The sequence below is a fragment of the Mauremys mutica genome, chromosome 10 (genome assembly GCF_020497125.1).
Source record: "Mauremys mutica isolate MM-2020 ecotype Southern chromosome 10, ASM2049712v1, whole genome shotgun sequence".
Lineage (NCBI taxonomy): Eukaryota > Metazoa > Chordata > Testudines > Geoemydidae > Mauremys > Mauremys mutica.
Window position 1 is genome coordinate 86700857 of NC_059081.1, and position 128725 is coordinate 86829581.

The 128725-nt window shown below is 49.2% G+C and overlaps 1 protein-coding gene across 2 annotated transcripts; it reads right to left on the reverse strand.

Moving 5' to 3' along the window:
• Positions 1-51252: 51252 nt before the first annotated feature.
• On the reverse strand, positions 51253-121011 carry COL6A1 (collagen type VI alpha 1 chain). 2 transcript variants are annotated; one of them, XM_045031809.1, is made up of 35 exons: positions 120731-121011; positions 119584-119713; positions 113390-113590; positions 108124-108283; positions 107007-107126; positions 106846-106866; positions 105961-105981; positions 105815-105859; positions 105004-105057; positions 102763-102807; positions 102604-102630; positions 101628-101654; positions 101483-101527; positions 100475-100528; positions 97832-97894; positions 93348-93410; positions 92606-92659; positions 92486-92521; positions 91354-91416; positions 84752-84814; positions 73864-73926; positions 73049-73111; positions 70995-71045; positions 70865-70900; positions 69916-69978; positions 67265-67330; positions 65110-65145; positions 64603-64639; positions 62461-62469; positions 61378-61511; positions 58818-58927; positions 57694-57880; positions 57104-57278; positions 54110-54139; positions 51253-53161 (listed from the first exon to the last, which is right to left on the reverse strand). In XM_045031809.1, the coding sequence occupies exons 1-35, from the start codon at positions 120837-120839 to the stop codon at positions 52548-52550; spliced, it is 3075 nt and encodes a 1024-aa protein (XP_044887744.1). In that variant the 5' UTR covers positions 120840-121011; the 3' UTR covers positions 51253-52547. The 2 variants fall into 2 exon arrangements, with proteins under 2 accessions (XP_044887744.1, XP_044887745.1); XM_045031810.1 differs by lacking the exons at positions 91354-91416; positions 92486-92521; positions 92606-92659.
• Positions 121012-128725: the final 7714 nt, after the last annotated feature.

The window sequence follows — 128725 nt, forward strand, 5'->3', positions numbered from 1 at the left end:
AGACCATTGTTTCAGATGTGGATGTACAGTGGCAGGCAGATTTGGTGGATATGCACCGGTTCTCCAAACACAACAGCTGTTTTAAGTACATCTTAACAGTGATAGACATTCTATCCAAATATGCCTGGGCCTTAGGCCTAAAAGACAAGACAGGTGGTGAAGTATCCAAGGCCTTTAAAGCTATTTTCAGCGAAGGTCGCGTGCCTCAAAAATTACAAACCGATCGGGGGAAAGAATTTTTAAACAAACCTTTAAGTGGATTGTTAAAGCGGCATGGGGTTCACCATTTTGTTACTAAGAATGAAGTCAAAGCAGGGGTTGTGGAGCGATTTAATAGAACTTTAAAAACTAGGATGTGGAGATATTTTACAGCCCATAACACCTTTCGCTACATTGACGTCTTACCTGACTTTATAAAGAGTTACAACCAGAGCTTTCACAGAACTATACATACCAGACCCCTTGATGTTAACCCTTCAAATTCTCTGAAGGTGTGGAAAACGGTTTACGGAGATGGTTTTAAAGTAAAACGGGTTGTTGCCCCTTTTAGAAAAGGTGACCACGTGAGACTATCGAAAACCAAAGGCGCTTTTGAAAAAGGTTATGAACAGATGTTTACCGATGAGATATTCATAGTGGATGAAGCCTTAACCAGGAGCCAAAGACCTGTATACCGATTAAAAGATTATGAGGGTGAGGCAGTTACTGGATCTTTTTACCCTGAAGAATTACAAAAAGTAAACCCCAAACAAGACAGGATTTACAGGATTGAAAAAATTCTAGCGGAGAAAGGAAAAGGGAGAAAAAAACAGCTACTGGTGAAATGGTTGGGTTGGCCTGATAAGTTTAACAGCTGGGTGGAAGCTTCTCAGCTCTGTGACATTTAGACACGAAACAGAAAAAAAAATTCCTCCTGCAAAGACAGAGAGAAAAAAAAATTAATAATGAGTGATGGCGGGTTTTACATCACTTTGCCCAGCAATGCCAGCTCTGCAGTTTTTCCCCAAAACACCATCTCAAACTTTACAATACGGCTAATTAAGCCCCTGGGAATTCCCTGGTGCCTGGGAGGTGGGGTTAGTGGAAATACAATACCCGCACAGCTGGAATACTATCAATGAAGACACCCCTTTTGAAATCACCTTTGGAGATACGACATGGAATTTTATCCTACGACGAGGTTATTACTCGACCATACCTGAATTACTGGAGCATATGAACAGCGCCGTGGCTCGTCACCCCGGACCACCTGAGGTGGTCATGAACTACGACCCGGTGGGCAGAAAAGTGAGACTTAAATCTACCAATTTTATGTACGGGTCTTCTACTGGCAAGGGAGCTAGCTAACATTCTGGGTTTGGGCCCCAAACGCAACGTCCAAAAATTTCCCTTCTCGGCAGACATCACAGGGGGTTTTAACTCCTTGTATCTGTACACAGATATCGTAGAGCACCAGTTTGTGGGGGACTTTTCTGTTCCCCTGTTATGCTGCGTCCCTGTCCGAGGAAGGAACAATGAGTTTGTTACCATCACCTATGATAAACCTCATTACGTCCCTGTCAGTAAACACCACATCGACACCATTACCATTGAAATAAAGACAGATCAGAACAGATGCGTTTCATTTCGCTTTGGCAAGGTGATCGTCAAGCTGCATTTGCGACCGCGGAGAGAGCGAGGTTTCTAAAAAAAAAAAAGCAAAACACTATTATGGCGATCGTAAAAAATTATGGCGACCCCACCATCTACAGGAACTATTACAAAGCCCAGGCTGGATATGCCCTTCCTGGATATCATGGGGCCCCTGTGATGTACGGGGCTGGTGTGGGTGGAATATTTCGTAGCCTCTTTCGAAAAGTTGTACTGCTTTTGAGGAGAGGGCTAGAGATTATTAAACCCCACGTAAAAACTGCCGCTCAAAACATAGCTAAAGACGTGGTAGGTCATGTCTCCCGGGCTGTTCTGGAGAAGGTGGGGAATACAGCTTCACAGGAAGGATCGGGGCTGATGTACATTAAAAGGAGGAAGAGAAAGAGAAATACGTCATACCCGCGACGCACAGGTCCCCCGAAACCCTTTAAAAGAAGGGCTTTGACACGCAGGGCCAGCCATAAAGGAAAGTCCAAGAGGAAGCCTGGGCAAAAGAGGAGACGCGCGCTGCCTGCTAAAAGAGACATATTTTAATCAACATGGCTTTTGTTCACTGCGGGTCTGAAGAGTGCACCAAATCCGAACTAGACTTGTTTCAAATAGCCCCTACGCAGACCAGCATTGAGAAAAGCATTTACATTGAGGTGCCACCTCTATCGGCCGTTACGGAGTCTGCCCCCATTGACTTTTTTATAGCAGGGAATGGCATAGATTATATGGATTTAAACAACACGCTGCTTTACCTGTGTTGCAAGATTGTAAAAGGAGACGGAACTGAACTTGCAGCAGACGCCAAAGTGGGCTTGGTGAATTACCCTGTGGCCTCTATTTTCAGTCAGTTGGATGTTACGCTGGGAGACCACCTTGTAAGCCAAAGCAACAATTGTTACCCTTACAGGGCCTTTATAGCATCAGTGCTCAATTACAGCAATGACACCCTCGCCACGCAATTTTCTGCTGGTCTGTTTTACAAAGACACTGCTGGACAACATGAAAAAACAGAGTTGGATAGAAGGAATCTAGGGTTTGTGAGGCATGCAAAGCTGACGACCGAAAGCAGAACGGTAGAGCTGCTGGGCCATCTACACAGTGACCTGTTTTTTCAAGAAAAACTTTTGTTAAACGGAGTGGATGTGAAAATTAAACTGACACGCAGTAAAGATGCTTTCTGTTTAATGGGCAGTGCGGCTGAAGGCTTTAAACTGCGCATTGTATCAGCGTCCCTTTTTGTGAAGAAAGTACGGGTGGCCCCGGGTGTCCGTCTGGGGCACGCGGAGGCCCTGCTTGCCTCTAATGCTAAATACCCATGGACCGTGTGGGAATGAAAGTGTTTAGCATCCCTGCGGGCAGCAGGGTCAGTAACCAGGAGAACCTATTTTTGGGACAGTTACCCAAAATGCTTGTCCTAGGGTTTGTGGATAACGATGCCTTTAGCGGAAGTTACACTAAAAATCCCTTTCATTTTAAACATTACGATATTAATTTTGTGGCCTTGTATGTGGATGGTGAACAGGTACCGACCAAGCCTCTGCAACCGGACTTCGAGGCAGGACGCTGTGTGAGAGAAGACATGAATCTGGTACAGACAGCTGGTAAACACATGAAAGATCGTTCTTTGTTAATTGACCGGGAGGAGTTTGCACAGGGTTACACCTTGTTTGCCTTTGACCTGTCTCCCGACCAGGAATGTGCAGATCATGATTCCCTAATTAAAACTGGGAACCTGAGAGCAGAAATACGTTTTGGAAAGGCTTTAACAGTCACCGTTAATACGATTGTGTATGGGGTTTTTGACAATGTCATAGAGATAAATCAGAGAAGAAACGTTCTGTTTGACTACATGTGAACATGGACACCGTGCAGCTCTCACGTGTCTTATCAACGGATCCTTACACGAAAAAGAATTTCTTAGATGTGTTCCCTTGTGATTGGCTCCCTGGAGGCAAGCTGTCTCAGAGACCCCTAGGTTTGGTGGTGAACACGCATCCACACAGCCAACCGGGTGAACACTGGCTCGCCCTGTATCTGGTAGAGCATAACCGTGGAGAGTTTTTTGACTCATATGGGCAACCCCCGAACAGCGTGTTGTTTCCTAAAAGCATTATGAAATTTTTAAACAAAAATGCCACAGACATGGTGTTTCACAATAGACAATTACAAAACCCCCGCTCCGTCCTCTGTGGCTATCACTGCGTGTTTTTCTTACATTATCGTAGCAAGGGTTTATCTTTTGACCGGATTTTAAAATTGTATTCTAATGACTTAGTGCAAAATGACCGGATGGTAATGAATTTTGTAAAAAATAAATTTAAATTCTTGGGCATGCCTAGCCTTGCTCAAAACATGTTTCAACAAGCCCAGACATGTGTATCTTGTAATGATTTTTATAGCCATGTTACCCAATAAAGCATCCCAGGTGAGGGGCTTAAAAGAAATTGATGTTTGGTGGTGTTTTTTTTTGTTTTTTAAATGACCAATTGAGAAAAATTACACAGATTTTTTTTTAAAAGTATAGAAATGTTTTATTTAAAGCAAAACATTACAAGATTTAAACATTTTAGAATGTGAAAAAAACATTACACACTGAGCCATTGGGCTCTTTTAGCCAATTTTTTTTATATATATGGCAAAAAAGGGGTCACGGTTTCTTGATCCACCCCAGTGTCAGCGGTCGAGGCCTTGAGGCGTTCCAAAAGATCTCTGTTGGCCGCATTGCCCATGACGGAAGATGGTACGTTCAGTTCCGCCATGGTATTCATAAACACATCCCATCCTTTAGGTACACGTTTGCTAGGTACAGAGCGAGTTTGGGTAACGGCCCTGACTAAGTCAAGCATGTTAGAACCATTAACCACAGAGCCTTTGTACACAAAAGACCCTTTATCGTTCCACGAAGAGAGATTTTTATCCTGGCCCAGTTTATTTAGCAATACTATTGCATTTTTTTTATAACGCTTATTTACGTTATCCAACACCTCCTGAGCAACAGAGTCTGTTTGGTGTTTCTGGGAGTTTGGCAGTTACACTTTGTTCCTGTTCCAGTAGAAACAGACTTATTTTCCCTTTATCTTCATCGCTTTGCTTCACATACGTTAGGTACCTTTGAAGCACGGCGCTGTAAAGTTTCGTCTTTTCGTATTCGGCCAGGTCAGTTCTTTGAAGAACAGACTTCATTTCAGTGTCCAGTAAGCGAGTCGCTGTTGTTTTTATATTTTCCTCTGCCGGAGCGGGAGCCCTTAATTGCTCCAACTGGTGGCTGGGCACCAGCTACATTTTTTCTGCATACTCCATTATCGATTAGTTAAAAGCCCCGTTATCAGAGGGATAGCAAAACTTAACAGAGGCCCGATAAACCCCCCAGACTGCTTTACCAGATGCTTTTTTCTTTTAAGTGAAATCCTTTTATTACACAAAGTTTTTATAAGCGTGCATTTCTTTTTCAACACACGCACTTGAATCTGTGTTAAAGGTACGTTTCCTTTTAAGGTATTGAGCGCTATTTCTGAAATGGCCGCTACTAGATCGTCAGAGGCTGAACACAGTATAGCCCTCCTTTGCTGCGGGGATGATTTGCTAAGTAATTTTAAAAGGCCCAGGTTTCTCCTCATGCAGCTAGACATGTTTTCAGTCAGCAGCCCCACTGTTAAAAAGGGGCCTGCCGATAAGTCATCTCTTTTTATACCCAGCTGTTTTTTTTAAAGTATAAACCACCAGCCAGTCTGGAGGGAAAAGACCGGTTCTTAGTCTATAAACTTCTGGTGTGGAAGCATTTAAATCCACCACCAGGTAGCCATAAGGTCTTTTGGTAGCATCCTCAAAAGCTTCTAGAAAGAATTGAGCTTTGCCGGGGTACATTTGCCGAGCGAGCGTGGTAATTTGTAATTTATCCCTGGGGTTTTTGAACAGAACCATGTACTTTGTGTTTAGGTTAATCGTGCGACTCTTTTTTCCCTGACAAAATACGTTCTGAACTATATACATAATGCTCAGGTTTCTGTGATGCACGTACTTGGTAAAAGCTTTTTCAATTTCATCGCTTTCACAAGCAGAGTTCATCAGATCGTCTATGATAATCATATTTACTTTATTAGTAGGAAACAAACTGTCATCATCCAAAGCATCAGGCAACCCCTCCACAAAATTGATAAAGGGATATTTACAGAGCAGTTCTTTATACAGAGGTTGCCAACAACTGTAACACCACACGATATTCTCAGGCATAACAGACAGTGTTTGTTTGGCATTATCCAACACATTTTTTATAAAGTAACTTTTTCCGCAGTTGGTAGGCCCCACTAGAATTGCAGAAAAGGGGTGTTTCCACCTCGTATCCATTTTTTTCAAAAGCCGTAGGGCAGGGTTGTAAAACCTTTTCCTAGGACCCTCTTGTTATAAACCACTGTTTGTGTTTTTTTTAAGGGTTTTTGTCTCTATTTGCCACTGGTTTTTGTTTCTTACAATAGAGGGCTGCTGCACCTCTATCTTTTTGAAGTGTTTTCGTTTTCTCGCAGACCCGTGCAGTAGTCCAGGACTAGATCTTTCAAACTGTCAAAGTTGACCTTTTCACAGTTTGCTACGTTTAGGGTAATACCTTTGACTTTCATACAGGCCTTTCCTCCAGACAGCTTATACCCGTATGTTTTTGGACCTGCCGACACAAACTCGGTGATGTGTTGATCTGGTGGAATCTCGCTTGTGAGGTCCCCTAAATAATCCCCCAGAGGGGGATTCCAGACACCCTCCCTTTTCACAAATATCACCGAGTCAGTGTCGTGGTACAGGCACCGCTCTTGCAAACCGTCTAGGAGGCTGTATAATTCTAAGCGGGCATAAGCGGTGGTGAAACAGGCTATGAAAACATTGGTATTGCCAGAGACAGGAGTACCGTTCTTTTGCATGCTTCCAAGACACACACGCCGTTTCATCATCGATAAACTCGCAGGATGAAACCTCGTAATTGGGGGAAAATAGGTACTGCAAGAGTTCATCAGGGTCTCTCACGATTCTGGTGTTGGGTAGGTTGGTTCTTTGGCCGAATTTACCCCACAGAGAATTTAAAAACAGTTTAGCGATTTGGCGTTTAGCAGGGTTTGATCTGATTTCGTGTTGGCGTAAATGCGCGCCTTCTTTCTGGTAGAAATCGCTAACATACTTATTTTGTTTTTCCTTGTTTGTGCACCAACTGGGATACCCTGAAGCCTCTTGTTTCTGGCGGAGGTGTAATTTTATGTACTCTGAAAAGAGTTTATCAGATTTTTCATTAAAATGCCAGATTTCGTAGATTTTAGCCACCACGTACCCTTCGCTATGGCCGCGTTCAATTCCACCGTGCACCAAGTCCCCAGGATGGCCCGCTCCTCATCAGTATGGGTGCATGTCTCCTGCTGCTCGGCTTCCGCACAGGTTTGGCATAGCGGGAACATAAGCTTGCCACCCACTCTGACAGGTAACAATGGGAAAAAGAGGCCTCGTGGAGGGTACACTTTAACTTTTGCGATTCCAAAATAATTTGCCAGGGGTCCAAATTTGTCATAAACTATATTGGGATGTCCGATAGGGTATTCTTTGGTTTTGTTTACAAAAGGGTACAGGCTGGTAAAATCATAATAGTGGATTTCTTCCCCGGGGTTAGGCTTGTAATACAGACGGATAGCATTTGTCCTCCCCCCAAAAAGAGCATCCCTAGGCACAAGAGGTTGGGGTAACTGGGCTCGGTTTAAAAAGTCTGCAAACTCCCTGTCTGTTTCTTTCATTACCTCCCACTCGTGCTCCCAAAGAGTCCTCACTACAAAACCAAGTCATTTCAGATAGTCAGCCTTGAGCTGCGTCTTGTAATAAAGAAACCCAAAAGATGTCCCCGTCATAGGATTTTGTGCTTTTTCACAATAACAGGTGACACAGCGGTGGAAAAAACATCCATTAAACTCAAAGGCTCTGCGTACCCCATCAACATCAGCATAACCGTCTAAAAAGTAGGGGCCTACCTGTAGTTCCCCACGCTGTAAAGCATGCCGTATCTGTATATTTTCTTTGCAAGAGGTATACAACAGCCACTGAATAGATGGGGTCGAATATCTCTTTTTCTGCCTGTGATAGTTGTCTGGAGGGAGAAGAGCTACCGTGTTAGGCTCCAAAAACATAAACCTGTACATAGCCATGCAAACAGATGCCAGTGTTATGTACTGGAATGGATCTATGCACAGTTTTATCTCGGTGAATTTACCAGTTTCTCTCTCTACTACATCTCCCTTCTCTGTCATTTTCATAATCTCTTTTCTGTATAGGATACAAGCCTGTCTCAAAATTTTGACATCCTGCTGACAGTAATACGCGAGCTCTTTCTGCAAGTCAAACACCTCAGAACTGTGGTCCTGATACCAGTCGAGAAACTCTGCTTTTTCTCCGGGCATCCTGCTTTCTACACCATAGTGTGCCACACCGGGCATAGGCCCCACATAATTTTGATTTTCTAAAGTGTTAAAAAAATGGGGAAAATACCCTTTGCACCCTTCAAACCCCATTGCCTGCGGTAGCTTGCTAAGCTTCATGGGCAAGAAGTTTAAAGAGTCTATAAAACGAATCCCCAGGGCCTTCACTTCCACGCACATTAGTTTACTACCCTGAGTGGTCAGTTCTATGCACATCTTTTCCTTCAGTAACTGCCTAACGATTAAATACGCATCATAACCTTTGGAATTGTGCGCTAGGAACGTGTAGTCCCGAAACTCTTTGCCAATAAAGGTCTTAACAAACAAAGACAGACACTCATCACCCTTAAATTCCCAGGATTTTTCGGGCTTTAAGGACATAGCAAAAATGTAATTGGGCGTGTGCAACCCAGTCTCCTGCGTGCATTTGAAATCATAAAAAATATACTTTTCTGAGGATTCAGGCTTTCTAAGGCTGTCCATAAAACAGAGATGACTGTTTACATCACCAACGATCAATCCCTGACACTGCTTACAGCGCCTCCCTTTGCACTTATGCCGCTTGTCCACGTAAGACTGACACTCATCACACAAAGTTTTAGACAGGCATTCAACTTGTTTTTCTGATGCACAGTCGACATGTCTGTCTAAACACTCTTTGGATCGACAATACAGTCTACCACTAGGACATTGCAGCTGCACGCCCACGCTGTCTGAACACGTTGCACTCAAGCAGAGGCGGCAACGATACCTGCAAGAGTGGTCGTGGCTGTACACCGTATGGCAAAACTCACAATAATTTTTTGCTCCGAACAACTTTTTCGCATCCAGAACTCCATAGCAATGCTCATCGTGCAACAGGATGAAATAAGTCTTGGGGTACACAAGGCCCCCCATTTTAAAAAAACCCCAGCCACCTTTTGCCGTATACAGCACCACCTGTATGCACGCCCACGCTAAATGCTGTTCAAACTTTGCTATGTCACTGACCAGAACCTTTTTTTGATCTGACCACCCCAGTTTCTCATGCAACTTTCTCGTCTCCGCTAACAATTTCGCGTCCGTAGGTTTACGATCGGACATAACCGCCAAAAGGCCACCCGCAAAACACAAATTGGTACCGGTGTAAGTCAGGTCTACTAAACACTGTCTTTTTTTATGAATAATTTGACTACTAAGGATAGAATTTAAAACTCTATGAGCACCCCCACCCCTGGTTTTTACAACTGTCACAACAAGGCGCAATGTCCCATCGACATGCAACTCTCTATTGCTCTGTAGCAGCTTTGAGGTCTGATTTAAGAAATCCTCAGCAGACAGCTCATCCCTAGTTCTTCTGACTGAAAACAAAGGGTTAGCTAAATTACGGCTCTCTAAACATAACTGAAAATAATCATCAGGGCCTACCCTACCATTAACGTCATCGAGCACTAACTGTATTCTCCGGTGTATGGCTTCAACAACCTGCTGAGCTGAATTTATTTGCTCAAGATTGACAAAACGAAATTCCTCACAATATACCAACCCCCCAAACCTAGGTAATTCACGTTGCCAACTTCTCACTCTCTCCATATACACCTCTGCATTTTCGGGGGTACTTGGGGGTTCCTCTACAGGATCATTAGCGGCATCTTCTACATCAGATGCTATTTGAGAGTCAAACTCTGAGGCGCCTCCATGAGGGTCATTGGGGGTAGAACGGGGCCCGTCTAGAGAGCCCTCTGGGGAGTTTGCTAAACCAGAGTCTGATTTCACATTCCCATTTTCAGAGAAGCCAGTCTGAGAGCCTCCAGGAGGAGGCATCTCTTTTTGGTTTTTTTCCTCATGAACTCTTTAGCCCTTTTTAAAATTTTTACAATGACCCTGGCCTGGAACTTTTTGGCAGCCATCTGTTTATCCCCCAAGCGCTGTCCCCCCTTTTGTTTACACATGAGCTGATGTGTACCCTGGAGGGTGCCTCTTTTACCCAGGCCCCTTTCCACGACTAGTCATGCCTGCTTAGAGACACCCTTTCCAGCCCTCCTGTCTTTCAGCATTGCTCTGAACAAAGAATCATATTTTTCCCAAGTCCTTCTAAAATGCCGTTCTTTTAGACTCCCCGAAGATACAGCATCCATCACTTTTCTGATGGAAGCATCAAACTCTTCCCAAACACTAGAATATGGGGGATCTGTGACGAGCTTATGGTTTTGGGAGAATGTTTGGTCAGTCCTTGGTGTTTTATTCACAACCCCTAGAGCGCATGCTCCGGGTTTGTGAACATGAGCATTTTCTTTCACAGTTTCCTCAGGGCTTGCTGTGGCGGTGGCCGCTGAGGAACTGGAATTGTGTTTGTGTGGTTGCAACACCTTGGCATCGCAGAAGCTTTCAGTCCATGGTTTTTTATATGCACCCCCTACAGACCATGCTCCGGGTTTGCGCACATTCAGAACCCCTAGAGTGCGTGCTCTGGGTTTGTGAACGTGGGCATTTTCGCTCACAGTTTCCTCAGGGCTTGGTGTGGCTGGGGCCGCTGAGGAACTGGAGTTGTGTTTGTGTGGTTGTTTTTTACTAGAGTCTTTTGTTTTGTCCTTGGGTTTCACGTATATGAGGTCTGGGCTGTTTTGCGTTGTTAAAGGTCTCGAAGCAGATTCCTGGTTCTTTGGTGGTTCTGGAGGAGGTATCCTTGTAGCTCTGACTACAGCATTTTCAGAAAGGTTGCCCCTGCCTATGAGGAAAAATCATAACATTTTACAAAACTGAACTTTTACCATCTCTCTCACCCACGCCTATGTATTTACTTAAAATACAAAATCTCAGAACAGCTAAACCAATAAGCAAAATATATTTACTGGGCTTCATCCATCCATCAGTCACTGATGCTGGTGAATTTTCCTTTTCATCTGTCTCCTTCCTTTTTCTTTTGAGCTTGTTTTCCCTCTGGTCAAAGGATCTCTCATGTTTTGACAGTACTGTGGAGCAAACAACATTATTATAAAACCATCCTGTAAACTTACAAATTTTATATATATATATATATATTCATTCATTCAGTAGGGTGTTTTTCTATTTAAAAAAAGTCATAGCTTTACCACAAAATAATCCATTTCAGGCCCTACAACAAAACACAGGTTTTTAAATACATTTTATTTTGCAAAATAAAAACCCCACATGCATTTAAAAGCCACATGTTCTGTTTCCTCAAACCCCCATTTTTAAAAACACACATCACATTATGCACAGTGAAAGCCCCTGTAGTTTGAAACAATCCTATGCTTTGCAAAAAAAACAGCTTTATAAACCCCCCCCCCACCCCAAACCATTGTTGCAGTTTTTCAAAAACCCACATGCATTTAAAAGCCACATGTTCTGTTCCCCACCCCCCATTTGTGCTTGGGCCTTCATTAAAACTTAAGGGCCAAAGGCCTTCTAACAAAACACAGATAGTCACACACACACCACCTTTTTTTTTTTTTTAAATTTACAGCTACCAAGTTTTATATCGCAGGTTTGCCCCCTCACCATTCTCTAACTTAAGCCTTTTAGATTTCTTACAAATAGTCTTTTTCTTAAGCAGGGCTGTGTAACTTTTTGTGCGAACTAGACGGTCAATATAACGTTGTAAGCAGGCATCTTCTGGTTTGGTCATTTTCTTTAAAACACGATCAGGGTCTCCACTAAATTGCACAGCATTTATCAAAGTCACCCCTTGTGCTAAATGTTTTTGGGTTAGGCACAGACATTGCATAGCATAACCTATCGCAATAACAGTGTTTAGTAAGCTTTCCAAACACAGCTCAGCACACAGGGCCCGGAGCTTGCAGTTTATATCCACTGAAGTCCAAGTCACACAGTCATGGTGCCGTTGGGCTGGCGCATCTATGACACAGCCCTCACAATCTTCAAAAAGCTTTTCCCTAAGGCAGTGTTTAAGGACAGCATACACAGCAACACGTACAATAGTCCTCATGACTTTCTTATACTCACGACGTGGCACTGGCTCGGATAGTTCTATGCCAAGCCTCCTCCTAAATTCCTCAAACCCATCATCCTCGGAGCCCTCTTCAACAATTTGTATTGGTGTTGAGCAAAAACATGGTGGACCCGGTTCATCTTCGCTGTTTGATGTAGCGCTGTCCAGGTCCTCCAGGTCCTCTAGAAAGGCATCGTTGAGCTGTTGAGAGATTTTCAGAAAAAGAAACAGTGTAAGTACTCCAGCTGCTTGGTTGGTTTTTTAAATTTACACAAATCCTGGTTCCTAGCCTCCTTACCCCTCCTCTAACACTGTTTCTTAATCATTCATTTACCTGAGCGCCATCTTTTCCGTTTGCCTTGTCCACCGAGCTGCAATCGCCTTCCACATATGCGGGGGTGGACAAAGAGAGACCATCAGGCTCATCGGGGTGCCTCACGAGGGTTTCAGGTTCGGGTTCTGGCGTATCCATCAACGGCTGGGCCAAAGGGCTCCTCTCGGTCACTCCCTCCTCCTCCTCAGAACTGTCACTGATGTAGCATTTTCTCCGTGGATGGTCAAAGACCCTCGGGGCTAAAACAAAGTCCGAAGTTCTGACGGGGGTGGTGAAGGAGTCCATGTTTCCTCTCAGCAGCCTTTCCACGCTTTCTAAAAACACATGTCCTTGGTAAGAAATGGCCTCCTCTGTCCAGCGCTGGGACTTATGGGGTAATGGTGCTGCACTCGGATTGGCGGAGGGCCTTGGGAGGAGTTCTTAGAGGGGTCACCCCCCGATTGGTCAAAATCTCCTCTCGGGGTGGTCCTTTCGGGACAAAACCCCTCCTGATTGGTAGAGGGTGGTGGGAGGAGTTCTTAAAGGGGTCACACGACCCACTTCCGGACTGCTCACCCCACCCCGGAAGTCACCCTCATTGGGCAAAATCTCCTCTCGGGGTGGTCCTGTTGGGACGAACCCCTCCTGATTGGTAGAGGGTGGTGGGAGGAGTTCTTAGAGGGGTCACATGACACACCTCGCTTCGGTCATGTGGCCACCTTGACCCCGGAAGTAATACCCCCATAGGGTGGGACTTCCGGTGACAGGTGGGAGGGACTATTGGGTCAAGGGGCGGGGTTATAGGGGTCAAGGGGCGGGGTTAGGGTTTGATTTATGGTAGGGCCCTTAACTACTGCCAGCCACTTCCCTGCCTGCCCGACCCCACCCCAACACACCCCTTCTCGTGCCCACGCACTTTGTGTTTGGACCCGGAAACTTTGCTCTGAGGCGTGGTAGCACAGGCAGCAGATCATACAGCTATCTGGGATGTGGGGAAAGGGCCAGTCTGGGCTCTCAGGTTCTTCAAGCCCCTCAGGAGCAGGTGTGAGATGAGCACCAGGAGGCCATGCAGTGGCTAAAGCAAGGCCCCACTGCTGAGCCTGGAGCCCGCCCCCCCCCCAGCTCTGATTCTTCACACTGTGCTGGCAGGTTCAGACAGGCGACCGCAGGTTAGTCCCCCAGGGGGCCTGGCTGCAGGAAAGCTGGCTGCGGGGGGGAGGCTGTGGTGTGTCCTGGGGCCAGCAGTTTGCCCTATGGGCTGTGGGCCCACTAGCTGTCATGAGGCGGCAGAGGAGGGGTCTGTGGGCCACTTGGAGATGGGGTCCCAGCACCCATCCCTGGTCTGGTCTGGGGGCAGCGTCCCTCTATAGTGACCCCACCAGAGGAGGTGCTGAGGCTGCTGGGGCCCCTAAGGAAACAGCCCTGGGGCGCTGACATCCTGCAGCCAGCCCAGGGCCAGGCCGCTGCAGCCCAGCTGCCGTGCTAGCTCCTAGGCTGGGATGGGGCCCATTCCCCTCTGGCCAACAACACAGGGTGCGGCATCCTCAGGGGGTGAATCTGTTGCCGCAGCCCCCACCCTGCCCCACCAGATTATGCAAGGCCAGAGCAGAGCCCTGGCACACGGTATGTGGGGGTGGGGGTGCTGTCCTCAGCACTCCACCCCAGCACTGCCCCCCTGTGAGTCTTAGGTGGCCTGGGTGAAGGTCATCCCAACCCCTGGTCGCCTCTCTGAACCAAAAGGAGCCTTGGGAGGCTTGTGACCCCTGCCCGAGCCCCGTTCCCGACCGGGGGCGGACATGGCTACCGCAGGGCTGGCTCGAGGGGGAGCAGGGAAGCAGCAGCAGGTCGTGGGGGCTGGTGTTTGCTCTTTAATTTACAAGCTCAGAGAAGTCACTGGGCCAGCACGTGCTGGTGAGACTCAGTCCCTAGTGAGTCCTGAACCTGAGGAGCTGCTTCTTTCCACGGGCACATGTCAGTTAATGCCGGCCTCAGTCACCCAGCAGAGTGCACAGGAAAAGGGGAGCTGGGCTAGGGCAGACAGCTGTGATCCCCACAGAGCAGGTGCTGCAGAGCTCTCCTGGGGGCTGACGGACAGAGCGCTGAGCCCTCCTGCATGGCCAGCCCGACGGGGCCACTGTCACAAGCTCTAAAACCCTCCCCTCCTGTGAGCAGCAGCTTCCCCAGAAGAGGTCTCTGGGGGTGGCTTGCCAAGGGCCATTTGCTGCCTGCTGTATGTTATCTCCTGACCACAATGAAACCAACCGTTTTCTTCCTGTCCAGAGAGGGGTCTCGTCTTCATTTGGTCACAGTTTGAAGATGTGACGGGTTTGGTCACAGAGACCCCCTTGGGACTGTCACCTGCTGTGCTGAGACTACCTCTGAGCCCCTTTTCTCTGCCAGTTTGGGCCTTCAGGACCCGGCCTTGTCGAGCCAGACACCCAAGCCTGCTGCAACACAGACCCAGGTCTGAACCACCCCCCCAAAGCTGCAGACTTAACTGAAAACAGCTTAAGAAGTGCTCCTGTCTCCAGCACCCAGACATCCAGCTCCCAGTGGGATCCAACCCCCCAAAAATCCATTTTACTCTCTATAAAGCTTATAGAAGGTAAACTCATAAATTGTTCACTCTCTATAACACTGACAGAGAGACACGCACAGCTGTTTGCTACCCCAGGTATTAATTACTTACTCTGGGTTAATTAATAAACAAACATGATTTTATTAGGTATAAAAAGTAGGATTTAAGTGGTTTCAAGTAATAACACACAGAACAAAGTAAGTTACCAAGCAAGATAAAACAAAACATGCAAGGCTAACTTACTTAGAAAAAACGCTTCCTTAACTCTCGTTCCCTAACGCCCCTACTCTACTTGCGCTACATTGATGACATCTTCATCATCTGGACTCATGGAAAAGAAGACCTCGAGGAATTCCACCGAGATTTTAACAATTTCCATCCCACCATCAACCTCAGCCTAGACCAATCCACACAAGCGGTCCATTTCCTAGACACTACTGTGCTAATAAACGATGGTCACATAAATACCACCCTATACCGGAAACCCACTGACCGCTATACTTACTTACATGCCTCCAGCTTCCATCCCGGACACACCACACGATCCATTGTCTACAGCCAAGCTCTAAGATACAACCGTATTTGCTCCAATCCCTCAGACAGAGATAAACACCTACAAGATCTCTATCAAGCATTCTTAAACCTACAATACCCACCTGCTGAAGTGAAAAAACAGATTGACAGAGCCAGAAGAGTACCCAGAAGCCACCTACTACAGGACAGGCCTAAAAAAGAAAATAACAGAACACCACTAGCCATCACCTACAGCCCCCAACTAAAACCTCTCCAGCGCATCATCAAAGATTTACAACCTATCCTTAAAGATGATCCCTCACTCTCACAGATCTTGGGAGACAAGCCAGTCCTCGCTTATAGACAGCCTCCCAACCTGAAGCAAATACTCACCAGCAACCGCACACCATACAACATAAACACTAACCCAGGAACCTATCCTTGCAACAAAGCCCGATGCCAGCTCTGTCCACATATCCATTCAAGTGACACCATCATAGGACCTAATCACATCAAACTCGCCATCAGGGGCTCGTACACCTGCACATCTACCAACGTGATATATGCCATCATGTGCCAGCAATGCCCCTCTGCCATGTACATTGGCCAAACCGGACAGTCTCTACGCAAAAGAATAAATGGACACAAATCTGACATCAGGAATCATAACATTCAAAAACCAGTGGGAGAACACGTCAACCTCTCTAACCACTCAGTGACAGACTTGAAGGTGGCAATTTTGCAACAAAAAAACTTCAAAAACAGACTCCAAAGAGAAACTGCTGAACTTGAATTAATATGCAAACTAGATACAATTAACTGTGGCCTAAACAAAGACTGGGAATGGTTGGGTCATTACACCAATTGAATCTATTTCCCTATGTTAAGTTCTCCTCACACCTTCTATGGGCCATCTTAATTATCACTTCAAAAAGTTTTTTTCCTCCTGCTAACGATAGCTCATCTCAATTGATTAGACTCTGCCTGTTGGTATGCGTACTTCCACCTTTTCATGTTCTCTGTATGTATAAATATCCCCTGTCTGTGTGTTCCATTCTATGCATCCGAAGAAGTGAGCTGCAGCTCACGAAAGCTCATGCTTAAATAAATTTGTTAGTCTTTAAGGTGCCACAAGTACTCCTGTTTTTTAATACACTAAGGATCTAGTTACAAATACTAACTTCTTACCCTAGATGTTATCTCCGGTACAATCCTTTTCAGACAAACCTTGTAGATGAAGGCCCAAGTCCAGCAATCACTCACAGCCCCTATAGTTTCAGTGCTTTGTTCTGGTTTCTTTCAGGCATCTCTTTGGGGTGGAGAAGCCATCTCTTGAGCCAGCTAAGACAGAATGGAGGGGCTTCCAGGGCCTTTTATATTCTCTCTCTTGTGGGCGGAAACCCCTTTGTTCTCCTGTGCAAGATCACAACAACAAGGAGTCTGTCTCCACTTGGGCAAGTCACATGTCTGTTTTTTGCAGGATGATGTCATTGTTTTCCCCTTAGTTTCAACGTTCTCAGAAAAGCTCAGATGTGGACTGGTGTCTCCTAAAGTCCATTGTGAGTTGAATGGCCCCTTCATAATATATTGGCCAAACCTCCCTTATGTGTTTCCTACAGCAAACCCTTAAATACAAGCACGGAGCCAATGCAGATATAAAGATGGTACATCCATACAGATAGGATGCATATATTCAGTAGAGCATAACCTTTGCAAAGATATGTCACCGTTATCTTATATTTACACTTATAAGCATATTTCCATAAACATACAGAGTGCAATGTCACAGACGAAGTCTAGCAAGTGTTTCTGGCACCAAGTGAGTTAGTATCTTGTAACCCCCGGTTCGATTCCTCTTTCATTGCAGTTTAGGTAGCTCTAAGTCCTAGGACACGACTGTGACAGTCCCCCAGATACGTCAGTGTCAGCTTCTGAATCCCTTGTTGTGTATGAATCACGTTTATGGCTGTTGCTGTCAGTGTGGACTAGCACCTTCCTCTGTCGCAGGAACAGACTATGTTGGGGAAACTGAAACAGGGCCAGCAGCACGGACAAGCCCAGTGCCGGTGGAACAGTGGGGTTGCTGCTGGCAGAACCACTGATTTTTAACATCTCTGTGCTCAGCAACCCAGAGGGGGTTCTGAGCATGGGACATCCCCAGGAGAACGTTGTTGTCAGAGCTGTACCGGTGTGGTGCTCTGCTGTCTCCTTGTTGATATCACTCGGCTGCGTGCGTGAGTTCCCTCTGTGTGCTGCCCCAGCTCTGCGCAGATAGCTGACCCAGCAGACCCGACGAGAATCCCCAATAACCACAGAGTCCAGTAAGATGAAAAGCCACATCGGCTAGGTTTATTGCGACCTCGGACACCCGTGCAGGGTCCCCGTAGATTACTTAGACTACCGGGCATACTGCGAGAGAGTGCCTCTTGGCAAGGACCCGGCTTAGTGGCGGGACTTTCCACTCCCCCTATGGCCGGACAAAGGCACCTCCCCAGGGATGCATTCTTAGACACAGATACAAACAAGTTACACATCACACCTGACGTATTAAGGTACAACCTCTCTACATAGCAAGTTACAACCCTTCTACGTATTAAGGCACCGCCTTCTACCTTGTACATGTTGGTTCGAACAAAACAACTTTATCCATCATATTACCCTTTTGCCCCTGTCATTGGGATGGGCCAGCCTGTTCCTTGTTATCTGTGTGGAATGTGCAAGTATGTGAATGTTACGTACCTAAAAGGTACTGATCTTCTTGCAGCATCAGCCCTTTCCTTGCCAGCTCCTGTGAGCAGGGCCTGCCTCTGGCTCACAGCTTAACTTTGCTTTATGTTAGCAAAGTCTTGACCATTACTTTAGTTCAGGCCTCAGGCCTCATACCAGGCCTCTGATACCAAGGTTTATATCTTAGGGCCTCCTCTTACTACAAACGTGTCCGAGCCTACTCTTAAAACTGACATGCTCTCTAAGCAAGGGGGCCAGGCCATTGCCAGAGAGCGAAGAGACAGCTGGAGGAGTGGGGGCTGGAGGGGCTTTACCTTCCCTTGAGGTCTCTGCCCAACCCCAAGGCCTATCTGGAATGGGGATGACGTCGGGGCGGGGGGGGGGGGGGATTGCGTTCAGGTGTTTGTTGTTTTGCCTAGATCACACTTGTGGCACCTTAGAGACTAACACATTTATCTGAGCATAAGCTTTCGTGAGCTACAGCCCATTTCATCGGATGCATAGACTGGAACATCTAAGGGTATGTCTACACTATGAAATTAGGTCAAATTTATAGAAGACGTTTTTTCAGAAATCGTTTTTATACAGTCAGTTGTGTGTGTCCCCACACAAAATGCTCTAAGTGCATTAAGTGCGTCCACAGTACCAAGGCTAGCATCGGCTTCCGGAGCATTGCACTGTGGGTAGCTGTGAGTAGCTATCCCACAGTTCCTGCAGTCTCCGCCACTCATTGGAATTCTGATGGGGCAAAAACAGTGTCGCGGGTGATTCTGGGTACATGTCGTCAGGCCCCACTCCCCATGAAAGCAACGGCAGACAATTGTTTCATGCCTTTTTTCCTGGGTTACCTGTGCAGATGCCATATCACGGCAAGCATGGAGCCCGCACAGATGACCATTGCTGTAAGTCTCCTGGGTGCTGGCAGACGTGGGACTGGATTGCTACACAGCAGCAGCTCATTGCCTTTTGGCAGCAGATGGTGCATTACGATTGGTAGCCATTGGCATCGTATTCCTGGGTGCTCTTTTAATCGACCTTGGTGAGGTCAGTCAGGGGCAGCCTGGACAGTAATCAGGGGCTGTTCAACTATAGGCTGAGCAAGTGCAGAATGGTGGTAGAATGTGCATCTGGATGTTTAAAAGCTCGCTGGCGCAGTTTACAGACTCGGATAGACCTCAGTGAAACTAATATTCCCATTGTTATTACTGCTTGCTGTGCGCACCACCATATCTGTGAGAGTAAGGGGGAGACGTTTATGGCGGGGTGGGAGGTTGAGGCAAATCACCTGGCTGCTGATTACATGCAACCAGACACCAGGGCGGTTAGAAGAGTACAGGAGGGCGCGGTGCACGTCAGAGAAGCTTTGAAAACCAGTTTCATGACTGGCCAGGCTACGGTGTGAAAGTTCTGTTTGTTTCTCTTTGATGAACGCCCCCCTGCCCTTGGTTCACTGTACTTCCCTGTAAGCTAGCCACCCTCCCCTCCCCCCTTCGATCACCACTTGCAGAGGCAATAAAGTCATTGTTGCTTCACATTCATGCATTCTTTATTAATTCATCACACAAATAGGGGGATAACTGCCAAGGTAGCCTGGGAGGGGTCGGGGAGGAGGGAAGCACCGGGTGGGGTGGGGGAGGAGGGAAGGACAAGGCCACACTGCACTTTAAAACTTAAAAACTTTAAAACTTATTGAAGGCCAGCCTCCTGTTGCTTGGGCAATCCTCTGAGGTGGAGTGGCTGGGTGGCCGGAGGCCCCCGCTCCGCGTTCTTTGGCGTCTGGGTGAGGAGGCTATGGAACCTGGGGAGGAGGGCGGTTGGTTACACAGGGGCTGTAGCGGCGATCTGTGCTCCTGCTGCCTTTCCTGCAGCTCAACCAAACGCTGGAGCATATGAGTTCGATCTTCCAGCGGCCTGAGCATCGACTCTTACCTTCTGTCAGCAAGCTGACGCCACCTATCATCTTCAGCCTACCACTTATTCTCTTCAGCCCAGCACCTCTCCTAGCATTTATATTGTGCTTTCCTGCACTCTGACATTGTCTGCCTCCACTCAGTCTGCTGTGCTCTGTCAGTGTGGGAGGACAGCAGGAGCTCAGAGAACATTTCATCCCGAGGGCATTTTTTTCACCTTCTAATCTTCGCTAGCCTCTGCAAAGGAGAAACATTTGTAGCTGGTGGAGGAAAAGGGAGAGTTAAAAAGACACATTTTATAGAACAATGGGTACACTCTTTCATGTTAAACTTTGCTGTTCACATTACACAGCACATGCGCTTTCGTTACAATGTCGCATTTTGCCTGTTGTATTGAGGGCCTGCCAGTTTGGTGTGAGAGATCACTCACACTTCACCCCTCTCCCCCCCACCCCACCGCGTGGCGAACAGTGGGGAACATTTCTGTTCAGCCACAGCCAAACAGCTGAGCAAGAACAGGCACCTCTGAATGTCCCCTTAATAAAAGCACCCTATTTCAACCAGGTGACCATGAATGAGATCACTCTCCTGAGTGACAGCGAGATAAAGAACGGTTGTTGTTTGAATGCCAGCAAACACCAGGACCATACGCTGCCATGCTTTGTTATGCAGTGATTCCTGACTACGTGCTACTGGCCTGGCGTGGTAAAGTGTCCTACCATGGCAGACGGAATAAGGCTGCCCAGAACCTTTTGCAAAGGCTTTGGGAGTACAACCAGGAGAGCTTTACGGAGATGTCCCTGGAGGATTTCCGCTCCATCCCCATACACATTAACAGACTTTTCCAGTAGCTGTACTGGCCGCGAATGTCAGGGCAAATTAATAATTAAACACACTTGCTTTTAAACTGTGTGTAATATTTACAAAGGTACATTCACCAGAGGTCCCGTCTCCGCCTTCAGGGTCCGGGAGCCCGCCTTGGGTGGGTTCAGGGGTACTGGCTCCAGGTCCAGGGTGAGAAACATAACTTGGCTGTTGGTGAAACCGGTTTCTCCGCTTCCTTGCTGTGAGCTATTTTCAATCTCTTCATCATCATCTTCCTCATCCCCCAAACCTGCTTCCGTGTTGCGTGATTCTCCATTGACGGAGTCAAAGCACAGGGCTGGGGTAGTGGTGGCTGCACCCCCTAGCATGGCATGTGGCTCATCATAGAAGCAGCATGTTCAGGGCTCTGATCCGGGGCAGCCATTTGCCTCTCTGATTTTTACGTAGGCTTGCCTTAGCTCCTTAATTTTCATGTGGCACTGCTGTGCATCCCTGTTATGGCCTCTGTTCTTCATGCCCTTTGAGACTTTTTCTAATGTTTTGGCATTTCGTTTACTGGAACGGAGTTCAGCTAGCACGGATTCATCTCCACATACGGCAAGCAGATCCCGTACCTCCCGTTCGATCCATGCTGGAGCTCTTTTGCAATCCTGGGACTCCATCATGGTCACCTCTGCTGATGAGATCTGCACTCACCTGCACCTTGCCACGCTGGCCAAACAGGAAATGAGATTCAAAAGTTCGTGGGCCTTTTCCTGTCTACCTGGCCAGTGCATCTGAGTTGAGAGCGGTGTCCAGAGTGGTCTCAATGGAGCACTCTGGGATAGCTCCCGGAGGCCAATACCGTCGAATTGCGTTCACACTACCCCAAATTCGACCAGGCAAGGCCGATTTCAGTGCTAATCCCCTCGTCGGAGGTGGAGTAAAGAAATTGATTTAAAGAGCCCTTTAAGTTGAAAAAAAGGGCTTTGTCGTGTGGATGGGTCCAGGCTTAAATCGAGGTAATGCTGCTAAATTCGACCAAAAATCATAGCGTAGACCAGGCCTAAGTCACCAGGACTTGTCTCCTAACTCACTTACGTGCCTTTGCCAATCCAACCCCTCGTCTGATCCATCCCTTGCGCTGCTCCTGTGGCTGGATAAATCTGCATATCGGAACGGTACATCTCTAGGGACTCGCTGCTCGGCTGGGCAAAGAGCCAGGCAGGGCCTGCCCAGTGGCAATCGGACAGAGTGGAATTTCTTGAATGGATGCAAGTTTTCAGCAACTGTTAGGAACTCATGTTCTAACTTGTGGCATTCCCAGAAAAGTGACCAGCCTATATTCTGGCTTTCAGTTTAGAGAAGGCCCTTTTTTCTGGGCACTCTAAACCCCTTACTGAAACCCTCCGACTGACGCATGCGCTGCTGACCTGCACAAATCCCAGACACGGCTTTCGACAGCTTGCGGGGGGTGGAGTTGTTTCAGAGCAGCCTATATATACATATTCTGCACTTGAATTCCTGTTTAAGCTCCAGGACCATTGCACGGCACTGACAGGCACTGGGGTCCCACACTCCTTCTTGCTGAAAGTACCATTTTTGGCTTGTTCAACATACATTTTTCACTGTGCTGAGTCATGGTACAAAGGGGTTTTCTCCTCCACCCACCCAACCCTCCTTTGCAGCCATCTCTCTGTGCCAAGCTGGCCCAGGGCTGTTTGCTCACAGTCGGTGGGGAGAATGTCTAACATGCAAACGCATCTCACCGAAGGTGGCTCAAGCTCTGGTGTTCTGTTATATTAATTATTTCCAGGCCAGAGAGACTTAGTCATTTGCCAGCAAAGTGTAACCCAGTCGCCTCTCTAGCAGTAGTAGAGCCTGACGCATGGGCCTGGTGCAAGGCCCGAGGCCTGAACCAAAGTCAGCAAAAGATAAGCTGTGAGTAACAATCAGGCCCCGTCAAAAGCAGATGCCTGCCTGCAAGTCAGTGTCCGGTACACGAACTCAGCACCAGCACTCAGCACTCTAGCGTTGCTAAAACACACTGAATATGTAAATAGGGGTCGCCAACTTTCTAATTCCAGAAAACTGAACACCTTCGCCCTGCCCCCTTCCCCTTCCCTTCCCTGAGGCCCCACCCCTGCCCCGCCTCTTCCCGAGGCCCTGTCCCCCACTCACTCCGTCCCCCTGCCCCGCCTCTTCCCGAGGCCCTGTCCCCCACTCACTCCGTCCCCCTGCCCCGCCTCTTCCCGAGGCCCTGTCCCCCACTCACTCCGTCCCCCTGCCCCGCCTCTTCCCGAGGCCCTGTCCCCCACTCACTCCGTCCCCCTGCCCCGCCTCTTCCCGAGGCCCTGTCCCCCACTCACTCCGTCCCCCTGCCCCGCCTCTTCCCGAGGCCCTGTCCCCCACTCACTCCGTCCCCCTGCCCGCCTCTTCCCGAGGCCCTGTCCCCCACTCACTCCGTCCCCCTGCCCCGCCTCTTCCCGAGGCCCTGTCCCCCACTCACTCCGTCCCCCTGCCCCGCCTCTTCCCGAGGCCCTGTCCCCCACTCACTCCGTCCCCCTGATTCCGTCGCTTGGTCACCCTAGCTGCAGGAGATTTCCCATGCCCACCGGCCCCTCGCCCAAGGGGTTGCAGTGCTGCCATGCCTGCTGTGAAGGTTGGGCCCCAGAGTGAAGGGGTCAGAGGCTGGCCACCTGGCACTGAGGGGGCTCTGCTCTGCCTGGGCCCCGGGCTGCTGGCTCAGTTTTATTGTCTGGTTTTCTCTCTCTGATTCTGATGGTGCCCGGGAGGACTCCACTCTTCTAGGGGGTGCCTAAATCACCGAGCCGGGAAGGGAGGAGGGTGAGCTGGAGGGAAAAAGATGGGGGAGTAGAGGAGAGAGGATGGGGAAGGAAAGAGGCCAAGGATGAGAGCAGGGTCCCCTGCCCTGACCTGGCCAATGGGAGCTGTGCCTGCAGGCCAGCACGCAGCCCCCCTGGCTGCCCCTAAGTCTAGGAGCCGGACATGCCAGCTGCTTCCCAGGAGCCGCATGGCACAGAGGCTAGCGGGGCACCTACCGGCCCCACTGCGCCAAGTGGACAGTCAACGGGCCAGTCAGCAGGGCTGACCGAATCTGCCAGGATCCCCCTCAACCGGTTCCAGTCAAAAAACAGATACTTGGTCACCCTCTATGTAAACACATTCCAGCAGGCCAGCACAAGAGCACCCCAAGCTAGCACACGATAAAATGTCTTGGCAAAAGTGATGAATAGGGATATCTTGTCTGAAACAGTACAAGTAAAAGTACAGCGACAGGTGGTGAATAGGGATGTTTTGTCTGAAACATGAGAAAAAAATTACAAGGGGAGCTAACCAACATGTCATGAAACACGAGGACCAGGCCACGATGAGTGCCTGTGGCTCCATACATACCAGCATAGTACTTGGGGGTAAGACAGATGTCATCAGAGCAGCCGGAGGAGAGGTGCTGGGCAGGGAGGGCACATGGTTTTGTGACTCCTTGGGATGCTGTTCTATGGAGTTGAGTACAGTATTCCACCAAAAGTTTCTCTGTCTTCAGAGCACAGTCTGTGCTCACCTCCTTGACGGCAGGATGCGTCGTGGTCACCAGCGAGCACCAGCACTGCTCCCTGCCTGCCCCTAGCCACAGAGTATGGCTGAATTTGCCTTCAGGCGTAATATTCAGGATTTGGATGGTGCAGAGTAACGAGGAGGGAGCTGGACATGAGCTGAACACCAGTGCAATCACCAGATTCCTATTCCTGCAGCTCATATTCTTCTCACGCACTGCACGGGCTTGTGGCCAGAGGCCTGCTGTCCCAGACTGGGCAAGTTACCTGCAGAACAGCTTTAGCTTGGAATGTCACTGGGGCAGAAAGGAGCCAGGCACCCAACTCTCCATTGATTTCAATGGGATTTGGGTATCCCATGCCCTGTCATGGCTTCACACTTGGTCCATCTAGGTACCACGTTGGCCAGAACTCTCACATAGCGTGACCATCTTACAAAGACAGCGACTAAGGTTAAAATGTGCAACAACCTGCTCAGAAAACTGGCCAGAACGACATGGGGCGCCGACGCCCAAACCTTACGCACTTCAGCCTGGGCACTCTGTTACTCAGCGGCAGAGTCCTGCGCTCCAGGCTGGACTCGCTCATCTCACACAAGGATGATCGATGTACAACTTAGTTCCACCATGCGCATTGTTTCAGGCACACTTAAATCTACTCCTCTACCATGGTTACTGGTTCTCTGCAATATTGCTCCACCGAATGTTCGCAGAAAGAAAAGAAAAGCAAAGCTCATGACAAAACTGAACGATACGCCACATCTACCCTTAATATAAGATTTGTTTAATTCACCACATGGTTTGTTTCTCGTGTTTTCCCCCGAGACCCGGCACTTTGTATTTCACAATGTAAGTTTGCATCTCTGTGTTGTTAACTGTTCGAGCAATTACCCAGTTATGCATCCCGCACTGAATAATCTAGGAAGTGATAGTTCGTGCAGTGAAAGAAGGCACTGCCACATTCTGTTCTGCTTGCACAAACAGCTCTGCTTTAAGTGTTCATCACGTTAAAACCACTGGACTGCTTTTCTTCAAACTCACCTTATGTTGTCAGTCTCACTGAAATCTATAAAATCACATCAAGATTGACACTTGTAGTTCTGCATGTATTGCACAATAGTTATAATCAGAACGTATGGGAAAGAGTGCACTTTTTTTCCTTGAAGATATAACTCAAAAATGATTCAGCCAATTTAGTGCAGGAATATCATTTTTTAAATGTTCACCTCTGGGCTGACATCCAGGGAGGAGAATTTCAGCCAAAAAGGGATTAGCTAGAAAATGACATCAATAACTGAAAAAGTGTGGGAGGCGAAAGGAGGAGGGGGAGTTAGAATAGACGTTTGAACTTCATAAGAGTTATAGCTAATTTAAATTTTACTATTACATCCACTAAACAAATGATAGATCTATAGCTATTCCCAGTCCAAAAATAATATAAACTAAAATATCCAATTGCTAAGATAGTGCTGAGGCTGAAATGCATATAATTAAATTCAGGCTAACACACATCACAAGAGCGGTGTAATTATCCTAAATAAAACCAAGTGTTCTAAACCCAGGAATTTCAGGACCAGGGTAAACGTAAAAGCCATCCAGACATTAAGATATGGAAATGCACAGTGAAGGCACTCAAGTTACATGAACACGTAATTGAAATGGTCAAGAATTTTTCATGGAAATAATCTGACAACAGATAATGAAGTTTCTGCTAAAATAAAATTTTGTACAGGAAAATTTCAGTTTTGCCAAAACTTTTCAATTTTCCATTAGGAAAATCAAAAGACAACTTTTCATTTTGGGGTTTTTTTTTTACCCATATTAAAATGGTTTGTTGAACTGCACCAAAACATTTTGCTATTGTCAGACTGATATTAAACTGCACCCCTGCCCCCAGTCTCTCACATGTGGTGGGCTTCCTGGCCAGAATACATCTCCCAAGATACATCATGGTCTCCCACCTGACCGAGCCATGAGTTACATGGCTGTAGTGCATCCTGGGAGATGTAGTGCAGCAAGAGAGTCCAGACCAAAGGGGAGAACAGGGTCACCCAAATGAAAAACTCCCATGAGATGCCATAGCACCATATGAAGATGCAGTTTAATGTTGAACTGACTCCAACCACATTTTGACATTTCCAGACTGACTTTTTCTGAATTTATCCCCCATGAATGAATAAATACATAAATAAATAAAAGATTCAACTTTTTGTCCCACTTTGGGACAAAAACAAATGTCCAAATATTTGAATTTCCTGTAAGGTGGATGTAACAGGTGGCGTTGAGGGCCAGACAGCCTAGTAGTTAGAGCACATGGCTCTTAGCTCACTGCTTGGTTAAGGAGCCTCAGTCTTTAAGGCCAGGGAAATATGGGGACCAAGACCCTTCTGCTCCACCAGGTCCCATTCCAAGGCCCTGTGTGTGTCAACCCCTGTACAGGGAGGGCCTCCCTCCCTAGGTGCCCCGTGAAGGGCATGGTGGGTGAGTCACATCACCTCCTCCAGTAGTGTTGAGGTACCAGAAGTTGATTCCGAACTTCCCTGGGCTGCTGGTCTTTTTCAGTGTGGTATAGGGGGTCATCCTGACTTCCAAAGTGTGGAAACGCTGCTGCTTGACGACACTCAATGGTCTCCCCATTTACCACGGCCACTTGGGTGCATGCTCGGCTCAGTGTGCTGTCTGCCCATTGTTCCTCTACAAAGTTGGAAAACTGGGCCAGAATCCCTGACTCAGGTAATGAGGCACCTCCTCGTGATGCTGGGAAGGGGTCTTGTCTTGCTGGGTTGGCTCAGATGCATGGGATGTCCCCTCAACCAGATCAAGGATCTCCCCCATGCTTGCAAGGGTTGCTGGCTCAGGTGGACCTGTGTCTGGGAGAAAGGAGGTCCTGCAGTCTGGAGGAAGGGTCCCACAAGCTCCTTTCGCAACTCCCCAAAATAGTTAGTGTCAGACAATAATAATGGGGTCGGCGAGCATCAGTTCAAGGCCAACCATCACGGCTTGGTGCAGTCTCCCACTGTTAGAATCGATTTCACGTCCCCAGGCACAGATTGTAGCAGGATGGAGCCCCAAGTCAGCCCTGGGTTAGAAATCATTGTGTTCTAGACAAGGGTTGGGGCACACCCTGAGTCAACAAGCCCCACCATTTCTATCCCATTGACTCGTACAGGGGTGGTCAACTTTGCTGGGTTCCCTTGTCGAGCTCATGCCTGTGAATTCAGATCTTCACAAAGCTGCATTCCTTGTAGGGAAAATCTTGGGACCAGTGTCTGGGATGGCCACAGGGGAAACATCTGTCTTGGTCTTGGCTGAGATCCTGGGTATTCGAGTGGGGATACCCTGAGTTCAGGCTCCAGTGACATCCCTTTCTTAATCTCTGGTGGGTCAGCTGTTTCTTGGACTGGGGTGCAAGTTGATAGCCCCAGATTTCTGGGCAGAAGACCCTGGGGTCCCTAGATCTCCAGGTCCTCTGGTGTCCCAGTGATGGGGGAGTTAATTTGGGTCCCTTGAGATCCTGGTGTGATGTTTCACTCCATATGATTTTATGAAAATATGCTAATGAGTGTGAATATAATGTAACTGGAATATGCTTCATGCAAAAGGTCTCTTATACGGTATCATTACAAAGCTTATAATCTACTGAGTGTGATCATCCTATTTGTATAAATGTATCATTCTTGTATCTGAAACTAGAATTATGAAACATAACTCTGCGGTCCTATTGTAATTATGCAAAGTGTGGGCCATTAATGGTGGTTTGGCTCTTGATGGCTCCTATTAACCAGGACAAATGACTGTAGATGGCTCTGTTTATTTTCAAGCCTTCCTGTGAGTCAGGCCAGGAAGAATGAAGGCTGGGGGGGTCTCACAGGACATGTGACCATGTCACCTGGTACTGGAATCCATCTTAAACCTGGTACTTTTCCATTTAGAAGGAGGGGTGGGGACCCAAAGAGACAAAAGATTTCCACCTTGTCTCCAAAGCTCTATAAGGGGATGGAATAGAACAAAGGGGCTGCTGTCATGAGAAATCCCCTAGCTACCACCTGAGCAGGAACAAGGACTGTACCGAGGAAAGGATTGGGCCCAGACTAGAAAGGAGTCTAGTCTGTGAAAGAAGCTTATTGGAACATCTCTGATGGTGAGATTTCATCTGTATTCAGTTTCCTACTTTATTAGGCCTAGATTTGTGTGTGGTATTTTATTTTGCTTGGTAATTTACTTTGTTCTGTCTGTTATTACTTGGAACAACTTAAATCCTACTTTTTATATTTAATAAAATCACTTTTGAACCCAGAGTTAGTGGCTAATACCTGGGGGGAGGGGGGCAAACAGCTGTGCATATCTGTCTATCAGTGTTATAGAGAGTGGACAATTTTTTAGTTTACTCCTTATATAGAGTAAAATGGATTCATTTGGGGTTTGGACCCCATTGGGAACTGAGTATCTGGGTGCTAGAGACAGGAGAACTTTCTACGCTCTTTTCTGTTAAATCTGCAGCCTTTGGGGGACGTGGTTCAGACCTGGGTCTGTGTTTGCAGCAGGCTAGTCTGTCTGGCTCAACAAGGCAGGGTACTGAAGTCCCAAGCTGGCAGGGAAAACGGGCTCAGAGGTAGTCTCAGCACACCAGATGGCAGTCCCAAGGGGGTCTCTGTGACCCAACCCATCACACTTGGCTTCCACGAGTTGCTTCCTCCTTTGGTGTTGCGGGGCTCTTAGTCCCCACAGACCCCTAGTGCTATGTCATTACAGAGGTCTTGGTAGCCAGGTAATTTTTGATGAGCCAAATGGCATCAGCAATGGTCCCAGGATGGTGCTGTAACACCCACTCCTTTCCCCCGGGGGAAGTATTTGGGTGAACTGTTTAAGCAGGACCAGCTTGACTACCTGGGCTCCCAATTTTATTTTGGGTTTGAGCCACCTCCAACATGCTTCTCGTAACTTCTGGACGGCCAGGTGGGTTCCTGCCCCCGGTGGGTACTGCTGGAATGTCTCTTCTGAGATGTCCAAGAAATCAGTGTATGGCCTTGGGCCTCACCAGGGTCTAACACATGATACTCTGCTTGTGCTACTCTGGTTAAGTATGGGGCCAGCACCACGGCCCATTGGTCTCCGGGCCACTGAGCTACTATGGCCACTCACTCAAAGGTTACAAGGGAGGCCTCAGGATCATCATCGGGCCCCATCTTGGTAAGCCTGAACAGGGCGTCAGTCACAGGTGCGGTGTGGTGTGCTGGCTCTGCTAGAGTAGGGGGCCGGAATATTGCGATCACCTGCTGGACCAGCTGTTGCTGTTGGGCTGCTAGCTTGTGGATTGGCTGCTGCTGCTTTTTGGCCATTTGCTGAAGCAGTTGTTGTAGTTGCTGCTGCTGGTGGGTGTTTTGTTTGGCCAGCTGTGTTAGTAGCGGCTCCATCTCCATTTAGCAGGGTTGGGGGGTTGTGCTGGTGGCTTAAGGGTTTCCGCCTCTCTCTCTCTCTCTCTCTCTTTTTTTTTTTTTCAGTTCCCTTATACAGGGAGGACATCTGCTCATTCTCTCTACCAATCTGTAACAGCTGACTTGGAGGGCTGGGCGGCCTAGTGGTTGGAGTGCTGGACCTTTGGCCCCTGCTTGGTTGAGGAGCCTCAGTCTTTAAGGCCAGGGTGGTGGGGGTCCCAGGCCCTCCCTCTCCACCGAGTCTGAGGCCAGGGGCCTGTGTGCATCAATCCCTGAACAGGGAAGCCCTCCCGGGATATCATACAGGAAGAGCTGGATGACCTTGTAAACTGGAGTAATAGTAATAGGATGAAATTTTAATAGTGAAAAGTGCAAGGTCATGCATTTAGGGATTAATAACAAGAATTTTAGTTATAAATTGGGGACACATCAGTTGGAAGTAGCAGAGGAGGAGAAGGACCTCGGAGTATTGGTTGATCACAGGATGACTATGAGCCGCCAATGTGATATGGCCGTTAAAAAAGCTAATGCGGTTTTAGGATGCATCAGGCGAGGTATTTCCAGCAAAGATAAGGAGTTGTTAGTACCGTGATAAAAGGCACTGGTGAGACCTCATCTGGAAATCTGTGTGCAGTTCTGGTCTCCCATGTTCAAGAAGGATGAATTCAAACTGGAACAGGTTCAGAGAAGGGCTACTAGGATGATCTGAGGAATGGAAAACCTGTCTTATGAAAGGAGACTCAAAGAGCTTGGCTTGTTTAGCCTAACCAAAAGAAGGTTGAGGGGGGATATGATTGCTCTTTATAAATATATCAGAGGGATAAATATTAGGGAGGGAGAGGAATTATTTAAGCTTAGTACCAATGTGGACACAAGAACAAATGGATATAAACTGGACACTAGGAAGTTTAGACTTGAAATTAGACAAAGGTTTCTAACCATTAGAGGAGTGAAGTTCTGGAACAGCCTTCCAAGGGGAGTAGTGGGGGCAAAAGACATATCTGGCTTCAAGACTAAGCTTGATAAGTTTATGGAGGGGATGTATGATGGGATAGGCTAATTTTGGCAATTAATTTGGCAATTGATCTTTGATTATCAGCAGGTAAGTATGCCCAGTGGTCTGTGATGGGATGTTAGATGGGGTGGGATCTGAGTTACTACAGAGAATTCTTTCCTGGGTGCTGGCTGGTGAGTCTTGCCCACATGCTCAGGGTTTAGCTGATCACCATATTTGGGGTCAGGATGGAATTTTCCTCCAGGGCAGATTGGCAGAAGCCCTGGGGTTTTTTCGTCTTCCTCTGCAGCATGGGGCACGGGTCACTTGCTGGAGGATTCTCTGCACCTTAAGGTCTTTAAACCACGATTTGAGGACTTCAATAACTCAAACATAGGTTAGGGGTTTGTTACAGGAGTGGGTGGGTGAGATTCTGTGGCCTGCGTTGTGCAGGAGGTCAGACTAGATGATCATAGCGGTCCCTTCTGACCTTAAAGTCTAGGAGTCTATGAGCAGGGAGTCTCAGTCCTCCGTCCTGGGCTACTTCCTACCTGTGTTGGTCCAGTTTGGGGTGCGACCCCCCCTAGCCCAGTTGGCTGGGTGGCTTGCTTCCCACAGTGCCCTCTTGTGGGCTTGCTCACCCAGTTACCTCTGGAGCTGGAGGCTCCTAGGTCCCCTTTGCAGTCTCCCGTGGCTGGGGAGACAGTGCTCACTCCCAGGTGGCTGCCTTGGCTGGCAGGCTAGTGCCCCTGCCTCTCAGGTCGGGAGGTGGCTGCTCCTGCCTCTTTGCCACTCATCCCCCAAGTGAGGTGGGGCTAGCTGGGCCCAAAGGCTCTCCTTAACCGCTGCTGTGCTGAGGGGCAGTTTCTATGCGTCATCGCAGTGGAAATTCTGCTTTTCGATCAGCTCTTCTCCCTAATGATCCCAGCTGGGCTCTTATCGTGCAACATCCAGCAGTAAGAGATGTAGAAAACAAGCCATCTCACCAGCTGAGCAGGATTCCCTACGGATTTGTGAGTTAGCCGAGATGACATCCTCATGACAATGAGAGCGGGTGTTGGATAAATCACAGTGCTGGCTGGCTACAGAAGACAGGCTTGTTAAGGAGGATACAATGAAACGCTTAACAAGAGATTAGTAAATTCCTTTTAAAACAGTCACAATGTTTTGGAAATTGCAGACTCTTCTGCTGGGCTGGCAGAGCAGCCCCGCCAGCGGGGACCAATGAGGACTGTACCCCAGTGTTTAAGTAAAGACTTCTTATGGAGAGAGGCCTTTCCGAGTACTTTGTACGAGCAGATAGCGGCTTGCATAACAATTAGCTACAGTGTGTGCACCCTTCTGATAGTAAGCCAAAGCAGAGTGTCTGAAGCAGATTGGTGGCCACCGGAACGCATTTTGGTATTGTCTGTCAGTGTGCGCAGGAGACAAAGCAAGGACAATGGTGCTAGGGAAGCTGGCTATGCTCAGGAAGTCGCAGTTTCTTCCACTGAAATAAATTCTTACTAGAGGCACTGGGCAGCTCATCTCTTAGTTTCAATCAATAGTTTATTTCCCAAGCCCCTTAGAATAATTCTGAACTAAATGTTACAACAAACAGACAAAAGTGTCCTTTTGCCAGGAAAAAAAAGTCTCCAGAAACATGATGTGAAGGATACGATGTGGCTGAATTATCCTGATCTCCCATCATTATTTCTCTCTCTCTTTGCTAATGATAATATTCAGAAAATTTTCTCCAGCTGTGTTTTTCTGGCCTACATATCACAAGTCCCAGTTACTTGGAAGCTAAACACAAGCATTTCATGGGGAACGAGAAAACACGGCATTTCTTGTAAGCATTTACCACAACAACTGATGGGACTGGGAGTTTTGTCCAGTTGGGACTGTAAGCAGATGGAACTACCGCTTCTTGTGCATTAGTTTACTGGAATGAATTGCAGCCTTACTTATCGATCCCTGGTGGAAATGCAGTGTAACTCCCTTGGTATGCTTTGCGCAAAGGTATGTGATTGTTCCTAAGTCACAAGTTTCCTGTCCAAGGGAGACACTGCTTATGGTTAGAACCTGAAGGAACTCACTGGGCCCCGATCCTGCAGTCTGATCCGCTCACAGGGAGTGTTCTTGTGAGCTGGGCTCCACCCGTGAGATCACCTGTGTTATAGATATGGGCACAAGCCACAGCTGTACACCAACAGTGCCAGGCGCTGCTGGGGATGGAGAAGATCCATAGCAAACACTGGCAGCTCGTGGAGCTGGGAGCTGTTCTACACTATGCCCGATGGCTGCAGCCCCCAGGGACACATCCTATGCTTGAGGCCGGGGGAAGCGGGTGGTGTAGAGCCAGGGCTAGCTGTACATCAGCCACCCAGGGATTCTCCCATGCCAGAGAATCCCCAGCTGATGTTATACGAGCGTCCTAGGCCCTTTGCATCTCCAGAGCACCCAAAAGGATCTGGAGTGGGATGGGGAACTGGCAGCCAATGCTGCTGTATCTGAGAAGAAAGTGCTGTTGTTTGCACATACATGTAGCGTGACTGGAACTCATCAACATGCCATCCAGAGCAATCCCAGCCCTGTGTGTGACACTCTGGCATGTTGGATGTAACAACCAATGTGGAACTCAGAGGGATGAGCACAGGTTTCAGGAGGGAATACTGTGGAGGAAGTACTAGGAAGTCTGTGGGCACATGGCTAGGATGCTGGCCGCAGGTTACTCCTGGGGGAATTCTGTGCCACTGTGCATGTGCAGATTTCTTTGCTTCCCTGCAGAAAAATGACTTCCTGATGGGGAAGCAAAGGGAAGTCACAAGAGCGGTCATACAACCCTCCCCAGAAGTATGTTTTGAATGCCCAGAGCAGCCGGCAGACAGGTAAATCACTGTGGGGCAGGGGGCGAGACTGGAGAAAACCCGGCTGGTGGCTTCTACCCTGTGCCAGGCTCAGCTGCTAGTCCTGGCTGGGCTGGGGAGGATGGGACTTCCTCTTCCCCTGCCCAGCATCTGGGGCTGTGTCAGACCCACCCCTAGATTTCTCCCCCGGCTGTAGGAAGCTCTGCAAACTGTCCCTCCACCCCGTGCTTCCTGCACTCATTGCTTTTCAGCTGAAGGAGGAAAGATCACTGTACAGGGACCTGCTCCCCCATCCACCCAACCCCCGTGCATCCAGACCCCTTCATACCCAGACCCTCCTGCCGAGTCTCACCCAACAGAATGAAGGCAGCAACAGGGTGGGAGCAAGTCCCCCCACTATCAGCGATAATACAACAAGATGTGGGAGACTGGTTCGAAGACAGCACACTTGAAGGACTGAGGCTTGATAGGCCTCAACAGGCTGGCACTAAAGTGCTCATCCTTGTAATGGGCTATGCACTAGTGACCTCCGGCCCCAGCACATCAGCAACCGCTTGCACAAGAAACATGCCCACGACAACAACACGTATTAAAAAGAAAGACGTAGCAACCTGCATGGGCCTTGGAAGGAGGAACATGGCTTGCAGCAGGGGATAGTTTGGAGTGGCACCAAGATATCAGTCTGTGTGTGCATGGCTGGAATGCCAGCTACAGCTGCAGCACCTCTGTACATAATTCTCTTAAGAAAGAACCAATTTACTTTTAGAAACCTAGAGATCTTGGCTGTTATTATCTGACACAGCAATCTCGTCCCCATGTGTGACAGTCTAGCACGCTGGGGAACAAGTGAGCCTCACAGGGCGGACAGGCATGTCTGTGGATTGGTGTCTCTCATCCCTTCAGGGGATATGTTCTGAAAAGGGGAGAAGTGATATATATGCATCTGCATGTTACTGGGTTAATACTGCTGGGTATTTTGCCAGCAGACAAGTTACCCATTTGCACAGGTGTGCAACGGGATCTTCTCTACTCACTGCTCAGTGGCGCCTCCTTGCGGTTCATCTGGGGAATTAGCTCTGCCAGCTGGTCTGATGCCCCTTCCTGCAGTTATTCAGCCCATGGTTCCACTCACTCACTCCATGGCCTCTCAGGAGCCAGGAACGTTAGTGCTTTTCTCGTCCTGGATTAGCCCTCTGGCTAAGTCTCATTAAAGTTCTGCCCACTTCTGGGGTATCACCAAAGTCTACTTCCAGAATTCTTCCAGCTGTCCCCAGCGCCCACCCTCCACACCAGATTCCAGTCTGGGGACCCTTGACCCAGCAGCTCTGGGCTTTTACTCTCTCAGCCCTTCCTGCCACTTCCCTGGACCGCTTCCTATTCTGTCATTACAGCTTCCTGCATCAGGGAATATGACTGCCGATTTCCTCCCGGCAGCCTACCAACTTCCCCCTTCTCCAGCTGGACTTCATCAGCAATTAGGCCCTAGCACTCCCTGGGCTTTCTCCAAAACTTAATTGGCCTAATTTACCCCTTTAGGCCTTGTGTGGGTTGAACTCCCCATCAGAGGGTGATTAGCTGCTTTGTATGCGTCCATCTGCCCTTTAGGAATTCAGCTGTGCAGTGAATGTTCCTACAACCTCCCTTACAAAGTGTGTTCAGTAATGCCACCAGCCCGGGCTAACCAGCAGAGCTCAGCACTGCTCACATCAACACCCCCTATCACCTGTGGGCAAAATGTGGCTCGAGGACACGGAGCAGCATTAACCTCAAACAAAGAAAGTTTAGTTACAGCAAAAGGCTGAGAAGTGGGCCAAAGTCTGTCTTTGTTACATAACACCTCCATCCCCCAGCCCGCTGAACATCTGCATCGCAGCTGAGAATTAGCAAAACAGGCCTGCAGGGTCTTGAACCTTCCTTGGATGGGAAGTTAAATGCAGAATGAAATGACAGCAGTTAGCGAATGCGGAAATGGGGGACAGGAAATGCCCAGCATTTATGGGTTCACCCTGCCCCAGGGCACAGACCTCCTCTGTACTGGTTGTTACACAAATGGCCCAAGGATGAACAAAAGGTCCAAAATATACATTACACCGAGAGACCGGGAATGAAAATTACAGCTAGGCAATATCGCTGGACCAAATATTTTTTGTCAGAAAATGTGGCTTTTGTGACATTTTTCATGGGGAAAATTTCTATTTTTCAACCAACTCTAATAAAAATGAGACACCCTTGAACTTCAGTGATGTTCCAAGTTAATGTGTCCTGGGGCACTGACTCCTCCTTATCTCAGCGGAGGTCTTGATGCCAGAAGTGAAAATTGTGGGGCCTTCGTTTTTTAACTCAAGACTGGATGTCTCCCTAAAAAAAAGAACAGGAGTACTTGTGGCACCTTAGAGACTAACACATTTATTTCAGCATAAGCTTTCATGGGCTACAGCTCACTTCTTCAGATGCATAGACTGGAACACACAGACAGGAGATATTTATACATACAGAGAACATGAAAAGGTAGAAGTACCCATACCAATTGGAAGAGTCCAATCAATTGAGATGAGCTATCGTCAGCAGGAGAAAAAAAACCTTTGAAATGATAATTGAGATGACCCATAGAAGGTGTGAGGAGAACTTAACATAGGGAAATAGAATCAATTAGTGTAATGACCCAGCCATTCCCAGTCTCTGTTTAAACCCAAGTTAATTGTATCTAATTTGCATATTAATTCGAGTTCAGCAGTCTCTCTTTGGATTCTGTTTTTGAAGGTTTTTTGTTGCAAAATTGCCACATTCAAGTCTGTCACTGAGAGGTTAGAGAGGTTGAAGTGTTCTCCCACTGGTTTTTGAATGTTATGATTCCTGATGTCAGATTTGTGTCCATTTATTCTTTTGCGTAGAGACTGTCCGGTTTGGCCAATGTACATGGCAGAGGGGCATTGCTGACACATGATGGCATATATCACGTTGATAGATGTGCAGGTGAACGAGCCCCTGATGGTGTGGCTGATGTGGTTAGGTCCTAAGATGGTGTCACTTGAATAGATATGTGGACAGAGCTGGCATTGGGCTTTGTTGCAAGGATAGGTTCCTGGGTTAGTGTTTACGTTGTATGGTGTGCGGTTGCTGGTGAGTATTTGCTTCAGGTTGCGGGCTGTCTGTAAGCGAGGACTGGCCTGTCTCCCAAGATCTGTGAGAGTGAGGGGTTATCTTTCAGGATAGGTTGTAGATCTTTGATGATGCGCTGGAGAGGTTTTAGTTGAGGGCTGTAGGTGATGGCTAGTGGCGTTCTGTTTTCTTTGTTGGGCCTGTCCTGTAGTAGGTGGCTTCTGGATACTCTTCTGGCTCTGTCAATCTGTTTTTTCACTTCAGCAGATGGGTATTGTAGTTTTAAGAATGCTTGATAGAGATCTTTTAGGTGTTTATCTCTGTCTGTGGGATTGGAGCAAATGCGGTTGTATCTTAGAGCTTGGCTGTAGACAATGGATCATGTGGTGTGTCCTGGATGGAAGCTGGAGGCATGTAGGTAAGTATAGCGGTCAGTGGGTTTCTGGTATAGGGTGGTATTTATGTGACCATCGCTTATCAGCACAGTAGTGTCTAGGAAATGGACCGCTTGTGTGGATTGGTCTATGTTGATGGTGGGGTGGAAATTGTTAAAATCATGGTGGAATTCCTTGAGGGCTTCTTTTCCATGGGTCCAGATGATGATGTCATCAATGTAGTACAAGTAGAGTAGGGGCGTTAGGGGACGAGAGCTAAGGAAGCGTTGTTCTAAGTCCTAAAAAAAGTGCTTTAGCTCAAACAGACATTGTGGGCTTGATGCAGGAATTAATTGGTGCCATTTCCTGGCCTGTGCTCAGACTAAATGGTCCATTCTGGTCTCAGAACCTATGGGCATGTCGGCACTGCCGCTGGGAATGAGCCTCACAGCTAGACACCCACTAGCTCTGCCTGAGCTAGCGCACTACAAATAGCCATGTGGATGTGACTCCTAATCTCCTGTTAATTGGATTGAGTCTGAGCCCGGGGTCACTGAGAAGGCTCAGTGGGACAGGCGCTAAGTGTAGCACTTTGATTCTTTGCCTGGGTCCTGGTCTGCCTCCCAGCATGTCTGCCCGGCCCCAACTCCACCATGACCGGGGAGGCCAGTCTGGACACAAATTCAGGACACCTACGTCTACATAGAATCAGAGACCTGGAAGGCACCTCGAGAGCTCATCTAGTCCAGTCCCCTGCACTCAGGACTAAGTATTATCTAGACCATCCCTGACAGGTGTTTGTCCAACCTGCTCTTAAAAATCCCCAATGATGGAGATTCCACAACTTCCCTGGGCAATTTATTCCAGTGCTGAACCACCCTGACAGTTAGGACGTTTTTCCTAATGTCCAACCTATACTCCCGCTAATACATCCCAGAATGATGTTTGCTTTTTTTGCAACAGAGTTACACTGTTGACTCATATTTAGCTTGTGCTCCACTAAAACCCCCAGATCCTTTTTCACAGTGCTCCTTCCTAGGCAGTCATTTCCCATTTTGTATGTGTGCAACCGATTGTTCCTTCCTAAGTGGAGTACTTTGCATTTGTCCTCATTGAATTTCACCCTATTTACTTCACACCATTTCTCCAGTTTGTCCAGATCATTTTGAATTTTAATCTTATCCTCCAAAGCATTTGCACCCCATCCCAGCTTGGTATTGTCCACAAAGTTTATAAGTGTGCTCTCCAGGCCATTATCTAAATCAGTGATGAAGATACTAAACAGAAACAGACCCAGAACCAGTCCCTGCAGGACCCTCTCATTACGCCCTTACAGTATGACTGAGAGTCACTGATAACTACTCTCTGGGAATGATTTTCCAACCAGTTATGCACCCACCTTATTGTAGCTGCATCTAGGTTGTATTTCCCTTTTTTGTTTATGAGACAGTCACGCGAGACAGTATCAAAAGCCTCACTAAAGTCAAGATATAACACATCTACCGCTTCCCCCCATACACAAAGGTTGGTACCCTGTCAAAGAAAGCTATCAGGTTGGTTTGACATGATTTGTTCTTGATAAATCCATGCTCACTGTTACTTATCACCTTATTATCTTTTAGGTGTTTGCAAATTGATTGCTTAATTATTTGTTCCATTATCTTTCTGGGTACAGAAGTTAAGCTGACTGGTCTGTAATTTTCCGGGTTGTCCTTATTTCCCTTTTTATAGATGAGCACTATAATTGCCCTTTTCCAGTCTTCTGGAACGTGTCTCGTCTTCCATGACTTTTCAAAGATAATCCCTGATGGCTCAGGTATCTCCTCAGTCAGCTCCTTGAGTATTCTAGGATGTATTTCATCAGGCCCTGGTGATTTGAAGACATCTAATTTATCTAAGTAATTTTTTACTTGTTCTTTCCCTATTTTAGACTCTGATCCTCCCTCATTTTCATTGGCATTCACTGAGTTAGACATCCAGTCGCCACAACCTTCTTGGTGAAAACCGAAACAAAGACGTCATTAAGCACCTCTGCCATTTCCACATTTTCTGTTATTATTCCCCCCCCTCCTTGAGTAATGGGCCTACCATGTCCTTGGACTTCCTCTTGCTTCTAATGTATTTGTAGAATGTTTTCTTGTTTCCTTTTATGTCCCTAGCTAGTTTGATCTTGTTTTGTGCCTTGGCTTTTCTAATTTTGTCCCTGCGTACTTGTGTTATTTGTTTATATTCATCCTTTATAATTTGACCAAGTTTTCACTTTTTGTAGGACTCTTTTTTTAGTTTTAGATCATTGAAGATCTCCTGGTTAAGCCAGGGTGGTCTCTTGCCAGACTTCCTATCTTTCCTACGCAGTGGGATAATTTGCTCATGCCCTTAATAATGTCTCTTTGAAAAACTGCCAACTGTCTTCAGTTGTTTTCCCCCTTAGACTTGCTTCCCAAGGGATCCACTACCAGACATCTTAAATGGAAGAGGGTGAGGATCAAACTTGGGAACTGGAATTGCTCATTCGATAAATTGCATAAATTCAATCTAGTTGGTGTTAGTGAACGGTTCCTCTTGGGTAAGGAATGGTGTCCCTAGCCTCTGTTTGTCAGAGGGATGGCAGGAGAGAGATGGATGGCAGGAGAGAGATCACTTGATCATTACCTGTTAGGTTCACTCCCTCTGGGGCACCTGGCATTGGCCACTGTCGGTAGACAGGATACTGGGCTGAATGGACCTTTGGTCTGACCCAGTCTGGCTGTTCTTATAATAATAAGAGATCTATCTATCACCTAGAATTGGAAGGGACCTTGAAAGGTCATTGAGTCCAGCCCCCTACCTTCACCGAGTACTGATTTTTTCCCCAGATCCCTGGGTAGCTCCCTTAAGGATTGAATTGACAACCCTGGGATTAGCAAGTCAATGCTCAAACCACTGAGCTATCCCTCTGTGGGACAACACCCCTGATTGTAATGTTGTTATCAATGGTTATGACCTATTTAGGCAAGATCGAATGGGCAAAAGGGGAGGGGGAGTGACCCTGTCAGAAATGGCTTCACCTGCTTCCAAGTCACTGATAACTCAGAAGAAAATGAGCAATGTCCTAACTGATAAAGCATAGGATGGGGTGCTAGCTGGTGTCTGCTACAGACTCTAAATCACATTAGGGACTAGGATGACAATCTACAACATGTAGGAAAAAAGCTGTGTGATCATAAGGTATTTCAATTTGACTGCCATACGCTGGAGGTCTCATGCTGCCCACTCTAAAACAGCCTTGGAAATATAACAAATGGAAGAAAGTGGAAGATGATAGTCATGAATATAAATCAGAAATTAGGAATTATAGAAAATTGATAAGGGAAGCCCAGGGACACAAAGAGAAATCTATAGCCAGAGAGTTAAGGACAATAAGGAGTTTTTAAAAAAATATTTAGGAGCAAAAAGAATGCTAACAATGGTATTGATCCATTACTGGGTGGAAATAGTAGAATTATCAATAATAATGCAGAAAAGGCAGAAGTATTCAATAAATATTTCTGTTTTGTATTTGGTGAAAACCACAGAAGATATAGTTTAAAAAGTATGGATTGGGTGAATGGACTATAAGGTGGATAGAAAGCTGGCTAGATTTTCGGGCTCAACGGGTAGTGATCAATGGCTCCATGTCTAGTTGGCAGCCGGTATCAAGCAGAGTGCCCCAGGGGTTGGTCCTGGGGCTGGTTTTGTTCAACATCTTTAAAAATTATCTGGATGATGGGATTAATTGCACCCTCAGCAAGTTTGCAGATGACACTAAGCTGGGGGGAGAGGTAGATACGCTGGAGGATAGGGATAGGGTTCAGAGTATCCTAGACAAATTGGAGGATTGGGCCAAAAGAAATCTGATGAAGTTCAACAAGGACAAGTGCAGAGTTTTGCACTTAGGAAGGAAGAATCCCATGTACTGCTACAGGCTGGGGAATCATAGAAGATCTGGGTTGGAAGGGACCTCAGGAGGCATCTAGTCCAACCCCCTGCTCAAAGCAGGACCAATCCCAAACTAAATCACCCCAGCCAGGGCTTTGTCAAGCCTGACCTTAAAAACCTCTAAGGAAGGAGACTCCATCACCTGCCTAGGTAACCCATTCCAATGCTTCACCACCCTCCTAGTGAAAAAGTTTTTCCTAATATCCAACCTAGACCTCCCGCACTGCAACTTGAGACCATTCCTTCTTGTTCTGTCATCTGGTGCCACTGACAACAGTCTAGATCCATCCTCTTTGGAACCCCCTTTCAGGTAGTTCTTCTCTTCTGTAGAGTAAACAATCCCAGTTCCCTCAGCCTTTCCTCATAAGTCATGTGCTCCAACTCCCCAATCATTTTTGTTGCCCTCCGCTGGACTTTTTCCAATTTCTCCACATCCTTCCTGTAGTGTGGGGCCCAAAACTGGACACAGTACTCCAGATGAGACCTCATCAATGTCGAATAGAGGGGAATGATCACATTTTATAAAGCAGCGCACAAACGACCAGGGAGTTTTGCGAACAGGGGCTGCTAACAGGGAGTTTCACAAGGGAGTTTGGAAGGGGAGTGGGAAGGGAGCGAGGGTCCCTTGTCGGTTCTATCTGTTTCCCTTTATTCCCCTTAAAACCTATAAACCTAACTACATTCGAAACTTCTTGCTTTAAACAACCCTTTCATTAACCAGGAGACAATGCAGGCAGAAGCCCAGCAGCAGAGTGGGGGCTATCCAGTTTATTGCGCTGAGTGCAGCATGTATGATTACCTGCCCTGTGGGCAGGTGGCGTATGTGTGCAGTCGGTGCAAGGAGCTCCTGGCCCTCAGAGACCACGTACGGACTTTGGAGGCTAGGGTGGCGGAACTGGAGGAGCTAAGAGAGGCAGAGAGGTATGTCGATGAGGCTTTCCGGGACACTGTAGAATTGTCCCACCTCCGGTCAGACAGCCCCTGTGCTGTTGAGGAGGAAGAATGGCCCAGGGAAGCAGAGCAGTCAATGGGAGCAGAGGGAAACCTTCCCGTAGTTGGGACCCTCCTTCCAGATGGTGCTGGGGTATCCTCTCACACTGAGATTGCCTCTCCAGGGGAGGAAACTCCAGTTGCTAGGAAAAGGCAGGTGTTATTAATGGGAGATTCGATTATTAGGAACATAGATAACAGGGTTTGTGATGACCAGGAGAACCATATGGTGACTTGCCTGCCTGGTGCAAAGGTTGTGGATCTCTCGAGGCATCTAGACAGACTTATGTGTAGTGCTGGGGAGGAGCCGGTGGTCGTGGTACATGTAGGTACCAATGACATAGGGAAGGGTAGGAGAAACGTCCTGGAAGACAAATTTAGGCTGCTAGGGAAGAGACTGAAATCCAGGACCTCTATGGTGGCATTCTCAGAAAAGCTCCCAGTTCCACGCACAGGGCCAGATAGGCAGGCAGAGCTTCAGAGTCTCAATGCATGGATGAGACGATGGTGTAGAGAGGCGGGGTTCACGTTCATTAGGAACTGGGGAAACTTCTGGGATGGGAGGAGCCTATACAGGAGAGATGGGCTCCACCTAAACCAAAGTGGAACCAGACTGCTGGCATTAAACATTAAAAAGGTTGTAGAGCAGTTTTTAAACTAGGAGATGGGGGAAAGCCGACTGCTGCAGACGGGGCTGGCTCTGGCTTTTTTGCTGCCCCAAGCAAAAAAACACCTGCGAGCGGCCAGAGCAGCGAAGGGAGGGGACAAACAAACCTGCGGGCCGGCCGGAGCAGCGGGGCGGGACAGACACACAAACCTGCGGACCGGCCAGAGCGGGGGTGAAAGGGGACTACCAGCCCTGCAGATGTGCCCCGGGCAGCAGGGGGGGAGAGAGAAAAGGGGGGCAGTCAGGGCTTCCTTCAGCGGGGCGCTCGCCGCGCCGCCTGCCAGGAGGGCTCTGCACCGCTCCGGTCAGGGGGCAGGGAAGGACGGGGGCTGCCCTGCCGCGCTTGCTACAGACCTGGCACCGCTCCCAGCAGGGCGCTCCTCTCCTCTGCACTGCTGCCCCCTACAGCGCAGCCTGAGCAGCGAACCAAAAAAAAAAAGAAAAAAACCTGCGGGGGTGGCCGAAGCACCGAATGCCGCCCCTTGGAATCTGCCGCCCCAAGCACGAGATTGCTTGGCTGGTGCCTGGAGTCAGCCCTGGCTGCAGAGGAGCGTGTGGATCGGACACAGACTTCTCTTAGGGGAGAGTCTGATGATAGAGAATCTCCAGGTTATAGTCAGGAGCAGAGGACTGAAGAGGATAATGTAAGGGCCGGATCAGATGATAAACAGTCACATAAAAAAGAATCTGGCACATCAGAAAAGGGCAGACACATAAACAGTGACAAGTTTTTAAAGTGCTTGTACACAAATGCTAGAAGTCTAAATAATAAGATGGGTGAACTAGAGTGCCTTGTGATAAAGGAGGATATTGATATAATAGGCATCACAGAAACCTGGTGGACTGAGAGCAATCAATGGGACACAATCATTCCGGGGTTCAAAGTATATCGGAAGGACAGAACAGGTCGTGCAGGGGGAGGAGTGGCACTATATGTGAAAGAAAATATAGAATCAAACGAAGTAAAAATCTTAAGTGAATCCACATGTTCCATAGAATCTCTATGTATAGAAATTTCATGCTCTAATAAGAATATAACATTAGGGATCTATTATCGACCACCTGACCAGGGCAGTGATAGTGACGATGAAATGCTAAGGGAAATTAGAGAGGCTATCAAAATTAAGAACCCAATAATAGTGGGTTCACATTAACACCACCCTATACCGAAAACCTACCGACGCTATGCCTACCTTCATGCCTCCAACTTCCATCCTGGGCACACCACAAGATCCATTGTCTACAGCCAAGCACTGAGGTACAACCGTATCTGCTCTAACCCCGCAGACAGAGACCAACACCTAGAAAATCTCCACCAAGCATTCTCAAGACTACAGTACCCACACGAGGAAATAAGGAAACAGATCAACAGAGCCAGATGTGTACCCAGAAGCCTCCTACTGCAAGACAAACCCAAGAAAGAAACCAACAGGACTCCACTGGCCATCACATACAGTCCCCAGCTCAAACCCCTCCAATGCATCATCAGGGATCTACAACCCATCCTGGACAATGATCCCACACTTTCACAGGCCTTGGGTGGCAGGCCAGTCCTCGCCCACAGACAACCTGCCAACCTGAAGCATAATCTCACCAGCAACTGCACACCGCACCATAGTAACTCTAGCTCAGGAACCAATCCATGCAACAAACCTCGATGCCAACTCTGCCCACATATCTACACCAGCAACACCATCACAGGACCTAACCAGATCAGCCACACCATCACCGGTTCATTCACCTGCACGTCCACCAATGTAATATATGCCATCATATGCCAGCAATGCCCCTCTGCTATGTACATCGGCCAAACTGGACAGTCTGTAAGGAAAAGGATAAATGGACACAAATCAGACATTAGGAATGGCAATATACAAAAACCTGTAGGAGAACACTTCAACCTCCCTGGCCACACAATAGCAGATCTTAAGGTGGCCATCCTACAGCAAAAAAACTTTAGGACCAGACTTCAAAGAGAAACTGCTGAGCTCCAGTTCATCTGCAAATTTAACACCATCAGCTCAGGACTAAACAAAGACTGTGAATGGCTTGCCAATTACAGAACCAGTTTCTCCTCCCTTGGTTTTCACACCTCAACTGCTAGAACAGGGCCTCATCCACCCTGATTGATCTAACCTCGTTATCTCTAGCTTGCTTCTTGCTTGCTTATATATACACCTGCCCCTGGAAATTTCCACTACTTGCATCCGAAGAAGTGGGTATTCACCCACGAAAGCTCATGCTCCAAAACGTCTGTTAGTCTATAAGGTGCCACAGGATTCTTTGCTGCTTCTACAGAACCAGACTAACACGGCTACCCCTCTCATACTCAATAATAGTGGGGGATTTCAATTATCCCCATATTGACTGGGAACATTTCACTTCAGGACGAAATGCAGAGATAAAATTTCTCGATACTTTAAATGACTGCTTCATGGAGCAGCTGGTACGGGAACCCACAAGGGGAGAGGCAATTCAACATTTACTCCTGAGTGGAGCGCAGGAGCTGGTCCAAGAGGTAACTATAGCAGGACCGCTTGGAAATAGTGACCATAATACAATAGCATTCAACATCCCTGTGGTGGGAAGAACATCTCAACAGCCCAACACTGTGGCATTTAATTTAAAAAGGGGGAACTATGCAAAAATGAGGGGGTTAGTTAAAGAGAAGTTAAAAGGTACAGTGAAATCCCTGAAAGCTGTCTGGGCGCTTTTTAAAGACACCATAATAGAGGCCCAACTTCAGTGTATACCCCAAATTAAGAAACACAGTAAAAGAACTAAAAAAGAGCCACCGTGGCTTAACAACCATGTAAAAGAAGCAGTGAGATAAAAAGACTTCCTTTAAAAAGTGGAAGTCAAATCCTAGTGAGGCAAATAGAAAGAAGCATAAACACTGCCAACTTAAGTGCAAGAGTGTAATAAGAAAAGCCAAAGAGGAGTTTGAAGAACAGCTAGTCAAAAACTCCAAAGGTAATAACAAAATGTTTTTTAAGTACATCAGAAGCAGGAAGCCTGCTAAACAACCAGTGGGGCCCCTTGATGATAGCGATACAAAAGGAGCGCTTAAAGACGATAAAGTCATTGCGGAGAAACTAAATGGATTCTTTGCTTCAGTCTTCACGACTGAGGATGTTAGGGAGATTCCCAAACCTGAGCTGGCTTTTGTAGGTGACAAATCCAACTGTCACAGATTGAAGTGTCACTAGAGAAGGTTTTGGAATTAATTGATTAACTCAATATTAACAAGTCACCGGGACCAGATGGCATTCACCCAAAAGTTCTGAAATAACTCAAATGTGAACTTGCGGAACTATTAACTAAGATTTGTAACCTGTCCTTTAAATTGGCTTCTGTACCCAATGACTGGAAGTTAGCTAATGTAACGCCAATATTTAAAAAGAGCTCTAGAGGTGATCCCGGCAAATACAGACCGGTAAGTCTAACATCAGTACCGGGCAAATTAGTCGAAACAATAGTTAAGAATAAAATTGTCAGACACATAGAAAAACATAAACTGTTGAACAATAGTCAACATGGTTTCTGTAAAGGGAAAATCATGTCTTACTAATCTATTAGAGTTCTTTGAAGGGGTCAACAACATGGGGACAAGGGGGATCCAGTGGACATAGTGTACTTAGATTTCCAGAAAGCCTTTGACAAGGTCCCTCACCAAAGGCTCTTACGTAAATTAAACTGTCATGGGATAAAAGGGAAGGTCCTTTCATGGTTTGAGAACTGGTTAAAAGACGGGGAATAAAGGGTAGGAATTAATGGTAAATTCTCAGAATGGAGAGGGGTAACTAGTGGTCAGTTCCCCAAGGGTCAGTCCTCGGACCAATCCTATTCAACTTATTCATAAATGATCTGGAGAAAGGGATAAACAGTGAGGTGGCAAAGTTTGCAGATGATACTAAATTGCTCAAGATAGTTAAGACCAAAGCAGATTGTGAAGAACTTCAAAAAGATCTCACAAAACTAAAAGTGATTGCGCAACAAAATGGCAAATGAAATGTAATGTGGATAAATGTAAAGTAATGCACATTGGAAAAAATAACCCCAACTATACATACAACATGATGGGGGCTAATTTAGCTACAATGAGTCAGGAAAAAGATCTTGGAGTCATCGTGGATAGTTCTCTGAAGATGTCCACGCAGTGAGCAAAGGCGGTCAAAAAAGCAAACAGGATGTTAGGAATCATTAAAAAGGGGATAGAGAATAAGACTGAGAATATATTATTGCCCTTATATAAATCAATGGTACGCCCACATCTCGAATACTGTGTACAGATGTGGTCTCCTCATCTCAAAAAAGATATACTGGCACTAGAAAAGGTTCAGAAAAGGGCAACTAAAATGATTAGGGGTTTGGAGAGGGTCCCATATGAGGAAAGATTAAAGAGGCTAGGACTCTTCAGCTTGGAAAAGAGAAGACTAAGAGGGGGTATGATAGAGGTATATAAAATCATGAGTGATGTTGAGAAAGTGGATAAGGAAAAGTTATTTGCTTATTCCCATAATACAAGAACTAGGGGTCACCAAATGAAATTAATAGGCAGCAGGTTTAAAACAAATAAAAGGAAGTTCTTCTTCATGCAGCGCACAGTCAACTTGTGGAACTCCTTGCCTGAGGAGGTTGTGAAGGCTAGGACTATAATAGGGTTTAAAAGAGAACTGGATAAATTCATGGTGGCTAATTCCATACATGGCTATTAGCCAGGATGGGTAAGGAATGGTGTCCCTAGCCTCTGTTTGTCAGAGGGCGGAGATGGATGGCAGGAGAGAGATCACTTGATCATTGCCTGTTAGGTTCACTCCCTCTGGGGCACCTGGCATTGGCCACTGTCGGTAGACAGGATACTGGGCTAGATGGACCTTTGGTCTGACCCAGTACGGCCGTTCTTATGTTCTTATATTCTTATCCCTCAATCTGCTGGCAATGCCCCTACTTATACAGCCCAAAATGCCATTAGCCTTCTTGGCAACAAGGGCACTCTGTCAACTCATATCCAGGTTCTCGTCCACTCTGACCCCTAGGTCCTTTTCTGCAGAACTGCTGCCTGGCCACTCGGTCCCCAGCCTGTAGCGGTGCATGGGATTCTTCCATCCTAAATGCAGGACTTGGCACTTGTCCTTGTGGAACCTCATCAGATTTCTTTTAGCCCAACCCTCTAATTTGTCTAGGTCCCTCTGTATGCGATCCCTACCCTTCATGGTATCTACTCCTCCTCCCAGTTTAGTGTCATCTGCAAACTTGCTGAGGGTGCAATCTACACCATCCTCCAGATCATTAATGAAGATATTGAACAAAACCAACCCCAGGACCAACCCTTGGGGCACTCCGCTTGATACCAGCTGCCAACTAGGCATGGAGCCATTGATCACTACCCGTTGAGCCCGACGATCTAGCCAGCTTTCTATCCACCTTATAGTCCATTCATCCAGCCCATACTTCATTAACTTGCTGGACCAACTGGCTAAACAGCAGTTCTGCAGAAAAGGCCCTGAGGATTACAGTGGACGAGAAGCTGGATATGAGTCAGCAGTGTGCCCTTGTTGCTGAGAAGGCCAATGGCATATTGGGCTGTATTAGTAGGAGCATTGTGGCCAGATTGAGGGAAGAGATTATTCCTCTCTATTCGGCACTGGTGAGGCCACACCTGGAGTATTGCATCCAGTTTTGGTCCCCCAACAACAGAAGGGATGTGGAAAAATTGGAGAGAGTCCAGCGGAGGGCAACGAAAATGATTAGGGGGCTGGGGCACATGACTTACAAGGAGAGGCTGAAGGAACTGGGGTTATTTAGTCTGCAGAAGAGAAGAATGAGGGGGGAATTTGATAGCAGCCTTCAATTACCTGAAGGTGGATTCCAAAGAGGATGGATTTAGGCTCTTCTTAGTGGTGGCAGATGACAGAACAAGAAGCAATGGTCTCAAGTTGCAGTGGGGGAGGTCTAGATTGGATATTAGGAAACACTATTTCATTAGGAGGGTGGTGAAGCCCTGGAATGGGTTACCTAGGGAGGTGGTGGAATCTCCTTCCTTAGAGGTTTTTGAGGCCCGGCTTGACAAAGCCCTGGCTGGGATGATTTAGTTGGGAATTGGTCCTGCTTTGAGCAGGGGATTGGACTAGATACCTCCTGAGGTCCCTTCCAACCCTAATATTCTATGATTCTATGATAGTCTCATCATATGGTGATAACATTCCTTCAATTCCACTAGCATCTCTGGAGAATGCTAAACAGAAGCTACTAAAGTCAGACATTTTCAAATCAGCAGATCCAGATAACTTGCCTCCAAGAGTTTTAAAAAAGCTGGCTGAGGAGCTCACTGGACCTTAGTGTTGATTTTCGGTAAGTCTTGAAGCATTGGGAAAGTTCCTGAAGAATGGAGGAAAACTAATGTGCCAATTTTTAACAAGGGTAACTGGAATGACATGAATAATTATAGGCTGTCAGCCTGACATCAATCACAGGCAAGACAATGGAATGATTGACATGGGACTCAATTCAACATGGGTTTATGGAAAATAGATAATAAAACTAGAATGATGTAACATTAACATGGCACACAGTAAATGAATTAAAAATTGGCTGCCTGATAGCTCTCAACATGTAACTGTACATGGGGAATCGTCATCAAGCAGGTCTGTTTCCAGTGGGACCCCGCAGGGATCGGTTCTTGCCCTCCACTATTTAACACCTTTATCAATGATCTGAAAGAAACATAAAATCATCACTGACAAAGTTTTCAGATGACACAAGAATTGGGGGAGTGGTAAATAATGGAGGGTTGCTGATTCCAATCACTCTGAATTGCTTGATAAACGGGGCGTAAGCAAACAATATGTGCTTTAATATGGCAAAATGTAAATGTATACTGCTGGGAGCAAAGAATGTCGGCCATACTTACAGGACGAGAGACAGTATCCTGGGAAGTAGTGTCTGAAAAAGATTTGGGGTGAGGCGTGTTGTCGTGGAGAGTCAGCTGAACATGAATAAATAAGTGGGCTCTTCAATGTAGTAGAGAAAAGTATAAAATGATCCCATGGCTGGAAGTTGAAGCTAGACACATTCAGTCTGGAAATAAGGTGTAAATTTTTAACAGGGAGAGTAATTAGCCATTGGAACAATTTACCAAGGGTTGTGGTGGATTCTCCATCACTAACAATTTTAAAATCAAGGTTGGATTTTTTTTTCTAAGAGCTCTGCTCTAGCAATGATTATGGAGCAGGTCTCTGGTCTGTGCTGTACAGGAGGTCAGATTAGATGGTCACCATGGTCCCTTCTGGCCTTAGAGTCTATGCATCTATGGAAGAGCAGCTCTAGCAGTGGTAGGGAAAGCATCCCATGCATCAAGATATCACTGTATTGCTGTGGGGCATTGCTTGGAATTTGCTTCAAAATACCTATGCTGTGGTGCAGGTTGAAGGGGGAGGGCTAACCAGGGAAAGCAGATAACTGTTTACAGCTGTCTGATTGATGATGTGGGCATGGGAGGAAGTGGGTCATATTATATTTGTTTCTGCAGGGGTGGGAGAATTGGTGGCATTTAAAACAGGAAAAAAGTCTGGTTCCAGATCTTCAGGCCTCTTTGGAAGCTTTTGTGTTGTAGCCTCTTCTCTCAAATCTTTCCCACCATTTCCACAAGGCCCAGGTCACCTCAAGTTGGGCACTGCAAATTAGTGGACACTTATGACCTTAATCTCTCTGTGCTTCAGTTCTCCATCCATAAAATGGGGCTAATACCCACTCACTTCACAGGTGCGCTAAATTCCTTACTGTTTGTGAAGCACTCAGACACTGCAGTGATGAGAAAAGCCCAGGAGGTAATTATTAATTCCGTCTCTGGAGCAGGGTTTGAATAGGGAGCAGTCAATAAGATCTGGGGGCACCCATTGAACAGTGAGAAAACAAAATATTGAACAGCTGCTCACACAACGAGCACTGTCCCTCCTGTGCCCTGCATGAGGCAGGGAGCCTGTGGAAAAATAGTGTGTGACTGGAAGCAAATGCATACACAAGCATTTGTGTCAGAATGCACACAGAAAAGGGGGCCAAATTTAAGTTGCATGGATGGACCTTAATTCTGGCATTTCCTCAGTGCTTGACTTTGCAACCTTAATGTTCTTTCAGTGTAATATTTGTGTGTGCAAGAAATACATCGACCAATAGATCCCTGGGACATGGAACTGGGCCCATTTCTGAAATCAGGAAATCCAAGAGACCATTTTTGTGAGCTATAAACACTGGTTCCCTTCCCTTGTATTCCTATGCAGAGTTCCCACGCAGCTCTGTAGAGACACCACAGGCTCTTGTGTGATGTACTGAGAGTTGGCCACACTTTCAGTGTAGTGGCTCCTTCCACAAATGATGAAATCACCAAGCTAGTCCATCTCCCGGGTTACATTTACACACAGACAGCCTGCCAACAGGACTGTGGAAAACCATTTATTGGGACAAACTCTTGACGTGGAGACATTTCAGTAAAACAGGCATAAAATAAAACTAACTGGTAAAATGGATCTTGGTTACAGAGTAAAATAGACTGCAACATTGACGTCATCAACGGCATTTCTTTTCGAAGCACATGATTTCATAGGAAGAGCACCACTGGGAACACTGAATGAAACTTCTCCAAGCCAATCCACATCTTTAGTGTGGTCTTGGCAATTACCGTGTAAACATATAGGGCAGACATCACCTAGGTAGGGGTAGCACCTTTGTTTGTTACCATATCTTATAGGGCCTGATCCCAAACCCACTGAAGCTAATGGGAATCTTTCCATTGACATCATTGTAGTATATACTGATGCAGAATCCAATGTGCCTTGACAGATTTTCTAAAGGATACTTTGGAACATAACAGATCATAAGATCACTGGTGGGATTACATGGGAATGACATTAGCTAGCACAGGAGCACTGTTACCTTGTTCTTCCACTGTTTCCCTCTCTGGCTATTCTCCAATTATTTTAAAGTCAATAGGTCCAATGTGATTGGATGTATGCCCCGTTGAATTCCATTGACATGGATGGGAGTGCATGGGGGCCAGCCAGTGCTGAGCTGTCCTCCATCACCTCCACTACTGCCCTGGGAGATATGGATGTGCCGAACAGAGTCTAACCCCATGGCACTGAGAGTCATTTGCACTTTGGACCCATCTCCGACACCGAGATGCTGAGGATGGTTTTAAAGCCCATTCGTCCCCCACTGGAGCAGGAGATGTAAAACAAACCTGCCAGCCATGACCATGATCCTACCTTTCTACTGGCCAGAGAGATGTTGGCACTTTAAAGTTTAACCTTAAACACGGCATTGGTGAGGCCCCTGGAGAACGGGGCAAGCAAAGAGCTTTAATTGAATAAAGAAAACCCAAAATCGATATGTAAAGTGTGTGCTCAATCTTGTAAAACCGGGCAAGTTCTTAGTGGTCTTCGTCTCATCAGTCTAATTGGCCCCAGGGATCTGTATGTGTTCTGAAGGCCAGTAGCTAGGCTGCCTCTGTGCTTGTCTGCTGGGGGGACTCAGAGTGTGGGGAAGGCAGCTCAGACCCAAGGAGATGAAAAGGGAGCTCCAAGCAGGGGCAGGGGGTTGTGCACAGACAGACTCTGGCACTATGGCTTTATATATAAACACAAGTTCATCAAGAATATTGCTAACTTCTTCATTTTTAAGAGACGCAAAGCATACACAGCCTGTCCTCTGGGCTGGGGGAGGTCCTCCCTGCCGCTCAATTCTCAGCAGCGATCCTCCTGGAGACTTTTTGGTAGAAGACGCCTTGCAGCAGGGACTTGTAGTCAGGCATTCGGAAGAGATGGTTCTCCTCATAGGCCACTTTGTGCTCTGTGGTCTGCCCAGTAACAAGGGCCTGGAGGTTGGACTCGTGGGGTTGGCTGCCTATCGCCAGCACGTATATTGTAATGCCCGCCTGGTGAGCCTCCTGCACTGCCCTCTCTATGTCACTTCTCGTGATCCCTTGAGAGTTGCCATCTGAGAAGATCAGTACCCTTTTGTTGATGCCGGTCTGGGAGGACCGTTTGTACAGGTTGGTGACGTACTGGAGGGCGGCACTGACATCTGTGGCATCATTAATGAACTCCATGTCTTCAATCACTTTGGCGATCACTGTGTAGTTCTGCAAAAACTGTGCCTCTAGTCTCTGCTGGTTCTTGCCGCTGTACTGGACAACAGAGACACGCACAGAGTCGTCCGAAGGCATGTGCGCTGTCAGGAACCGCTCTGCCTGCCGCTTCACAAACTGCTTGGTGTGCTCAAAGTTCTGGCTCCCAACGCTGGTGGAGCTGTCCACCAAGAGAGTGATGTCAGCTGGCTTTGTGAAGGTGACTGCACAGAGAAAGGTTCTTTGTTATTTACATGGCTTATCCGCCTTAATTGTTCCCCTTCCTCATCAGAGTCCAGTGGACTCATTGGTTGTCTCTGGCTTTCTGCTACTGAAGACTCAATGGATTTTGAGTCTTTGCCTCTATGCTCTTCAATCTATGCTTCCCCGAGTTTCATCTCACACTTTATCTTGCTCTTTTCTATCGGCTTCTCTCGGGTGGATTCTCAGGTCTGTATGTTGCTTGAAAAACCTATAGTCCCTTGTCATTTAAACACACTAGGCTGTTTTCCTTGCCTTCCTGCTTCCTTTTCTGTCTAGGAGTGTGAATGCCTCCTGGGGCTCTGATTTATTTGACCTAGCAGCCTCCATGCTGAGTCTAAGGATTTTTTTCCTTACCTTTAGCTTTAGGGTGTTCTGGATTAAACTCCACATTAAAAAAAATCCTCTTCTCCAAAGTTTACTGTCACTCTGCTAATTTCTGTACCTTTCCCTCCCCAAGAATTCCAAACTTAATTCCACCCTGGTCATTGTTACTTCGTGGTTCACCTACGCCTGCCTTGTGAAGCAACTTCCGGGCGTCACTTGGGACTGAACCGAGAATGGCCCCTCTCGTCAGAGCTCTAGCTGTTCTGGGGGCCCCTGGTCAGTCTTCTCTAGCCCTTACTCCACGGTGTCATTTGTCCAGCGCGTCTGTGGATAGTTGCAGTGCTCCATTACTAGCGTTGACTTAGCTGCCTCTTCCTCACCGCTGTGTGCTCTCCAGCAGGCCAGCCCGGCAAGCCTATATTCATTTCCTGGACTCAGAAACAGATCCTACCGTGTGGGCCTCTCCACTCAGAAACTGCATCTCAAATTCTCTGGCGCCTCCTCGGCACAGTGCTACGCCCCCACCTCCGCGCCCCCACCTGCCCTCCTCCCTGGGCTGCCTCTCACGAGTCGGAAATACTCACTTGCGCAGGTGTAGTCTGGACATTTCTTCTCTGCAAGAGAAACAAGCAAAACAAACCACCTTAAATCATTCCCCTCACTCGGGAAGGGTATTTCTTGTCTAGACACCAGGCCGATGGTGTCCTCATGGCACCCTGGGATTAGAACATTCAGTCTATGCAGGGCACCATCCCTCAGAGCTCAACACAGTACTTAGCAGCAGAGGGCCGGGGCTCCCAACACACAACGCCCATTAGTCATAACACAGTGCTATTGCCAGATGCCACAGGATGGCTCTCTGTGATGGTAGTGGAGTCACCAGGGCAGTTACCCCATGTTTGATTGCACGGTGCCATCCTGGATTTCACGGGCATGCAGGAAGCGACTCTCAGCACCACTGCTAGATGCTCCAGTTCTTCTGCTCCCTGTAAAATCTGGGAGGTCTGAGTGGTGGAGAGTGAACACCATAGCTGTGGTGCAGCTTGGCTGTCCCTGTGGCTAGGTGGCAGTGACTGATCCTCAGGGACAGGCTGGGTGCCCAGGAATGACTCAGCGAGGGGCCACGCTGGGAGGTGAGGCTCCCTCTATTCCAAGAGGAAGCAGAGCGTGTGTCTAGCTGTGTATGTACCAGGTGGCAGTGCCAATGAAACAACCCTCTGGAGCTTAGCACTAGGGAGTGGGCATTGCCAGAGCAGGTGGGGGAATGGTGGGCAGGGCCTCGTCTTGAGAAGGGAGCTCTCCACTAGACCTAGAAATGGGTCTCAGGAAGGGCTGGGATGTCCCAAGGCTCAGTGTGGGTGTGCAGGGCGGCAGAGAGATTACAGGATCACCCCAACCCCACAGCCACATTAGGGTACCTGGACTGCAGTGCTGATGTCTAGAGTAGGCCAATCCCACCCCACATCAACAAATGGGCATGGAAGGACCATAAGGCCCTGGCATTTCAACCATGATTTCCAGGAGGACTCTATCACAGCCTCCAGTTTTGTGCCTGTGTTTTTAAACCTACAGTTAACTATGGGCACATTGGACAGCACTTGGGCAGGTAATTGCCGGATTTACTGGTGAAATCACAGTGCTGCGATTTCTTATGTGTACTGTGGTAGCGCTGAGAGCCTTGACTAGCTTGAGGCCCCCCTGTGCTAGATGCTGCAGGAATGTACGAGACAGTCATCAGACGGCCCAAAGAGGCAGGTACCTAATTGGAAAGTGTTTCTGAATCTCAAGGTCTAACTGCAGCGCCCCGCCTTGGCTCCTCCTCCGGCCACACACCCCGGCTCCTCTAGCCACGCCGTGCCCCCCCCATGTCTGTATAGGGAGGCTGGCAGAGGACAGGGGGTTTGAGGGGAGGTGAAGGGGAGGATGTGGAGGGAGAGTGGCGGAGGACGGGGGTACAAGGGGAGGTGAAGGGGAGGGAAAGGCAGGGGCACGGGGTACATGGGAGGGGTACACGGGGTATGGAGCTTGGGGAGGGGTTACCGGGGATGGGAGTGGGCTGGGGTCCCCAGGGCTCTCTGTGCAGAGGGGCTGGAGCTGCCCCCGGGACTGGGAGAGCCTGGGAGTCCGCTGCCTGCCCTTCCGCTGCTTCTTTCCAGGGCCCAGCCAGCAGCAGAGAGCAAACTCCACCATGGCGAATCTCCCAGCAGCCTCGATCACACAGCGAATCAGTAGCCGAGATCGCGCGCGGCTCAGCAGCCAGGAGCCGGGGGAGCTGCGAGACGCCACCCGGCGCCTGGTGGTGGACGGAGACGGCAGAGGATCCCGTTCAGGGCCCTGTTCCGGGAGCACAGAGCCATCATGGTGTTCGTGCGGGTGAGGAGGGAGCCGCTTTTTGTGTCGTCCCACCCGCTTGTGCAAGCGGCTCTTGCGTAGTGGGACACCGGGGCATCTCCCCACTCAGTTCCGGTCTCCAAACCCACATCTGGGGGGTGGAGGGGGGTAGGTTGGCTGCAAATTGGGTTCCCACAGTGCCCCTCACGCTGTCATTGCCTCGGAGGGGCTCGCTGCATCAGCACCAGCCAGGCTCAGCACTGGCCCTACCTCTTGGGGGTGGGAGCAGAAGGCAGCGAGCCCCACCAGGCGCGATCCGAGCGAGCTGCAGCCCGGCTCGCCTGCTCAGCCCGGGGGCACTGCCCTTCCTGGGGCTGCTGGCGGAGCCTGGCTGTGGGTGGGTCGTGCTGACAGGCCGCGGCGGGAGGGAGGAAGCGCTCTCCCCTGCTTGGGGGAGTTTTATTCCAGTGAGCCGAGGGCAGCGCCGAGGCTCCTGCTGGGAGTGACTGGCTGTGGGTCCGCCCAGTGTGGCTGCCGCGAGGAGGTGGGGGAGACCCTCCCTGCCCTGGGACCCGGTCAGTGCAGGAGGCGGGGCGGGCACCGAGCTGCCCTCGAAGCGGGCTGTGCGCGGAGCTTGCCATGAGCAGCGCAGAGCCGCGGCGTCTGCTCCTCCACCATGCACGGGCTCTGCCGCTGCCTCTGCTTTGCGGCTGTGCTGGCGGGGCTCTCCTGGGACAGCAGGAACTGCCCAGACCTGATTGTCGACAGCTGCCTCTGCACCGCGGAGCGCTCCAAGGGGCCCGCTGCCAAACCGTCCGCATCAAAGTTGTCTGCAGCGGGGGGGGTAGGGGCGGAAGTTGTGGGCTGCCATGCTGCGCCCCCCCTCACTCCTCCAGCCGTGCCGCCCCCTCCCCATGGCTCCTCCGGGCGTGCTGCCCTCCCTTGCCTGCAGGAGCCCAGCGCTGCCCGGCAGACCAAGCTTCAGAGTGGAGTGTGGGCCCCGCCCGCTGGCACCATGGTAACCCCTAACTAAGGCATCGCTTTTAGAAAATGTGCTGAGGGGAAGCGGCTGCTTCCCCTGCACCCCGCTAGCTACGCTACTGCCCCCCCGGCTCCCATTGTGTATTGCCCCCAGTGTCACTTCTGGCTCTCCAGCAACACTTCCAACGGGTAAGCAGCATGTGGGCACCATCCCACAGCAAGGCTCAGCCGGGTCACAGCAACGCCAGCGGAGGATGATCACCAACCTCGGCAGATATATGAGGTCACGTTCTGGAGGAACGTGTCATCCAGCAGCTCAGCGTAGTTGTCCCTTTGAACAGACAGTCCCGGGCTGTAGGATGTGCCTTCACAAGCAATGACGCCGAGCTGCTCCGAGTTAGGGGATGCTCGGAAGATGTCACCTATTCCCAGGGAAACAACCTACAGAGCAAGCACAGATTCGTTACTGGGGTTTAACGGGTTGGTTGTCACTCCCTCTCTCTGTATTGTGGTGGTGCCCAGGTGCCTTCAGTCAGGCTCCGGCTCCCACTGGCCCAGCTGTGGCATGAACTGTATGAACATGAAGAGGTTTCTAATGAAGATGCCCAGCAGACAGGCAGGGAACAGGGGTTTGGTCCCAACACACACATCACATACACACCAATAGACGTGATTAATAGAGAATTGCTCATCAGATGCACTGACACTAACTCTCCCTGTCTTGGTGGTTCGAGCTAGCGTGCACTGGCACAAGGAGCGCAGGCGTCAGCTGCACCGCGTCTGCCTAGACAGTCACTACTGCTCAGAGCAAGGCTGCGCTCTTCCTCCAGCTAGCCTCAGGGCCGGGCTTGCCTACCTGGGTGTTGATTTCACAGAGCGAGGAGAGTGGAGTGAGGTCCCGCAGCGTGTCAGACCGTCCGTCGGTGATGACGATGGCCACCCTCTTATCGGAGGCAAACCGCGCCAGCAGTCTGTCCTTGGTGAACTGAAGGGCCTCCCCTGTGTAGGTGCCACCTGCTATCCAGTTCAGATTCTTCACGGCCCTGCGAGCAAGTGGCAAAGGGAGGTCAGAGCTAACAGGCCCTGGTCCTAGACGATCTTCCCCACCAGGATTTCAGAAGTCAGATGAGTTCACAGCTGGGAATGAGCTGCTTTTGTGGCTAATGTGCTGGTATTACAGGACAAGTGGGGTTCGCTGGGCTGCTTCACATTTCATGGCTAAATCACCAGCGAAAGCAAAGACTTCTGCTCCCAGGTGGAAAGGACTGTTGTGCTGGTGAGCAGGTCTCCCTGCAAATGGGGTGTACTTAGTCAGCCAACCTGGCAGATGCAATCCACTTGCACACATGAGGTACTTGCATCCCCTGGGAGGGGACCCACACTCTGTTCTCACCACTGCATGCATTTAGACACCCAGTCACTTAATCTGGGAGAGCAAGTTGGGGGTTTGGCCTCCACTGGCACAACTCTTTGCATCCACACCACTTAGAGGGCTTTATAGACCTATGTAGTCCCTCCATGCCAGCCAAGGGTATAATCGCTTGTAAATGGCTTGTGATATGCCAAAGAGCTGAGCACTTGTGGAGACGGACACCGCGCAGAGCTCAGAGAGGCCGTCACTGCAGGATGGGATTGATTGGGTGTGTTGTCAGGCTGAGCTAAGGAGAAATACAGTCACTAGGGACTGTGCACGAGCGAAGGAAATAGCACGCTACCCACCTCTGACCATCACCCCCTCCCACTCGTCTCAGCACATTGGGACAGGCCCTCCAAAGCCCCACTGCTGACTCTGGGTATGTCTGCAGTGGCTGGGAGGGCTGCCACACCCCCACAGTTAAGATGCAATGAGCATGTTACAGCAGCAGGACTCAGTGATGCAGGAGCCCGGCAGTGCTACGTGCAGAACAGTAACGGCTCGTGGCCCTGGCGCCGGTCTCTGAGCGGCTGACTGGAGCCCAGCTCCCAGGGCTAGAGACTTACTCCTTCAGGGCTCCGATGTTGTTAATGTTGGCATCGCCCATCGCCACCAGCTCCTGGGTGTTGTCATGGCTGTACTGTACGACACCCACTCGGGAATCCCCAGGTTCAAACTGTTGAGCAAAGGTGAGACATGAATGGAAGTTGGGACCAAGGTAGGAATTTTCTGTCATATGAGTCATCTGCATGACTCTGTACCTATCACCTGGGCCCAGGGAAGCTGCTCGTCTGATATTAACCTGGACAGTCCTCTTCTCGAGAGGTCTGGCCCCCATGCAGTACTGGGACAAAACAGGACATGGTTTGGCCGGTATTGGACGGGGTCACAGCTTCATCCTCTCTGGCTCTTAAAAACCCTTCCCCCGCAGGGTGAGTGTACACACACTGACACACCGGTGGACAGGGGCAGGCCCACGCTGTTCCCGGACGGCCCCGAATGTCCGGTTTTCCAGGGACGTGTGAGTGCCCCCCCCACCTTGGCATCCACTAGGGGGGAAGAATTTGTGTTCTCCATAGCTTAGGGACTAGGACTGGCTGGCTGGAATCAGCACGTGTGACTGAACAACCCTACAGAGACAATGGGAACCCCAAGGCCGGATGATTAACTCCTCGCTGCAGACGCAGCTGAACACGGGAACACAGCCCAGCTGAGTCTGGAGACCAAAGAGGTGTAGAGCTGAGCTCTCAGGGGACATGTGCACAGCAAAGCAAAACCCGCGGCTGGCCTGTGCCAGCTGATTCGGGCCTGTGGGGCTTGGGCTGCGGGTTTCACTGCTGTGTAGCCTTCCGGGATTGGGCTGGAGACCGAGCCCTGGGACCCTCCCACCTTGCAGGGTCCTAGAGCCTGGGCTCCAGTCAAGCCCGGAAGTCTACCCAGCAGTGACACAGCCCCGCAGCCCGAGCCCCGCAAGCCTGAGTCGCTGGGCAGAGCCAGCGGTGGGTGTCCAAGAGACACCGGCCTCACCTGGAACTGACAGACAAAGAGACAGAGAAAGGAAACCGCTGCCTGGCTCAAGGGAGCGCTGGCGTTAGCCAGTACGGATGCTGTCTAACCTTTGCTTCTCTCTGCTAAGCGAAGGGTTCTGTAGCCAGGTGCCCAATAGATGGTGTCCCGGTTTTGAGAGGGCTGCCCGGTGTCACTGCAAATAGGCCCTGGGAGCCCTGCGCCCAAAGGAGGTGGGAAACAAGCCTCTGGCAGGACTCTGGCGTGGCCGGACTCACTGCAGGGAGCCACGAAGAGTGACACCCAAAGGCCCAGTTTCAGAGCTGTGGAGGCCAGGGCCTGCTCCATGGAACTCTGAGGGTCCTTAGGGCCCGGCACACTAAACAGGTCACTACCAAGGGACAGGTTACAGGCTGGGACATGGACCAGACTCTGTGGGTCTGTGACAAACATCATCAACAACATGTTAGCGAGAGGGTAATGCATCCCGGGGCCCACAGGCAGCTCAGAGAGACCCTATTTTGTGCCTGTGGTGCCCAGAGATGCTGTGGCTCTGGCCTGCTAAAAAAGCCCCTACACATCATCACTGACCCAGAATGAGTGGAGGGAGGGTCCCACTTCCAGGCCCATCCCCTGCTTCTGGGGAGGAGAGGGCTCGCCGTTACAAGTCCAGGTCTATACTCAGCAATGGGATCTCCCCTCCTATCCTTCTCTGTTTAGTTCCAGCTGGATTCAGTGTAGGAACAGGTGGAGGTGGCTGGGAAGGGCATTAAACCACCTTTGTGCTTCCCTTAATCTTAGCCTGGCCCCAGCATAACTTAGAGCAGCTTCGGTCAGTGTTTTTGCATCCACTCGGCTGCCACACACTCCTAGAGGCCGCGGTGGTGGCTGAGAGTGGCCTGAGCACAGCAGCACTCTTCCCATGCTCCTCTCCCAGGCACTGCCCTGGCGCTTACTGGGACATACACATGCAGGCTTAGGAGCTCAACGGCATGAACTCATGTTTGAGCATCTCAGCCACAAGTGTATTAGCTAGGGAGCTTTGTAGACTCAAAGGGAGCTGGAACGGATTTGCACGTTCATCTAATCCAGTCACCCAGCGAGCGTTCCTCAGAACACGTCCCCTAGGAATCAGAGGGGCAGCTGTGTTAGTCTGGATCTGTAAAAGCAGCAAAGAATCCTGTGGCACCTTATAGACTAACAGACGTTTTAGAGCATGAGCTTTCGTGGGTGAATACCCACTTCGTTGGATGCAAGTGACGATGCAAGTATTCACCCACGAAAGCTCATGCTCTAAAACATCTGTCAGTCTATAAGGTCCCCTAAGAACTGGCTGTTCTGAGGCAAAGAAGACAAGCCCATGGCAAAGGGTTCTGGAGATTGCAGGATTGGTAGGTTGCATTAGGAGCTTCCACTGCCGCTCTGCTCAGCTGGGAAGGAGCCCCCTATAGTTGCATGTTATTTACCAACTGAGCCTTATGGTGTCAGCATACAAGTGAGGAGTGTTTGCCTGGTGTGTGTGTCTGCACTGCGTGAGGTGGCTCAGTCCATCCATTCTGCATGGGAGGGAGATTTGTACCTGCCACTGCGCATACAGTACACGTCCCCTTGAAAACTCACCTTCACACGCTCATCTTTGCTCAGCCTGTCAATGACTTTAATGATGAAATCCTTGGCAATCTGGAAGTTCTGCAGGCCGATACTCTCCGAGCTGTCCAACACGAAAAGTACATCGACGGGGCCGCATTTACACTCTGCAGCAAAGCACAGACCCAGAGGGATGTGTGTCAGACAGCCTGGCTGCTTTGACACAGCATAGTGCAGCTTGTACCAGCCCGTGGAGAGACAGCTGGTGTCAGTCCATAGTGATGCGCTCGCTTTGCCAACAGAGATGTAGCCCAAAAGCAAGCAGAAAAATCACCACACGTAGGATTGGAGATTTAGTTAGCTAGTTATTCCTTTTGATTTCCCCACAGCCTCTCCTGACCTTTAAATGCTCCACCCAGCTCATTAAACACATAGGCAACATTTCAAAGAGCCCAAACTGCACTGACCAGGTCCCTTACAATTCTCATTTCTTCCAGCTACGCAGCTCAGACGAGACAGAGGTGTAGGCTGTGTGTCTGATTCAGCTAGCTCTCCTCTAGGTCCCGGGCTCAGCTACAGATTGACTGGGCCATCTGGGTTTGATGGGGAAGCTCCACCACTGGAAAACAATTTTCCTCAGCCACCCCCCACACCTCTGTGCCTTTGGGTTCCTAAACCACTCCATCAAGACATTGTAAAGGGAAGGGAAATGGCAACTCCCTCATCCCTGCGAGGGGAGTGGAGGGGAGGGGAGAGGAGGGTGCAGCAGATCTGGATTTACAACATGTGCCGAACTGCTATCTCTTTCAGTACAGAAATGATGGGAAAGGTCTCCCAGAGCACTGCTGGCCACGGGTCATCTGGACAGTTATCTTCTAGAGATACAACCAGATGCACTCTGGCCTCCTTATTGCGAGTGCCGGAGGCCCTCAAGCTTTCCCTGCTACAATTCCTGCTTGGTTCTGAGGCTGTGTTCTCGGAGCTCTTTCAGCACAACCAGACTGAATTGCTTGGCTAGTTACTGTGGCTTCGGGTACTGGAACAGGAAGGAGGTGGGATGGAAATGAGCAAAAGAACCAGGAAACATTCCCAAAGAGTTTGTAAAGTGACACTCACCGCAGCAAGCTGGAAGAAAGGGAGAGAGAGAGAGTGGTAAAGCAGAGTGAACTGAATGTTCTTCCACACAGTAATTCAGGCAGCACAACTGCAAGAGCTGCCATGAAATATCACAGCATGAGTGATGTACACAAGGACACAGCAAAATTACAATGTCTCCATTCAAGGAGGCTTCCCTCACATCTGGTACATTTAAAAACATCTCCTAGGTTCAGAACATGCACGTTCCGCATCAGGCCTCAGCACCAGCTAGACAAGAGGGGTTTTAATGAAAAGATTGACGAGCCTTAGGGAATGTGTGTGGAGAATATATTACTACCAGATGATACCAAAACAGAATCTTTCAGGGAGTACCCAAACACACGTTTGCAATTCAGTGGACTGGCCAATCATTTTCTAAACAGAAGAGGAGGTTTTAGAATAGACGGTGTACAAGGAATCCTGCTTACCTGTGCTAAATACAGGCTGGGAAATGCTAGTTCAAATTTTAAAAAAACCATGCAGTCGCCATGCACTGAAAACTTTCCCAAACATCTCTTAGCACATTCTGCAGGTTTGGCTGCACTAGGGATTAGAAGGTTTGAAACAACTTACTTGGCCAAGTTCCTTTCCTAGATACAGTGATTTATTACTTTAAAAAACATAAATAAAGGATAAACCCGGAAAGATTAAGAGTGCAGAGTGCAAATTCAGCTCCCCAAATCGACCTCTACCCTGATATAACGCGACCCGATAACATGGATTCGGCTATAACGCGGTAAAGTAGTGCTCCAGGGGGGCAGGGCTGCGCACTCCGGCAGATCAAAGCAAGTTGGATATAACGTGATTTCATCTATAATGCGGTAAGATTTTTTGGCTCCCGAGGACAGCGTTATATCGAGGTAGAGGTGTACTGCAAATCCCCTGCTGTCCAGGTAACCGAGCATTGCATGCAGGGCAAACAGCATCATACTCCCTGGTGGTCACAGTAAGAGACGTTAAATTCCATTTTTTAATGAAAAATATTAAGGGCTTGATTTTCAAAGTCAGATGCAAGACTGCATTCAAAAAATACATGCACAGATGTGCACATAATTTGTATGTGCAGTTACTAGGAGCACGCACAAATTCAGTGTTTGCATGTGCAATTCAGGTATTTGCATGTGTCTCACTGGCCACCACCAACTACCTGATTTGCACATGCAGTTGCAAAAGTGGTAAATTATACATGCCTTTGCACACGAGGCATTAAAAATCAAGCCCTGACAGTCTGGGTGGCACAGGGCTTGCCTTACGGAGGGCCTGCATTTTCAGATGCTCTCCCAGCCGCAGATAGGGTTAGACCCCCAGAGGACTGAGTTGTCAAACCCTCAGTCAGTTGGCACGTTGGATAGGAATGGTGCCTGCTTCCCCTCTCTGACCCTTCTGCAGTGACTAGTCCCATGGTTCATTGTGGGTGAAAAGTGGCAGAAGCTGGTATCACTGTGGGTGACCCCTTGACAAGGTAGCGATGCCTAGGTTTTCCACCCATGCCATTTCACTCCACCCTAATGAGTGGAGAACGAGAGACTGAAAGCAGGGCCCTCACGCCCCAGTGCGGTCAGGGGACTGGCTGGCACACCAGGATGGCTGACCTGCCATCCTGGAGTCGTTCTCAGTCTGCTTTGGGCATAGGAGCGGTTCCAAGCTGAACTGCACGGAGTAAATGGGCTTTAAGCTCTACTGTTGCAGCCACTGGCTGTCAGAGTTTCCGCAGCCACTGCCCCTACTCAGGGGAGGCCTTCTGAACTGCGGGGTCCATCCAGAGACAGACACACTGGCCCCATGCTCCCTTCAACCCAGGGGGACAGAGCTGTGCTCTGCAGTGCACTGGGGTGGGCAGCATGGCCTCATGGTACAGCACAGCCCCTCAGGAGCAGGGCGTGCGCCACGCTTCCCTGGGCTTTGCTTACGTTTTCACCTGTGAAAAAAATCTCAGGCAAGAATCTGTTTAAAAAGTTTCTCTTTTTCCGCAGGGGTTTCCCTGCAGCAACACCGGCTGTCGCGTGAGCTTGTCTGGCAAGTCACTACCCAGTAGCCAGTCCCAGATCAAGGGCTTACAGGTGGCTAGCTGCCTTGGCAGGCTGCCTGCCTTCCCAGACTGACCAGGAGGGGGATACTCACAGCACATTTTCATTATGATGTCTAAAATTTCACATTCCTGAAAAGAAAGGAAAAGAAATGCTGAAGGGCCTCATTAGTGTACTAAAAATTCATTCATCTCTGTGAAATCACAGTCAAAGGCTGCCAGTTCTGTTACTATGGGCATATTTCATGGAACCCAGAGTGATACTAGGGGGTGAGGTATATGCTTGTGTCCTCCTCCGTGGGAGGAAACCCAGGCCCTTACAGCTACGTGAACTGCTGGGTCCCAACAAAACACAGGGCTTCCGACTGGTAGAAAAGAGGGATTGGAATTACTGGAAGGGCCTGCAGGGAGGAAGACACAACTGGGTTCAGCCTCCTTCTGGCTACGCCCTGGAGTTTATACAGCCCTACTGGGGACTTGCCCTGCACATGCTGCTGTCTAAGAACCTTCTAAAGGAATATGGTTCCCCTCAAGCCATAGCACAGGGCAGCTGAAAGACAGAGGCGGGAAAGCAAGCGGTGCACACAATCGGTGTCACTCACATCTGGTCCTGGAGGCCCGGGGGGTCCGGGACGTCCCTGTCAAACAAAGCAGTGAAAAGACGGGTAAGAGAGGAGCCAGAGCTCTCTGCAGTTATCTCCAGACTATCTGCTGTTAAGCAACACAGAGCAGAGTCTGGAAAAGTAGCGTCGCTTCCAGGACTCAGCCGCTGGAGCTGAGCTTTGAGCAGGTCCATCTGCCTGTCTGAGCAGGCCCATGGAGCCAAGCCATAAGGTAAATCATCAGAAGCACTTTCCCAAACCACTCCAGCTGCGTAATGTGGCAGCTTCCATGCACCAGCCTTATCCACGTTCGCCAGACAAGGCCAGGAACGCGCTGCTAAAAATAGTGGCGTTTCTGCGGAGGAGGGAATGTCCCCTCCATCTCTATCAGAGCCATGGCACCCTCTGTCTCCCCCTGACATCAAAGCCAGGGGCCAGCTAGGGCTGGGCATGCTTCCGAGTCTGGTGGGACCACTCTGCCAGTGGCCAGAGCCTGACCGCTGAGCAGCAGCAGCCCCTCCCGCTAACCCGGGGCAGGTCACTGGCTAGCCTGCCCTGCCCAAGAGCTGGGCTCCTGTGGGAACACCAGTGGGAATTAGCTCTCCTGTTGTACAAACACAGTAGAGATCAGCCCCATGCGGGGGTAAAGTGCTGACCTCCCCATCCCACCTCGCAGGACGCACTGCAAGAGCCTGGGCTCCACTCAGGACTTTGCAGCAAGAAGACATTCGGGGCATTTGTTATCTCACTATAAAAACCCATCTCTGGGCCCCATCAGTGCTGGGGCTCCACGGGCGCCGGGGCACAAACACCAGCATTCAGCTTTGGGAGAGTTTTGCTCATTTTCCCAGGAGGGCAGGGCAGTGAGGAGTCGGGCCCTCGGCTCTCGTCACCCTCCCACAGGCTGTATTTATCAGCTGGGCTCAGATGCCCTAGTGAAGGCCTGGTCTGCATTATAGCATTGGCTAATGATCTATAGTCCGTCTTCACTGGCCTCCATCTGAATGTTCCTCTTCAGCAGAGACTTTGCTTGCCCAGAGGAAAAGGAGACATTTATTTTACCCATCAGAGTCAGTGTGAGGTTGCCATAGGCACATAAGGAGTGGAAAACTGAACTGGATGTGTTTGGACATGTGAGGTAAAACAGTGGCCTGGCTGTCATCTGTCGGTGCAGCAACATGGTAGAATTCATGCACAACATACAGTTAATGCTGGGTGGGAATTTTACACTGGGATGGTTTTCTCTGAGGGAAAATGTAGTTTCTGCTTCACTGAAATGTTCTATGAGAAAATTTCAACTTTGCCAAAAAACACTGATTTTCTGTTGCAAGTACTGTAACAAACTATTTTGTTTCTGATAGGTTCAACCCAAATTGAACATTTCATTTTGAGTCTGTTCAACATTAAACTACATTCCTTATTGAGGTGCATTGCCTCCTGGGAGTTGTATTTCGAGCCCCTAGTCTTTGCTAAGGGTGGGGCTCGCAGGAGGACATCTCTTATGAGGCAATGCAGACTCTCCACTGACTAGACTGTGTGGTATCTCATTGGAGTTGCATGACTGTGGATGCATCATGGGAGCCGTAGTACAACCAGGGGAATAGCCCATAGGGGATAATGGAGGCTTCAGGCTCCCAGACAACAATTCCCATGAGGCAATGCGCAAAAACAATGAAACTTGGTTTAATGTTGCACTGAAGTGTTTCTAGTCCGTTTCCAAACTGAAACAAAATGTTTCTATTTTGGGAATGTCTCAATGGTTTGTTTTGATCCACAGTGCTGGAAAGAAATGTTTAGACAGTACTGAATCAACATTTTTCAGAAGTTTGTTTTGTGAAAAATTTTGATATTTCAATATTTCGTCACAATTTGGGACACAAACAATAGTGGAAATATTGGAATTTCCTGTGGGACCGACATTCAGAATTTCACTCAGCGCCAATTCGAATGTCTGCTATAGACTTCATAGAGCTCTGTCATGCCCAGGGCTTCAGGAGCTGACACCAGTCTCGGTCAGACTGGCCTGCAGTTCACCACAAGTGGGTCAGAGGAGCAGATCAGGAAGCTCCCAGTGGCCCCAGCTCCTCGGTGCTCTGTCCCCTCCAGTCTGCTGTGCTTTTCAATACAAACTCTTTCACAGAGCTGGGTTCCTTACCGGGGGGCCTTCAGGGCCTCGGTAACCCTTGGGCCCTCTAGGACCACCGGAGCCACGGGAGAAATTCTGGAAGAAAAGAACGTGCCATTACCGGGGGACGGGACTGCAGAGGCATTGTCAGCTCTGCTGGATTACAGGGATCGTTTGCTGGACTTCGGGAGCTATGACTGACTTTGGCCCCACGCATCACCCATGCACTTAGCATTTTATAGAGTACTTGCCATTTTCAGACACGCAGCATTAGTATTTCAATTACATGATATGTGATTTCTGTTGCCAGCTAAGAAATACACCAAAAGATCATTGCAAAAGCTCTGAGTCTGGATTGTTTTTTAAAACCAATGGCAAACTATGGCTGCTGGAGCCCATTTCCAAAGGCCAGCATGTTACCTACAGGACACCTTCTTTACTGGCACTGGAGAGCACTGACAGTAGTAGATTTAAGCACATGGGTGACACAAGTTGTGTCCCTGTTAGTTACTATTGTGCTGCTATAAAATGTGGAATAGACTAACACCAACATGGCAAACTTCAAGTTATGCCAACAGCAGCATGAATGAATTAGGGCCAGTGCCTGCATCTTTTGGTGCCAAAAGTAATCCTGGTGTGAGTAGCCCCAGTGAAGGCAGTGAGGTTACTTGAATGAGGAAGGGGTGCAGGACTGGCTCCCAGCATAACCTCTGACTACACTAGATCAACCAAACTATTCAAGTCGAATTTGCAAAAGCACATTGCCCCCAAATCAGTCTGACTTACAGCAGCTGCACCAATCCTCACCAGTGTTTAGCCCAGTGCAATTTGAAAGTGCAAAGAGATTGATTCATGAGAGATGAGGTTTATAACCAAACTAAACTGTAGCACCAAAGGCCCAAGGCAGTAGGATTAAAGCTACTTGATAACTTCCACAGTGAAAGGCAAGTCACGAGAGGGCAGATCCATGAGAGACACCTGTCCTGGCTGTAGGAGGTCTCCTAGTAAATCTGGCAAGTCCGATGCGGCCAGCAGGCAGCAGATGGAACTGTGTGTGTATTTTGAAATGATTTGCATGTGTCCTCTGGGCCTTGGAGGGGTTCCTCTTAAACACCCGCATAGAAATAGAGGCCACAGCCGGGGCGAAGGCTCTGTTCTCTCAGCCTGGACATTTTCATTCTGGCCAGGCTGCTTTCTGAAGCTTGTCCTTAGAGATGGAAAACAGGCTCCATGGGGGAAAAGCAAATGAATATGAAGCACGCTCTGCTTTCTCTGTCCTGCCCATGGCTGGGAGTGAAGGGGCCCTTGGGAGAGGGGTGGCCTGGCTGTTACTGAGTTCCTGGGCTGAGCACCCTGCCGGCACGCAGCCAGCGTTAGTGCTTTCACCTCCAGTGCTTTCTAATCTCTGGCTTGGGGATTCCAAGGTGAGCTCCCAAGGGGCCCCAGATTGTGCTGACTGGGCGTGTGGAGCTTGTCACAAACCAACCTTCTCACTAGCCTCTGAATCCATACACACCCCTGCCATGTCCAGCTTGCTCCTGATGGGCTGAATTGCAGTTTCTGCTGGGGCTGCTGATAGTTAGTCTAGCAGCCCAAGGGATAGCTACCTTCAGCTCCTCACACTGACCCCTGGCTCGCAACCTTTCCAGCTGGCTGTACCCATTCCAGGAGGCTGATCTGTCCTGCGTACCACCTGCTTTCAGGGCACTTAAAAATGACCTGCTTACAAAATCAGACATAACCATACAGAAGTGTCACAGCCGCACTGTTACTCTCTCACTTTTACCATAGAATTATAACATAAATCATTGGAATACAACTACTGTACTTACGTTTCAGTGTCCAGTGTATGTAGAGCAGTATAAACAAAATGTGAGTTTGTACTGGCTGCGCTGGTGCTTTTCAAGTAGCCGGTTGTAATACTAGGCGAATATCTAGATGAGCTGCTGTGCTCCCTAGAATATCTCTGGGTATCCTCAGGGGTACGTGTACTCCTGGTTCAGAACAACTGGCCTAGTCACGTTGATGGCGCATCAACAAACACAGTGGGCCATGGAAGAAGCTTATCTCCACCTGATGAACTTTCCTGTGGATGTTCTAGCCAGGATATGGCTAATGGCTTTGCTATGAATGGCTGGACAGGCAGCAGCTGCGGGTTATGGGTGGTTCGTACTGTTTCACGGTTCTTCACTCACAAGTGCTTGGAAAAGTTCCACTTGCACTGAGGACTTAGACCACACGGCCACTGCCCAGCAGAGAGAGCAGGACTCTACCTGCTGCTGGGTCACAGAGCACTCGGTGTATGGCTAGCCAAGCCTGTCCTCCATCCACACCATTGGCATCAGCTCTAGAGCCCCTGGGTATCTGTCCTTTGCTCCAGGGAAGGGAACTAAAGAGGAATGCCTGACACCAGGGCTCCAGGCTGCATTTACAGTGTTGCTCTCATGGAAAACAAATCAAACAGATCTGGAGCTATTACCTCCCTGCCATCCTCCCCCATACACCCTTGAACAGGATATTTACACATGGGCAAAACCCGCTCCTCAGACTGGGACGCTTTACAGCAGAGCAGTAGGCTGCACCAATAGTTTAGAACCAGAGCAAAACCTCTGGATTCCTCTGCCTGGGGGAAACGATTCAGCTTTAAAAAGAAAGAGCTATCAGGCTCATTCTGCACTCACATCTTCCCCAGGGTCTCCTGCTTCTCCTTCATCGCCCTTGGGACCAGGATAGCCTCTAGTGCCCTGAAAAATGACACCAATAACACTGCGAATTAAAAGCCAGGTATTAGATAACAAGCGTCCTCCCTAGCCTACAGTGAGCGTGAGAACAAGCTACGAGAGCAGACATCCCGGAAGAGTCACAGCTGGTCTCTATTCCTTGATGCTGAGTTACAATAAACATGTGTCATCGAGATGGAGACCTTCTTTCTTGGCATAAAGCAACAAAGAGTCCTGTGGCACCTTATAGACTAACAGACATATTGGAGCATGAGCTTTCGTGGGTGAATACCCACTTCATCAGCTGTAGCAGCAATCCCTGCTCTGAATCACAGTACAGAGTCCTCAGTGGGCAGAGCACATGGTCTGGGAAGCTTTCACTGGCTACAGAGAGATTCCTGTGCCCTGCAGAACCAGCCCCAAGTCTCTGAACGACCCAGACCCTGAAGTGTGCACTGCACAGCTTGTTTGCAGCTAACCGATGAGTGAGTTGGTGTGGATGATAGGTCAGTGAATACCCACTTTCTTGGCATAAGTTACCATACAGCCCATAAGGAGGTAACCTTGTAACACGTACCAGCGGTTCCATCAACTTTTGCGACCCCCTCCCCATGTTATTATGAGTTGCACCAGAAAGGGAAATCCATAGGAAGCATATCGATAGCAAAAGATACCCACACAGCACAGGTCCGGGGTTAGCAGGGGACATCCTAACCTTTTGGAAACATGGACTTTGGGATGAGCAGGGCTGGCCAGCCAGCGGTGCGAAGCCTATTTCAGAGCATGGTCAGCCAACAGGCTCCAGAACCAACTGGCTAGTTGTGAACAATGCTAGGGGCCATAACCAGGATGCATTGCTCAGGCAGTTTTGTGTTATATTACCCTGTAGGGGAGATGGAGGCAGACTTACATTAACACCAGGATTTCCTCTGTTGCCTGGGTAGCCCTGAGAGGGAAGGGAAAACAGCACGTTAAATCAGAGGAACAGAAATAATGTTAATTATTGTTTAACAATTTTCTGTGTAACAAATAAAACTCACTGGGAAGCCTGGGAAACCATCTGTGCCATTTCCTGGAATTCCATCCGCTCCCTAGCGAGAAGAGCAAAAATAAGTGAGGTGTCAAAACCAAACCAATTAATTCACTTTCCCTAGCAGGCAGCCATTCACCCACAGCATAGTGTCCACACACTCTCCTATTCAACAGAGCTCACTGGGATGGGACACTCGCAGGCCAGAACCCTACAACATTCCTCCTGGCCTTCTCCAGAGGCACAGTCATGATGAATAAGGTGAAAGTCCTCAATGATGGGACAACTATCAATACGTCCTGCTGGTTTCTCCCCTGTAACAATTGTCATCAGGCATATGAATCACAAGCTTTAGTAGCCACTTCTAACTGCAAGCTCTTAAGTCTTGTCCACAACTACAATGAACCCATTACAATCACCATGTTCACAGCTTGTGTTTTGTAAAAGGTGAGTGCTGCAGGAGTGCCTGCTCTTTATTTCTGAAGTAAGAAGTAAAAGGGAGAGCGGCAGCAGGGGGCGGCAGGTGGGAAAGGCACGAAGATCTCCTTTTCCTCCACTGGAGTTTCACTGTGATGGGGACATTTCAGAGACCAGGCATAAGGGATTTGGCCGTTGGAAAGAGGGTGCAGCCAAGACACCAATACACATGCATTATATATACACACCCCAATAGATGAACCAGCAGCTTTAAAAGAAGACTGATATTTTAGACCTCTGGGTCCTCTACCGAAATGTGTATTCAAGGCATGACTCTTCCAGCCTGCAGAGCTGGAGGCCACAGTGAAAGGACACTTTTCAAAGGGCTGGCTAGTGACAGTATGATAGACATACAATTAATCCTACTTCCACCGGAAAATGTGTAGGCCAGATGGATTGTTTTTTCTCCTCTGGATTGGATGAGTTTTGTTACCTCAATGAACCTCCGTTGCAGTGCAGTGACATGTGCAGTAGAAATCCTTTCAGGAACTCCAGCTGAAGGCTGCAAGCTAGTAGTGTGCTGTGGCTCACACAATAAGTAACAGGCGTGCTGGTTTCAGTTCTATGTACGCCAGAGAAGTGGGATGGGAAAAGTTCAGAAGAGAAGAGATCAGAGAAGAAAGGAGAGTTTTGTGGCTGAGCTACTGACAGGAAAAGCTGCCTGTCTCTTGGACCAGGGCTGTGCTTGTAATGGCTCATTTCTTTTCTATAGAAACTAAACCCACAGAAGCAAACCCAAACGATAACATGGGTTTATAGCATTTCACTGACAGCATATTCTGAACTTCTCTGTGGAGAAAAATGGATTCCGTTCCAACCACTCGTAGGACAATGAATGAATTCGCAATACAAAATGAATACGGAGTGTGAGGGGAGCATGAAAACACAAAGCAGGGAAGAATGGAGCTCGCCAGCTGGTGGAAATCAGTGCAACACCATTGACATGAATGGCACACACCCGCTGGGGAGCCGGTCCATAATGCTAAGTGCATTTGGTACCAAGGGACCCATATTACAAACAGCTGAGGATGACTTGAGAGTAATGGGTTCCAGACTGATCTCTTCTGGGGCCTGAATGGATTTTAAGAAGAAAGTCAACTCAGGTGTGTACACTGGCCCGCTAGAGTCTCTCTGCCCAGCCCTGCTGGCAGAGGTTAGGCTTGGATCCCTCTCCCCCAGCATCGCGACATACCATACAGCACAGCTGGAGGCCAGACTCCAGAATGGGTTTAACCTGTCAGCCAAGTCTCCCATTCTGCGGCTCTACTCCATGGGCCAGAGCCCCAGCGGGTGTCGATCAGACCTAGCACCCTTGGCATGAATAGCCCAGATCCCCAGGGGGTGTAACTCAGCATATCTCCAGTTAAGTCAATGGAACTCTGCTGATTTTCACCAGCTGAGGATCAGCCCTGTGTACGTGTGTGACCACAGGGGAGTATCCAGTGGGGACTCCTGCACAGCACTCTGCAGTTCTGCTGTATAAGCCAAGAGCCTGGCGGGGGGGGGGAGGGGGCTTCCTCTTGCTGAGCAAGAGGAAGTTGTAAGCCACTTTTCATCTGTCATATTCCACTGTGAAATACCACTCACCCTTTCACCCATCAAGCCAGGGTCTCCAGGCAATCCGATGGCTCCAGGGGGTCCTTTGGGGCCCTGAAGGGAGACGGTGAAATGGTCAAGCGTATCGTAAAGGACCTTAATGCACAGCAAATGATCCTTTCAAAGGCAAACCAGCTGCATTCATTTTCCTGTGACATTTCGATCCCTCACTTCCTACCGTAGAAGAACCCTGAGGCTCTGAAGAATACAGATGGGAACATTGCTATATTCCAAGTGGAGTTGTTTACTTGTGGACAGCACGGGGAGTAAACTGTGCACCTTTGCCATTGTTTCAGTTCCCCCTTTTCCTCAGGGCAGTGGTGCAGGCCTATCAGGTGATCCATTCCGGAGTAGGACCAGACAAAGGCCACAAGGTGCACTGTAGGGAATGAGCCAACCTGGGCTTGTCAGGTTAGACTAGTGTCCTAAGGGGGCCCTCCTCTACATTCTGTAATGTTCTTATTGTGGAAATCAAAGAGAGTAGATAGGCTGCTGATACTAAGAATCACTTACTGAGTAGCTATACTGTCTACCAGCTCTGCTCAGAAAACTGACCCTAGAGATCTGTGGGTCCACACTGAAGAAGAAGCATTTAAATCCTACCATCCCATCATGGACGTGAATTACTGTGTGTTTTGGAAAACCAGCTTCTCTGTTTATAAGGGCGCCGCGTGGTTTTCCAAGATCCACAAGGCTAGGCACCCTGTCTGCTGGGAGGCAGGAGAGAGCCTTTTTTGATCACCGCTCTCTGGTTTATATATCACACAGCCATTCCTTCCTTGAAGACAATGATAAAGAACACTAACCTCAGGTCCCATGGGTCCTTCGTCTCCTCTGTACCCCTTGGGTCCAATCGGACCAACCTCACCCTGTGAAAGTAAAAAGAGAACTGAAAGTTTCATTTCTTCCCTGTCTGGCTGGTTACGTTCCTCTGGAGGCATTGCCCAGAGGAGCACATACCCGTCTCCCACGCGTTGTGTGCATGGCGTGTGCAGAAATGTGATTCCCCCCATCCTGCTACGGGACTGGACCCTGGGCACCACATCACAAACCTCACCTTGAATTCTGAGCATCCAGCAAGACAGCAATGCTGAGTACTGCACAGTCACAGATGTTGTGGCTGGCAGCCCAGATTCTGCCAAGTGACTCATTCCCAAACTTCATGCTTGAAAGCCTTATGGTGCTTCAATTCATGTCCAAATTTAGCTCACCAGGGCAGGGAAATATTTCTTCATTTCATGACCCACAGGGTGGGGGCTGGTGCCTGATGAACCCATTACACATTAATGGGTCATGCCCAGCTCAGTCACAGTTTATTTTAAGGATTCCATTTATACATACAGGCGGTAAGACTGGATGATCACAATGGTCCCTTCAGGTCTTGGAATCTCTGAATCTAGCTATCTATAACACATACTACTCCTGTCAGTAACAAGCTTATACCCCCATTCTACATGGAACCTTAATATAAAGTGTGGCAGCAAAACCATTCTTCCATGCAGGCTTTGATAACATACATAATACACATTATTATGTGTTGTGTCTCTCAGACTCAGAGATCTTAAGGCCAGAAGGGACCATTACGATCATCTCGTTTGACCTCCGGCACATCGCAGGCGACAGAGCCTCACCCACCCACTCCTGTAACAAACCCCGAACCTCTGGCTGAGTCACTGAAGTCCTCAAATCATGATTTAAAGATTTTAAGTTACAGAGAATTCACCATTTACACTTGTTTAAACCTACAAGTGTTCCCATGCCACATGCTGCAGAGGAAGGTGAAATCCCTGCCCCCCATCCCTAGGGTCTCTGCCAATCTGACTTGGGGTAAAATTCCTTCCGACCTCAAATATGGCCATCAGTTAGATCCTGAGCATGTGGGCAAAACCCGCCAGCCAGACACCTGGGAAAGAATTCTCTGTAGTAACCCAGCCCTCCCCATCTAGTGTCCCATCACCAGCCATTGGGGATATTTGCTACTAGCAGTCGCAGATTGCCTACATGCCATTGTAGGCAGTCTCATCACACCATCTACTCCATCAACGTATCAAGCCCAGTCTTGAAACCAGTTAGGTTTTTTGTCCCCACTGCTCCCCTTCGGAGGCTCTTCCAGAACTTCATTCCTCTGATTGTTAGAAACCTTCACCTAATTTCAAGCCTAAATTGTTGATGGCCAGTTTATAGCTGTTTGTTCTTGCACTGCTGCACATGCACTGCCCTTTCCTTGCTGCAGCTGGGCTGCCATATCCTTGCCCAGCAACCTGCAGCAGATTCCATCGCCTGGCACTGCAGCAGCCAAGTGCCTCGTTGTAGCAGATCAGTGCTGCCCCAATGACATAGTAAGGTAAAAGCCGGGATGAGGAATCGAGTCTTTCGCCCCTAGGTCTGTAGATAATATGTAGTGATCACAGCTTTGTTCCCATCTCACAGCTGTATAGTGCCCTAGGAGAGTCGTCTTTCAAAGGCCTACATTGCCGACTGATCTCACCGTTATGTCCTGTTCTACGGAGCGTGATGAATGCGGTGACTCTGCGACCCCTATACTGTCATTGTCAGACAACGCTGCCGAAGCGATGGTGACCACTAAGTCTGGACTGAGTCATTGGTCTCAGTCCGGTTCAATGCAATGAGCACTGTGGCTGGCAGAGAGAGGCCAAGCACTTCATAGAGCAGAGAGGATGAACCAGCGTCCCACTCAGTAAGACTCTTGAAGGACCTTAGCAGGATCCTCACTGCTCTGTCTGAGACGTCCGTTCTCTAGAGGTATCGGCCTGGCATCTCTCACAGTCCTATTGTAAACCACCTGCTATGGTAAATCCGCGAGCAACTGCACCCAGCTCTCTTCCTGTGGGCCCCAACAGGAACCTGCTCCCTCTCCCCCGTCACTCAGATGAATGCAGTGGAAGAGGCTAACTGGATGCTAGACCCCTCTGCTACTTTATGTTCAGATTGGTCACGGCTTTCCGTGGAAAGACCCTTCCATAGTTCACAACCAAGCTCAAATCACCACGTCGCCAAAACACGCCGCACAAAGTGAGCTGCTTTCCCAGCTGCTGTATGAAATCGCCCATCTGCATTGAAAGGGACCAGCTTCCCCAGCGTGAATCAGCACCATCGCCAGCGTGTGCGTGGGACGCTATGACCAGCCTGCAGGAGAAGGCCCAGAGACACTCAGCCATGTATGCCCCTTGCTCCCATGCCCACAATTACAAGAATAAGCTAAGCCTTAGAGAAAAGGTTTTATGAAAAGGGAGCTGGGGAGATACAAGTGGCCTTTCTCACCTGAAAGCCCTGCCTTGCGTGCACAACGGCATCATTCTGGACACACAAGGGGCAGGGCCGGCGCTTCCATTAGCCGACCCTAGGCAGTCGCCTAGGGCGCCAGGATTTGGGGGGCGGCATTTTGTGCGCTCCCCACGGGGCGCACGGGAGCTTCCGGTTCTGCTCCCGTCGCGCCCCGACGGACCTTCTGCCGATGTGCCGCAGGAAACAGCGGCAGGCAATTGAGCAGCTCAGTGACTGCCGCTGTCGCCTGCGGCATTTTGGCGGAGGGTCCTTCTTCGGCGGCGCAACAGGAGTGGAACCGGAAGCTCCCACGCGCCCCGTGGGCTGCGCACAAAATGCCGCCCCTCGAATTCTGCCTAGGGCGCCAGAAACCCTGGTGCCGCTCCTGACAAGGGGTGGGACTCACAAGGGTATGACGCACCTAAATACATTTGTGAATCCCAGCTGAGATGCCCAGGGCGTAAGAGCTAGGGAAAGAGCCGGGGCTGGGGATTTAACCAAGCTCTCTAGCCCTCTTGGGCAGGTGTTGCGTGTCACACCGTGCGTATGACATGAACTTTGTCTTGACAGAGAGGGCTACTGCATAGCCCCTCCTCTGCTGCTGGGCTCGGGGGGTTGGTGTATGGCGCCAGCTGGGGTGACAAAGTTATGCCAGCAAAGGGCCGGGGACAGACGGTGAAATGGAAACACTGGCTGGACTTTGGAGGAGTTGGCATTGCCCACACTCTGAGGCCTGGACGAGCCGCAGTCTCAACTTAGAGGGGCAGGGATTTGACCAGGCAGCCCCCAGCGGTGTGCACAAGAGCTGAAATGGCAGGCTGGGACTGTAGCACAGACCATGCCCTCTGAACATCCCTGACACGAATCCTGGGAACAGCCACCAGCCATCAGCGTTTGGCCTTGAACCACTGTAGTCACAAGCTCCGGGCTGAGCCAACCTGACATAGACTCAGCTAATGCTCTCAGGCGTGGCACCATTGGCAAAGGTGGCGAGAGGCAAAGGGTGGAAGAGAGAGGTTCCAGTGGAAATAAATTTCTCAGCGTGCTTTTAAAGGTTTTAAAAGAAGAATGCCGTTTAGCAATAAACAGAACAAGTTACAAACACGCTGTTGCTAGGGAATTGGGTAACCATTTCCATGTCCCACTGCTCTGCACTGCTGAGCTGATTGGAATTCCACAGGCTAGATCACATGGCGCTAGCAGGGCCTGCTGGCCAGTGCAGTAGATGAGTGGTCTTCCTTTGCACTTCTTCGATGGAGGTCGCGGTCCAAACCCTCTCAGTCTCCAAATGAGCAAAGGCAGCACACCTAGGCTCTGATGAGGAGTGTCACATTGCTCAGCTAAAAAGAACAGGAGCACTCGTGGCACCTTAGAGACTAACACATTTATTTGAGCATGAGCTTTCGTGGGCTACAGCCCACTTCATCAGATGCATAGACTGGAACATATAAGAGGAGTATATATATACATACAGGGAAGATGCCATACCAGCTCTAAGGGGCTAATTAATTAAGATGACCTGTTATATCAGCAGGAAAAAAACTTTTGTAGTGATAATCAAGATGGTCAGTTACAGACCATTGACAAGAGGTGTAAGGATCGTTATCATAAGGAAATAGATTCAAGTAGTGTAATGACTCCGCTGAGGAAATAGATTAAAAAAGGATGCCTTTTTGCCTCTTACCACCTCTTTTACTTTGTTGCTTAGTCATGGTGGCATTTTTTTGGTCCTCTTACTCTTTTTTTTTTTAAATTTGGGGTGCACATTGAATTTGAGCTTTTTTTATGGTGTTTTTAACAAGTGTCCATGGAACTTGCAGGCATTTCCCGCTTGTGACTGTTCCTTTTCATTTCCATTTAAACAGCTTCCTCATTAGTGTAGTTCCCCATTTTGAAGTTAAATGCCGCCGTGGTGGGCTGTTTTGGTAGCCCGCCTCCGTTATATTTAATTACATTATGGGTGCTATTGCCAAGCGGTTTGGCTATATTCACCTCTTGGACCAGACCCTGTGCTCCACTTAGGACTAGATCAAGAATTGCCTCTCCCCTCGTGAGTTCCAGGACTTGCTGCTCCAAGAAGCAGTCATTAATGGTGTATAGAAATGTTATCTCTGCATCCCGTCCTGAGTCGACATGGGGTTAGCTGAAAGCCCCCAGAGGGACCAGTCTGTGATGCAATCACTCCTGGATCTCACCAATTATCGGAGGCATGTCTTACTAAGACTTTCTCTCCCACATGAAAATTACGAGACCTTAAAGGATGTCTCCTGAGCAACATGGCTGGTGTCTGATTTGTAGTGTGTGGGCTGCATTCCTAACATAGCAGCAAAGTTACATCCTCTAAACAAACTGTCACACCATGGATAGGAATAGTGTTGGTCCATACAGGGCGCCAACTCTTTGAATAAGTGTCACGGAGTCCCCGGGCGATGCTCTGGAACTGCTCCCCACAAAGCCAGGCAGGACTTTGGGGAGCCTCCTCTCCCTTGGAGCAGACTGTCTCCAGGGCAAGAAGCTCACATGGCTTCACCTCCTGGGTCTCTCCTTGGAGCATTTTGCATCCTCTTCCCCTCCATGCGCTTCCCACAGCGAGTCCACCCAGGCGGGGTCCTGGGGAAGCCACCGGGTCCTGCACCCCCACTTCGCAGTCAGACGTGACTCTCAGCCAGCCAGTAAAACAGAGGTTTATTAGATGACAGGAACACGGTCTAAAACAGAGCTTGTAGGTGCAGAGAACTGGACCTCTCGGCTGGGTCCATTCTGGGAGGCAGTGAGCCAGACCCCCACGTCTGCACTTCACTCCTCGTCCCCAGCCAGCTCCAGACTGAAAACTCCCTCCAGCCCCTCCTCTCTGCTCAGCCCCTTTCCCGGGCCAGGAGGTCACCTGACCTCTTTGTCTCCAACACCTTCAGTTGGCACCTTTGCAGAGGAGGGGCCCAGGCCATCAGTTGCTAGGAGACAGAGTGTCAGGCGTTTAGGTACACTGGCCCTTTGCTCTGCAGCAACCATACACCCTTCTCCCACCACCTAGATACTTAAGAACTGCATAGGGGACACTGAGGCACCAACACAGTATTCAGAGAAAACATTAAGAACATTCCCATTTCGTCACAATAAGGCCAAGAAGTTCATATCCCCTGAAATGGCCCCTGCCCACTATAATGCAGCTTTGCCTATAAAATCAGCTTGTGAGGCGTCCGATATGTCTGAATAAATCTTTCTGCTAGTTCACTTGTGGAAGGATGGAACACAACTGATATGACATGTTTGATAGCCTTTCTTTTGACAAAGAGTGGGTCTCTTCAGATGTGAATTGGGTCCCATTGTCACTTACAATCTGTTCCGGAACTCCCTGCTGAGAAACGTGAGTCTGCATGCTCTTGGCATCTGCACCGAACTAGTTGAATTCACACAGAATGTTTCAATCCATTTAGAATGAACTTCTACTGCAATCACGTACATCTGTCCCATGGATGGCCTGGAGTAATTCGTGTTGTACTGTGGCATTTGTTCAATTTGTGCCCCATAGAGCATATTGTCTCTCTCTGGTTCCATTTCGGTATCCTTACCTGCCTCTTCCATGGGCCGGCATGACAAGCAGTCTGCATTCACGTGGTGGCTGGCACTTTTGAACTCAATAATGTAACAGCAAGCACCCAAGAATATCATCCCATTGCTGGGACTGCTCTTTGGGTTAAAAGGTGAAGATCTGTAACTAGAGTAATTGTTTCCAGATGGAGAGTGGTAAAACTTTAACTCCACAAACTAAGCTCAGAGCTTCTCCATCAATTTGACCATAGGTACGTTCTGCTGAGGTAAGCAAAGGCAATAGATCTTTCAATGTGATCTTCCACAACGGGACATGACTGCTCCTATGCCACATGGGGAAGGATCACAGGCAAAGCTACACGTTAGTGGATAAGGGCCCTTTCTTGGGCTCACCCGAAGCCTTGGCAATGCTGTGTGGACAACCTCCATCTCTGTCCCTTGTGTGACAGGTGGTTTGGAGGCTGTAACTCTGTCACTTGTCAGGCAAGTGGAAATGACGGGCCATCACTGGAAAGGAACATCGTTGTGACACATTCGGAGGATTCAGCCTGTGATCTCTTTCTCAATGGCCTGGCCTCAAAACACCCTTGAATTCACGTTTCTCCTTGTTTGCTCTAAGTCCTCGCTCATCCAGCCTCACTGGGAACCTTGAAATCACCACAGACATGGGCAGCGCCATTCTTTTCATCACTGCCATGACAGAGGCGCTCCACTCCTTCAGTTCACCTTGGATATACTCCCAGCATCCTGTAAGTGCTGCAGTTCAGTCACTGCCTCTGGCCAGATCACAAAAGGCACTGGTCAGGCTTTGCAAAATGCAGAAACTTCCTCCTCCTAATGCTCAGTTTTTGCTTTCATATGTTTTAAGGTTTTGATACCGTCCTGAAAGACATCAGCTGCCTTGTCCAAAAGCTCTGCTCATTTTAGTTTGGGCCTGGAGGTTTTTTTTGTTTTAAACCTGCAGAAACGTTGGGCTTTGCCAGTCCACCTGAATCTCTCCCAGCCATTCTTTACCGTGTAGCACAGGACTTCCTTGCTTCCCAACATAGAGGTCTGCAAAGCGTTGTTTCCAGTCACGTATTCCCTTCACTGTAACAATGCCCGGGGATTTAACAATGCCCCATGTTTAAGAAGGATGAATTAAAACTGGAACGGGTACAAAGAAAAAGAAGGATAAGGGGAGATATGATTGCACTCTTTAAATATCAGAGGGATAAATACCAGGGAAGGAGAGGAATTATTTCAGCTCAGTGCTAATGTAGACACGAGGACAAACGGAGGAAATTTAGGCTTGAAATTAGACGAAGGTTTCTAACCATCAGGGCTTTAAGATTAAGCTAGATAAATTTATGGAGGAGATCATCTTGCAGGAGGTCAGACTAGATGATCATAATGGTCCCTTCTGATCTTGAATTCTATGATTCTATGATTCTATGATTTCCCCTGTGAGATTTTAGTAGAACTGAGGTTTTCTGCAACTTCATCCTATTAAGTGCTCTCTGATAATCCTGCTGTGAAATTAGAAAGAGCAGGTGCTGAATCCAGCTCCATTTTAAGTTTTACTCCTCCCACTTGAAGGGGAATCCAAACAACATTTCATTTGTTGTCTTCTCAATTTAACAGTTGTAGAGATAGGCTCCATGCTGTCATCTGGTATCCCATCTTCATCTCTGATTGTTGGTCTTTTGCTCTTTGCATGACAAAAATAACATGAAGAAACCACCGGGGTACAGCTGGTCCCAAATAACTGTGTTTACCGAATACACACAGACACGCAAGGCCTAGCTATGTATACATGGCTGCTCTGGCTGGGTTCCGATGACTTGTAAGACATAGAACACAGTGAGTACCACTAGAAGGCTCACCTTATTCCTATCTACTACAATCAACCTGAAAACAAGGAAAGCTGGGATGATGGTGGTTGTGGAGACAGAAAACTGTCCTGTTTTATGGTGCCTGGAGCCCTGACCAATATAGACTTGGCTTGTACTGTCCATGCCATTTCTACAGACTTGGTACAGTGCCTGGAGTGCATTTAGGTTTCTGTACGCAGCAGATCTCAGTAACTCCCATCTACCTACTGTGTGTGTGTGTGTGTGTGTCTGTGTGTACACTGTGTAACATGGGGGTCACACACACACACACACACACACACACACACACAGAAGATAACCCCAGGGCTTCCAAAGAGATCAAAGCAAGAATACACTGACCTCTAGATTCTCTCGCAGACATAAAGAAAGCGAAAGCGACTCAAGGGTTAGCAGGACCCCTACATTCAGCCAAGAGAAACACGTTCTAAGAGCCAGAACTCGCAGATAACAAGCCTGGACAAATACTGTTCGCCAAGCTCCTTCCCGTCCCAATACCAATTATATATTTATTTTCTATTTGGCTGAGCAAAAGCATTTCCCCCTAGCTTACGGAAAAAACATCTTCAAGAGCAACTGCTTTTGAAATCTCACTGGAACCCTGTACCTATTTTAGCTAGACCTGACCAAGATACTCAGCAAGTCTCCTGTCTGGGAAGAACTCAGATCTGAGGTTAGAACATATCCTGCTCTTCTGACAGGTGATTGATTGGACCATCATATCTTCCATGCAAGGAGGGAGACTGTGTGTTCCGCATATTGCAGCACAGAGACAGGCCCACTGCCTGGGATTCTTACTAAACAACTGCGGATGGATTTTCTGGGGGCAGAATATACTTGTCCTGAACAGATCGCCAGTTATAAACCTTGGTCTCAAGGTTTGCACTGAGGCTCAGGCAATGTCTGTATTCATAGTTCAGATCTGGAACAGGCCTCAGCCACAAATGAAGCATCTTAGTGGCCAGTGGATATAGCTTGTCCACATTCCAAAACAGTGACTGTCTGGAATAAGCCTGTGTCTGCCGTCTCTGTCCCTTTCCATCACAGACTCAGTCTGTGCCCTCCCCCCCAGTCTGAATATACATTTTAAAAGAACAACATGGTACGAGGGCCTGAAGTGCTTCTAAGTCATGAGTCAAAACCTGCAACGTATGTCTCTGATTACCATCCCTCTCATGTCCAGCGGAGATCCGTCCCTCCCCTTCTGACCAGGAGAACAGGCCCGTGTGGCGCACTGGCTCCGTTCCCTGCTGCTGCTTCCCTCCTTCCCCTAGATCCTAGAGAACAGCCACTGCAGGCTGCTGGCTTCCCCTGCCCATATCTGTGGTCCCAGGCCGCGTTTTGCAAGGGCTGAGCGAGGGCAGGCTCATGTTGCAGATTTGGGGAAACCGGCCAACTGTTCTTGCTTTATTTCAAAAAAATAAAATGAAGGCAGGAGAAGGGGCAAAGCCCAGCTGGGCCAGGTCTCTTGCTGCAGATGGGGGGGGGGGGTTTGGCTGGAGATGGGGGAGGGGTTTACAGGCAAGCACTTCAGAGCCCTTTGAAATGGCTGCTCTTGGCAAAAGCCTTTGCAAAGAGTCTCAGCCAGCACAGGGGAAATACCATAAATGCTCATAAAAACAAATTGCTTTTCTACAACCAAAGTCTCTCCCGTACCCAAACCTTTTCCAGACGAGTGACAGCGCAGAGCTGTATAATGTAGAGCCGTCAGCAGGCCAGATCCTGCTGCCCTCGGAGAGTTAAATGCTTTGGCTCAGGTAAGGACGTCAGGATCTGGCTCAGTGGCATCCCACTGCCAGCTGGATTCAGTGCCCAGCATCAGCACAAAATGTCCTGCTCCCAGGACTCAAGCTGTGGCTGGCACCAAGTTACAGACCAGCTCCGATGCCAGCAACCGCAATTCGTCTTTCCATGTGGCTGCCTTCAATTAAACTCTGCGCTGAGGGGGAGGTGTGCTCTGCAGTGCCTCTGGGGGGATCTCGTTGCTCTGGGGGAGGCGAGGAGGCTGGTGTGGAAGCAGCCGTGCTCCCTGTCCACACAGACCTACCTCCTGAAGACACGCCCCACACCAGAGAGGAGGGGCAGGGTTGGCCCCACAAACCCGGATTCCCCGGGGCCCTTTTGCCTGAATGATGCCAGCACAACAGAGCCACTAAGCACCCTGGGACATGCCCCAGACGTTCCTACCCACTGGGGACTGGGTTGATGCAATAGGCCACTGGGGCCATGGCAACCAGGGCACGGTTTAGTGCAGACCTGGCCTGCACCAGTTACCTGACCCCTGGCAGCCCCAGATTCGGGTGCTGCCTTATCCCTGTCCCTGCCATGGGGGTGAATCAATTATATGTAGGAGTCGTATTCCAACCACCTGGGAATTTCTGTAACATCGTCCAGCTGTATCTGGGGTCCAGCCGAGAGTTACTCTCCCCCCTAACTTGGGCAGAGGACAGTGTGTCCTCTGGCCCCGACGCTCAGAGCTGAAGCCCTGATGAGCTAGTGTTCTAGTGGCTGTTTGCCATTTGGCCCGGGGGCTCGAATGTATCTGGGGCTCGGGTGTATCTGCAGCTCATGGCAGCTCAGCTCCGTGTTACGAGCTAGGGAGGATTAAAGCTTGGCAGCCTGCTGAGGCTGAAGGGCTCGGACAAGGAGCTGGAGGTGGGTCCCTGCTGAGCGCTCCCCACTCTGGACCAGCAAAGCAGAGGAGCGGCACTTCCCGCCAGGCTTGGGGCACTCTGCTGCGACTGGGGCTCCTGGGGCATGGCTGGGGTGGCACACAGCAACAGGTGGGGGGGGAGAGTTCAGTGGTTTGAGCATTGGCCTGCTAAACCCAGGGTTATGAGTTCAATCCTTGAAGGGGCCACTTAGCACCCCTCCCACTGCCTCTCTTCTTGGGGGCATGTGTCCAGGCTGAGTGCACACCATCTCTAGCCACATCCCTGTCTGATTTGAACTCACTTCCCCAGGGGGCGAGGATCAGTCGTGTTCTTACCGGGTCTCCGGGCACTCCGAGTGGTCCTTCCCGTCCTTGGTCACCTTGTGGGCCAGGATCACCCTGAAAAGGCAGAAAAAATATATAACTCAAGGAGACACTCTGGAAGCTGAGAGTCCTGCAGGCGCTGGGCAGCAGCGAGCCAGAGAGAGCAAAGCAGCACAGGTGGGCAGAAAAGGGAGCATTTCAGAAAGCAGACCTTTAGCCACACGCAAAGCACCTTGGATCGTTAGCCATCTAGCCAGATGGGTCCAAGTCACAAAGATCAGGTGGGAAATTAGCTCGTGCTCCGGGGAGTTTGCATGCAGGGTTGAGCATCAGCAGATGGGGTTCATCTGGGAAGATCAGAATGGATTGAGAGCCAGGCTCTCCCAAGTACAGGGGTGTTTGTATGTAGGGTTTTGGTTTGGGCCCATCTCTGCCTTAATGACTCACGTGAAGTTTCATTTATCATTGTCAATGAGTATGGCAACGGCAACCCTTGTCCCCAGTCAGGATCAGGGCCCTCCGTGCTAGGAGCTGTATAAACACCTATGAAGATGTGGTCCCTTCCTCGATGATCTTATAGTCAAGCCAAGGTATCTGCCCAACCTCTCTCCCCGCTGTTCGGTGGGTGCCCTGCATTGCACACTGACAGGATACTTTTAGCACTGCATGCACACAGAGAGGGGAGCTGGGGTCCTTCTCTCCAAACTGGGCCCCAACCTCAGCTCTGCTTTGGAAAGATGTGTGCTGTGGAGCTGTAAAAAGCAGCAAAGAGTCCTGTGGCACCTTATAGACTAACAGATGCAGGGATTCTCCTGGGAACTTGGTACTGTTAAACTTCCAGAGCTTTTCCTACAGCTGAAATGGATGATGTGCTGGAGCTGGACGTCTCTCTGTCCTGCTTTGGAGAGCCCCGCTCAGCACAGCTGTAAATGGAAACCCGTGGGCAGATGTGCGTTCAGCATTGAACCCTTGAGCCTAGCATTGCTTCTTTCAAAGTGCTCTGTGCTAGGGGCCAGCAGCAGGGAGTCCCAGACTGCCCAGTTAGTGAGGAAACCTCGCACCGCGGCTCTGCAAGTCAGACCCCCCACGACTAACCACAGTGCAGGGCTTTGCATAAGGGAGAACACTATAGAGAAAGCCCAGAAACTGTGCCATCCCTGCGCGCTCACTGGCCGTGCCTGAATATGCCACCCCAAGAAAGGAGCTTAGCAGGGGTTAGGTTGCAATGTGTAGCTCTGAACAGTCAGGAAATGCCTCATCCCCAAGGTCTCACTGTGAATTCAGAGCCATGTAGGCAAATAGCCAGTTCTCTGCAACGCTAAGCTAGCTCCACTCCCACGCACAGCACATTGTCCCTTAGCTGTGTGCTTCATGAGCTCAGCAGCAACAGCCACTGGGCATACTCGCCTCCGCCCTGAGATCTGCCAGCCCCACCATCAGGCCCACTTGATGAGAATCTAGACTCTTTCACTTCGCCCTCCTTGCTTTCATAGCCTTCTTTGAGCCATGCAGTCCCTCAGCCTGGCTGTGCCACACTAAGCACTGGCACACCGTAAAAACTAGCGGATAAATCTTCCATCACTTTATACCTTCCTTACAACCTTGCCTGATGGCTAGAGGTCGGGGGACTATGAAATGAGGAGCAATAAAGCCGTTGTTTGCTAGCTAGACGCTTCCATAGGGCCATGCCAAGCAGTAAATATAAACCATAATATTAAGGTCCTGAATACTGATGGAGACGTTTCTGGCAATACGCTCATCCCTCAAGCCAGAACGGAGCCTTGGAAATTCGCCTCCGCCTCTTTCTTAACAGTTTCATTCCAAAGCACTATTGTGGCTTCATTCTAATGCACATCTGCCTTGCACAGAACAGACAGCGGGCTGCTGTTCCCAGGACACAATATGTAAACAGGAAATTACAATTTTGGCATTTTCCAACAACAAGCAGGACTAGAGAACCCCAAGAAGTTTCCTTGGTGCTGTTCTGTACACTCCCCACCCTGCACGTCTATAACGTCAGGTCGATCTCTACCGTGCTAATGGTTTCTAGTGTCAATACTCATTGCAGCAGGGTGCATACCAGTCTGCTGTCAGTCAGCCTATGTAAAAAGATCACATAGGACCAGAGGTGTGATATGAGAAATAAGCTACCATGTCTAGCTGGTGGAGATGATAAGAGCTGCATAAAGCTTTCCTAGCTCGCCCCAGAGGCAGGAAGAAATGGATCTTTAAGTCTCTTGGGAAAGCCCAGCATTGGACCTATTCATGGGAGGCATCATGGCAGCTGGCAAGGCACAGGAGCCTGGCACTGTCCCATGTGACTTTCTCATCAGCAAACTAGGGAAATGTCATCAGAGGAATTAACTGTATGGTGGGTGCACAACTGGATGAGTGCAGTTATCTATGGTTTGCTGTCAAACTGGGAGATTGTTTCTAGTAGGATCCCACGGGGTCAGTCCTGAGTCCGGTACTGTTCATTATTTGTTATTCATTATTTTGATAGTGGAGGTGAGAGTATGTTTATCAAATGTGCGGATGATACCACACAGGGAGCGGTGGGGTTGCAATCACTTTGGAGGACAGGAGCAGAATTCAACATGACCCTGACGAATTGGAGAATTGGTCTGAAATCAACAAGATGAAATTCAATAAAGACAAGTGCAAAGCACTTTACTTAGTAAGGAAAAACCAAATGCACAACTACAGAATGGGGAACGAGTGGCTAGGTGTTTGTACTGCTGAACAGGATCTAGGGGATATAGTGGGTCACCATGGAACATGGGTTAACAATGTCATGCAGTTGTGAAAACGGCTAATATCATTCAGGGGTATATTAACAGGAGAGTCGTATGGAGGACATGGGAGGTGACTGTCCCACTCTCTGTGCTGCTGAGGCCTCAGCTGGAGTAGTGTGTCCAGTTCTGTGGGCCAGGCTTTAGGAAAGTTTTTAATCTTCCAATGTGTTAAGGTCTGTTATAAAGAGGATGGTGATCAATGGTTCTCAATGTCCATTTAAGGCAGGACAAGAAGTAATGGGCTTGTTCTGCAGCAAGGGCGGTTTAGGTTAGACATTAGGAGATACTTTCTAACTCTCCAGGTAGCTAAGCTCTGGGCCAGGCTTCCCAGGGAGGCCGTGGAATGCCCATCACTGGAGGTTTTGAAGAACAGGCTGCACAACCAGCTCTCAGGGATGGTCTAGGTTTCCTTGGTCCTGCTTCTCAAGGTTTCTTCCAGCCCGGCCTTGTACGATTCTATGGCAAGTGCCCAGGCCCTTAGGATCGGCAGGAAATCTCAGCCCTGACCCCATGGACACTGACCACTCATGCACCAGCAGTAGCCCCCCACAGGCAAGGCCCCCTCTCCGTCTGGTAGCAAGACTGGCTCGTTGTGATGCCTTTGGCTCTCTCATCAGGTGGCTTCCACCTCTGAGCACAGAGTTGATGCAGCAGTGAGTGACACTGGCCTAAGGAGCCTGCTGCTTATGGCAGCAACCCCATAACTCCTCTATCCACCCTCTAGCTGGGCCACCTTCCCAAAGGGGGCACATTCAGAATCACCTGGAGTCTCCCAGAGGGGCTGGGAGTGGCTCCATGTTGTGCCACATATAGCCTTTAGCAGCCTTGGCCTCCCTCCTCCGTCCAGCTCCAGTGTCACAGCCTCAGGACACACGTGCTGTCCTCCCTGCCGTACGGCAGAAGGAAAGAGGGAAAGAGATGGCCCTAAGATGCTGGCAAATCTGCTCAGGCTTTGGGAGATTCTCCTGGCTGAGATGCTCTGCCAGCCAGAACCATGGGCAATGGCTTGCCCAGTCCATAGGGAGTTGCTCAGCTCTTTGCTGCATGGATGGATGATCCCCATGTCCAATATAGCAAACCATATTGACCAGGTGCAGCAGCTTAACACTGGAATTCTTGGCTCTCCCCGTGGCTTTGTGGGGCTGTTCCTACTCTTGCTGAGTACTTCCTACTGCTGCAAAGTGGAGGGCCGAGGTGTGCGCAGCAGCGCTGGCAGATGACATGGGAGAGGAAGGGGTGGACAGGAGCCCCAGAGCAGGAGAAGCACAGGGAGCTATGGGTGATGGATGGGACCTTTGGGAAGTGACTCACTTGGTGACTTCAGCTGTGAAAGTGGATGGGTGTTGAGAGCCTGGTTTGGGGCAGCAGAAGGAGCTGGGGTATCGGGAATAAGGGCAAAACAAAGGAGATTGATTGAAAGACCCCCCCCTCCTCCCCTGTCTAACACCACACTAGCAATCCACTGCGCAAAACAGGCGGCCAGTTTGCTGGTGTGGACACTGCTCCCCTGTGTGTACGTGGAGCTGGGAAACCTGAGCAGGTTACTTTGCCCTGGGTTTTAAAGGGGCTCAGCCACGTGGGCAGAGTGAGCGGGTTCCACCGAAGGCAGGTCTGACTCTGTGCACCGTGTGGGTCGGCGCTTCGCTGGGGGTTTCATGGAGCCTTTCTTCAGCGTGTGTGGGGAGCACGGTCCAGCCAGTGCTCGGGCTGCCCCGTAGCATAGCTGTCTTGTGGGCAACAGGACGGATGGGAATCCATCAGCGGTAAGCTAGCGCAGTACGTCCTGTTGGTGCTGTTCCTATTCCTCATCACCCACACCTCTCAAAGCAGCTACATTTCCCCCCCGCCTGGCATGACCTGCCAGCACCCAGGTCTGCAGCATGTTGGTTTTGGACAACGGAGCCTGCTGGATGAGTCACCCTGTGGCAGACACACGGATACTTTCCTACTGGCTCCCAGCCCACGCAAGGCGCTCAAGCCCTCATTAAAGGGGAGCCGAGTCACAGCTCCCCCTCTCCTCCACACACACATTTTCCTGCTCCCCACCTCCCCTTCCACCCACTCCCTCCTGGGTCACACGTACCCGGAGACGGCAGCGCCCCGGCACAGCTCGGAGAGACTCGCCCTCAAAATAGCTCCGAAGCAGCAAACGCATGAGGCTAAGGCGCCGGATTGTTGCTAATACAGCGAGAAACCGTTAAGCCATTTATTGCCTAGCTCCTCTGCCATGAGCGCAGCCGGTGAGCTGGCAGGGCATGGAGAGTCAGCCCAAGGCTGGGGCTCATCTCTCTCACCCTTTCCCTTGCTTTCGGGAAGCTCCTTCCCACATGGTCATTGTTTACTTAGTGGGTTGCAGTAACATTCCTGCCCCAGGCTGGCCCCTCGCTGCAATGTGGAATGGAGACTTTTCTACACTTAGCCACAAGTTCCTCCCGCCAGAGCAGCTTCTCGGCGGCCTCCTCCCAGGCTACCATTACCAAGCTGGGAGGGATTTCAGTTCAGAGCCTTGAAACCCAGCCGGGCCCAACTACACCTGTCGGGCTGGGCTCATGTTGGGAAGCAACCCAGGTCGTCTCTGATCCCCTCCCTGGTCTGTGAGGTCGGCGTGGGAGCGGCTGGGAGCAGTGGAGCGAGCGTGCTGATGAGTCGCTGCGCAGCACACACAGCACAGCAGGGGGCGGTGGCTGGCTGGAGCGGGGCGCACAGCTGCCTCCAGGGCAGGAGACAGGTCACGGGCATTGGGCTTGGGGAGTGGGGAGCCGGCACCCGGCCAAGCCCTGAGGATGAGGCACAGCGCTGATACAGATTGGGGGGAGGCCCTGGGTCAGGTCTGAAAAGGACTCAACGCTCTCAGGTCAGGTTCAGGTTGGCTGGGCCTGAGACAGGTTCGGGCGTTACCTACCCCAAACCATGGCAAAGATGAGCCATCCCAGGGTGGGAAAGGGAAGGCTGCTCTGCATATGGCAGGGGCCTTTGCGACAGTAGCTTCCCACAGTGCTCTCCTCTCCCGGAGACGGGGTAGGCAGGAGCAGAGAGCATGGCCAGCGTTTCCTGTCACCCGCGCCATGAATCCTGCCTCCTGGAGTGGCCAGCATGGCTCTGCGCTCTGCAGGGCTGCCACCCATGACATACCCAGACACCTCAGCAGTGCCCCACAGGCCATGGGCGTAGCTGTGCCTCTGAGCAGCTGTCCCCAGCCCTGGCTTTTAGCAGGTAAGGCGTGTCCCTCCTTCCCGCCCAGCTAGCTACACCCAGCTGCTCGCAGGTAGCTCACTTCACATAAGTGGCCACGGAGGAGCCAGAGGCAATTCTGCAGCTGGAGGGATTTTACCACATCACTACCTTCCTCTTCTGCCTGCCCCAGCCCCATTCCCCTGGGAACGGCCGAGCTGTGCTCCTCTGTGCTGGGCAGGGCTGGGAGCCTAGAACGCCCCAGCAATGAAGGGATATGAAGCCAGCTTTGCACAGCCCCTTCCCTCCCCCCCACCCTGGTTCTGTCCCTTGGAGTCTCACGCTGCAGCCCACTGAAGCGATGGCCATGGCAGCGCACGCTGGCGCTGACAGAGTCACGGCAGGAATAGCTGGGTAGGTGACAGGCAGCAGGGCCCCGGGCATGCAGCCTTGTGGCTCTCGTAACGCCCAGTGGAGTCAGCGGGAGCTTGGCATGTGACAGGACTGGCCAGCCGTCTGGTGGGGACTGGAGGCTGGGAGCACGTTTCAGCTCCCTTCCTGTCCAGGTTAGTGCCTTTGTGCTGAAGCAGGTGTGGCGAGCCCAGCCAGCCAGGAGCGAGGCACAGCTGCGTGCACGCGAGCAGTTACCTTGTCTCCTCTGGGCCCACGAATACCGGGGGTGCCCAGTGGCCCTCGTCCTCCGTTGCCTCCCTGTTTAGAAAGAAACAGAGTGCCGGTTCAGAATCTGCTCCGCACGAGGGTCAGCGCTGGACACGCTGCATCACTCAGCGTGATCACAGGGGCCCATGACCACCCAGCCCCGGGGCAGATCGCCCCTCGACCACATGTGAATAACACCACACCCCCCTCTCCTCACCTCACAGAGGCCACCGCAGCTAGCAGGAGCTGGAGGGACTGCCAAGGGGGGGACACAGCTGGGGCAGAGCACAGGGCCCCAGTGAAGATGGCAAGGTCCCCCATACCTGGATATCTACCAGGTTTGGAGATGAATCCAAATCACCATCCTCTGATGGAACAACAAGGCGGGGAGGGGTCTCCACAGATTTCCTCCCCCAGAGCCTCCTCCCACAGGAGAAATAATCCAGCTCATTATGCAGATATATCCCTGGTTCCTAGTCTATCATCTCTGAGCGACTACCGTACCCCCCACTTCAGACTGCAAATTCCTCAGGGCAACGCCTGGCTGTTTGCACAGCGGCCTGTCCAGCGCTGGTATGACAGCAGTAGCAAAGGCTCCCTCGGCTTTGAGGATCATGGGGCACAGGGTTATAACTGCATTAATGCACTCACATGTGTACCATTACAACACACGAACACAGCAATACACAAACTAGAAACAGCCCTTTGCTCAGCTCTCCCAGTAGGGAGGGGGGAGAGTTAACCTCTGTTTGAACAAGTTTCTAAATGAGGCAATGGAGGAATGTGTGGCCAGATTCCAGCCTGTTCCATCAGTGTTACCTGGGGGCACATTCGAATGCAGGGTTTTAAACAAACACTCCCAGGTCGCCCCTGAGCCCCCCAGAGAACGGCCTGACTTAGCCGCAGAACTCCCAGGGCTCGGAGCAGGCTGAGTGCAGGGAGCTGCTGGAAAGGATGCGCCGGGCGGGCTCCCCAACCGTTCTCAGCCTGTCCCAGCCTGTCTCTGCTTACGCCTCAGTCACCTCAGCCCCTCTGACGGGTAGCCAATCCCAGAAATGCCCAGGCCCCCGTCCCGCCATGGCTTGTGACCCGCAAGTACAGTATAGCAGGGCGCTCTTACCCTTTCTCCAGGTGGGCCAACTTGGCCTGGAGCTCCCTAGGCAGACATGAAAACAGTGTTAATACAGTCGAAAGGGCCAGCAAATCGTATCAGCCAAATGCAGGCGCACACGTGACTCACCTCATCCCCCAACTCCCCTTTCTCTCCAGGGCCACCAGGACTGCCAGCTTGTCCCTAGACAGGCAAATCAGACACAAGCAAACAAGATCAACCACAGGGGTTTGGAGTAACAAACTAGCTGTGCACTAGTAACACAGTCGATCTAGTCTTCAGAGAAAGCAATACGGCTGGTTGAAGTCTCCTCTTTCAGACTGAAAGGGTTAAGGCCGTAGGTGCTGGAACTAGGAGTGCTGTCGCACCCCCTGGTTTGAAGTGCTTTCCACCATATCCCGGGTTTACAGTTTGGTCCAATGGCTCTCAGCACCCCCACTATACAAATTGTTCCAGCGCCCCGGTTACGGTCCTGCTGTTGTAAATACCTATGCATGGGCTTAACCTCACTCACATGTAATGGGGCTCCTGAGGGTGAGGACAGTGACACACTAGCATAAGCATTCTGGGGATGAAGGCCAGGCCATATAGCCCCACTGATAAGACCCCCCCACCCCATCTAACCACTGGACCCAAAGAGGAGCTGTATAAAGAACCAAACATTTCCCCACTGGTCACACTGCCAGCACGTCCTGTTCCATCCCCCACTTTCAGTTTGAATTTTTAGAAGAAACCAGAGAGCAAAGGCGGAGAAGTGCCCTTGCCATGCATAGGTTCTTGGAAGTTACATGGCAGCTCTAGCCAGCAGTAACAGGGGCAGAGGTGATAGAGCACAGGGACTGAGGACAGTCTGGTTGCTAAGGTGGTTTACCTTGTCTCCATTGTTTCCAGGATACCCAGGTCTGCCAGGGTTCCCAGATTCCCCAGGTCCTCCCTTGACAAAAGATAAAGGGTGTTATAAATATAAAGCACCACTCCCAGCTCCCACTGGTCCATCTTGAACCCTGGAGTTTAGTTGTGTCAAACTTTAAGCAACCAGACCCAGCTCTTACCAAAAGCCATTTTTCCTTCAAGTGTCAGACCAATTTTTGTCATTGGCCACAGAGAGCTCAGCCCTGGGTAACAGAGCATTAGGGCACTCTCCGCACCAATGACAGGGATTTAAGCCCGACAGATTTACCCAAAGGGACTTCGCTGACCTCAAAGGGAATTTGCCACTTTGAGCCATCTGCAGTCAAGGCTGTGAAGTGGCCGGGTTTATACGTTTCAGAGGAGGAAGGCGTCTTAGAGATGAGGAGATGGTTTTATTTAACTACGAGGCTTCTGCACCTCTGCATCCATTTTGCTCTGCCCCTAAGCGTTCTGGGATTGCTTGTGTGTATTCTGAACTGTTCTGCGCACTCTGCTACTATTTCGGGTTGCTTGGAAAGCTGTGAAGGAACTGATAACACTAACAGAGGAAGTGGGGGAGGTTTAGGTTGGACATTAGGAAAAACTTTTTCACTAGTAGGGTGGTGAAGAACTGGAATGGGTTACCTAGGGAGGTAGTGGAATCTCCTTCCTTAAAGGTTGTTAAGGTCAGGCTTGACAAAGCCCTGGCTGGGATGATTTAGTTGGGTTTGGTCCTGCTTTGAGCAGGGGGTGTGACTAGATGACCTCCTGAGGTCCCTTCCAACCCTGAGATTCTATGATTCTAAGTGATGCATCACAGTGGCCTATGTATTCTGACTACTGTGCCCCAAACTATCAGTCTCAGTCTTCTGAAAATGCCTTGTCTCTTGTTAGGAGTTGACTCCACATTCACACAACTATTCAGTCTCTCTTTTAGGTTGGCCCCCGTGGTGTGAACCCTTCCAGAAACAAAGGTCTGGAGACTAACCTTCACGAAAAGCACAGCAGCATTACACTGCCGCACACCAAACGAGCACATTTTGCACCCTGCAGACATTCCATTAAAGGAAGCTCTGAGACTACCCTCAGAGCTGCACAGCAAACAGCTCAGTTGGTGAAAAATATCTAGGAACACAGAGAGCCTTGGGACAAGTATGATATCAAGGCTTCAAAATTACATCCCCCTTACATTTTCAGCTGCACATTCATCTGCTGGGAACAATTTCTGTTCTTTAAATCACAGGGCCATGAGCCACAGAGCTGAAAGTGGCCCAGTTAAGCCTCTGACAGGAAACATGATGCCCTGTAAACTTCTAAGAACCTTTTGGTGGCCCCAGTAGTCCGTGTCAGTCTGGGCCTTTCCGAAGTGAGTTACAAACAGTACAGTCTGAACCACGGAGTCTACGTTTAACAGCTGACATTTTAAGCCCTTTCAGAACTCACCCGGTGTCAGCCAATAGCATTCTTTTTTGTTACCTAGACTTACAAGAACTAATGCCATGATAACATTTTCCATTTTGCAGCTCTCCAGATACCTGTTTTACTGTGTTCATCACCAGTCTGAACGACTGATCTAGACACAAGTCTATTATCATTGGCCAGTGACCTGTGCACTTCAGCATGAGGACGCTGGTGATGGATGAACGACTGAGCAGCTCCTATGCCTCATTTCCAAGGCTGCTCGACCAAGGAATGCCTTGTTTGCTAGCTGTCCTAGGGCTGCCAGGACCAGGGTGCTTTTTAGCACTACTTAGCCTCTTATGCTGTGGCTCATTGTAGTACCAGGTGGCGTAACATTCAGCTGCTGGATTCACTGGTCTCCAGAACTCCACAAAGGCAACCCCGCTGAGCAGACATACAAATGGGCTGTGACAGGGTGTTTATGTTTATCCATTAATGCTAATGATGTTTAGGGATCGATGGAAGAAAAAAGGGCAATAGCAAAACGGAGACCATTTGACTTTGCTAGCCCCGAAGAGAGAAAAGCGCTGGGTATCACAAGTCTGCAGCTCCACTGGCTTCTGTCTGTTACAGCTCCATTTTGTTTCTTACAGCTGTTCCCTTACTCCATTTTGTTTTAGTTCTCCTCCTGTGGCCGCCCCTCCCTGGCTGTTAAGTTGTTTACCAGGGCCTCTGCCCTTCTCAAAGGGAGGGCCCCTTAAGTTGTTTACCAAGAGCCATTGCCCTTCTCAAAGGGATGGCCACTTGTGCTAAGTGGGACCACTGCCCTGTTCAAAGGGTTAGTCCTGTTATCACCTTGTTAAACCTGGGCTTGGTGTAGGGTGGGCACTGTCCAGAGCTGCAAGACCTATTGTGTTTTTAAGATCCTGGGCATGAGTCATAGACCTCATGTGCTTCTGAGTCACCTGGGGGCTCAGGACTTGTTCAGACATGTTCTATGCCTACCTGCAGTCTTTTCCCTGCTTTCTCTCCTCCCTGTAAGAGGGGAAGCCAATCGGAGCAACTGACGGGAAGCTGCCTAGGTTTGCCTTTATAAACAGACATTTTCTGAACAGACTTTAGAAAGATTCCTGCATTGCTGCCTGGTCTGATCAGCCAGGGGTTCTGGGGGTTCCTTTCTCCGCTCTCGTTTTATTTTTGAGCGTACCCCCGTTTTTAAACTCCCCTCCCATGAACAACAAATTTTGCCTGGAGATCTCCTGATTATTGTGAACGAATTGAGTCCTCTCTGCATCCTCTGATGCTGCTGCTGTGCCTGCTTCTGCCTCTGCTGCTGCCTTGGGGGCTGGTAAGAATCCCTCTGTGAAACTTTCTATACTTTTATTTTATTATTTTAGCTGCTGGCTCTGTCTCCCCAGCACACAGACTCAAGCTAAACCTTGGTCTGTGTTTTAAAACCTCTCTTAAACTCTAAAAAATAAGTCTGTGCTGCTGCTAAGCTCTGCTCCTGTGGGCTTTGCTCACTGCTTTCAGCTGTATCCACTGCTGCAGCCACCATCCCTTAGCTTCCTTGGGGGCTGCCTTGGGAGCTGTATTCTGGGCACATACCACTCTGCCCTCTGTAACTTCCCCATAGCATAAGGTGCACCATAGGTTTTGTTTTTTCTTTCTTAGTTTGATAAGTCATAGTTTGTTAAGGTTGTAAAGCTTGTAAGTCTCACCTGCCTTGCTATGGTTCGTTGTTTTGTTGCTCCATATAGCTGCTTGTTATAGTTTGCTTAGAATTGTGATATTTGTTGTTTTGCCTAGTCATTGGTTAAGATAGATTTAGAAAGTCATTGCCTGGTTGTATTCTGTACCTGTTTTGTTACTTTGTAGAAGCTGCTTGTCATTTTGTATAAGTTTTATTAAGTTAAAAGATAGATAAGGTTTTTGCTGCTTTTTCCCCCACGTCTGCATCACCCGCTGAACTTCCCAAACCCCTTGCTGCTTCCCCCTGCCCCCACTGCTCTGTTGTCCGTACCTCGCAGGGATTCAGAGTCTCTCGCTGCTTGCAGCTGCATCTCTCATCAGTTTGCCACTAACTTTTCACACACCCACCCCTCTCCTGTTTCTTGACCCAGCCTTTGGGTACACTCTTGCTATCACAGCCTCACAAATTAAGTCTACACTGCATAATTTCACTTATCACCCATATTGTATTATTGCACTGTGATTCACATTTTACTTCCACTTTTCTGATATACTTTGTATTCGCATTGATACCATTGTGTCACATTGTGTATAAGGCCACCAACCACTTAATACATTCCATCTAAGATTGTTGACCATTCTATATAGAAGCTACTATTTTATTTTGCATTTCTCTTTGGTATGTTTTACATTCCACACTGTATCTAGAGTTGTTCCTATATAAAGTTGAGTTGCTGACTCACTGTACTGTATCCCATTGTGCCAAACCCCACTTACTGTACCCCACTGTTAGAACTCCCTACACGGTTCAATAAGAACCCCCTCCCCCACCATCATTGTCTATTGTAAACACCCTATACACCCCATCCCATCGTATTTCATTGTTAAATTCCCACCACTTCCTTTTTCCTTTAATAAAGAAATTAATTGGCACCCCACCTGTGTGGTAATTGCTCCCCAAGATCCCATATACCTGCAGGCAGGGACAGCTTCAACCAGGGTTTTTTTGCCCCAAGTTAGCTCTGCAAGTGCAATGTAATGAAGTAGGAGCTGCAGTATCGTTATTCATGTTGGTACGTGGATTTGCCAAGGAAACTTTAACAACCTCACACTCTGTTAAACAACTAAATCCCCTTTCCACGTGGCAGGCAGAGAACAAGGCCAGTACTGCCCATCTACTGTTAATAGGAGCATGATTTCCAACTCTCTCGTGCTGGATTGTACATGTATCCTCCTGGCTTCTCACTTCATCCTCCTGGCATTAACATTTAGCAGGGGCAGAGCTCAGAGTGTCCTGAAACCCCCATAGCATTGACAGAAGCTGGAGATGTATCATGGCTGATTTAATACCAGGTGTGACTCATGACTTACCTTCAGTCCTTTGGGTCCGTATTGACCAAGATCTCCATTAGGTCCAGGAGGGCCTTGTAATCCCTATTAAAAACCAGGCTATTGTCAACATATGCAGAAAATCAAACATCTCAAGCATCACTAAATAGCCTATCACATTCTGGGGACTCGGAATGAAGAAGTGAATAAGTAAACTAGTCAGAAACACAGGGATTGAGGAAGTGTAAAGTATTCTTGAGCTAGGTATCTCTGGGGCTGTGAGAGGCACATTCCGACACCGTGTCTTCTTATAAAATGCTGTACACCTTGACTTGCTTTTGAAATTAAAAATAAATTAAAGCAAAGCCACTTTTGAGCCTCATTGGTGGATTCTAGTGATAATGTTTAAATTTGAATGTTATATTAATGCCATTAAAGCATAATGTGCTGTGCCATGAACAGATGGAAAATAACTGGTCATCTAACCTCTGGCAAATGGAACAATTAAGAGACTGACATAACTTGGCACACAGAAATGAACAGGCAAAGGCTATACTAATGTGGTTATTTTACGATTTTTAGAAAAAATGGGGTCCTGACCCCCTTAAATCCATCAAATGGAACGGATACGCTCCCCACTCCTTTGTGATCAATTATCTTTAGGTGACCCATATTGAAAACACAAGAGGGAATCAAGATCTGCCCTAGTTACACCGTTTCTGGCTTGAACCTTTCCCAAGCATTCGTCAGTGGAACAATTCACTCTGATTTTACGATTTCCTTTAATTACTTAATCTGCCTGTACACCAATGAAACTGCACAATCCACAGTTCGTATAAATTGCAACCAAGTGGGGTATGTATAAAAATAACTGATTTGATGGGATTTTGGACTACACCTCCTGGGTGAATACTCACATTTAAGGTATAGCAAATGAAAATGTATCACACACTGAAACACCCTTCCTAGAAAAGCAGACCACTGGCTGTGGAATAACAACCCCCTGAGTGATGAATGATGTAACCTGAAAAGTCAAGGCACAGGATTTGCACATCAGACTATTCAGGCCTTAGGTTTTGAAAGTTTCGTTTTAATAAAATTACTCTTCTTGGCAAATTTCAAACTGTCTGAAACAAGGTGTTCAGCTAGGAAGGAAACTCTCACACATACACAGTGTAGCTAGACCGAATCGTCTCCTTTGGAGGTTCCATTATAATCAAAGGATTAGCTAGACTATTTCTGTTTAGCAGTCAGGGTTCTCTGTTGATTAAACTCTATAGTCAAAATTTTCAGTTAAGTCCCTAAAGTTAGAGACCTTTATCCATCAGTATATAGTGTCTAGTCTTGCAAATGCTCACACATGGGACTAACTTTACCCACAAGCATAGGTATTTGCAGAATCAGGCCTTTGGCCATCTCAGTAAAGTGTCCTGGCTATCAAAAGACTGAGCCTCCACTACTCTAGCTAAAATCAAAGGGAGATGCAGACACTCAGCAGCTGGGAATATCAGCCCATCTTGATTGAGGCTTACATTTGAAAATGCTGACCAACCACTTGGACGCCGTGGTGATGAATGGCATAGAAAGTCCCGGACAAACTTACAGTCCACATTACTTCTTTCAAGCCACACTGTGATAACAAGGTTCTCACCACGAGCAAATTACATTTTCACAAAAATGGGAGTTTTGCCACCAACCTAAGTTCTGCCAGGATTTCACCCAAAGCAGCTTGTAGATTTGCCTATATATAATAGTTTAAAAACCCAAAAGCCACACAACAAGGACCTCTGGGTGAAAAGCTGCCAAATCACCCCAGAAAACCTTGTTACTCCTAGAATTTCATATACAACTACTACTGTACCATCCAGAACAGCACAGATAGGAGGGAATTAGTCATGTGAATTACCTGCAAATTCAAACCTCTAGCAGCTGTAATGATGGCCGTTAACCCTTTCCTGCATTACAAAGCTTGGCAGGGGTTCTGTCCCTTCAGTGGAAGTGTACTGCCCAGCGGCTTGGGTGAGCGAGTATTTTCTGCTGTCTTGCAAACTATTGCCCGAATTTCAGACACCTGACTTGTGCTCTGAGAAAGCCAGAGATTGGTGCTGCAGTGCCAATAAACATTAGGCGTTTGCCTGTCATTCCTTGCTCCTGCACTGAGAGCTGAAGACTAGGCCCGTGCTAAACTTCCTCGCTCTCTCTAGAGAAGGTTTTATTGCAGGCAGCTAGGTTTTGTAGTCTGACCAGGGTGATTTCTGGGCTTTCACACTAGCCACAAGCTCTCAGCTCGCTCTAGCAAATATCATCTTAAACGAGCCCAATTTGACCAGTGCCCTGAATGCGACATACAGAGCTAGCACCCAAATATGGCTAGCAATCACCCATCCATACCCAGCCAATTAGAGTCACAACTCAAAGGTTAAAGGGGCAACAAAGCCCATTTTCTGCTCTCTCAAGACCCCAGACAACACCCACAGGGCCTAGGCAGGAGATGAGGAATGCCATCATGCCTCGCGCTGCGCCCCCATCCCCGCCGGGGTCGCGCCCTGCTCCTGGCAGCCCCCCACTTTGAGATTCTCTTTGACTGGTTGCTAGTCTGCCCGACTTCCAGCCCTAGGCTCTACCACTCCCCACATCAAGCTGCATTCGTTATTGTAACGAAGAGCAAACCAGCCAAGTACGTACATCAAATCCTGGAGATCCCTTGCAGCCTGGCAATCCAGAAAATCCACTCTCCCCCTGGAAGGAAAGGAAAAGGCTGGCAATGACTGTCATTCGGTGTGAGCAGGCAGCGCCCAGGGGATGTGAAGGCAGTACTAGCTGCGGACCCCCCCTCCACAGTTCAGCAGCCCCCCCTGACGAGCCCTGACAGATTAGTGGTCGCACAGAGAGGTGCTGGCTGGCTTGAGGACTGGGCGGGAGTCCCATGCCCGAGTCCCAGTAGCCAGCCCCTCTGCCCACTGGAGAGGAGGAAGTGCCGGCTGCTGATAAAGCTGGGTGTTACTGGTAGCGGTGCTGGAGGGAGTCCTGGGGGAACTCCTGCCTCCCCGAAGGCAGCAGGAGGGGCTCCATCCCCAGGCCAGGGGTGGGAGTTTGGGACTGAGGGCCAGCCAGGGGGCGCATGCCACTGAGCTGATGAATTGCTTTACATCATGCAGTGTGCCAGGACACAGCTGGGATGGGCTGCAGAGTGAGGGACTACAGCCGGGAGGGAGCACTCTGTTCCTGAGAGGGGCGGAGGGGCAGGGAACAGCTGAGACACCCAGCCCAGGCCCTGTCCTAGTGACAGGCCTCTCAGTGGGAATCCAGAAAGGAGCCCTCAGCACACGGAGCATTAACTCTCCGTTGGATCCCCAGGCCAGATTTCTTCCTTTGGGACCTGTGCTGCCAGGGGGAGGTCAGGCCTGGGCAGTTGCCTCACCTTTCTCCCTTCCTGGGCTGCTCCCATCCCAGTAGCTGTATGGCTTTACTGCAGGTCCTAGATCAGTGTCTGTTCCTGCACCCAGCCCCCAATCACTGTGTGCCAGGACCCCACCCCCACCCCTGAGGGCATGGGGAGCCCAAAACGCCCTGGAGTCAAACAGAGCCTCCTGGCCTTCCGGCATCAGGCTCCTGGCCCACAGGTGTCTCTATGGAAACCAGCGTACAGAGACAGCACTCCCAGCACGCTGTGCCCCTAAGCGCGAGACTCACCTTCATGCCATCTATGCCGTCAATGCCACGCCTGCCCTTCTCCCCCTGGGAGGAGAGAAACAAGAGAACAGTGTAGAAACCATTTCTGGCACGCTCCCCACCCCACCAGGGCCCATCAAGTCATAGGAAAGTCCCAGCAGCTCACCTTAGCTCCTTTGGATCCTCGCGAGCCCTGTCCGGAAAGGAGAGGAGAGGTTAGTGACAGCAGACAGGTCACGTTCACCTCCTGGCCGTGGGTGGGCTGTGCATCGGCTTGGCCCAGCTGACCAAGAAGGATGGGAGACACAGGACGCAAGCTCCCCTTCGAAGTCGGCCTGCCTCTTCTCTAGTAAAGGAGGCAGGGCTCCCCCCCTCCGGGCAAATTCACACCAGCGGGTAGCTGGTGTTTTGAGATAACACTTCACTCTGGTGCATATTCCAACGACCATCCATAGCACTTTGTCTCTGTCTCAACTGCCTGGATCACATGCTGCTCCTAGCAGGGCGCTGGAGGAGAGGGCAGACCTGGCAGGTGGGCAAACGCCCAGCATGCTGGGCTTGAAAGTTCATGGAAAGGATCATCAGTCTGGACTACAGCTCTCTGAGCCCCAGTCCCTCCTGACTCCACAGTGGGGAGTCCTAAAGGGCCTGTCCTTCTGGCCTTGCCTTGCTGAAATGTGAGGACAACATGCACAGCTGTGTTGTCGTACTGGACCTCCCGCACTCAACTTGCCAATGTTTGGAGATGCAGACCCCACTGGGGCTGAATCAGCCAGGGTCAGAGTCCTGATGAGCCTAGGAAAAACCTGCTTCTCTTTACTCTCCTGAGGTAAGCTCTTCTGGTGTGAGTGTCATGAGGGGAAACCAATCACCCATAGCAGTGTGTGTTTGTGTGTGAGGGAGACGCAACCATAGAGTCACTAAGCTGACAAAGGAGCACAGAAGTAGATAAACGTAGTTGATGGATCCCCCCGGGACACAGTGTTGACAGTGGCAGTGGAGGAGGCCACATTACAGTCTCCAGGAGAAAGCCTAGTCATGCTGCCAAAGGGGGAGGTTGTCACAGGAGACTGTGTGAGAAAATTAGCAAAACCTGCAGGGTTGATGAAGGCCACTGACTACACACTGCATGCCACACTCACCTTTTCTCCTCGAGTGCCTTTTTCTCCCTAAACAGCAAAAGACAGACAACAATTAAACTGAGACAATGAAGTGTGCATCATAACACAGCTCTAAGATGCCATGACGATGCTACTAGTCCTAATCACCCTCCAATAGACTGCAAAGGAAATTATACATACCTTCATCCCCTGGTAGCCAATGGGTCCCAGGTCACCTTGCTTGCCCTAGAGTACAAAATCACAACACATTAGAATCTTTATAGCAGGAAATCATTAACCACAACCCCTCCTGTTCAGCAGCATACTATGTATATATAAGGGGAGGATGGTATTCAAGCTCTCTCTATTTATGATGGATTTCTAGGTTTTAAAACAAATTCAACAAAAACCCACATGCCAAAAATCATGTTCCTGAAATATCTCTGTCCACTTCAGAACTTCATTCAACTGAGCTTCACTTTTCATCATCTGCATAACACCCACTTCCCTACACCTGGGCTCCAATCTTATCAACAAATACAAAGGAACATGACAACAAATTGATTTATTTCTGACAAATCTACACTGGGTATTTCAGTGCAAATTTTGCTGCTGGGTTTCAAATCCAAACTTTGCCAGTGGGTCAGACAGAGCGATTCCTGTATACACAGAGAGTGCTCATTAACATTTATGTTGTAAGCATCTAACCATCTCAGGAAGTTAAAGGAAACAATTGCCTCTTTGGGAAGGTAAGGAAGTAAGGAAGCATTCATCCCCTTAAAGCTCTCGATATGAATATCTGAAAATCCAGGGCTGGGGAAACTGAGAGCTGCAAGAGGTGTCATTTGGGATGAAAGTTAAGTCTAGGAAAAAAACTACAAAGAAGAAAATATATAGTCACATGTTTTCTAAGCTGAAAACACGCAAGCTGACTGCGCACTGATGGGTGTGGGAGAAATGCACCTACAAAAATAAATGTACCTAATAAAAAGGGGAGGAGGAAAAATGATGTTTTCCTCCTCTTGTTAGCAGATTAAACACCTCCCTGTAACACTGCCCTGTCTATAGTGGGAAAGGCGCACTGGTGCCAAAGTGAGGCGGGCATCCATGGGATGGGTGAGTCAGAGAAATACCCTGTAGGAAAACTGGTTATTTTGGGTTTGGCACGAGGCCTGGTGGCTACAGGTTTGCAGTGAGAAGATGAAGGGCTTCTCATCTGAGTCATCCTCAGACCATTGTCATCACTCTCAGCACCATTGCCATGGTGTCCCACAGAAACACTGTGGCCCTGACTGGGAGTGGGGGCAGGGAGGGAGCTCTCATTGGCCGGTCTACTATTCTGTTGTAACCAATCAAATGTCGCTACCAGATACCCTTTCCCTCTGCACTGCACTGTTCCTGTGTGGGAACCAAACTTAGACCTGCCTATAGAACCCCTCCGACCCTTAAGAGAAGCTGAAGTGAAGGCAATCTCCAGGCCAGCTACTACTGAAATGCTGCATCATCTTTGGAGCTCATCTCTCCTCAGACTCGGGCCAGTCAGGGATTCAGATTCCTCACCACCTTAGGTTTTCTTGATTGACCCACTGGCCGTGGGAAGGCCTGTCATTACCAATCCATCTGTTCTATTTGGCTACTTTGGTTTGCTTCCTGGTTGGCCCAGCACAGGGCTGTCCTTACTCCCTAGCAATGCTGGAGACTGTGGCCAGGACGTTCCAGCAGGCTGGGTCTGTGCAGAGAGTCATAGCTATGAGTGGCCTATTGGGCAGCTGCTGCAGAGGTTTTATTTCCTAAGACCCCTTAGTTTTGGTCCCCAAAAGAAGTAGGAGGCGGGGGAAGGACGAGAAAAATTCCAGATGGGTCACAATAAGGGAAAGTATGATCTAGCAGACTGGACATTCTCATGTAACAGGGTACATCCTGTTTATTATCTGGAGTCCAGGGCATCATATTTCCTGCAGTGTTAGACCATCGACAGCTAGCACTGTAAACATGTTAGCTCATCCATTGTTGGGCAGAGCTACATGATAGTCTGACAAACGTATTGGTCAGAACTACAGTTGACTGGAAAACCAGCAACATATTGCCCCATGACCCGTGCAAACAAGGCCTGTGCCACAGCACGCCGGTGTGAACATCACTGTACCTGACACTGAAACAGAACGTTACACCTTCAAACGTCTTCTTGGAATGCAACAAGCTAGCCCAGAACAAGGTGACTGCTTAGCACCATCCCATGATGTAGTTAGCCCAGAACAAGGTGAGCATGCAGCACCATCCTACAATGGAGTTAGCCCAGAAGGAGGTGACCATACAGACCCACCCCACAAAGGAGTGCTGTCCCAGGGGCTCTAGAGTGTTTCACACGAGCCATTAAGGGTCAAAGCATAGCCTCCGGTGCAATCTCCCCCATCAAAGCCTCGTGAGTCTTTCCCTACTTACTGGGTCTCCAGCAACTCCTTTCTCACCGGGAAGACCTGGCTTTCCTCTTTCACCCTGAAACACAAAATATTTATCAATGTAGGACACAATCTCTATTTATATGTAGCTTTATCAAGTGATCCAATTTCATCCCCAGCATAACTCCCTGGAGTGACTCTCCTCCAAGAACAAGTGGCCCCAGGCATGCTCATTGTCATTAGCTTAATGTTTCTGATCAGCTGGATATGTGTCTAGTCTTATTGTCTAGGACCAAATGACTTCATTTGCTTTGGGTCTGTGACAAGGTGCTCATCAACAAGGCGCTTCCGGATTCATAAACAGCAGCACCTCTGGCAGGCCAGCTCACTACATCTCTAGAGCTAATGAGAGAGAGCAGTGCGCTCCACTGAGCAAATTGGAAATTGTAGCCAATGGGCTCGAAGGATTTTGCTGTTCTCCCCATGGCTAGTTCCTTATTTCCCAATCTCATCTGTCATCTCCCACCCCAGCCTAGAAGGGGATTGGGGAAAAGCAAACATGGCGCTGACTTTCCCACAGGCATTGGAACGGGATCCTGGCAATGACTGGTCAGTAAGTCTGACTTCTGCTCGATCCTTAATCTATATTTTCTTGACTCAGGCAGCCTCTCTCTGGAAGGCCACAGGCAGAGAACAAACCACATGGAGACAGATGGTGATTATGCCATGAGTATCCCTGTCCCATGGCCTCCCCAAGTCCCTCCAGTGGGATCTCTGCTCCGGTGGGATCTCTGCTCCCCATCTCAGCCTCACTCCCATGGCAGGGCAGTTGCTGGGTGTGTTCATTTACTAACCTCATATCCTGCATCCCCAGGTGGTCCCAGAGGCCCTCTAGAAGGCTGCAAAAAACATGTAATGATTAGAGCAGGGACATGTGCACAGACATGCAGAAAGATGTACTCAATGCGAGCTAACGGAGGGTTGGTAGCACCCCACTCACCTGGCACTCAAAGGAGCAGCACTGTCCAGAGAGAAGAAGAAAGCACAATGTTAGAGACATGGAGGGGCTGGGCTACCACAGTTAACCTGGGCAGAAATTGAAACTGAATTATCGCCGTCCCACCACAAACTGGCATAAACCCAGGAAGGGGCGAGCTGGATCAGACTGTAGGTGTCCAGACAGGCAGCACCCGATGGCGACTTACGCTGTTATGAGGTCAAGAAGAGACCTGGCGTATCACAGTCTGCAGGCGAGCCACTCTCCCTGTACAGGGAGGCCGGGTTATTCTGATGTGATATTAAGAAACCCGAAAGTCTCTCCCCCAACTATGCTCAGCTGCACTCGCTGGACCCTATGGGGCATAGCAACGTACATCTGGGTGCGTGGCCAGGCTCCACCCCACTGGGTACTTGCTAGCAGCTAGCTAAGAGAGGGCACCCTGTGCTTTTTGCAAGCAGGAGTAAGAGGAGCTACAGGTGCACCCTCTCCCCCAGAGCTGAACTGTGCATAGGCAGGAGATTTCAAGGCATGTCACTCAGCCGCGAAAGCTCTGCATACCCCCGGGGGGGCTGGAAGCAGAAAAGGCTCAGGGGTGGCTCTCCAGGCCTGGTATAGTTTGTTCCTTACTGCCTGGAAGGGAGGAGTGACACTGCATCTCTTTACTGCCTCTGGGCTACAGATGGAGGCAGCCCAGTGGCCCTGGCTCTGGGCTCACTGCTGTGTAGGACGAAGTGAGAACAAGCGCTGCCTTTCGGCGTGGCTCACAGGAGGGTCAGCTTGGCTCAGACAGCGAGGGAGAGGGGGCTAGGAAGGGAACACGTTCAGATGGAGAGGGCAGTGGGCCCCTGCTGTACAAGTGAAAAGCCCGGAGAACGCAAGACTCACCACTTGTTCCACATTCTTTTTCTGAAATAGCAAACACAGTACAAACATTTGATGAGCTCCTTCAGACCAGCGTGGCCAAATGCCCCGCGGCAGTGGGCTGGGATAGACAGGAGAGACGTGGGGCCAGGAGCAATGGCGGGCAAGAGCAAGGGAATACTCACAATCATATCTATGATGGTATCTATTGTACTCTCAGTATCTACCGGAGACTGTATAAGGCTGGTTGCTGTGAAGTTGCGACGATAGCTGTTGTCTGTGGCAATAACACTCAGCCTTGGTTCCTGGGGTAAAACAACAACAAAGCAGCAAGGTTGGACTCAAAGGAGATCAGGAGCTCTGATACCTCTGAAGTACCCTTCCATCCATGATTAACTCAACTAACACGACTTGATGGCATCCCTGCATGTGCTAGCCTTGTAAGCTACATTCTAGAAGTGGCCTGCCCATGCAAAGAAATCAGTGTCTCAGGAACTGTATCATCTGTCCTGGGAATAGGACAGTATTATCCAGGCTTGAGATAATACTTGGGGAAGGGGCTGAGAAATTAGAGAGGCAGTGCCATGTTCTTGGCATTCAGGAAGCCAGCTGAACTTTTCCCTGGGCCATGAACCTCCTCCTATTTTTAGGAGGACCCATCAGACAAACATGCTTTAAATCTTTTGGGGTATATCTACACTGCAGCCAGGAATGAGCCTCCCACTGTGGGGAGACAGATTCGCACTAGCTTGCCTCAAGCATAGCATGCTAAAAGTCGCTGGGGTTGGGCACTGTGTCTGCATCTCTCTTGCCCAGCTGGCATACACTGCCATCTTGCATAGCATGGTTTCAGAAAGTACCATACCTCAATTTCATCTCAGTGTCTGGGCCTGCTGGGATCTGATGCTTTTGCTCAGCTGAATGTAGAAATAGGATCAATCATAACATTCAACTATGGAGTTGAATCCAAGTTTCCCCAGAGTTAAGATGTGGGTGTCAGATCCAGGAATTTGTTTGGGGACCATCTGTGTTAATTACAGGCATCGGACCAGATTCTCAGCTGGTGTCAACTGGCATAGCTCCGCTGGTACTTTATTTCTAATTGTCATTTTTTCCCCCAGCTTCAAACTTTATACTCACTGGCTGCCCATCCTGGAATTACTGTAGGTCATGGGACCCTCTGCATCAAAGAGAGGATTAATTGAATCCACTCAGTAATATCCTGTTTCTAGTTTCATTCCTTTCCACTCCAATTATGAAATACCCAGGCTATAACAAGGGCCACATTTGAGCAATTCATACCAGATGGTCAGGAGAAATGGCAATGGAGAACACTTTGATCCCCAGATGCTTTGCTTCGTTGGCAGCATCTTCCAGTCCTCCACATGGCTCTTTGTACCCTTCCAAGGGGTGTCCGTCTGTCACCACAATCAGGTATTTGTTCTCCTTCTGATGGGAGCCGCTGTAACAATTCAAAATGGTTAGCTGGAAATGGGTAGCTTTGCTGAGTGCCCCCGCGTCTATTCGGACACTACCTACGCTCGCCGTGTTTCGCAGCATTACGGCAATGTCTGTTTGGGGGACATTGCTGCACTCGCGACAGAAGGATTAATGGTCTGCAGGTATACAGCACTGGAAGAGGCAGGCCTCTCAGCCTGATTACACTGATGGTGACACTCAGAGGGAGCGGTTCAGGGTTTTCCTGCAGTTCTCTTTTCTTGAGAAATTTTTTGCCTCATTTTTAGGACAATAATAATTTATCAGCATTTAACATGGATGTCTTTAAATTAGATCATAGATTGGTCTCCTGTGAAGTCCTGAATTCCAAGTGATGAACTTCCAGTAACACAGGGATCACCCCCCACCCCTCCCCAACACCCTCCAGTACTGTACAAATAGTAAGTGTGAGGTGGGGGTTGGGCTAAGAGTTTGTCGTAATTTGTAAGGTTGTTTTATGGCTTTAACCTGAACCTTACTTATCCTGCGACATGATTGTAATAAAAAGGATATTTGGAATGAAATTAGGTTTCCTTGGGCGATGGTTTAATATTACATGTAAGGATATTTCTATACAGAGAACTCGAATTATTAAACCAACAACATACTGAGCCAGATCTTTCCCTTTTCGTGTCACTTGGCAGCAGGAAGCAGAAGCAGCAAGATAAACATTATTAATGATTATTTACGAAGAGTGTATATACGCTGCATTTCAAAAAGAAACACAATGCTCATAATTTAATCCCCAGACTATCTAACTACACAGTACGGTATCACTAAACTCAGATCCACAGATAACATCTGTGTAGACAGCAGCTTGACTTCCAAAAGGAAACACTTCCAGTGAATGGACACAGAGCAGAAAGGTGAGTGGAGTACTTGCAATCCCAGGCCAAGTTGATCAGCTAACTTTTGAAGCAATCTGGAAGGGAGGGTGGGCTGGAGAGAGCACATGGCAATTCCGCATCGCTGCAGAGAACATAACGCCTTTTACTGGGGAGTGCAGTAACCCACATTTGCAGTTTCAAGTCAAGTTTCAAAAGTATCAGGATGGCTTCTGTCAGCCTGGTGGAGAAAGGCAACGCCCCAGCTGAAGCTAAGCACTTGGGCATTAAGCCGTGTGCACTCACACATGGAGTAACGGTGTCCGTTAGGTTCTGTGACATAATGCCGAGCTTTTCTCGTCACAACACAAGCGGTGTTGCTTCTGGTTATCATCTATGGGAATGAAGATCTCAGGCCTGAGTGACAAGACGGGTTAAACGGCATGCTAAGAAGCATACAGAACTAGGAAGGACACACACAAGCTCTGACTTCACCTATTACAAACAGCACATCCTAATCTAAACCTGATTCACTGGTAACCAGGGGGATTCACTAGCTTCCTGGTCCACTTTGGCTTCCCCTTAAACAATTCCCATGAGACGCACTGACTCTGCTACTGGAAGCCTGAGACCTGGTTGCTGGGTGTTGCTGGAAAATGGCTCCTCTGCTTCCCACCTAGCTCTTAGGAAACTATGCTTTTGCTGGGGTGCCCCAGCCAGGATATCTGACTCAGCCCTTCCCTCCACGTGTCCTCACTGTTAGTAGAGCTGTTGTACCCACAGCCAGCTCCAGCATAGTACCTTCCCCGGCTATCTAATGACCCCACATTTTATTTGACTGTTTCTGAACATCAAACTGATGTGCAGTGTCCCCCAGTGCCTCAGTGGGATAAGGCTTGGAGGGGCTCTCTAAACACAACAGTTTTTATCCGGTTGCCATACCCAATGGACAGGGGGAGGGATAGCTCAGTGGTTTGAGCATTGGCCTACTCAACCCAGCATTGTGAGTTCAATCCTTGAGGGGGCCACCTAGGGATCTGGGGCAAAAATCAGTATTTGGTCCTGCTAGTGAAGGCAGGAGGCTGGACTCGACAAGCTTTCAGGGTTCCTTCCAGTTCTTTGCAATAGATATATCTCCATATATACATTTTTTTTTACAGAAAGAACACTGTGGACTTCACTTCTGCACAGCACATTGCTTTTGCCAGTTGCCAGAGCCTCCCCAAACACCTCCTCAACTTTCTATTTGTGACAGAGCATTGCCTGGTGTATCCATTAAGGATCAGCAGTGAGATGCCTGTATTACGCCTGGGTTCAGCACAGAGCTACTTCCCACAATTAGCTCTGCCAGTATTGTTAACAATCCCACGCGAGGGCCACCTTTGAGTTGCTCTCCATTCAGATTCAAGTCAAGTCCACTGTGGAAAGGCTGCCAATTACAGGAAAGTGGGTGGCGGCGAATCGCTTCATCCGAGAGCCAAGGACAACATTCTCTCTGCCGTCTCTCTCTTTGGTTCGGCTCAGAGAGCTGGCTTCCTCAACAGCAATGTCGCTACAAAATATACTTTTGTCATCTCTGGGTTTACACTGCCAGACTTGCAGTGTCCTAGGTCTTTACCTGGGCAATCAGTGATATCTTCCCCCATTCAGACTCAGCCCACCTGCTGCTACTATGGGAAGGTCCCATTTCTAATTCTCTTCTGAGGGTGAGGAAGCTCTAGGTCTCAAAAACTGACTCTTGTTCAACCTCACCTGTCCTGATTGTCCCCTGGGCAAAGTGGGGCAGCTGGTCTGGGTAGCTGGAGCAATTCTGTCACTCTCATTCTGAGATGCAGTTTTCTGAACGGCTGGCCTGCTCCCATTATATAAAGCTACGTACAATTGAAGATCATGTCACTAAGAGGTGCTCTTAAGACTGGTGCAGATTCAGTCTCCTTAGAGAATGAGACCCAAGTGTCACAATTTTGATCACGACCCATGTAAGACAGTTAAAGGGGTTGGTGCTTCCATGAGCCACATGAGGGAAGGATCCTCTCCCATTAGCTCAAGAATCCAGTATGTGAATGGAGAAAACTAGCAGATATTCATCTCAGTTTACTTCCACAACAGAGCAACTATGCTGCAAACTTTAGCACTGAGCTGTGCTGCTTTCCCAGCAACATGAAACACATCAACACAGACCTGGGACTAGTGCTGGGGGAAATATTTTTGGCCAAAAATGCAGATTCAGTGACATCAAAAGGTTGAGCGAATTTGTGTAGATTTCACCTAATTATTTTGGTTGAACTCACCCTCCCTCCCGAAATTAATTAAAAAAAAACCCAAAACATTTTGATTTTTCAATTTAAAATAACTTTTTTCCAAAACAATCAAAAATCTTCTACAATGGTGTATGTAGAAATGACACATTTTGTTTCACCCCAACATTTTTTTTCAACTTTTCAATTCACTTCATGTTTTTTAAAAATTTCATTTTAGGTTCAGCTGGAAGCAAATTCTTTTTGGGGGATTGCTCACAAGCTGAAAAATCCGTTATTTGCCCAGCTCTCCTTGTGGTACCTATTGAAATCTGGATTTTTTTAATCACTGAGTTGCTCTGTAATTGTTCTATGCCCCCTGACCCTGCCCTTCTCTGTCCCACCAGTGTCTCCTGGGACTACAAAAAAGCTCAAAAAGTGGGAGAAAGGAACTGGGGAAATTTAGTTCAACTTTTCAATTCACTTCAAATTTAGGGTTTTTTTCAATAAAAATAATTAAATAGAAAAATGGAGAAGTTTTAAAATGTCTAAAAATAGACATTTGCAAGGTAAATGTAAATTCAGTTGGCTTAGATTAATTTTGTAGACTCAGGCTGTGCACTCTGTCGGACTATAGAACTGCATATTCTTATTAGAACAGACCTCCCTCCCCTCCTACTGCTTCTTACCTCTCTTGGGTCTTTGCTTGATCTAGGCCCCAAACCTACAAGTGAGTCCGTACAAATCGAACTTTGCACCTTGTGCAGATCCCTTTCTATGCCGTGGATTGCAATCTGTCTAGGGAAGACCCTGTGTCTTTCTGTAGGGTACCTAGTGCAATGGATCCCAGCTGAGGCCCCAGGAGCTACTGTAATATAACAAGAGGAGGCATGTCCCATACAGAGATGGAATCCCCTGTGTGAAATGCTGAGAGCTCCCTAGAGAGACAAGGTGGGGGAGGCAATACCTGTTACTGGACCACCTCCTCTTTGTGAGAGAGACAAGCTTTCGAGCTGACACAGAGTTCTCCTGAGGGTCTGGGAGAGGTACTCAGAGTGTCACAGCTACATACAAAGTGGAACAGATTGTTTAGCATCAGTAGTGAACACATATTTCAGGCTCCATTCAGGGTGAAGTGGCCCATTCGCTCTCTAGTCAGTATTCAGAGAGGTGAGCCTTGTGTGATGAGCTTTGCCACACCTTTATGGCTACATCTGGGCAGTCACACTATTGGGTCCAAAAAAAGAATTAGATAAGTTGATGGAGGATAGACTATTAGCCAAGACGGTCAGGGACACAACTGCATGTTCAGGGTGTCCCTAAAGCTCCAATTGCCAGAAGCTAGAAACGGGCGACAGGGGATGGATCACTTGATGATTCCCTGTTCTGTTCATTCCCTCTGCAGCACCTGGCAGTGGCCACTATCAGAAGACAGGATACTGGGCTAGCTGGACCATTGGTCTGACCCAGCATGGCCGTTCTTATGAACATTTGCAAAAAGAGGCTCTAGTCAATATTAGAGGTACAATTTTTCCACATAATTAACTGCAGGCACAATTAATTGCACCTGTAATTACACCCATTTAGAACTACAGCCACCTGATTGTGGCCACTGTGGACGCAGTTACTAAATTATGCTCAAAGCAGTGGAGTCAGGCTGAGGTGCAGCTAAATGTAATGGGGAGCAGACCCTTAGTGGGTGTCCATTGTCAGAGTGCTGATGAGATTTCGACCGGCTGAGGATCACCAGTGGTTTTGGAGATAAACACAAACAAAAAGCCCAGAGAAGCGAAGGGGGAAGCGCTCTGGTGGAGGTGGTGAAATCAGACCATAGCACCTCTCCAGAACATTTCAAAGTGCCAGCATGGCACAGAGCTGCCAAGCTCTGCTGTGCCAACCGGCAGCAGAAAATGACTGTCCCAGAACGAGGAGAAGGTTCCTCCCAGCCCACCTCCTTCCATCTCCTCTGTGCTCCTTGGACCCCGTGTGGGAGGCGTTGTTCTCACTCACCGGATGAGCAGCTCCTCAATCCCTCTCTTGATGGCGCAGTCCGTATAGGTGCCTTTCCCGATGTAGTTCACATTAGACACTCTCCTCTTTAAGTCATCTCGTCCAGCCGGCATTCGTTCGAGCCCTTTGATCAGCTCGACCTCATCGCTGTAATGCAGAGCTCCGGCATTCCACACCAAGTTCCGGTCACACCGGTAATACCTGGAGAGACAAACAGGGACACCCACCTTCAGTATCTGCTTCCCCCACCCCTGCAGTACTCTCCCCTCACTGCCGCCAGGGCCCCCTCCCAGTCCCCACACATCTCTGGCTTTGTCTCTCTTGCAGCGGAGTGGCCCTGTACAGACCTTCTGCTCTCTCAGCTCTACCTAAATATTGCCCTGACTTCAGCATCCTAGTGACTTACAAACAACATTCTTGGTAACGGTGCAGCCTCTGCCTCAGTCAGTGTCCTGCCTCTCTAAGTCTTTCCTTCAGGTCTGTGTCTTGTGCGATGTGGGGAGATGAAAGATTAAAAGACAGGAAAACATGCTTTATGGTGACCTCACCTGCTTAGCGTAAAGAGAAGACTAAGGGTGACTTTATCACAGTCCATAAGTATCAACATGGCGAATAGAAGTTTGAGAAGAGAAGTCTCTTCAATCTAGCAGACTAAGGCTTGGGCTACACTGGTGGGGGGAGGGGATCGATCTAAGTTACACAACTTCAGCTACATGAATAACGTAGGTGAAGTCGACGTACTTAGACCTACTCCCCACGGTGTCTTCACTATGATGAGTCCACTGCTGCCGCTCCCCCGTTGACTCTGCCTGTGCCTCTCGCGGTGCTGGAGTACAGGAATTGACGGGAGAGCGCTCGGGGGTCGATTTATTTCGTCTAGACTAGACATGATAAATCATACCCGCTGGATAGATCGCTACCCACCGATCCGGCGGGTAGTGTAGACATAGCCAAAGGTACAACAAGGTCCAATGGCTACAAGTTGAAGGTGGAGGCTTTCATGGTGTAAATTTTTAACAGTGAGGATAATTAACCATTGCAGCAATTTACCCAGAGATGTGCTGCACTCACCATCACTGGAGATTTTAAAATCAGGGTTGGAGATTTGCTGTTGTTCAAACAGAAACTAATTTAGGGAGGTCCTATGTCTAGATGGTCACAATGGTACCATTTGACTTCATAATCTGTGAATAAACCTGTGCGTAGAATCAGTTCCTTATGCACGTTTTTAAGGCTGAATGTGTCTCATATATCAACTCTAAATGAAAAGAAAATTCTCTGGGCAAATGGGCGTAAATGCGTGGGTGTGACGTTACGGGTGCATGTAACTGTGTGAATAGAGGGGTGTGGATGTGTGGCTGTGAAGATACATAGGTATGTGGATAGACGGGTGTGAAGATAGGGTGCATGTAAATGTGTATGAATAGAGGGTAGAGTAGATGCATGGGTATGAAGATAGGGGGTTGTGTGTGAATATGTGGGGAGGGGGGAATGCTGCGATCGTAAAGCGTCTGGCACTTGTTATGGCAACAAGGAGTGTGTCTCAGTAGAAGGGGTTGCACAGACGGGAAGCTGACATGGCCTGTCACGTTTGAACGCTCTCCCGTTTCCCCATCCTGTTCCATTTTTCCTCTTTGTAACTCTAGCACCCTCTCTCCACCCGCTCCCCCGAAAAACCCAATCTGGGCATTGATTATTGCTAACCCCTCTTTCAGGGGCCATCTTTCCTTGCCCCCCACGAGGCCACTCTCCCCCTCTCTGCCAAGGAGTGTCAGCGCCTGGCCCACCATGCCATTTGGTGCATTGGCTGGCAGTGCGCACCACTGGCTGGCTGTATGCACGGCAGGATGCAGGAGTCCTCATCCTCCGGCACCCTGGAAGCCAAGTTGGCTCTTGAAGTAACCCCCAGTTCTCCAGCATCCTGGCAGCAGTTCCTGGCAGAGTCCCATCACAATTGTCATGTCAAGCAATGCACGCGGGGCTAAGCGGTTTTCCATATGCAGTGAGAGCTCTCCTGACATGGAGTGGCCAGGGAGAGCCCATGTCAGAGCACAAGGGATGGGGGTTCTGGCCCATTGACACAGACGCCATTGTTACTGAGATCGGCTGAGGAACTAGCAAAAGGCCGGGTCACTGGAAATCAGAGTGTCGTTGTTTATATGCAGAAAGGGCTAGGGTCTCGCCATGCAGTTCTGCTGCCAGTGTGTGCTGCATTGGGCCAGCTGCCATGGCAAAAACAGTCCACTGGTGAAAGGCTGGGGAAGGGAGTCTAGGAGGAGAAGAGAGAGGAACATCAACCCCCATCGCCACAGGGACAAACTTCTCAACCACCTCCCCTGCTACTTCTAAATGCCAGATCCTCCTAATCCTAAGCCAAGCTCCATTATCTTCCGGACAGCCCCCCCTGCCCTCATGCATCAGCCAGCCAGCTTCCCACCTGCTCCTGGACCCTTCTCTGCCCCTCTGCCCCACCACAAAGCCCATCCTAGTGCACCCACAGCACCCATATGCGCCACCCTGCGTCTGTCTCTGAGCACCTCTGCTCAGTCTCTCAGCCAGGCAGACATCCTCCCCTACAGGCTGGGGAGCTGGGTGGGCGAAAGGAGAGAAGAATTGGAGGGTGCAGTCTGGAGGGGGAGGAGAAGTGGGGAGGAGCAGCAGGGGAGAGATTGGAAGTGGGAGGAGTACGACAGGAGAAGACACATCACCCCTGCCATGACGCTCTGAGGGGATGCGTGGAAGGAGACGAGCAGCAGCACAGGCAGCATAGGGCAGTCCAGGCCCAGGGCAGAGACAGGAGACGAAGGAGCTGTGAACAGCAGTGGTCTGTTGGAGCCGGAGTGGGCGTTCCAGTTGGAGTGGAGGGCGGCGGGAGGGGATTGCTGTGAGGTTTGAGAGGGAGGGACAGGGGTGGGGGGGCAGATGTGGTGACCCAGGAGAGGGAGGTCATGGAGAGCTAAAGGAGAGGAGGGTAGGGGGAGGAGCAGACACTAGGATATGGCAGAGGGGTGTGGCCAGAGCCCTGGACGGCTGGTCATCATTAATGAACAGATGTGCAGCGAATCAGGTGACCCAGCGAGCAGTAAGTGGAGCCAAGCGGTTACAGGGATTGCAAGGACTCAGTGAAGGAAGCAGATAAGAAAGGAGGTGAGGTGGTTAGCAAAGAGACAATACCCTATTCCCATGCAGTGTGCGATCAGTAGAGGTGCAGTGTGCGATCAGGTGTGGGGAGAAATGAGTCCAAATAGCTACCATAGAATCATAGAATCTCAGGGTTGGAAGAGATCTCAGGAGGTCATCTAGTCCAGCCCCCTGCTCAAAGCAGGACCAATTCCCAACTAAATCATCCCAGCCAGGGCTTTGTCAAGTCAGGCGTTAAAAACCTCTAAGGATGGAGATTCCACCACCTCCCTAGGTAACCCATTCCAGTGCTTCACCACCCTCCTAGTGAAATAGTGTTTCCTAATATCCAACCTAGACCTCCCCCACTGCAACTTGAGACCATTGCTCCTTGTTCTGTCACTGCCACCACTGAGAACAGCCGAGCTCCATCCTCTTTGGAACCCCCTTCAGGTAGTTGAAGGCTGCTATCAAATCCCCCCTCACTCTTCTCTTCTGCAGACTAAACAATCCCAGTTCCCTCAGCCTCTGCTTGTAAGTCATGTTCTCCAGCCCCCTAATCATTTTTGTTGCCCTCCACTGGACTCTCTCCGACCAGGGCATTGTCGTGCACAGCACTGGCTGAACATCTTCATGCTCCCTGGGAACGGCCTGTGGGAGAGGAAATCGGACTGCCATACACCCAGGACCAGAGCCTCAAGGGTTAATCTAGTGGGGACCTTCAGCCCTATGTTTTAGTGGGGACCCTTAGCTTGGGGGCTCCCTTTCCAGGACCCAGAGGAGAGATCTCCCATCTCAAGAATAGGAGAAGCCTTTGATCAGGCAGAGTCATTACACCAGAAAGAGCTGGACAAGGAGGCTGCAGGGACAGCCCTGTATCCAAGCCCAGCCATTTGCAAAGCCTGTAACCAAACTGCCTCTCCTGCCCTCTTCCCTCCACACTGCACCAGCCTCCTGCCACCCAGGGGAATGCGAGGAATGCAGAGCACGTGGGCTGGTGTGGGAGCACAGCTACAGACACCAGCCTGCTCATGGCTTTAGGTACGGAGATTGCCAAGGAGACGGGGATGGAAACTGGGGCTCTCAGACCTTCAGAGGACGATGGCTGGGAAAACACAGGGGAACCCGCTCTCCCCAGTGCTGGGGACCTCTGCGGATGAGGTGGGAAGGAGCGAACAATGTGGCAGCCCTAAGGCCCCCATTTGGGGAGCCAGCTTTGAGACAAGGGCTCCCTTGAATATTTTCCAGCAGTCATTAACATATGTAACATTCCCTGTCCCCAAAACCTCCTCCCTGCCCCCCACAATCCATCCAGTCCATATTCTTCCCCGCTCCAGTCCGTCAGTCCCTCCACCGTGCCCCACCCAGGTTCCTCAGCCCCAGCACTTCATCGAGGCTCGCTGGGCCTCGGTCCCAGTCGACCCCTCCTGGAGCCACTGCTAAGTGCTGTGTCCGGACATGCTGGCCCCGTTCTCCCCAGGGAGTGCCCGTGTTATTCGTGAGCACTGTCCGCCCACGCCAGGTACCACGTGTGTTTAACGGGATGGGAGCTAACACGTTTCTAACAATTCCCGGCACAGACCTGTCCCCAGCAGGGCAGCCTGGGCCTGTGGGCTTCTGAGCAAGGGGGCAGCAGGTCCTTTCCCACGTAGGGCTATTGGGATGGGGGCGGGAGTGGATCCCCTTTGGTTCTGGGGTGGCAGGGTTTCCCCTGTCTGCAGCAGGTCTCCTCGAGTTGGCGTGGTGGGTTGGGTGAGGAAGGCAGGTCCTCGCTGGCCGGAGTAAGAGGCCAAGTGGGAGGCCAGGCCCCCACCCAGTTCCAGCACCTCAAACCTTAGTCTTGGGCTTGGCAGACACGCCCCAGTGGGAAGAGACCTGACTTGCAGCATCTGGGCCCTCCGTCCTGTGCTCCTCCCCCTTGAGAAGTGCTGGAGAGGCTGCCAGGGTGCGGCAGGGCGGTGCCGCTGTGCCATGCCCTCCAGGCACTGGTGGTGGATGGGAGTTATGCTTGCAGCAGCGGCCACGGCTGAGGCAAGCAGATCTGCAGCCTGGGAGCTCCCCGCTTGCTGCAGTGTCCCTCGCCATGAGAGCAAGGGGCTGTGCTGGTTTGTGGAATACGAGGAAAAGCTTTGCAAGGAAACGTGCTAGCAAAAGCCTCTGTTTAATAGAGATTCTCCTCCATGGGCCCCACAGGCAGCTCTGTTACCAAGCTGCTCCTGCCAGCCCCATCCAGCAACATGCTGTCGGGGGAGCGGGACCGTGCCTGCCCAGCCCAGGCTCACCCCCAGCCCACTCCGGCGTTCCCTGCAGCGGAGCCGGGCTGCACACCTTGCTGGGAGTGTGCACGGTGCTGTGCCGAAGCCCTGCACCTCCTGGGGAGGCAGCACTGCCCCCGTCCTGCGGAGAGGGCCCAGCACGCACACACGCTCCCCTCGCAGGGTGTGCGATCACAGGGCGCTGCAGGGTGCAAGCGGCTGCGCGTGAAACCAAAGGCGGAGAATAGGCCAGGGCCCTGCTTTGATTTGAAGAACAGGCCTCAATTACTTCAACCACTCAGATTAAGCCCTGTTGTTTTGTTTTTTTTTAAATGATCCTAGATGATCATTCTGCCCGTGAAACACGACAGCAGAGCCTCAGGACCGTCCCCACCACAGGCCTCCACCCCCGGGAAAACGTAAAGCAAATCACACAGGCAGCAAACCCCGGCTACACTAAGCATTGTTGAAGGAATATTGCCACCTGCAGATAGGGATGGAGAAGTGCAGAAAACTCCCATTACAGACAGGAGAACACTCAATTTAGCAACTCCAGTCAATGGTCCCAGAATGAAATCATTAAACTCTTCGTTGCTACAGACATTTTCTTTTCATTTGTTATGTAGCCATAAACATAACATTTCTCTTATGCACACCATGATCACCAGCTGACAGCCTGAATGCAAAACAAATACAAATTCCCAAGCAGCGTCCCAATCTTACTGGTGTCTTACTGGTCTTCTATTCTGGTGAACACCCGTGGAAAAGTAAAATAAAATAAGCAGTGCAGAAAAAACGAAAAGCTTCCAATACATTTACCTGTCTGTTAGCTTGTCAATGAACCGGTTGGTAAATGATTTCACCTGTGCAACTAAGTCTCCAAATGGCTTTACCCTTAAAGCAACACTTTCTGATGTATCCAGAACGAAAAACAGATCAACGGGGCAATCTGTTCAAAAACAGAGACAGCAGGTTTTAAACACTGTGTTACTGCATCTTCCAGTTATGCTACAAGATATTTCATGGTGGATTGGGTCTTCCATGCATCATGGTGAAGCATGTGTATTCAAGAGATACAGCCAATGCATTTTCTACAGTACATGTGCAGTCTATATCTCTATTACACTGTTAAATTTTTACACTAAGTTAAAGTTTACACCTTGCAAATAATAATTCAGTGTGTCAGAATTATAAATATATACACACACTCACACTTTCATGGAATTTGTGCTAGGTTGGATTGAAAATATACATATATTCAATAAAAAAAACCTTGGTATTTATCTTTACATGTATTGTGATTTTAAAAATGAGAGATTGTTTTCCCAGGCTTCTAAGCTCTATATCTATTTAGAGATGAATTAATTCATTACAATGAAATATCAGACAGATACTATTTAAAATAATGTCCAGATGTAGTGGTACATTTTATCTTGTATACATTTTCCATTTAAAGACTAGTAATTTTAAAAAGTCCCTATGACAAAGGAATTTTCTTTGCAACAGGAACACGAGATTATTGCAAATAAAGGAAAAAAACAGGAAATTATTTTTACAGATTTTGATAAAATTCTCATCAAATATTTGTGAAGCATTCCAGAATATTATCCTCTATGTTATTTGTGTTCAGTCTCCTTCTTTGCTAAATACCAACCAAAAATGATAGCATATGAGATGGGACAGAGCTGAAGATAACTGGGAAAAAATTGCTTCAGGATAAACTGTGTAGGTGGGTAAAGGGAGCAGGCAGATATTCAATACACGTGTAAGGAATCAAGAGACATTTGAAATATATCTTTTTTAAAATGTTCGGGCAAACCTCAAGTTACAACAGTATAAACAACTCAAGACATCTGTTCAGCAGTACAAGGCATACAGATCTGAAGGCAGATCTCGCCTTTAACATTCTAGGAAACTATCCGCACAGGAAAGGAAAAGAAAATACACCACAAAGTGACATTCTTACCTTGAAAGGTTTCAACTCTGTTGACTATTTCTGTCTGTTGAGCCAGTGCCCCGCTCCATAGGAAACAGACTTGAAGCAAGAAAGTGACCAAAAAGTTTGCTAACTTCATCTTGCTAGTTTACCATTTATTACTTATGGAAAGGACGGGAGGGAGAAACTGAAGGAGACAGAGGCCAGGAGCGGCAGCAAGGAATTTTTATCTTAGTTGGGGAATTTTTTCTAATTTTCTACTCTGTCCCTGAGTTTCTGTGGAAGGAGGCACGGGAGAGGGAGTTAAGATGAGGAGGAAATGTCAGTAGCAGGAGCTGCCCAACTCCAGAGGGGGAGGGATCTCAGAATGTCAATTTCGGTTGATCCTTAGCATAACCAGTGAGTTGCTGAAACACATCGCCTTGCGGTCATGTCTTCTTTTCAACTATTGTTGTGCCTGCAGAAAAATCCTGATCGGCATCAAAACATAATTTAGTTCTATTTAAAAATATTTTGCCACCCCCCTCCCCCAATATATCTTGTATTTATGTTGGCTAATGGTTTATGGCATAGCCACATTGCTGCCATTCTAAAAGGAAGAACGGGAATGTTGCAGACCCAAGGATATATTCCATACCATTAAAAAACTCTCAGTATCATTCTTGTGCTAATATCTATAACCCCATTTGGGCCAGTCCTAACATCATTACTCAAAGCTCCACTGAAGTCTGGGGGAGTTTTGTCAGTGTAAGGACTGTACGACTGGGTCTTCAGCAGTAACGTAGCTAGTGGGGTGCAGGGGAAGCAGCTGCTTCCCCTCAGCACATTATCAAAAAAGCTGCACCTTAGGCGGGGTTACCATGGCACCAGGGGCAGGGCCCATGCTCCGCTCTGAAGCTTGGCCTGCCCAGCTTCCCCCAGCTGCTGCATACCCCACCCCCGCCGACCAGCTGTGTCTCCCAGCAGGAGGGAGACAGCTGATCCTGCAGCAGGGAGGGGAGGGGAAGAACTGAGCTCCAGCAAGCTGGGCTCCTGCAGGCAGGCTCTGCCGGCTTCCCCTAGTGTGCTGCATAAACCCTGCCCCCTCCCGGCCTCGCCGATTAGCTGTCTCCCAGCAGGAGGGAGCCAGACAGCTAATCAGTGAGGGGAGGGGGGAAGAACTGAGCTCCAGCAAGCTGGGCTCCTGGGGAGGAGGAGAGGCTGGGGCCTTGGGGAAGAAGGGGGTTGGTCAGGGAATGCCTCTATAGGGGGCAGGGTCAGGGACACCCACCAGTCAACTGTTTATGGGGCCCGTGGGGGCCCACGAGCCATCAGCTGTTCAGCGGGGGTGGGGGCAGTAAGGTAGCTAGCTAGGGGAGCGCGAGTGCTTGCAGGTTAGCTGGGTTTTGGCCACTAGCCAATCAGCGAGGGGAACTGCTCCTGGAGCAAAGGGCTGAGCAGCTGAGAGACCCCACCTCCTTCTCCTACCTGCTTCTTGTGGCACTGGGGCAGGTGCTTTCTCTGGCTCTGCAGCAGCAGCTTCTAACCTCTCGCCCAGCTAAAGGCAGCCAGTAGCAGCAGCCGGTAAGTGTATTTCAAAGGGGGTCTTTCTTGTGGTGAGGGTGGCTGGGGGGGGCTAGAAACCCCCCAGGTGGCTGTGAGAGCCAGCATCTGGCTGCTGGTGGGATGGTCGTCTGCATGGTGGGGGGCAGGGGGTTCAGTCACAGGCATCTCCAAAAACATCCCCTGCACCCGGGCAGCTGGACCAGGACAGGCATTGGTGGGGGGAGGCGTGTCTCCTGTGGGGTGGGGTGTCCCTGCTTGCCCTCCCTGTCCAGGCAGAGATGCCTGCCTCACCTCTCAGAGACAGTGGCCATGTAGTGTGCCTGGTTCCCCCGCCCTGGCATCTGGGGAAATCTTCATAGCAGTGCAATCTCTGCCTTGGGGGTGTGGATGGAATTGTCTCCCAAGAGAAGGCTGGAATGAACTATCTGCTGTTGTAGTTTAGTTTAGTCCATGTGCTCTGGCAAACACAAGTCCAGGCACCATCTTAGGGAGCAGGGAGAGGTAGCCTGATTTTCCCTCTCCTATCAGGAGACAATTCAGGTTTCCCCTAAGGGAAGGGCTTGTGATCCTGTTGGGAGGAGCGGGAGGCATTGCTGAGTCCCAGGGTTGAGTAATTCTCTGGTGATGGTGGTCATTAAGTTACTAATTGTCATTCACTTGCTGCACACAATGGCTGGTGATGGTTGTTTAACATCCACCAGCCATTTGGTCAATGCCTTGTTTCTTGGGAGATGCCTTCTGTAACTTCTCTAATTTCATCCCACTCTCCTGTGAGTATAAATTCTGGTTCTAAGGACCTGGTGCCTGGATCCCATATTGCCTTACACTGGGATTGGGAATTAGTGCCCTGACACGCAACTCCTCCTATTGTGCCAGTGTAGATCCTGCTGTTAGTACAGCTATTTGCAGGTGCCCTTGTGTTTAGCTGAAACTTTGGACTTAGTTTAGTGGGGATGGACTCAGAGGCTGAGAGCTAAACTGACACTACTATCCTGCTGTGTGGATCCCAGTGCGCTTGTACTGTGAATTTTTGGCATGCACATGTGGCTATATTTATCTCATTGTGCTGATAGTGCTACTTCCTTGGTGTGATGATGACATTATGCTAAGATGAATCGTGAAAATAGTGTCCTGGTGTGATGATGTCACTCTGTGCTGTTCATGTGAATCTTGCATTTCTGTATGCTGGGTTGGTGTAGCCCTGTTGTTCCCAGGAAATTAGAGCCACAAGGTGGGTGAGGTAATATCTTTTATTGGAGCAACTTTTGTTGGTGAGAGAGAGAGAGAAGCTTTGGAGCTTTCACAGAGTTCTGTCTTCTTCCTGAAGAAGAGTTCTGTGAAAGCTCAAAAGCTTGTCTCTCTCTCTCTCACCAACAGAAGCTGGTCCAATAAAATATATATTACCTCACTCACCTTAATATATATTCCCCCCCCCCCCACACACACACACACACACATTACCTCACCCAGCTTTCCAGGAGTGAGTTTTCATGATGACATGGGAAGTGCTCTGACTAGTCCTGACTTCTCTGTATCAGCCCCTCATGCTTGCACTGCAGCCCAGTACCTGGAGGCTGGGTGCTTGCAACGCTGAGACTCTGTGAGATCAGGGACACACAGACCCAGCTGGGAGGGGAAGGGCACCTGCTCCTCGGCCTCTCTCTCTTGCTGCCTCCTTTTCCCGAGTGCCTCATGATGCACAGAGCCAGCGTGGCTAGGTGCCATGGGTGCCAGGTTTGTATAATTTTTGGTGGTGCCCAGAATGGGTCCAAGCAGAGCTGTCCCGTCCCTAGGATGGATCACGGTAACTTCCCCAGGCCCCGTGCTTTGGGCGGGGGGAGGCATGCTTCAGGGTGACGCAGGGTCCTGGGCAGCCTGGAGGGTTAGCGGAGGGCCTGGCGCTGGCAGCAGTGAGCGACCCGGCCCCAGCCCGCCCCGCTCTGCTCCACCCTGCTGGATCCTGGCATCGTTGGGGGAGGAGGCGTAAACCAGAAAGAGGCGGGGCGGTGGAATGGGATGAGGAGGGGTCAGAGCAGGGGTGGGGTGGAACAGGGGTGGGAAGGGCTGGAGTGCAGGCGGAGCAGGGGCGGGAAGAAGCAGGGATGCTCACTGCTGCTGGCGCCAGGTACCTCGCGTCCCCCTGAAGCACGGGGGCCCCCCAAAGTTCATGGCCTGGGTAGGGTGCCCTGGTCCATCCTATGGATGGGATGGCTCTGAAAATATAAGCCCAAATATTGGTGGAGCCGGTCCCATGTTCCTGAATATTGGTGGAGCATGGGCACCACGGGCCCATATAACTTGCCACCCATGCTAGGTACTGCATTGGAGAGTCTCCCGGTGCAGCCCCCCACCCCCTCTCCCCCATGCGAACCCCCAACAGACCCTACCCACCTCTGTCCGATTGTGTCTCTTATGCGCGGGACTGTACCCCCCACCGCCCGCTCCTGTGTGCTGCCTGTTTCCAGGGGCCACAGATCGCAGAGCAGCCCCCTCAGGAGAGATGAGGGGCTGTCCCACCGGGTGCGTGCGCAGCCCCCCGGGGCACTGCTTTGCCCCGTTATAGCCGAATTTGTGTTATCGGGTCGCGTTATATCAGGGTAGAGGTGTAATTTGATATGTCGGGTGGCGCCTTTTTTTATGCGTTCGCTTCCCTTGATGTTAAAACCTGGCTACGCCACTGGTCTTCAGCATGTTTTATTAAGGGATTTTCTTTGGCCTCACAGGCCAAGAAATGCTCGTCCCAACTGCCTGGTTGTTTTGTAAATGGATCTTCGGGAGTTTATCAAAGTACGGACTGAATCCTGCAAGCACCCTGCTCCCGGTACTTCCAGCCGTGGTGAGCACCCGTTGCCCAGCATTCCCACTCCCTGTGATGAGAACTCTCAAGATCAGGGCCTTTGTGTCCTTCCAGACTGGAGACACGGGGCCTCATTCTGCCCTGGCCTGCACTTTGGGGAGTCGCACACCTGAGCCCAGCAGGAGCTGAGCGAACATTGCCATTCTGGCTTGCAGAGATGTGAACGACTGCCAAATGTAGAGCAGTGAAAAACTGGGTCCTCTAGCTTCTCGCTTCCAAAGGCAGTCCCTCCAAGCCAGGGCTGACAGCCATAAACACAACACGGCAGAGGTATGCAAACCAGGCAAGAGAAGTGCACCCATAAAACGGAAACACAAGTGCCTCCCCAGTCCAGACAACCCCCTGCCCCTTCCTATTGGAGGAGAGGAGGGAGGTTCCTCACATGGTCAGTAATCCACCTCCTTTGTGGCGGGAAGGAGATGGGACAGAAATTGCAGCTGGAATAGAGAAGGGACAAGTTGGGATCACTGAGGAGTCAGCCAAAGAGTTTAATGGTAATACAAGTCTCTCATCTTACGCTGGGGTTACGTTCCGTAGTCAGCGCCTAAAGCAAAAATCGCATATAGTCAAAATTACATTGAGTGTAATGGCGGTCGAATCGCCCGCACTACAGAAACCGTATTTAAATTGTTGTTATTCTCTTTTTTTTGTTTTTTTTTCTTGTTTTTGCCAAACGCGTAAAGCTGAAATTGTGCATGTTAAATGCGCCTAAGATGCGACAGACCTTTTGTCACATGGCTAAAATATATTCCGGAGCTTTCAAACTTGGGAGCCTGAAGATAGGCCTAAATCCATATGTAGACACCTGATGGCCAAAATGTCCTGATTTCCCAAGCACTGCACCTCACCTGGACTTCAGTGGCATTTGAAGTTCTCAGCTCTTTGCAGTCTCAGGCCATGCTTAATACAGGTGGTCACAAAAGGAGTTAGGAGCTCAATGGCAAGTTTGATGATTTTGGCCACAAAATATAAATGTCTATGTATTAGCAAGAGAAGCTTAAAACCAAAAAGAGGTGACCTGAATACCTGTCAGTGGAAGAAAGCATTTGTATAGCCAGGATCTCTGAAACATGGTGAAATGACCACAATCAAGGCGATAATGCAGTACCTGCCTATGTTCCATTCTATGCATCCGAAGAAGTGAGCTGTAGCTCACGAAAGCTCATGCTAAAATAAATTTGTTAGTCTTTAAGGTGCCACAAGTACTCCTGTTCTTTTTACAGAAGGAGCAGATTAAGTTGCAGAGGCTGGAGACCTAAACCTAAAAGATTCCAGAGCATCTAATGGACATGATTTCTGAGTGGAGAGGACCACACAGGTGAGTCCAAATCCTACTCATAGGAATATAACTATCCTGGCTACATTACTGGTTTCCACTTGTGGAAAATGATCTTGAGTGTGCAATGCTAAGGAAGACCATAGAGGCAGGTAACAGTAATTAGCGACTGCAGCTTCCTGCATATAAAGTGGTCAAACATTGCAACATGACAAAGTTTAGAGAAGCAATTACTTCATAACTTAAACCGGGATAGCCAATAGGTGCCAAATCTGGACCACCAGACCAGAATGGACCCCAAAATATTTTATTTATTTATTATTGAGGGGTTTACATTTTTATCTCCTCTGGAGTCTGGATCTTGACTAAACCTTGATCAAGAAATTTGGACTTCAACAAAAAAAAATAGACTACCCCAGCTTAAACCATTGCCTCATGGAACAGCTAGTACTAGAGCACAGAACTCTTGAGGAGAGACTGTTCTTGATTTAGTCCGAAGTGACACCACAAAAGCTGATTCAGAAAAAAACCACAGGGTAGGGCTCATAACAAAAACTAGCATGGTGACATTAGACTATAGAAAAGGGGATTTTAAACAAGGAGGAAACTAGTTTAGTTTAAAAGACCCTGAGGTCCTTTAAATTAAAATCTCTTAGATTCATGGAAGCTGCCTAACCAACCACAGCATTCTCCCAGAGGGCATAGACAAAAAAAGGTCCAGGAGGCAAGAAAATAAAGTGTAACTAAATGGAAATTCAGTAGGATATTTGAGCCAAACAGGTATTCTTTGAAACCTGGAAATCCAGCCCAAAGTGACACTCATAGAAATCAAGTATCAGAGTGGTAGCTGTGTTAGTCTGGATCTGTAAAAGGCGACAGAGTCCTGTGGCACCTTATAAACTAACAGACATATTGGAGCATGAGCTTTCATCAGTCAATACCCACTTCATTAGATGCATGCATTAGAAATGTACCTCAACTATGGCAGGAAGTGGTAAGATGGAAATCTGAAGGCTCAAAGGCAATTTGAAGAGCAAACAAACAGAGAATCATAAAAATAAATTCTTGAAGTATATGAGAAGCAAAAAGACTTCAAGAGACCCGATGGGTTAAAGAGGAGTATAAAAGTATTGCTCAGGCATGCAGGAGTGAAATCAGGAAGGCCAAATCAAACTTGGAGTTGCAGCTAGCAAGAGATGTTAAGAGTAACAAGAAGGGTTTCTTCAGGTATGTTAGCAACAAGAAGTCAAGGAAAGTGTGGGCCCCTTACTGAATGAGGGAGGCAACCTAGTGACAGAGGATGTGGAAAAAGCTAATGTACTCAATGCTTTTTTTGCCGCTGTCTTCACACACAAGGTCAGCTCCCAGGCAGCTGCACTATGCAGCACGGTATGGGGAGAAGGTGACCAGCCCTCTGTGGAGAAAGAAGTGGTTTGGGACTATTTAGAAAAGCTGGACGAGCACAAGTCCATGGGGCCAGATGCACTGCATCCGAGGGTGCTAAAGGAGTTGGTGGATGTGATTGTGGAGCTATTGGCCATTATCTTTGAAAACTCATGGCGATCGGGGGAGGTCCCGGATGACTGGAAAAAGGCTAATGTAGTGCCCATCTTTAAAAAAGGGAAGGAGGAGGATCCGGGGAACTACAGGCCAGTCAGCCTCACCTCAGTCCCCGGAAAAATCAGGGAGCAGATCCTCAAGGAATCAATTCTGAAGCACTTAGAGGAGAGGAAAGTGATCGGGAACAGTCAGCATGGATTCACCAAGGGCAAGTCATGCCTGATTAACCTAACTGCCTTCTATGAGGAGATAACTGGCTCTGTGGATGAGGGGAAAGCAATGGACAAGTTATTCCTTGACTTTAGCAAAGCTTTTGATATGGTGTCCCACAGTATTCTTGCCAGCAAGTTAAAGAAATATGGGCTGGATGAATGGACTATAAGGTGAATTGAAAGCTGGCTAGATCATTGGGCTCAATGGTTAGTGATCAATGGCTCCATGTCTAGTTGGCAGCCAGTTTCAAGCGGAGTGCCCCAAGGGTCAGTCCTGGGGCTGGTTTTGTTCAATATCTTCATTAATAATCTGGAGGATGGCATGGACTGCACTCTCAGCAAGTTTGTAGATGACACGAAACTGGGAGGAGTAGGGATAGGATACAGAGGGACCTAGACAAATTAGAGGACTGGGCCAAAAGAAATCTGATGAAGTTCAACAAGGACACGTGCAGAGTCCTGCACTTAGGATGGAAGAATCCCACTCACTGTTACAGACTAGGGACCGAATGGCTGGGCAGCAGTTCTGCAGGAAAGGACCTAGGGGTTATGGTGGACAAGAAGCTGGATATGAG

Bases quoted from the DNA above. Each gene is read 5' to 3' on its own strand.
- COL6A1 (XM_045031809.1), bottom strand. From the start codon at position 120,839: ATGAAGTTAGCAAACTTTTTGGTCACTTTCTTGCTTCAAGTCTGTTTC. The intron at 100,529-101,482 runs GTGAGTCTCGCG...CTTTCCTTCCAG, and splicing joins ACGGCATAGATGGCATGAAG to GGGGAGAGTGGATTTTCTGG. The intron at 93,411-97,831 runs GTAAGTCATGAG...TCTTTTGTCAAG, and splicing joins ACGGACCCAAAGGACTGAAG to GGAGGACCTGGGGAATCTGG.